The 123,479-nt window shown below is 49.0% G+C and overlaps 2 protein-coding genes, 1 long non-coding RNA gene and 1 other non-coding gene across 12 annotated transcripts; 2 read left to right on the top strand and 2 right to left on the bottom strand.

Moving 5' to 3' along the window:
• The first annotated feature begins 2,756 nt into the window (after positions 1–2,756).
• Positions 2,757–2,860, top strand: LOC113261964 (U6 spliceosomal RNA). The gene has a single exon (XR_003318569.3). It is a non-coding gene; the product is annotated as a U6 spliceosomal RNA (small nuclear RNA).
• Positions 2,861–20,877: 18,017 nt separating this feature from the next.
• Positions 20,878–73,380, bottom strand: MAPK9 (mitogen-activated protein kinase 9). 7 transcript variants are annotated; one of them, XM_044387307.3, is made up of 12 exons: positions 73,256–73,380; positions 57,575–57,745; positions 46,762–46,891; positions 44,300–44,358; positions 41,936–42,074; positions 33,889–34,054; positions 32,556–32,627; positions 29,285–29,467; positions 28,100–28,224; positions 26,840–26,903; positions 25,786–25,857; positions 20,878–24,182 (listed from the first exon to the last, which is right to left on the bottom strand). In XM_044387307.3, the coding sequence occupies exons 2-12, from the start codon at positions 57,694–57,696 to the stop codon at positions 24,040–24,042; spliced, it is 1,275 nt and encodes a 424-aa protein (XP_044243242.1). In that variant the 5' UTR covers positions 57,697–57,745; positions 73,256–73,380; the 3' UTR covers positions 20,878–24,039. The 7 variants fall into 7 exon arrangements, with proteins under 7 accessions (XP_044243242.1, XP_026363494.1, XP_026363491.1 ...); XM_026507709.4 differs by lacking the exons at positions 32,556–32,627; positions 73,256–73,380 and adding exons at positions 32,965–33,036; positions 72,244–72,454; XM_026507706.4 differs by lacking the exon at positions 73,256–73,380 and adding an exon at positions 72,244–72,453 and having other exon boundaries at positions 20,878–24,187.
• LOC130542786 (uncharacterized) lies at positions 72,638–87,305 on the top strand. Of its 3 annotated transcripts, none has more exons than XR_008957598.1 (3): positions 72,638–72,832; positions 80,759–80,923; positions 81,567–87,305. It is a non-coding gene; the product is annotated as an uncharacterized LOC130542786 (long non-coding RNA). The 3 variants fall into 3 exon arrangements; XR_008957599.1 differs by having other exon boundaries at positions 80,037–80,923; XR_008957597.1 differs by lacking the exon at positions 72,638–72,832 and having other exon boundaries at positions 78,555–80,923.
• Positions 80,917–122,255, bottom strand: GFPT2 (glutamine-fructose-6-phosphate transaminase 2). The gene is made up of 19 exons (XM_026507704.4): positions 121,911–122,255; positions 109,525–109,632; positions 108,578–108,676; positions 107,909–108,034; positions 104,330–104,388; positions 103,535–103,669; positions 102,451–102,512; positions 99,740–99,819; positions 99,152–99,269; positions 93,935–94,098; positions 92,331–92,426; positions 92,151–92,248; positions 91,750–91,870; positions 89,400–89,557; positions 89,132–89,246; positions 86,151–86,278; positions 84,422–84,589; positions 83,325–83,486; positions 80,917–81,799 (listed from the first exon to the last, which is right to left on the bottom strand). The coding sequence occupies exons 1-19, from the start codon at positions 122,101–122,103 to the stop codon at positions 81,755–81,757; spliced, it is 2,235 nt and encodes a 744-aa protein (XP_026363489.2). The 5' UTR covers positions 122,104–122,255; the 3' UTR covers positions 80,917–81,754.
• Positions 122,256–123,479: the final 1,224 nt, after the last annotated feature.

The following is a 123,479-nucleotide window of genomic DNA, read 5'->3' as shown; positions in this document are numbered from 1 at the left end:
CGAGGTTTGAGGAAAGAGTTCGACGAATCCAGATTATGGGAGAAAACTGACGTGAAGCCTTCAGACCCACGTCAGGAAAGATGAACAATATGGAGGGACGGTGGTGGCTGGAAAGATTCTAGTAAACACGACAAAGACATGCGACGCGTGACCATCAACTGGATCCTGGGTGCAAAGATAAGGCCCCGAAGGACACTTCTGGTGAGAGCTGGTTGTGGACTGTATAGGAGAAAGGTTTCTGTGTTGACCTTCTTGAGGGTGATACCTGCACTGAGATTCTGGAGAACGTCCTTGCTCTAAGGACATGCTGCTGTGTTTGCTCTCACACGGTTCAGCGGAAGTCATGAGCCCTGAGATACACACGTGCTGCTGGGGGTGAATGAGGAATGGATCCAGGTGGGGGAGTATACCATTCTGTATGAAGCCTTCGGAGCAAAAAGCCTGGGGACACCTCCAGGTCCCTGGAGATAAGGGCAGCCACCTAAATGTGGATGGACCAGGGGAGCAAAGGAAACCGGCCACACTCAGGTCTGGAGCTCAAAAGGGACAGAAGTTGTGTGGGACCAGAGTGGGCTGTCTCAGAAACGCCCTGCTTCTAGAGGATGTGGCTCAGAGGTGGAGGCCCCTAGAGGGTTGGGGGTAAAGGGACAGGAGGAGGTGGCATGGGGAATTCAACGGCCTACAGAAGCAAAAGCGAAGGGTAAATTCAGCAGACAGCTAACCATCCAGCATCCCGGGCAACTCCAAATAAGGGTCATGCAGTTCCTGAAACCAACACAAGAGGGCACTCCTAAACTAAGAAACCTGAGGTTCCCCAAATCCCTGGATGCCTACATTTGTCTATTACTAGCAGTCCCCACAAACAAGAAGACATTTCTAAGTTAACAGAAGGTAACAGACGATAACCACACAAAAGCGATATAAGGAGCTGACAATCGTTCTCCCCACAAACCCACTTTCCAGGGGAACAATGTGACACAGCATCCTGACTTGAGCGAACTTAAGAAAGCATTCTGAGACATGACAAAACACCTTAAGAATAAATTTGAAAACTCCAAACAGAGATGAACACACACAGAGAAAAAAAGGTAACCATGAAACCAGAATTGCCCAAACTCAGGTGAGAAAATGAAAAACACAACATCATCTCAGAAGTGAAGACTCAACCAGATGCTCTCTTAGGGAGAATAGATTTGACTGAGATTTTTTTTTTTTTTAAAGATTTTATTTATTTATTTGACAGAGACAGCCAGTGAGAGAGGGAACACAGCAGGGGGAGTAGGAGAGGAAGAAGCAGGCTCTTAGCGGAGGAGCCTGATGTGGGACTCGATCCCAGAACGCTGGGATCACGCCCTGAGCCGAAGGCAGACGCTTAACGACTGAGCCACCCAGGCGCCCTGACTGAGATTTTAATAAAGCTCACTGAGGAGAGGAAGGAAAACAACCACAAAACCAAAATGAAATAAAAATAGGAGTAAAGAGGATGATGCAGAAAATGATAGATACAGAAGATGGGCAAAAAAGATCTAGTATACAGACATAGCGTTGGAAGAAAAACAGCACAATTCACATTATAATCATTTTCCAAGAAAACTTTCTGGAAATAAAAAGACGACTTGAGTCTGCATATTCAACTTCTCCCCTGAAGTCACCTGACCAAGTCGGTACTGAGTGGGCAACTCCAAGGTATTTCTTAGTGAAAATATTAGACTTTAAAGGTAAAGAAGAAAAAAACCCTTTGGAGCTCCAGGAAAAATGATGAAGTCACTCCAAAAGGAAGAAGAGTGTGTTTATATCAGACTTCTTGACAACAGCATGCAAGCAATACAACCCAGAGAAACACTGTAACGAGTTCAAGGAAAGCAAGTGTGAGCCAGGATTTTATAACCAGCCAAACTATCCTTCAGCCACCAAGGGTACAGAAAACCATTTCAACAGGAAGGAAATCAGGGGATGTTGTACTGACAAGTCCTTCTGGGAGAAGCCATCAGAAGTGACGCCGTATCAGACCCAGGAATGACTGGGGAGACCGTAGCGAAAATAAATATTAGCAAGTCAAATCCAACACCATTGTGCAGGACAGACTCTCAAGGGCTCACTATGCCTGTTTCCTGGCATTCATGCTCTTGAGTGTGGATGGAACCTTTCCTCTAACCAACAGAATACGGCAAGCCAATGGGATGTCAATTCTGTGATTCTGTTATATAAGACCCTGTCTTGCTAGATTTTCTCTGGAGACTCTCTTTCCTGGCCTGATGGAGCAAGAGGCCGTGTCGAGGAAGCCCATGGGGCAAGGAACTACAGGTGGTCCCTGGTAACTGCGGGTGACTTCCAGAAGCTAAGGATAGATTCCAGCCAACCACAGTCAGGCAACTGGAAAGAAGTGAACACTCCTGGCAACTATATGAATAGAAAAGCAGATCTATTCCCAGTTGAGCTTCTAAATGAGGACCCAGTCCTGGCCAACACCAGCAAGAACCCAGCAAAGCCGTGCCAGGACTTTGGATCCACAGAAACTAGGAGATAATGGGTGTGTGCTGTTGTAAGCTACTGCGTTTATGATAACTTATTACACAGCAAATAGATGGCTCACATAACCATATTAAAACATCATATATCATGCCCAAGTGCTTCCATTTCAGGAAGGCAAGGATGGCTTAATACTCATATTTAGTAAACTTTGTGTCTTATTGTTTGCCTTATCCTCTCATCCTGGACCCGAAATTAGGAAATCCATTAATATGATCCATCTCCTTGTGCTTGCTTCGGCAGCACACGTGCTGGAGTTGGAACGATAAAGAGATCACCACTGGCCCTGCACGAGGATGGCACGGAAATTTGTGAAGCATTCCATATTTTAAAAATATATATGATTCATCGTATTCATAGTGCTAGGGGAAATATCATATAATAACCTCCACGTAGGTCTTCAATGAAAATCAATATTCATTCCCTGATTTTAAGAAGCCACCCAATAAAATAGAAATTAAGGTATACTCCCACATACATATACATTGATCTCCCTATCCCCTATCCTAAAGTCAGCATCTCTCCTAACCGGGGAAGACTAGAGGCTTTTTACTAAGCTCAGGAACAAGGGAAGGAGGCTCCTTTATATTCAATATTTAATTCTGAATTGGAGGTATTTAGCCAATTTCATTAGGGAAAGCAAGTAGATGCACAAAACTCAGTGAAGAAGAAGTAACATTTTCAGATGACAGCATACCTAAACTCCCTAAAAGAACTGATGAAACTGACAACAAATGGTAGATAGACGCAAAACAACACACGCACGCACACAATGACCCATTCAAGATACGACAGAAGGAAAAAATTTATAAGAGCAACAAACAAAGCCAAGTACCCATGAATAAACTTAACAACAACAATAAAAAAAAGCGAGGAAAATTCCAAAATGCTCCCAGAGGCGGTTTTGAACAAGTCAAAGACTAAGTCGTCTTAGACACACATTCCGTGGTTTGGGGTAAGATGGCTCAACTTGATGATGGTGTCAATTACCTTGAAGAGCATCTGTCAATGTGATATGATCCCAACAGATAAGAGCGTCCGCAGGCAGGAATAGCTAGGATACCCCGAACAAAACAGAGAGGGAGGACCGCTAGCCCTACCAGATATTCAAACACAGTAATGGGAGTTGAGTTCAAGCTCTCCCTCCTATTGCAATAATTGTGGAAAAGTTCCCCCTTGCCGTGCACACATACATGCACACATGTGCACACACGTGGACACACACGCAATGGCACCTTTGCAATTTCCACCATGGGGGACCAGCACATGAAGGGATAGAGCTACTGAGACAGAGTTGAAAGCCCAAGCATAGGTCCAGTGCATCTGGGGGTTTATTATAGGATACAGGTGCATTTCAGAACACTGGGGAAAGACGGCCTCTTCAATACACAGTGTCGGGATAGATAGACATTTGGAAAAAGATTCAATGGGCCCCATAAACCGAGTACAAAACAAACTAGCGTTGGAAAACATGGGTAGATTCCATACAGATTCCATACAGAACAGCCTTTCTAACTAGGATTCAAAATCTAGATGCCATTAAAGAAAGATTAAATCAAATATATTAAAATGAGAAAGTTTTTAATGGCAAAACCCATCATAAACAAAATTTAAAAAACCTGGGAGAAACGTTTGCAATGGTAATAAAGATAAAACACCAATCTCCCTAATATGTATTTAAACAAACTTTTAAATCCAAGCGCGAAATAAAAAGACCCCAAATCCAATAGGAAGCGGGGAATATAGATGGACAGGCAGTTCACAGAAAATTCAGTCACTTTTGAACACATACACATAGATGGCCACTGGCACTCCTAATAGGCATGTAAATTAAAATGCACTGAAATGCTATTTCCCGGGGCTCAGGAGAGTGGCCAGGGTGCGGGGGGAGGGGTCGGGGGGGGGGACCCACGCTGCCATAGGTTGCTGCGGGGAGAGGGGAATTTGGGAGTAGCTCACCAATAATACATATTACCTCCTACTTCTAGGAATTAAAGATACACTGCCACAAATGCTAACAACATATGTGCAAGGCAATCCTTTCCTATTGTTTGGAATAACAAAAGCCTGGAAAAAGGCCAAATGTCCATCCGTAGAGGGCAAGCAGAGTTAAGCACGAAGCACCCCCTCCGGGAGTTGCAGGTAGCTGCATGAAAGAATGAGAGTCTCTGTGGACTGCTAAGGAGGTCTTTTTAATTGCAAAAAGCCAAAAAGTATGTAAATGTTTTACATACTCAAAAAAATAAAATTATATCATAAAGGTTAAATAAAAGGGAAGAAAACCAAATTGCAGGCAAACAGAAAGAGATGAAGCTATGGGTATAATCAAATCAATAGCGCACTGGCACAGTGCTGACGACACACCCAAAGACATCCTGAACTTGACCTGGTCGGTCTGGGGAGGCAGTGGTTTGGATGTAGTGACTCTAAAACTCCATGGGGTGTATTCTAAGACTGTGCAGAGGATTATATATATTGATGTTTGGGGACAACCAGGTTCTGAGTGTGGGAGGAAGATGAAAATACTAATTTTTAGTTAAAAAAAAAAAAGATTTCTTGCCTCGGTGCAATGAGCAGGCCTAGAGACAAAATCAAAGAGAGCGCATCTAACATCCGAATACTCTTTTCTGAAACCCACCCCCACTAAAAGGCACCGAGGCTTCTTGGAGAAGTGGCTGACTCTAGGTCTGGGTCAAAATACTCGTGAGAGCTGGAACATCGCTCAAAGACTTATGGGGACATGACTAAAGGGCACCGAGAGCACCCAGCCCAAACATCCAGCAGCATCCCATCTCAGCTCTGCAAACTCTGGGCGGGTGCCGCTCCCCCGCTGGGCACAGGGAGATCTGAGAGCAGCAGGGACCCACCCAGGACTTGCAGGGAGTGGGGCAGTGAGTGCTGGAGCCCAAACCAGGCTCCCTTGTCCACCAGAGCAGACAACCCCACCCCTGGCAGAACACACCACCCTTCTCAAGCCTTCTGGTGCTGTGGTGGCTGCAGCCCCATGAGGATGGGGGTGACTCCACATCCGGTGGGTTGGCTCTTCCTTGAAGATCCTGAGTGGGCTCCAGCAGCCTCCACCCTGCTCCCTGTCCTGCCCCGTGAGTCCTCTCTACCCACTTTGGGGGAATCCTTTACGTACACAGACTCTAAGCACACGGCACCCAGAGGAAAATTCAAACTCCATGGCACTCCTCATTGGCTCTGTTCCAGTTCCTCCCACTCACCACCTGTGTCTGCCTCAGGGGCCTCGCAACTGCTGTTCCCTCAAACCTTTCCAGTGGACTCTGCCCTTGCAAGTGCATCCCAGCCAGTGGTCACTGGGTGGAGACTCTCCCTGACCCTCCCTGACCAGGCTAAGGCTAGGCCCCCACCCCAGTCTCTCTCTGCCCCCCAAAACCCTGTTTTATTTTCTTACTAGCAGGTATCCTCTGCCAGGACCTCAGTTTTTTCTTTGATTACTTGCTCAGCTTCCCTAAGCACTTCCTGGGGCTGGGAGCAGACAGCACACAGCTGGGGCTCAGTGAATGTTCTGGGTGAGTGAGTGGACAACCTCAAGCCTCTCCTGGGCACCTGGCACAATGGCTGGAGTATGGCTTGTAGAGCCAATCCTACTGTGGCTGGAAACCCAGCTTTGTCACCTCCTAGTCCTGTGACCTTGAATAAGTCCTGTCACCTCCCTAAGCCTCAGTTACTTCCACTGAGAGATGGAGACCCAGCTCCTGCCCACAGGTAAATCTTGCCAGGGCACTTCTGTGGGGACTGAAGCTCAGCAGAACATCTGCCTCCAGGGCCCAGGAGGCAGGAGGGAAGGGGCTGGGGTGAGACCCTCCACCTCCTCAAGCTGCCTTGTCTGCCCCTTCCACACTGCCCCCTCCAACCCTGCACACACAGCATGGGGCAGGGCTGGGAGCACCCTCGCCACCTCCCCCGCAGGCCTGCCTTTCCCTCCCTGAACGCGGGCAGGAGTGGACTAGGGGTCCCCGACCCTGTCTGCTGTGAGGCGTACACTCAGAACCCGAAACTGACCCCACTGTCCCTGCAGGCTCTCTGATGGTGGCATTGATTGTATCCTCAATCCCATCCCAGCTTCGGAGACATCCTCTTCTCCCCTTCTTTACAAACACCCGGCAAGCCAGCTGTTCCCATTTCATAGCCCGGGAAACTGAGGTCGGGCGCGGGGTGGAGGCCTTGGGTCCAGGCTGGCTTTTCCTGCCACTCGAGTGGCTGCAGAAGCTTGCTGCTCACCCAGAGTGGAGTGGCGGGGGGCGCGCAACAGAGCCTGTCTCTCGCTCCGGTGGCCAGGGGGGTGTGCCCTCCGCCGGTGGCTTCCCCGCCACCACCCCGGCGCACGCACCCGCAGCCCCCTGCCGCTGTCCCCCACCTCCGCCGCGCCGGCCGCACACTCCCGCGCCGCGTTTCCCGGGCCCCCCCGGCTTGCCGGCCACGCGCACTGTCACCCGCGCGCGCACCTGTGCCCCGGGTCAGGCCCGCGCGTCCCCGCGCAGCGGTCCGGACGCCCGCCGTCCCCGCCCGTTCTCCGTCCCGCACCTCCCGCCCCGGCACCCGCGCCCCTCCGCCGCCCGCAGCCCCTCCCCGGCGCCCGCAGCCCCGCGCCCTTGCCCGCAGCGCCCGTGTTCCGCCCGGCCGCGCCCCCACTCACCGGCTCCCGGCGCGCCCGGACCCTGGTCCCGGCCCATGGGCAGCGCCCGCCGCGCCCGCTGCGAGCCGCGGCGCCTTGGACCCGGGGCGCTGCCCGCCGCACGCTGTCAGCGCGGTCCCGGGCGCAGCCCGCCGTGCGCTGGCGGCCGGCCCCAGAGCGGCGCGGCGCGGCGCCCCCTCGCGGCCGCACGGAGGAGCGCGGGGCGCGCGGGCCGCGGGGTGGGGCTGCGGGCGCCCTGGCCGCGCGGCGCCCTTCCCGCTCCTCTCCTGGGGCCTCCTGTTCCGCTGGCGGCCCTGCCCACGCGCCTCTCCTCTGCTCCAGACCTCAGGGTCAACGCCAAGCAGGGCCGTCCGCTTCGGCTCACCTCCCACCCCTGTGGCCAGGACCCACTATGAGCATCATTGACTGCTCCCTTGAGCGTGGCTCTTGCTGGGCCATGAACCCGAACTACCCCCACCAGCTCTCTCACCTGGCAGACCCCTAGCACCCTGAGACCCTGGTTCACTCCTTTCCTCAGTGTGGGGCCCTGGTCGCGCCTCTGGCCTCTCCTTCTGAGATGGCCACTCAGCTACGTTTTGTCTGTGTCCCCGAGTCCTGTGGGCACAGAGTGGGCATCAAGGGGACGGGGAAGCTGCACATACCTCCCCCCCTCGACTGCCCTCCGTGGGGGTAGGGATGGCAGGCCCAGGAACTGGCCCACAACTCTGAGCATGCTGGGTGCTAGAAGGATAACGGTGTGCTATTTCACTTTTAGAACGGAGGAGGGAGACTGAACAGGATTGGTGCCCTTTCTCAGCTGGCTCCACCTGGACATTTAAAACGAAGCCAAAATAATTCATTGGCTCATGAAGCATTAAAAAAAAAAAAAAAAAAAAAGCCAAGGCATGCTGCTTTCAGGAATAGTTAGATCCAGGTGCTGCAACAAAAAAATGGGAATCCACCTCCCCCATCTCCCAGACCCACTGTGGCAGAACGGCCCCCAGCAGCCTTGAGCTGACACCCTTGGAAAGAGCACGCCTGCGTGATAGTTCTGGCAAGAGCCCAGGGCTGCCGCACCCAGGCTCAGAGGAGCCTGGCTCAGGCCATTTCCACAGACCTGGACAGTGAGGGTTACAGGCCTGGGTGTCGCCTCCCTGGAGTGGGGTGAGGTGAGCTCTGTGTCAACCTTGAGGATGGATGGAGTAGGGCTCTGCTCCAAGCATGCCCTGAGGGCTGTTTCCGGAATACTGGGTGAGTGAAAACAACAGAGTCCAGCCTGGGGCTTGCATAGTTGGGGAAACTGAGGCCTGGAGTGAGCAGGTGTCTGCCTGGGGCACACAGGGCCAGTGTGGGTTGGTTGGACTGGGCAGGGAGGCAATAGGACCTTGGGACAGGACCCGGCCAGAGGCTGGCCCCAGTGAGGGTGATGCCAGAAGACCAATGTCAAGAGTCAGGCAGGGGTGAAGAGGCAAGGAGAAACAGAGGCAGGCAGGGGAGGAGGGCAGGTGCTGGGGCCATCCTCAGGCTTCTGTGCTTTCTCCAATTCCCACCCCACACCCTTGGCCCTCAGGTTAGGCCCAGTGCATTACCCAGAGGTGTGCTGGTTCTAGGGAGAGAAGGTGGCAGGATGGAACCTATAAGAGCTGGCCTGCTCACCTGTGACCTGAGGGGTCAGAGCAGCCATGCGGGAGCTCCCCACCGAATGTAGCTCAGAGAAGCAGGGCAGTGTCTCCCCACCCTGCCCCCCCTCTTAGGGCAAAAGCCTGGGGGCCACTAAGTCATGATTGTCATGCTGAGTGAAGGGTAGGGAGCTGGGCCTGGGGCAGTGCTTAGGGGAGCAGCTGAAACCCGAGGGCAAACTTGCCTGTGGCCACAGTTTATGTTCCAAGCGGGTGAGTAGGCAGGGCGGTGCCCTGTGACAGGAGGAGATGGCCGTGTCCCCTGAGGTCTGCTGGGTCCTCGCCCACTGCACGGGAGGTCAGGTCGGTGCTGAGGCTGCAGCATGGCCCAGCAGCCCCAGGAGCTGAGTCCTGAGGCCAGCCCGGGGGTCGGTCTGCTCTGGACAGTCCGGGGGCGGGGGGAGGCAGGCTGCTGTGCTATATCGTGGCCCTGGGGGAGGTCCAGCCCAGCGTCCGTACCAGTTTCCCCAGCCCCCTCCCCAGCCCACCCTAGAGCACACTGTCCGGCAAGGGCCCTCAGCCTGTCCTGCCCCACCTCCCTCCCCACCCCCATCCCTGGGCCTCCTCCCCAGCGTGTGGGGCCCAGGATGGGGGGTGAGCATCCTGGGAGCTGAAAGCTCTGCCTAGCCTGGCCCCCTCCTCCGCCCACCCCGAGATATGTAGTGGGTACTTCCTGAGGGCCTGTGTGTGCCACGAACCACGCCGGGTGCTGACGCACGTGCCGTCAGGACACGGGGCTCCTGCCCCTCAGGGCCCATGATTTAGGAGGAGACACTGAAAACTAACCATACAAACCAAGGAATAATAAAAGCAATCTTTTCAGAGAGCGCTTAAGTGCCATAAATGAACCAACATGGGTGAGGTGCTGGTGCGTGACTGGGGCTACTGTGGATGGGAGCCCCGGGAAAGCACCCCCTCCCCAGCACACGTGGGGTTTGGGTTGGGACCTGAATGAAGAGCCAGCCCTGAGAGATCAGTGGGAAGAGCGTCCTGGGCAGAGGGGACAGCAGAAGCAAAGGCCCTGTGGACAGCATGGGCTTCACACCTTTGTGAGGAAGGGAGGCGGCCGGGTGCCTGGAGAGGAGGAGAGGGTGGTGGACAGAGCAGGAGCCCAGGTGGAAGGCGGCAAGGCCAGGTCGGGGCCTCCTCGGGCATGAAGAGCTGGGACTCTGTCCTCCGGTTGCGGCCCAGGGAGGTGGATGTGCTCTTGGCACCCATGAGCCCTTTCCCAGCACCCCTGGCCCCTGTCCTGGTTGCCTGTGGCCCAGACGGTACCTCCCCCACACAAGCGACTCCGAGGCCGCCTGAGTTTGCTCCAGCAGCCCAGCACTGGGACAGCAGGACTGGGGTCCTTGTCCCCTGAGGAGGCGCCCCTGGGACTGCTGCACTCAGGGTGGATGGGAGGGAGGGGGTGGTGGGCAGGGGATGGGGAGCAGGGCAGCCCCCAGGGTCACTGCTGGGGGCGAAGCCACTGGGTGATGGAAAGATGAGATGGATGTGTGAGAGGGCCTGGCCAGAGCAGACAGGGGACCTGCTGAGACTGTGGGGCCAGGGGGATATTTGGAGGACGCCTGGACTTAGGGCTGCAGAGCCTGGTGTGGGCCGTCAGGGGTGAAGGAAGGAGACACTGGGGTTCCAGTCGCTGCAGACGCTTGGCACCTGGAGCCTGCGAGACCTGGCGGCACGTCTGTCCCAACTCTTGGCCCAGCCAGAGCCGGGACTCAGGAAGGAAGCTGACACCATGCGGGACTGCCGCACAGTGTCACCAGTAACATCAGAGAATGGTGAGGACAGAACTTTGGGCTCTGGCCAGGGCATTTTATTAGTGCAGCTCAGAACTCATCTGTTCTCGGGTCTGGTGAAAACTCTCTGAGCTTAACTCTAAGGGCAAAGCTCCAGGAGAAAGTCGTCAGAGAGCCAGCCACTGGGGGGGGGGGGTCATGGTTATGGACTGAACGTGTCCCCCCTCCATTCACAGGTGGAAATCCTCAGCCCCAGGTGATGGTATTAAGACGCAGGACTTAGCGGGGGCGACTGACTAGGTCAAACAGGCGAACCCTCATGAATGGGATCAGTGCCCTTATAAAAGAGACCCCAGAGAGCTCCCTTGCCCCTTTTGCTATGTGAGGACACAGGGCGAGAAGGTGTCCGTCTTTGAACCAGGACATGGGCCCCCAGCAGAACTGTGATGCCGGCACCCTGATCTTGGACCCCCAGCCTCCAAGACTGTGAAAGAGACGTTTCTGTGGTCTACGAGCCACCCGGTCTGTGGGGCTTTGCTATGGTGGCCTGATTGGATGGCCATTCGAGTCTTGTTTATAGATCAGGGCGCTGACTACCCACCGATTCCCGCTGGGTGAGGATTGGAGTGTGCACGGATGCGTGTATGCTCCGTGTAGGGGCATGGTGTATGTGTGTGGCACGTGTGTGTGTGTGTGTGTGTGTGGTATGTGAGTGTGTTTGTCATGTATGCACGTGGGGGGTGGCGAGTGTGGATTTGATCCCCGTCTGGGTCCCCCAGCACAAGGTTCCAAGCAGGACTGGTCTGAGGACAGAGACAGGCATCGCAGGCGGAGGCCCCCGGAAGCAGAGCCTGAGTTGCTGGCTCAGGTGGTGTGTGTGGGTGGGGATCCCAGGGAGCCAGGGAGGCCAGAGAGACTGAAAGACAGAAGGGGGGACAGTCCACAGAGCGTGCGTTATGAGGATGGGTACCATCATGGCCAACATGGGCTCAGACTTTGGGGAGCTGTGCGGGAAGTGTCTCAGCTTCTACCACTGGGCAGAGAGCTTATTTCTGTCCCCTGTACTTCCAGCTGGCTCCTGCATGAAGGCTGAGCGGGCTCGGCAACACAAGCAAAATTCCCGAGGCGGAAAAGCAGAGCGTGCGGTGGGCCACTCCCGACACGTGCATGGAGCCATCCACCCAGCTCTGAGGCGGGTGAGACTCGGCACAGGGTGCAAAGCTCGCCTGCCACACTGCCCCCCCTTGGAACGCTCAGATTCCCTCGGGTCCCACATTAAGGTCACAGGGTTGCCCCCCCTCCTCTGCCAGCCCCCCGAGTCTCCTCCCCTGCAGGCAGCCCTACCACCCGCCTAGGTGGCCACTGGGGGCACCTGCTGTCCTGGAGGCATAGACTGAGGTTCAGAGCCCTTACTGGGTCCTGGGACCAGCGCCCAGCACAGCCTAAATCTGCAGCCTGGGAAACATCTCCCAAGGGCCCTCAGTCTCCAAGCTTGGGGCAACGGTGCACTGTGATGGGCTTGCTGGGTTCTTGCAGGGACTGATGGCATGAACCTCCTGTCCCTTCTGAGCGCTCCTAGCACCTGCCACACCAGAGACCTCACTTTTCCAGGCTGTCCAATGTCGCCAGGCATTAGGCGCCACCCGGAACCTGAGGACAGGTGGCACCCCAAGACCCCCATCGAGACTCCGGTTTGGGTGTCTGAGTGGCCCCCGCCAGGCCCCAGGTGATGCAGATGCAAGCAGGAGATGGGGCACGCTCCGAGAAATGCTGACTGAAAGGGGTATAACATAACGTGATCACCCCCGTCTGTGGGAGGCAGAATAACGCCCCCCCACCCCCAGAGATGTCCACGTCCTGATCCCTGGAACCTGGGAATATGCGACCTTTCGCAGCAGAAGGGACTGTGCAGGTGTGATTCAGTTAGGACTTTGAGATGGGGACACTACCCTGGGTGATCTGGGTGAGCCCAGTGTCATCACATGGGTGCTTAAAAAAGGAGATGGGCAGAAGAAGAGCAAAGAGATGTGAGGATGGAAGTAGGGTCAGAGAGATGCCCGCTGCTGGCTTTGAAGATAGAGGAAAGGGGCCATGAGCCAAGGAGTGTGGCCAGCTTCTGGAAGCTGGAAAGGGCAAGGAACAAATCTCCACCCCCCCCCCCCCCAAGGCTCCAGCTGGAAATGACCCTGTGGACAGCTTGCTTTAAGCCTCCTGAGACCCGGGTGGGACTTCTGACCTTCTGAATTTTAAGATAATACACTTGTGTTGTTGTGAGCTATGCAGTTTGTGGTACTTTGAGACAGCAGCAATAGGACACTAAGACACCAGTCTACAAAAGAGGCTCAGAGAGGGCAGGCGGCATGTGCGGGTGGCACAGCAGAGCCAGCGCCCAGGCCCTCCCTGCTTTCCCCTGGCTGCTCTGTGTGGGGTGGGGGAGGCAGCGTGGCGGAGACAGGGAACTGCCCTCCCCAGGGCCCGTGCATGGCTGGGCAGACTGGACGTGTGCTCGGCTTGCCCTGGGAGCTCGTTTAGGACACAGGTACCCCAGACCCTGCCAAGACCAGACACTCGGCCAGGATGGGCCCAGGAATCTGCGTCTTGCAGCAACGGTACCATCATCACAGCGCCAAGATGGTTTATACGGGCTTCAGGGGTTCACGGTGGACCAGCGGAAAAAGCACACAATGTGGTTTTAGCACATCCGTCTGTCCCAAACGTGATGCCGGCAACCGTGACAATGCACAAAGTGTAGGGAGCAGCGCGGTGGCGGGAGCGCGAGTATGAAGAAGGCCGCGTGGTCAGCTGGGACCCGCGGAGGCTGCCATGGAGGCAGTGACACGGCGGTCACAGCTGCACCCCGGGAGGCTCACTCCAGGGTCGGGTGTAGGACGGGGGTAGCTGGACAAGAGCGGCAGCCGGGAGATTCTTTGGCCACTCCAGCCGCTGTCCCCGTGCTTAAGGACAGGTTTGCCGTCGGGCGGTGGTGGAGATGGGGACCAGGGGGCAGAGCTGTCTTTTGGCGATGAAGGCGAGGGGTTAGGGTCTCCTTCAGCCCGGCAGCTTCTCCTGGACTGTAGTCGTCAGCTCACCTGCATTAGCTGTTTGCAGCCACCGAGTGAAGTCTCCGGGCTGGGTGTCTGATTTACGGTGCGGTTACTTACGAGCTGCTCGGAGAGCGTTTGTGGGAACGAAGGAAGGAATGGCCTGTGGCTGGGTGAGGAGTGGAGGGGACAGGAGGGGACATGGAAGGGGAGCCCGAGAAGCAGGACGGCCGCGGTGAGGAGTCTGCGCGCGGTCCATTTGGATTTGCACCCAGGCGGCAGGATTTCCCTGGGGATCGGGCTGGCTCTTTCTAGACCGGGGCGGGGGACTGGCAGGCTAACGGGACACAGGCACCGAGCTTGGGCCGGGCTAGGCCTGGTCTATGTCCTCTCGGTGGGTGCAGCCACTGCCCCTTTCTCCCGGTCGGGTGCCAGGCGCCCCTCTGGTGCACCGTACATTTCTGATAGCCTGCGTGCACGCGTGCGCATGCGTACGCGCACACGTGCTCCAGTCTCCATCAGGAGGTGGCTTCAGGCCGTGGCTTCCGTGACATTTTCTGCTTTCTCCTGCTCTTCCCTGAATAAGCCCTGCCACTCCCCAAAGGAAGCTCTTTTCTATTCAGAGTTTTCTGAGCATTTCTTTTTAAAAACAAAAATAGGTTATTTATTGAAACAGTTGTGTGGAGTCACCCTTGCATTCTGGAAACCATACAATGTTGGATTCAGTTAGCATCTATGAAAAGGGCAACTGATCTTGATTTTTTTCCAATTTTGGAATTAAGATTATACCAACCTTCCAAACGGAGTTGGTTGGTTTGAAAATCTTAGATAAGAGAGGGTTTTTCTGTTGTGTGGAAGTTTAGTAAAAACTGACCCGTAAGACTGATTTGTCCTGAAGAGATTTTGGGGGGTAGGGGTGGCCTTTGGTTGGCACTTCCCTTTCTCTGATGGCCATGGTCCAGTGGAGTTTTCCAGAAGCCGTCCAGAACACACAGTAGCAACACGCATGGGGCCGTGACCAGCCTGTCCAGCCCCAGACCCTGTCTGCGCACACACTGGCTGGGGGAGCTCATGTTGTCTTCCCTGCCTCTGTACCCCCAACTTCACGATGGAGAAAATCATGCTGAGCTCACGGGAACTGTTGAGATTAGATAAATTCACATGTACGATGTACTTAGTATCATCACTCCAGACATTTCGGTCCTTTTTATTTCTATTAAAAATGATCTGCTTCTTGCAGATTATCATGGGCGTTCGAACATCGTAAATAGCACATCTATGATTACTTCCTTTTTCTCTTTGCTGTTACTTGTATATTCTTTTTTTCCGTGACCAGTATTGCCAGAGGTTTGTCTGCCTTATTCATTTTTTGGTTTTGCTGATTTTTTCCTCTCATTTTGATTTTCTAGTTTCTTGTCCTTAACTTTTATTCTTCTTCCTTTTTTGTTTTTGTTTCTTGTTGCTCTTTTGTCAGTCCCCCACGTTGAATACTCAACTCAATTTTAACAATTTGTCATGTTTTTCATAAATGTATTTAGGCCTTAGCTGGGGGCTACCAAATTTGGTATGCCGTGTTTTTTAGAGGCCATGCAATTTTCGGCATGTCTCAATTTTTCCTTATAATTTCCTCTTTCATGTGATTGCTTATAGTGTACTGTTTCGTCCCCAGATGTGAGAGATCTTTTCAAATTCATTTTGAGTTTTATTGCATTATCATAGAAAAACCGTTGTGCATTACGAACTTTGGGATTTACTGAGGTGCCCTCTGTGGCCTGGTACATAGTCAGTTTTCCTTTAAGTTCTATGCGTGATGAAAGGGAATTTGCCTGTTGGGTATAATATTCCGTATGAGCCCGAGTTAAATAACTGTGGCATTCCAATCTTCTAGATCTTTGCTCATTTTTCAACTGCTTGTCCTGTCAGTTTCTGAGAGGAGTGCATTCCAACAATACTTTTTATTTCTCTCTGGGGTACTGCCAGTCATTTTACACACACACACACACACACACACACACACACGATTCTTTATGTTTTCTTCAAGTCATGTGGACACATTTACCCCATGAGTGCTTATTATCATAAACACTGTGAACACGTCCACTTCTGATATTAGGTGTGTATGTGCATACGTGTCTGTGCGTCCCTGTGCCTTGGTCCACAAGGCACTCTGCATGAGTTTGTAGACATTAAAAAGTCTGTTTGCTCGTATGTAAAAATCAGGGGGAGAGATTTGTGACTACATATATCAGCATAAATGTACGTACGTACGTACACGGGTATGTACTCTGGACGAATACAGAGAAAGCTAATGTGAATGTGGTAAAATGTTCATATCCGGGGAACGTGGGTGAGGAAAGGTATACAGTAATCCTTTGAGCTATGTTTGTGACTTTTCTGTCACTCTGAAACTATTTCATTATTACTATTTTTTTATTTTCAGTAGGCTCCAGGCCCAACATGGGGCTTGAACTCGCGACCCTGAGGTCAAGAGCCACACGCTGTACTGGCTGAGCCAGCCAGGCGCCCCCCACTCTGAAACTACGTCAAAATAAAAAGTTAAAAGCTTCATGAGGTCAGAGGACTGGTGGGAATCAGGAATTGAGGGGTTCCCTGGCCACAATTTAAGTCTCAAAAAGAATGGTTGGAATACTCAACGAGAAAAGAAAACAAACCCTCCTGTGATTCCACTCGAGGCAGTGATTAAAGCCACATCCCACTCTGAAAACTGGTGGCTGAAGAGAAGGAAGAAGCGTGGAGTCCGCCCTTCAGCCAGACCTCACCTGGGGGCCACCCCACAGCCCCGGCTGATGCCACGAGTCTCCTCTGACAGTAGAGTCCCAGAAATAGAGTCAGGGGGGTGGCAGAATCAATGACCCTCTTCCCTAAGCTCTCATGAGATCCCTGCTCATGGCAACGATTATCACCTGGGGTAGCAGCACATGGTATGTGGTGGATGGGGCACCCCGAAAGTAAGCCCACACGCCCGACTTTGTGACTGGATGTGGTTGTAATGATGCAGGACTGGGCCGGACACCCCCCGAACCCAGAGGACAATTTTAGCATCACTAACAGTGGGTTAAAAAGAATAAAAATCTTCTGGTGGGAGTTCAGACAAAGGACACAGTATCACTCAATGTATTATAACTGAAAGACGTACGTGTATCTATTAAACCTTTAGAGAAAGCCTGCAGATCCAGAAAATGCCGGAGATGGGGAGCACGGTCAGTGAACCCCCGTGGAAGCAGCCACACGGCTCTAGAGGGGGCCCATATCCGCGGGACAGCATGCCGGGTACCATGGGCCAGTGTCATGGGGGATTAGAAGTTTCTTAAGGACATGACAAGCAGAAACTGGGCACCAGGAATGCAAGGGCGGGATACACCCGAAAAAGGCTTTGGGGACACTGGGGAATTCCCAAGGTCTAGGTCTTAGGCCGGATGAGAACTTGCAGACATGGACAGCTGGAGATTGGCAAATGAAGCAGGCAGGTTATAAAAAGCACGTATGGTATGACTTCATTTGGTCAAAAACAAACAAAAAAAAAACCCAAACCAAAAACAAAAACACAAAAACAACCCCATCTCGATGTGCATATGTCCACAGAAAACCATCTGAAAGAGACACAATTAGGTTATTAACAGTGGTCATCTCTGAATGGGGGATACGGTACGTTTAGTTTCTCATCCTTGATTATACTTTCTCACATACATATATATATAGGGAGAGAGAGAATATATAGATTTTGCATTTTTTAAAATAGGGAGCAGATGGGAGGCGAGGAGGTGGAGAAAGTGAATATAGACTGCTCTTGGTTTCTGTTGCATAGGGGAGCGATCCGAGGGTGATGTCGGGTCATGAGCTCACTCTCTTGACATGGGTGAGCTAGAGGTGGGGAACGGAGCGGAGGGACGGAGAGAGCACAGGGCAGCGAGCTCCCGCGGGAGCCAGGCTCCAGCAGAGGCTGGGCGCGGGCACAGGTGCGGGCAGGGAGGGAGGCCGCGCGGGCCCTCAGCACGTCGGTGAGGAGCCACCGATGAGGGGACGTGAGAATAAGCACGGACAGTTGAGTGTTGCTGCTCCGGTGTTTATTTCTTACGGCCTCTTGATGGCAGCATGATGGTTATTCCTTGAAAAGAAAACGAAGGAAGCCTCGGAAAAGGCAGGCCTACTCAGGGCGACAAGCCTCTGACGTCGTGTGCAGCTCGAGCCAGGCTCTGTCGTGGACGGGCCAAGGGACAGCAGCTCGGGGTCGGGGCCGGACACGGAAACAGACTAAGGCCACCGTGTTTCCACCCCGCACCCCTACCCGCTCCCTGAGCCGAGGGGCACCGTTTCCCTGAGCTGCTGGCCATGTCTTCTAAGTGGCCACAGGCTATCAAGAACGTAGATCCGGAAGGGGAGGATCTGGAAGGGGAGGCCGGCGCTCCCCACCTGCTCCTCCCAAGAGAGCGGAGCATCCCTGTGTGGTGACAGACTCCTTTCTCTTGCTGAGATGTGGCAAGAAGTAGCTGAGAGAATGGTGCCAAAGTGCTTTCACGGTCTCTGTGTGGCGTCCCAACAAGATGCTTCTTCCTGACCTCGTTGGCAAGATATCAGGCCGCGCGGGCTGAACGACGGTGCCGCTGAGCGGAGGGGCCCCTGCTGAGGAGGGGACGACGGGCCAGCCACATGGGTCCCTCTCTGTGACTGCTGGGGTCTGCCTTGAGGCTCTGTCCTGCCACTCAAGGCTGTTAATCACCCCTTGGATGAATTTTCAGAAGGCACACCCATGCTCCCAAAACTGACAGATGTCACAAGCTGGCAGACAGAACGCTCGTGAAGGCTGACACGGTCAGGATTAACCACAACAGCCCCGAATCCAGGGGCTCTGACAGACCGCGGGCTGCAGGGGTGACGGGGCTGGGAACGCGCAGGCCCCCTGCGATTGTGTTAATTGGCTGGGGAGGCCTTGCTTGCAGAGCACGCTGCTTGGACTGTATCTGGAGTATTCCACTCACTTTGGGGCCCGTGTTTGTACGCTGCACCAAGGTGGTGAGGCTCTGGGGGCTTTCTCATGTGGGAGAGGCTTGGAGGAACTTTGAGTTGAAGCTAGAGAGAGGAAGACTTGGAGCTTACCTGTTCGACCAATGGAGGAAAGCCTGTCTCACAAGATGGATCAGACACCCCCTATTTCGCCAGAAGGAAAGGCCTGGGGTCCAGGCGAGGAAGCTGTGGGAGACTGCAGTTCTGTTTAAGGAAGAACTTCCTGACGGTCGGAACTACACAGAACTCCGCGGGGAGGGCCTTGCCTTCACTGAAGCCATCTGAGCGGAGGCTGGGTGGCCGGATTCTTGCCCTGAACGAGGTGCTGACCGGAGGGTCTCTCCATCCACTGTTGGGCTTTATGAAAGCGAAGTGAGTAAATGAAATTACGTGGAAAGCATGCTTACAGAAATTCTAAGAAAGTCAGGGAAGTTTTGGGAGAAGGGCAGAAACTATTACTGGAGAATCAACAGTTTAAAATAGGGATTTCGGGGCAAGTTCCGATTTCATTTCAAAGTGCGGCATGAACTGCTTCTTTAAAATGAAGAGATGGATTTAATTTTGTCCGTGTCTCCATGAAGTCTGTGTTAGCAGCCCAGAGCTCCTTTCAGTCTTGCACTTAAATTCCACATGGAAGGAATAATATAATGGTCCATTTCGCCGGACCAGAACCCCTATGTTTTCTTTTTGAGACTATCGACTAGTGCTGGGGCTCGCGGCGAAGACACCCCCAACATCTGTGTGCAAGTGTCCCAGCTGGTGAGAGCGGAAGAGGCTTCTTCTGCAGGGTCTGCTTCCCTCCACGCACGCAAAGCATCTAGAAACTGCTTCTAGAATGGGGCTCTTCACACCGTATCCACCAGGGGCCAGGACTCCTTAGAAAGTGGGGCAATATTTTGTGTTCATGGCATTTTTTCTTGGGAGAGGGGCACCATTTGCCTCAGGACACCCCCCCCCCCAACGGGGCTTATGACTAAAACAAGAGTGAGTCGTGCGTCTGCAGGAACACGAGGCAGTGCGTGAAAGACGCAAGCCCGCGCTCCCTCCTCCCTGAACGCTGGTGTTCTGCAGGCCTGGGGCTGTGTTAGAGAACTCACTCCGAACTTCCCTTCCAACTTCCAAGCACCAGCAGAGACAGGGTGCTCACAAGGACCCTGGGCCCCCCAAAGCCTTGCTCTTTCAAACCACGAAGGAGCGTGTGGCCAAGGGCCTTGAGAAAGCAGTGAACAAGTTCCCCATGGCCGTGACAGGCACATCCTTCCTAAATCCTGGTCAGAGATGGTCTCCACGAGACATGACTGGCCACCCTCAGTTTGTTACCCATTTTCCTGATCAAAAACAAAATACTGAATAACTGCTTTATTGCTGAGGGAATCTTATGCTTGCATTCATATGAACAGGAGCGTCAGGACAACACTAGGTTATTTTGAAAGATTACCCTTCCCCCTACCCCAAAGCCCCCACCCCACTACATTTACCATTTCAGTCAATAAATAAAAAGCATTTTAGGGCTGTCTGCATTGAAAGTCTGAAGAGGGTAAGATAGAGAAATGGGACCCAGACCCGTATCAAGAGAAAGGTTTTCCTTCTCTAGAGGACTTTACAAATCAGACTGATACTCACCTATCTGGAATGATTCTAGCCCTTTTAAGCAGAGAAGAGAAAGTGAGCCCTTGAGGGCCCTTCTAGTCCTGTGGTTTTAAGTAGAACATCTTTTTTTAAGCAGGCTCCACACCCAGCATGGAGCCTAACTTGGGGCTGGAGCTCACGACCCTGAGATCAAGCCCTGAGCTGAGATCAAGAGTCGGACGGACGCCGGACCGACTGAACCACCCAGGCGCCCCGGAGCGGCAAATATCTTAAAGGGCCTCAAAACCAGAAGCGAAGTCCAAGTGGCTCATCCCGTCCACAAAACCACAAGCACACAAGCACTGTTAATGATTCTAAGATGAGGAAAGACCCATCGGCCGCGCCTTGTGAGAAAAACGCTCGGAATATTCCGTTTTGTGTCCTTGCATATTTTTGAAAACGGAGACTCAGAAATTTGCAGAACGTTTTCAGTCAGAGACGTAAAAGAAATGTTTAAAAACATTTGCTAATATTGATGGAAAGGACGACACTCCGACAACGCCCCGTGTTCACATTAAATCTGTGGAGACGGTGATGTGCAAATACAGCCAAGCGCCACTGAAAAACACACAAGAACTGGACGTGCTATACACTTCTCTTTTAAAATGTATCTGTATTATTTTCACCAATCAAACACAGAATATATTTTATTATAAAACATTAGGCAATGTTACTTTCGAGATCTGCAGTCTGAAGGTCACGCCTGTTATTTGCTACCAGCATGGAACACCACAGAAGGACGTCAGAAACCAACCGGACGAACTCTTACATCGTCACCATGACTCACACGGCATCAGATCTGGATTAAACCGACAGCCCATCCAGCAGGTCAACCAGAGGCTCTGCGTGTCGGCAGGGGGCCCTGCCAAGGGTTTTCTCCTTCTAACACGGAGCCTCTGGGTTTTGTGTCCCAGAGAGAACTGAGCCCCGCCGCCGTTTCCACGACCACGACTGATCAATACTGAGCGGTCTGCGTTTCCACAACATTCTCCTGCTCTGAGAGAACCTATCTGCTCTCCGAAACCAGCACTTGAGGTCAAGACCCGACCTGGGGGAGGCAGTCATTTCCTTTCTGACTGAAAACAAAGCCAACAAGTAAAATAAACCTAGTCCAAATTCCAGGCTAATGATAAATTACCTGGTTTATAAAAATATGTGTCCAAAATAGTTACTTCCAGGGTTGTGTACAATATAAATTACAAAAATAAAATAGAAAAGATGAAAAAGTTGAGCACGTTTTAGTTCTTTTTCCAACGTCAGCATTCATCTATGGACAGCAGTTTGACACCACCTGCACTGCACTAGGACCCCGGCACATCTCGGCTCAGGAGGGAGGACCCTGCCACGGGTGAGCTATTCCTAGGGAGCTCTGCTGTCTGCAGCCCTGAGGCCTGTCCTAGGTGTGCTCCCTGCTCCCTGATGGAAGGTGGGCATGGCAGGAAGCCCGTCCACACCGACACAGGCTCCCCCTGGGAATGCACGGAGGAACAAGTGAGTAGAAGGCAAGTCTGCGGGGGGCACCCGGCTCCACTCACAAAAGGCATCTCAGAAGCAGGAGCTTAACCTGCCCTCAGCATCCCCGTGCTGTGTTCACATAAGCTTAGGGCAGATGATGCATTTTTAAAATTCTTCTCTTTGTTTTTCTTTTTAAGGATAGATTTAGTGAAGTCTTTTTAAAGAATGTATATTAGGGAGAAGACCGTTTTAAGATGTTTATATGTGTATAATGGTAACTTCCTCCACTCTACCAGCAGGCGTCCAAAACCAAAACCATCCTAAGCCGTATCATAGGTGTTTCTGCTTCAGTGCAAGTTAGCATTCCCATCTTGCACTGGAATGTGTCTAAACCTCACAATATAAAGCGATTACTTCAATCCTAATTTTGTTCATCAAGGGTTCCAGTTTCCAGTGATAAGACCAACTAATAAGAGACAACTGGTGGGGCGCCTGGGTGGCTCAGTCAGTGAAGCATCTGCCTTTGCCTCAGGTCATGATCTCAGGGTCCCGGGATCGAGTCCCGCATCGGGCTCCCTGCTCAGCGGGGAGTCTGCTTCTCCCTCTGCCTGCCTCTCCCCCTGCTTGTGCTCTCTCTGTTTCTCTCTCTGTCTCTCTCTCTCTGACAAATAAATAAATAAAATCTTAAAAAAAAAAAAGATACAAGTGGTGCAGAGAGAATCATATATTTTAGATAATATTTATAATAAACTTTCTTATCAAAGTTCCTCATCAGAACACATTCTATAGAATGTTGACCCAATAGCTTCCAGAACAGTTACACACAAGATATGAATTTGTAACAGAATAAGCTCGAGGGATGAACGTTATGAGCACAGGGAGCCAAAATGTTACCACTGGAACTCGATTTCTGCAGTGACACTTCAATACTCGGTAGCTTAGTGAACTCCGAATAATTTCCACACCAGAAAGTCTGCAAGCATCAATTTCAGGTGAGCAGTTTTAAATCAGAAAATACTCAATAGTTAATCACTACTCTTGCGGGTGCTTCCTCCATAACCCTGTGAGGAGGTTTCCCAGAAAATTCATGGGTTTCCCTTAGGAAAAGGAAATGCTCCACGAACTGGAAACCGGTACCATCAGAGAGGCGTTCTGAATCACCCTGCTTCCTAAAGCAGATCCAAGTGGGGGGGGGGGGGCGGGTTATGTGGTTTCTTTCAGCAAAGAAAGAAAATCGAGTAAGAATGTTAGGTGGGAAACCGGAAACGCTGCCCTGGGAGATGGCGCCTCTCCCCGGGAATGACCCCGACCGGTCTCAGGGGAAGCAAGCACCCAGGAAGTCACTGCAGTCATCTTCAGTGACCGTTTTGTCAAATTCTACTCTCGCCGCTAATGGATTCGACAATCTGCCATCATGTTATTGATGTGGAGTGTTAGGTGCCTAATAAAGAACGTGAAGTTTTAGGTGGCATTTTAAATTAACAAGACCAGGGGAAAGGAGCGAGGGTAGGTTAGGATTGTAAAGGCATCTATGTCGTAAGCAGCACAAAATTTAAAATATCATGCAATAAAGCTGAATGTACAGTCATCCCAGACTAAGACAATTTAGAGGAAACAAAGTGTCCACATAGGTGTCTTGGTTTTAGCAGTGATAATTCTCAGCCCAAAACATGACAAATTTAAGAAAAGTTGATTTTTTTATTTATTAAATAGATTTAATTATATTCCTTCTGAAATACAAAAGATAGAATAAATCATACCATAAAAGAAGGTAAGATATGATAATATGATGGTGGCCACTTAATACACATAAATCTATTTTTCCTGGACAGACACCAAATCACGTAAGAGGATTAAGAGATAATTCTAGAAGCAGCACTACCTGGAGGATTATTTGGCATTTAAATACTGATTTCCAAAGTGCTAGGTGGCAAGCCTGAGCAAGCACATGTGGTCACATGCATATAAGTCCCAACAGTTACTGAGGATGAGAAATTGTCACTACTATTACCGTACAACTTTAAAAAAAAGAATAAACTCATCTATTCTAATTGCTCACCTGAAATGACCTTGCACAAAATCTCTACGAGTGTGGCTTGCACTTGTGTTCTTCAGACATAGTCTGCTTCACTGTATAATCTAGGCAGGCAATCCTATTGGAACTGAGCAGGGGCAAGGCATCGTGTTCCTTACATGCAGAACATGGAGTTTTTCTATTTGGTTCCATCAACCCCCAAGCATTTCAGGCCCATGGAAGCGAGAGTTCCTTCACGGAGGACGAGCTTGCTGCTCGTGACGTATCATCGGCAACCTTCGAGGGGTCCCGTCGAGGCGTCGAGGCTGCTGTCTGTGTCTGAGGCCAGCGTCTGCTCAGTGGACATGGACGAGATGTCGTTGATGGACGACGACCGGGAAGGAGTGGCGTTGCTACTTACTGCTGCATCTGTGCTAAGAAAACCAAACAGAATAAACTCTGAGGCACGACATTGCTGCGGGTTCGGGCACGGAGAGCGCGGTCTCTCAGCTCCGAGCTTCTGCGGCTCCCTGGCCTCACGACCAGTGTGAAAGCAGTGAGTCGGCTGCCCGTGCCCAGCTTTTCCTGGACTCTGTCTCCAGGCCCAGGATCCCGAACATTCCTGGTCTTTCCCTACAACATTCTCCTTTTCTTCCCAGCCGCTAAACATCGTACCCGTGCATGTGTATCATCAGGTTGAAAAACACCCGCCTCTTTAAAAAGGATATTCATAGAAAATTGCTGAATTTATCCTACAACTATCGGTGTCACAAAAGGCTGAAGCCCAAACAGGGTTCAAGGGTCATCAGACATTTCAGCCATAATCATCAACACTTGTCCGAGGGAAAAGAGCAGCAACGTTCGAAGAATTCTTTTGTAATAAAAATGGAATGGAAAAAAACCAGAGAGGGAGACAAACCATGAGAGACTCTCAACGCTAGGAAACAAACAGGGTTGCTGGAGGGAAGGTGGGTGGGGGGCCGGGGTAACTGGGTGGTGGGCATGAAGGAGGGTACGTGATGTGACGAGCACTGGGTGTTACACACAACTGATGAATCACTGAACACTGCATCTGAAACTCATGATGTACTATATATTGGCTAACTGAATTTAAATTAAACAAAAAAAACCTGCTAAAATAAAGACTGTATACAAACAAACAGGAAAAAATTTAGTGGCCTCTTGTTCATTTTATTTTTGTTTCATACATCCCGAAAACTAACATTTGGTTTTTTCAGGTACATGTGACCATCCTATTTCCTACCATCCGTATTTTAGTCTGGTTTGAGCAAAAATAAAACATCTCAGCTCTCGGAGGCCAGTGCTTGCGATCTTAAATTTGTGCCTCGTTAACCACAGGCACCTACATCTCTGCTGAAGTTACGTAATCTCTAGATGCTTGACACGTACGTCACGCTGAATACAAATTCAGGAGAAAGTACGCAGTGCAGTCTGCACTTCCGCGTGCGTGTGTGCGGGTTCTGGGGGGATGCGAGGTGAGAAAACAGATATAACTCAGAAGGGTTTCACTCAGGCAGCAGGTGGGATCCCAGACCTCACTGAACCCACACGTGTGACGTCTCTAACAGTCACACGGTCAATCGACCCCCCCCCCCCCGCCCCAGGAGACCAAGTACGAATATGGGAGAATTATATGAATGGCTTTCTCAAAAGAAAACCAAATTCCATTTCCTTTGCACTGGTTTTCTTCTGTGACCGGGTGGGGCCAGTCCCGAGAGGGTCACGCACCTTGGCAACGTTTTAAATTCAGCTCCCTCATCTGTACGTGGAGCTGAGAGGAGCGGAGGCCCGCACGGAGCAAGGATGGCTATAACCCGGTTAGTTTAGTCCCTGGTGTAGCAGTAACCTGTTAGCTGCCGCCACCACAACTCCCCAAACAGGGAGACGATCTCACACCCGGGGCTTTCGGACCCAGTGCCGGTCGAGCTGGCATTCCACGCACCGCTGCCATTCAGGAAAGTTGGACGGGGACAAAGGAAACTATAATCAAGCTATTAAAGCAATCACTAACCTGAAGGCTGATCTTTGACCACACCGTTCTTGCTTCGTTCTTCCCAATCCAGCACTTCTTTGTAAATCAGCTCTTCAAACAGAAACAAGGTAAAGGCCCCATCAGTTTCTTTGCATCTCTGAACCCTGCTTCCTAATCAATCTGGACCACTCCAAGGGCACTGGGTTGCCTTCTTTTTAACCGTGATACATGGTTAATTCAATAATACCGTCTACCGAGACCAAAACACCCACGTTTTGACCCATTACGTCTTCTCAACCCAACTGTGAAGGCAGCCAAAAACACAGGCAGTTCTAAATCCACAAGGGGGTTTTACAGTGGGCGGGGGACTAGCAAAGAGGCTCTCGCGGAGCATTTTAAAGTACTAGATGAGTTCACACTGTTTGCACATGTTTCTCTCTGTCATTACTCGGGATTCTCCAAATGGAGCCGGTATCCACCTGTGGGTGAAAAGCCCCTCCGCCTGGCTAGAAATCCGAATGCTTCAGTCATTTCTTGGCTTCAACCTTAGTTTCCTTGATTCTGATTTGTAAGTAGAGCTAACGACCTACTGAGGAAGCATTAGGGGTTCCTACAATTTTGGCATTAGTGAACGAAGATGAGGACGCTTTGAGCCTCTCCTTGGCCACGGAATGTGGCTGCGTGCGTTGCCCTGCCGTGTGCGTGTTCACGCAGGTCCCGGCACTCTGGACGGACGCCCCAGGGAGAGCAGACATAATCTGCTTGGGGAGAGCACGCTGCCACCTTTGACCTACACTGACCGAGGTTCTCAATTACTACTGATTCTGCTTTATAATAGAGAATGGTTCTTCGGCCTCCTGATTATGGGCTTAGTTTGCTGTGGGCTGTCTGGTTAATCTTATGATCTTCAGAAGCAAACAGTATGCAGTTCACACCTGCTCCTCTCTAATTCTGTTATCTGCAAGTTCCTTCTCTACGAGGGAGTGGGAAGACATAGGCTAAGAGGGGCTGCAGGGTCTCTCGCCCGTCCCCTAGAAAGGCTCCTGCTAAGTGACATGCTGCGAATGAGGGGCAAAATCAGCTCCATCTTTACCTTTCCACTCTTCAATTGCATGCTCTCTTTCTTCCAGCTGGGCATCGTAAATCTGAGGTGGTGGCTGAAAGTTAAATTACATGTGAAGTCAACAGTTAAAAACGTAACGAGGCATGAAGACAGTAAAATCACTGGGGAGATTCTAATCTATTCATCACGTGGCTTTCATTCAATACATGGCTTCTTAAAGGTTTCTTCCTAAGTGTGATATTACATCACTTTCCAAATTAAAACAATTAGGGAGAAATTAACCAAAAAAAAAAAAAAGAGCTATTATGGTCCTCTTAATAATTACATGATCTCAAAACACTCTCAGGGCATCTGCCCAAATGTAACTATAAAACAGTAATCAGGAGCCTCTTCCTAGAGACCCGGCCTGGACAAGGACCGTGCTGGCTCCCGTTTGTAGTTCTTCACGTTAGAGCCCCCATCCCCCATCCCCCACTCATACCGGACCGTTCCCAAAATCTGCTTCAAAATCACATGTTTATAAATGGGGCTCCTTTTATATGAAATAATGTTTATTGTGGTGCTTAAATCCACAGGCCAGTCCTAAAATGAGCCTGCCCCCACGAGGTTATTTCTGATAGCCGGAGATCATCCATGCCAGTGTTGCTAAGGGAAAATGCACGTGAGCGCTGCACTCGGAAGTGGAACCACCCTGGGAACTCCCCAGGTACCTCTGGGGAAGGACAGATAAACTTGGGATTTTCAGCAAGTTTTCTTAGCCCCTCTGATGGGGTGGCCTAAACAAGGTGTTCTAAGCAAAGCACACGGCACACTGCCAGGTACGACCACACATCGGCACCTGCATAAAGGAAGACAGTGTGTCACCATAGCAGAGGCACGTCCACTGCCGAGGGACACTGAGCGACAGCCCCAGGAGCAGGGTCCCAAAAGGGACCCAGGCCTCACACAACCCTTGGCCTCTTTGTATTCAGGAGTCCTCCGAAATCTAGAACTTGCGGGCACCTGGGTGGCTCATTCGGTTAAGCATCTGACTTTGGCTCAGGTCATGATCTCAGGGTCCTGGGATCGAGCCCCGCATTGGGCTCCCTGCTCAGTGGGGAGTCTGCTTCTCCCTCTGCCCCTCCCCCTGCTTGTGCTCTTGCTCTGTCAGATGAATAAATAAAATCTCTTAAAAAAACCGAAATCTAGAACTTGCTATCTTTATGCAGCCATTCCGGACTGATGGACAGAAGATCCAAGGAAATGTACGCCCAGCCTTTACATACAAGTCTTTCCAGAAGAGATGCTTACCGCCTCGGCTTCAGCAGGGTCATACCAAACGGTAATATAAGGGTGACGTAAAGCTTCGTCTACAGAGATTCGCTTGTCGGGATCTATCACTAACATTTTCGATAACAAATCTCTGGCTTGACTTGCTAGGGTGGAAACAAATATTAGATGAATAAATTAATGTGGAGACATAGAGCATCACAGAGAAAATGTGACAGTGCAGACAGAACAGAGAGGTATTAACTTTGAGACATTGCTGATAGGTTCCAGATCAACCGAGGCTTTTTCTTTAAGAATAAGCCAGGGAGCTACTTTCACTTTCACTACCAATCAGGTTTCAACCTCGGTTTCTTGCCTCTGGATCTGGGAGGGGAGGAGGAGTGACAGGGCCTGGGGAGAGGGTACCAGGCGGACACAGGCCAACCGGAGGCTGACATGGTGCCCGGGGAGAGCTGCCACCAGCGAGGGCACAGGATCTGAGCTAAGGGCATCATTGTCCAAAGTGCAGGCATGGAGCACGGGCAGGCTTTTCTCTTGATGTCCCATCCAAACAAAATTAGAAGAGACTTCTTCAGCCATACAATAATCTCATGTTTGCACACTATCGTACACTTCACAGATGCCCCCGCTATGCCTACCTGTACATACTGTTGGGAATATACACTTAAAAAAAAAATCTAGACATTAGTCGTTAGAAAAAAACCCAACAAGCTCAGGAACTCACCTAGGTTTTGGCAGTTAAAGTTCACATGGGTAGGCAAAGAAGATATGGGGCCTTTCTGACAGAGGCACAGTTTACCCTGATGTGGAGAGAAATCTATTCTTTTCCGTAAGTCACAGGTTTAGTGACGGGCAGGAGAAGGGGAGGAGGAGCTTTTTTTTTAATCGAAATATGTGCTAGAATCTTAACTCAGGTGTTCCGTGTACCTGAAAACTGCGTGAATTCCAAGTGCTGTAATTAACATAGGAGTCATTCAGACTGACGCGAACCTTTTCATTTCGGCCAAAGGCTCCAGTGCGGCCGTTCTGCCGAGGACAGAACTTTTGGTCTCTGAGCCTTCAGGCTGGCCCGTACCTCACTTTATTTGAGGGTTTCCCCTATTTTATCTCCCCACGTCCAGAGGTGTCAGAAACGCGAACCTGAAGAGGCTGAGAGCGGCGCCCAGACTGCGGAAACAGGGATGAGGGAAACAAAGGGCGTCTTACTTTTAATTTTGTCTCGCTCGGATTCTGATGGGAATATCCAATCGGGGAAGAGCTCTTCAAATTTGATGCCGGGGTACTTCGGTCTGTTTTCTACATAATTCCTCACGGTCGGCTGAAGTTTCTTCATAAAATCCGCGGACGGTGTTCCCAGCTGCTCAATGACTTTATTCCACTGATCAATATCTAAGGAGTCTCTTGAGGAAAATACAACTGAAGGGCCTTACAGTCATGTTACACGGAGTAGCATCATTCAAAGGAGCACTAAGTCCTCTTTCTACCTACTGACAGGTAATGAGCGAGGCCATCCCACAGGGGGTTTTGAAATAATACGCAAAGACGGCCTGGGTTTCCAAAGTTGAGACTAGTTTTAAAACCTCTGCGCCTTTCTAAACTCTGATCATGGCTTATTAGACCAACACACTGAGGGATGTAGGCTTTCCCCTTCTAGATCAAAAGACTGTGATCCTGTAACTGAAGAACACCCATGACAGAGGTGATTAAAGATGAAATTAGATAAATATTACTTAGGCAAACAAATCAATTTTCACACCAAAGCTACTTAGATGTGAAAGCTCCCTGAAGTAGACAGACCTGAGCCCCAGGTTCACGGCTGGGGAAGCAGAGGCCCCGTGGGGTGTGGTGCGTGAGCTGGGGCTCGGGGCTCTCTGAGCCCAGGCCTTGTCCTCTCCCACAGGACCACGGGCCTTCCTGGAACTGGGCATAGACTGACAGCTTTGGGAGGCCATTCTCTTTCACTTGGCACTGACCTTGACCATCACTGCAGTACCCTGGAGCGCATCTTATTTCCTTTCAAAGTACATGACCTGGGTTTCAGACTCCACTGAGCTCTAGCTGCGCGGCAGGTGCCGGGCACTCAATGTCCCTTGGCTCTCAACTTACTTGTTTGTAAAATGCAGAAAATACCAGCTTTGCCTAGTTCACAAGGGGCTTGGAATAACTGGCACCATGAGCTGGAAAATGATTCTGAGACTGTAAACAATTATAACAGAGAATGTAGGCCAGAAAAAAAAATCACGTAAACAGCAATGTTTAAAAGCAGTTTTCAAAAGTTAAAAAAAAAACAACAACCCTAATGGAGGTTTGTCTTAGAAAAATGCAATCGCATCACTGTGGAAGAACCTAGGGAGCTGAATGGGCTCGGAAGACGGGTTCTGGCCCCTGGAGTCCCTAGCATATTCTCCTCCCTCACTCCTGTGTTCCTACGAGCTGCGGAAGCAGGAAGCAGGATCGGGAAGCCTTCAAGCCCTTCGCACCACCTTCACTTCCCACTGATGATCCGGAACAGCCCCTTGTCTCCCTGCTTCTGCTTTTGCCCATGACAGACAGTCTGTCTTTGGCTCAGCAGCTGGAACGACCTTTTCCAACGTAAGTCGGATAGGAGCCTACAAACGGGTGGGTACTCCGTAAATATCTAGTGTGTTCATGATAAAGGGTCATTTCTGCAGACTCATGGGGGATGGGAAGGGACCGTTAACCCCAACAAGTCTGGCTGGCCTTCTGGGTGTGCGGATGCACTCCTTTCCCTCGGCTCCCACAGGCCTCTCGTTATGCTGAAGGGGGATCAAGGCTCGCAGAGGCCCAGACTCCTCTGTGCCTGAGGAGGGCCGGCGGCAGCTGCCTGTCTCTGAGGGGCTCCTGTGGGCACAGGAGGTCCTCTTCCACCCCAGGTCATGGATCCAAAGCACAACTCAGAGAACTGCAGTCTGGTTGCCAGAGTCTTTTCCCATCCTAGCAATTTTTAATCTAATGTTTGAAAGAGTGTGCAAAAATTGCCTTTGGGAAATGTTAACTCTGTGCGTATATTTCGAGAATGACATCAGGTGGCCTTCTATATAAAACTATTAGTTACTGACATTGCAAGATGTTAATATGTAAGGTAGGAACTTTAACTTCATAATGCACCAGAAACTATCACAGTTTTTGTACTTTCTGAAGAAAACATTTCTTAATTAATTCAAAAAAGGAAAGGCACAAAATGAGTAAGAACTGAGACAAATGAAATGTTAAGTAGATCCTTCTAAATTATTTATCTTTAGAATCTGTCAACTTTTCCCTTTTAAGCTGAGTCTGTTTGCAAAATAAAGACCTCCTTATTTATAGTTTGGAACAAGTGAATCAAAGGAAAGGCTATGGAAAACTGCTAGAAAATTTATTAGAACAAAATAAAATGCTGTATTTAACTTCACATAAAATCTGTGATGTGAAAAATGTCAAGGCAGACAAATAAAATGATAGGAACAAAATCTTTTCATTCCGTGTTTGTGTTGTGAAGAATTTATATTACAAGAAAATCACCCTCATGAAATTATAAAAAACTAAAATGACTTTAATAAAATACATACAAAACACTGACTACACAGCTCGATCTCCTTTAAAAATAACCATCAATCTGCCAACGGACAGAGACCACTTTAAGCTTTCATAAGGAAAAAACAAAATCAAAGACTAATGAAAATCCTAAGTGGTTAGAACACAAATGAAAAAGGGAATATGTTAGAGTGAAAAATATTAAAAATGGAAGAATATGAGGACCACAATGAAAGAAAGCTATTCTAACTATTACATTGTCTCTTCTGGTTTGTGCTCTATGTCATTCATGTGATTTGCTGACCACAGCATAAGTTCATCTTTTGCATTTTATGTTTATATACACTTCTCCAGGTGTGTCACAAAAGAACCTTCTAGATGGATCTTTTAAAAATTTCCACAAAATGTCGGCAGAGTAACAGGCAAGAAAATTAACACATACTGTTCCTCACAAACTTTTCCTTTTTATCTTATTTTACTTCGGTCTTATGTAGCGTGCTTCAGTTTTTACTTTGTGGGAAAATATTTTGATCCATACCGGTAACTAGCCAAATGGTGTATGAGTTGGATGACACAACACTGGCCTATTAAATTTACAGCAACTTTCCTTGTTAAATTAACTGAACGAACTAAATAAACAGCATTTTCACTTAAAGATCAGAATACATTTGACAAAGAGTAAATAAATTTCTAAGCTATTTTTGATAAAATTAAGAACTAATATAATCGGTTTAACGTAACTCTAAGCCTCAATAAAGTCGTTACAGGTAGTCAAGTGAAAAAGAAAACATAAAACTGCACCATTTGCTTTGCGACACTAATTTAACAAACATAATAAAGACTCCCTTAGGACACAGTCTAGAATCACAACAGTTTCCTTTTGAGCTCCTGCTGCCTTTGGCATTTATGGAAAGCATGGCCGGGAAGGTCCCGGGAAGGATACGATCAGTGCCTTGGAAAATCACACAACCTTTCACCAGCTCTCCCATGATGCAACCCACTGACCAGATATCAACTGAAAATAAAATGAAATGATAAAATTATGAAGTGCCATGAACAAAACAAAGGTGAGGAAAAGGAATTCTAACAGTGTACTAAACACACAAATATGGAAAAATAAATTGCTAGCTAAGGGTGAGCTCTTTCCACAGTGCGAATGATTGCTGGCCCCCGCGGTGGCCTTCGGCGTCCAGCAATCTGGGCTTTAGTGCCAAAGGGTCCGGTACTTTACAGCTTGAGAAACAAACAAACCCCCTGAAAGAAGAGGTGCCTGTGCCCACAAAGCTGTGTGCAGGCCGCGTGCCCACCCCCGCCCCCGTGGCCAGTGCTGGGGCTCTCCCTGTGAAGGATACAGTCTCTTCCTGGGAACAGGACTTTATGGAGGACCATTTCTGCCATGATGCACCCGACAGACCAGATGTCCACTACCAAACACCAGGTGATTAAAACCAGCCGGAGACCCCCATGCAGCTTTCTCAAACCCCCTCCCAACAAAGACAAACCCAGCTTGCCAACGGGAGCCTTTGCGAAATGTGGACACAACGCTTGCTGAGCGATCCTGTGCTAAGCTGCTGTGCTGGCAGGACCTCACAGGGCAGGTGTGTTGCTCTGGGCTTCCATGGGGTCTGATGGCCAGACAGAGGGCTATTAAGTGCCCCTACTTAGCGCTGGTGGGAAGAACCAATGGGGCCAGCGGGAAGCCACAGAGCCGCGTCTCTCAGAAGGGGCCACTGCTTACGATAAACTTAGAGGACAGCTCCACCCAGATGATCTGTGCGAACTTTCAGACTCTTAGCAAGTAACTGTGCCTGAGTTTTTGACAAATCTGTCAATGGCTAAGTTACAAAGGGCTCTGGTATTGTTAGAGTCAGTTAAGCTTTGATGTTAAAAACCCAGTTTTACACAAAAGAGAATGTGTATTACTCCTTTATACCGAGTTCAAAAATAAGTAAAAACCAGGCTTTGGCACTGGAAACCAGGATAATGGCTCCCTCTGGGGGCTGAGACCTGGAGGCGGCCTGGGGAGGTCTTGGGCACTGCTGGTGTGGCGGGTCTGCACACTTCTCTATACTAAGTACGTTAAACTTGGAGGGATGGTCACAAATATTCATTTTGAAAGTGAATTTGTAGAAGCGGGCGACTTCTGCCAGTGGAGACGCGAGATTAATGATTTCACGTCTGTGGGCCCTGCGGACCCCCCACATGGTGTTTCCTGTGGCTCCAGGGACAAGGCTAGCAGTGAGCCACGGCCACGCGGGAGCGCCGCCTGCACTCACCGTTCTCCTTGTAGCCCATGCCGAGGATGACTTCGGGCGCCCGGTAATAGCGCGTCACCACGTACGGCGTCATCATGAAGTTGGTGCATGCTGTCCGGGCCAGGCCAAAGTCAAGGATCTTAAGCGTGCAGTCTGATTTTACCACGATGTTGCTCGGTTTCAAGTCCTAGGGCAGAAGCGGTTTAAATGAGCACGACGAACCAGAGCGTGCTACATGGACAACCTCGCACTGGTGGGGATCTGTGAGGCCAGGGGCTGCGGAAGTACCAAGTCCTGGGACGTCAAGGGAGGTTAGAACCAAACACTGGGATTTTGGAAAACCCAGCTCCCTCAAACTGAAACGAACGCAGATCAGCTTCAAGAAGTCGGAAACTTCACGACATCCCTTTGCCTAAAATCTCCTCGGAGCTCCCACAGAACCCACCTGTCCCTCCTCCACACCTGCTCATCCTTCAGTCCCCAGCTGTCCCACAGAAATACAACGCAGGCCACACAGGTAAGTTCCATCTTCTAGCAGCCATCTTAGGAAGGACGGATACAGACGGGTAAAGTGAATTTTAATAATATATCTTATTTAACCCAATATATCCATAACATTATTTTAAAATGTGAAGCAACATACAGAAATTATTAATGAGATAGTTCACATTCTTTTTCTGGTACTGTCTTTGAAATCCACTGCGTATTAACAATGACAGCCACCCTGAGCGCTCGGCAGCCCTATGTGGCTCGTGGCCGTCATCCTGCCCAGCACAGGGCTACGATTCTCTGACTCTGCAATCTTTGAATGGCGCCTTCTTCTCTCAGAAAAGGAATCCCATGATCAGCAAGCCCACCGCACCACACACACCACCCGGGAGGCACCCTCTTCTCCCCCTGCCAGCGCCACTTCTGTGACCGGAGAGCCCAGCCTGATACAGCAGACGCTCGGAAAACACGCGTGTCACTCTCCCCTCGACCCCACGCCCTGGACACACGAACACAAGTACACAAGTTGCACAGGTTCTTCCCCCACAACCCAGGGCCTTTCTTCACGGTGACCCTCTCGTCCCCGGACCCTTCCTCAGGCCCCAGGGATCTGACTTCCGCCTGGGATGGCAGCCTGCACACTCGCCCTAGAAACCGTGCCTTCTTGGCTACCCCCGTCTGTCGTCTTGCCAAGTCACGCCGAGCATGGGAGGACCTGGGCCGACTCGGTGTGAGCTGTCAGGCCCAGCACCTGACTAGCGCTCTCCAAGGGACGTGCACAGATGGGTGCACGCAGGTGTGCCTCGAGACAGTTACGATTACATCAGCTTAAATTATGTTTCATTACTGGTGAATGTTCTCAACCTCCTGGATTCGGTAGAAATATGTAATGTTTGAAAAATGCAATGAAAATTCCTACCGATTCCCATGTAGATGCCCTGGCCTTGCTGGCCACCACCCTCTCCTACGTGTGTCCTGATGTGGGGAAGTCCGGGGGAGCACCCCCACTCCTCAATGAACCAGCAACCCTGCCCTGTGAGGAGGCAGTCACGCAGCTAAGGCAAAGAACCAATTTGTTTCTAGCTTTTTTTTTTTTTTTTTTTTAAAACCAAGACTGTGGCAAGAATAGGCATGTTAGAATACAGATTGCTAACAGGTGAGATAATGCTCAACTTCGTGAAGAAAAAAATTTTTTAAATGTCCAAATGACAAGGAACTATTTTTGGGCTCCCATGTGGCAATGAGGATAAGAATGAAAACATCCAGGGCTGGCGGGAGACGCCAACACAGAGCCTTCCTGACGCTGTTGCCTGGGATGTCAACAGGTGCTTTCTTTTGAGGAAGCTCATTTCTTAAAAATTTGACATGTCTCTACTTTGCCCCCCAGCAGCCCCTGAAATCCACTGTGGCCTTGATCGAAAGCACAGCGGCAGGGATAAGGGTTAGTAGGCAGCTTGCCGCTGGCCTGCTCAGTGAACCGCAGAGGGAAGGTAGAAAACATGCCCAGTCTCCAGCCCCTTCCACCTGTCAGAAAGTTCTCCTGCACGGATTTGGTGGGTTTACTGCCATCTGCTGGAAAACTAGGATAACAAAATGCAAAGCCGGCTGTCCGCAGTGTGGACCGCGGGTCCCGGTGAGCTTGGGAGGGGTGCCAGCCTCGGGATGTCTGCCCACAGGAGGAGCTGGAAAAGGTCCCGGGGCTCCTAAGGGCCCCTCACTTCCATGGTGCGCTCTCCTCAGCCTCCACACACAACCAGTGGCAGGTTTCCAGGACAAACTGGACTTAGGGCTTCAAGGTGCCGAAGAAAGACAGTTCTGCCCCTTCAAAGCTTGAAAACCACCCCAAACAAGGAAAACAAACACACATGAAAATACAGAGGACACGCGAACTTGGGGCTTGACCCACAGAGTGTGGGGATGGCTACGAGAGTGCAGCGTCACTGGGATAGAGAACAAGAGTGCGTGAAACATCTGTCACCAAAGAAGGGCCAGAGCAGAGGATCAGGGGGGCGAGGCATCACCCCATAAGGCACCACCCCTCCCAGTCAGTTCTCAGATCAGAACCCACTGACTGAAGCAGCATCCTAGGAAGGAGGACCCTGCACATGGTGACAAGCGTCGCTGCCTTCATGTCCCCGGTTCTTCCCTACAGGTACCCGCAGCCACTCACCTGGGTGACTGAACCCTGGGACAGGAGGCTAAGCAGTCATGTGAAGGACTGTGGGACACAAGCTCTGAGTGGACCCTGAAACTTGACGACCCGAAGCACCATCATTCCAGTTACGGGATGACACAGGCCTGTGCACACTGTGGAAGGACACTGCTGTCCATCCCACCTGAGTGTGAACGGATTCTGACCCTCCTTCCCAATCAGTATGGAAGAATGCACTTGCTCAGTCAGTGGCTTCACGCCATACTGAGGCCTTACTCATCTGTTCTAGCAACTCTACCGTGGCCAGCACAGCAGCTGCGAACAGGACTACTAGCTGCTTATGCCTCAGTGGTCCACATTCTCTAAGACCACCTAGTTCCCTCCAGGGCTGGACTAGGGACTCAAACTGAGCTATGACATGGACCGCCGTCCTTGCATTCCTTGAGTTTCAATGGTGGTACTAATCTAATTATCCCTGCCACCCCCGCAGATCAGTAATGTTTTTGACTTATCTTGAGGAGATAGTTTCGTGTTTCCACTTGGCCTTCGCCGTCATGATACCTTTTACCTCGCAGGCCAAGGAACCAATGCAGGGGTCCCTCCACCTGCCAGGTGTAATCCGTTCCAATCATACACTTTCAGGATTGGGAGATGACTGCCGGGTGGGCTGTGGACCCAGTAGCCCACTCTGAGCCATGAGAGTCAGACCCTCAGATAGGAAGGTCTGGGTCACTTGCAGGCAGGCCATGGAGACTGGCCAAGGTGACGGCCGAGGGTACGGAGGATGGAGAAGGGAGAGAATGAGCATCTGTTGTGGCCCAGGGAGCAACAGCAGTGATGGGAACTACAGTGTGTCCCAGTGGCCTACCTCTTCTCCATTTCCCCTCAGGAAGAGAGGTCCACAGGGAGCACCGGGGAGCTTCTCCTGGCCTGTGTGGCTCTTGGGCAGTGACGGTATGGGGCCGCAGCTCACGGACTCCGCGGTGGGCAGAGCTCTCTGAGAGCCATACGGCAGCCTGTGGCTCTGTCCTCAGCCCCTCCAAGGGCTCAGACCCGTGCTGCCTTCTGCCGTCCTCTCCGCCCCTCCAGCTCACCCCCTGGATCTTCCTCACAGGCCTTCTCCCAGTACGAGACTCGCATATCTAATCCCATCCTGGCAGCCAATGTGGTCCATGGAAAACCCTACACACTCTCTGGGGACAAAGAACGGCAGAGAGGCAGGGAATGATGTGGCTGAGTGCAGAACATTCCAACTGAGCAAGGCAAGGGGGACCACAACGCCCAGGAAAGGCTCAGGGTGAAGCAGGGATGGGACACCGAGGAAGGTCTGGTCCACATAAAGGTAAAGGCAGACCTCCCAGACTCCCCAGCTCCACTCCGGAAGAGAGGCCTGGCTGGGCTCCTTCTTCACTCCTACGGGCCCATAATCTAGAAAAAACTGAAATAAAGATTCCAGACTCGGGCCTCAGGCACAATAGCAACAGATATGCTGGTATGAGGCACAGGGAGGGCATGGGTGAGGTACCCAGCCTAAAGACAGCGTTCTGTAGCAGAGGTCCACATCCCGCCCCACCCCGCCCCATACAGCCTCTGACACCAGGCATTCTGGGCATTCCGAAAGAAATATTACAAATTTCACAGAGCTCTATGGCATGGCCTTCGAGACTGAAGGGCCATCAAGTGTCCACCACAATTAATGAAAACATTTCCATATCAAGGCATATCATCATAACATTTCAGAATGCAAGAAATAAAGAAACATTTTTAGAAGATTCCAGAGAGAAAAACACAACAGGGCACTTGCAAAGAATCAGGACTAAGAAATGGTATTAGAAAGCTCAAAAGCCAAACCACACCACACTAAAACAGGGTACTGCATTTGCAACTCGGAGGGCAACTGATTCATAACTAAGAATTCTATATCCAACCAAACTATGAATCACATGACAGGTAGAGCAGAATAAAGAGTTTCAGGCATCAAAAAAGTTTTCCTCCCATGCACCACTTCTGGGGAAGCTGCTGGAGGATGCGTTCCACCAAAACAAGGGAGTAAACTGAGAAAGACGGAAAGAGGTGAGGAAGCAGGTTAGGGAAAGCCCCAGGGAAATGCCAGGGCCGGGGCCAGGATAACCACTCCGCATCAGGTACGGGGGCAGCCAGTCCAGCTGGGAGAAGCGCTGAGGCTCCAAGAGCAGGATCCCACTGACGACAAAACAGCGCATCACCTGGACACACTGAGAGGAAACCTCGACACCGGGCAGAAAGCTCCGCATTAACTTAGCAAGGAGAGCAGAGAAAACTACTCGCTCCTTGAAAAACAAAACAACAGAGACCGAAATACAAACAAATAAAAGACAAGTGTCATTAACTGCAGGGACAAAAAGTTGAAAGGAAACGACATTCTACCACAGGATAAACAGAAGGCTGAGCAGGGGAGAGCATTTAGGTGGTCACGATGACACACAACACACCGTCCATACTGGCCCAAACCCTATGACACTGCAAATACCCGGGAGGTCAGGGAACGGGAAAGGTGGCGGGGGGAGGGTCTGCATTGGGGAAACGGAGCTAAATCGGTACCTTATGCCCCAAACTGAAAAGAAGGCCAATGATAAAGATCTAATATTATTTCAAGGGATGGGGATAAACACCAAGATAACAGCTAAAAAAAAAAAAAAAACCTGAGTTTGCTTCTGGGGAGGGAGAAATCAGAAGGAGGATGTGGGGACTCTGTTTTTTTAATAAATATTTGTAGAACTCTTTGATCCTTGATTAAAATAAGGAACAAATCAACCAACTTGTTCAGCAAGTTGCAGAACAGTTACAAACAAGATGATCCCCTGTTTGAAAAGTGTACATTGGAAGGGAGATAGATACATACAGATATGTTGGTAGTAGCATGGTCGCTATAAAGTTTGGGAGGAAACACACCCAGCTGCTATCACCGGCCACCCCCAGGCAACAGCAGAGAGCTGGGTGGCTTTCCCTTCTTTTAAGTTTTTGAATCATATAAGGTAGAAAGTGGCGGGGCCATCGGTGTTTTATTTTTCAAATAATTAAATTTTACGTTTAGTATGAAAGCATGTTAATAAGCAAAACTGAAAGTGTGTATCTTGTGCACGGTGTTGTATATGGGAGAAAGGACTGGAAAGGCTCACGGACAACCGTCAACCCACTAACAGGCTCTTGCAGCTCATCACCTCTTAGGTCCTGGCCAGGAGGGTGGGGTGGGCCAATGGGGGCCTCTCACTATTCGCTCTATCTCCCTTTCCCACAATCAGCATGTGGTCCTTCCACGAGCAAGCACAAAGCCTGGCAAGCCCACGAATGTGTGAACGGGTAGAAGACAAAAAGGGGCAGTGGCAAGGCCCGGTGGGGTGGTGGACAGGATGGAGAAGGGGTCCACGGGATCATTTGCTCGGTGTTCTCGGGTTTCTAGACACTGTGCTGGGCAAAGCAGACACCCTTTTGGACTCTCTTTGACATTCTGGTCAGCAGGAGTAAGGACCAAGCAAGCTTCAGGGACTGAATATTTCCGAACATAGGCATGTGTGCTGCAGCCCTGGAAAGGTCTCCAGGAACGGGAGGGTATTGCTTCCCCACGTATCTCTGGGCCCAAGAAGCGAGAAACAAGTAAGGCAAACCGTTTTCCTTTACAAAATTGATAAGGCTTAACACAGTAAGGCCTCGTAATAATAAGGCTGGAAACTTCCTCTAAAGTGTGAATGTAACACAAAATGTGTTTGAGAGCTACTAGGAGCGTCTTCATGTATACAATGGGCTGTGAAAATTTTAGGAAGAGAAATAGAATGGTATGTTGGGAAATGTTTATTTTTAATTAAAAAAAATGGGTAATATCATGCTAAGTGAAAGAAGTCAGTCAGAGAAAGACAAATATCATATGATTTCACTCATATGTGAATTTAAGAAACAAATGGGCAAAACGGGAAAAAAAGAGAGTGAGACAAACCAAAAAACAGACTCCTCACTAGAAGAGAATAACCTGCTGGTCACCAGAGGGCAGGAAGGTAGGGGGATGCGGGAAACAGGGGACGGGGAGGAAGGAGGGCACTTGTGATGAGCACTGGGTGTTGTATGGAAGTGATGAATCACGATGTTGTATGCCTGAAACTAATATTACACTGTATGCTAACTAACTGGAATTTAAATAACTAAAGAAAAAAATGAACAGCACTATTTTAAAAGCTGATTTGTCAACAGAATTTATATTATTTTAAACGAACACCTGGTGGCAGCAAAGGCCGTATTTTAAGTAACTGCACAGGGTCAGGAGCCTGGTGCTTACCAGTGTGCGAGGCCCCAGACAGGCCCTGGGGGGACCAGGGCAGCTGGGTCCTCTCTGGATTGGCGGGCTGCGCCCTTGCGGCCAACATTTCCTGGCACCTAACCGATCTACGGCACCATTGAAAATCTCTCCATTCTTTTCTCTATGAATAGGCCTCATTGTTCCGGTCTCACTATCTTTCTCCCCACACAGATTGCGGTTCAGAGAAATGACAACTTCTTGATGTTGGAATATAATATCTAAAGACAGTCTGTCGACAAAATTAGTATGGTAATAATTTAGGGAATGCTAAGAATGTTTCCAACACAATTCTATTATCTCTGCCTGTAGTCTCACTCAACATTGTAGTTGTCAGAGAACATTCTATCGCGATGTTCTTGCACAGTGATACAAGTCAAAAAATAAACAAAAACTCATAAAACCAGCTTAGAGAATTACACTGTATCTCACTGGTTTTTAAATGTTACTTCCTAACAGAGTACAGGCAACCCTGTCATCCAAATCCCAGTTTAGCAGCTCAAGACGCCCACCCAGCGCCATTCCAAAAGTTCCCACCCGGGGGGGGGGGGGGCGGGGGGCTGGGAGGCTGGAGTGGCAAAGTTTTATGATTATAAGAAATGGATATTTGGGCCATAATTTATGTATGATTTCTCAAGCAATGGTATCATTTATTACTTAGCCTCTAACTTTCCCCCACCCCAAACCTAAATGTCTGCCTCATTAAAAATGGTATTTTAAATACGGCAAATATATTAACAACTAACGATAGATGATTCCGGGTAAATAATATTTGGGAGTTCTCTGTTCTATTCTTGTAACTTTTAAATTTGAAGTTACTTCAAAATTAAAGGTTAAACAAAAGTACGTTTTCTTCTGCAGCATCAAACCCAGCAGCTCAACCTGCATGAAGAGTGGCTCTTGTGGGCTCGGGCAAACGAGGCGCCCCACAAATGTCTTCTAATCTCAGTGGTATTTGGGATCTCAACACGGTCCCATAGTTTCTTTGGATTCTTGACACTGGCAACTTTTTAAAAAATATCAAGTTCTTCTGTACCGGGAGAATCACGATAATAAAATGACTGTGATTTTAAAAATAAAGCCGACATGGTGTCACTACTTACTCTATGAATGATACCAGCTGAATGCAGATGTTTAATACCACAGAGCATCTGGTAAAGAAGGTAGGACATTCTTTCATGGTCCAACTCCATGTGAATAACCTGACATAAGTTAGCATCCATTAATTCCATAACCAAATACCTGGGGGAGAAAAAGATCAGCCATGTACACATAAAAATCACCCAAAATTCCTTTATGGTTACTAAACTATATTTATATGAAACAGTAATAATTTATTACTTACTACTGAGTTACTTCACTGGCTAAAATTAAAAAAAAAAAAGATAACTTGTTTTTTCCTAAATATTTATAAGGTATCTTGTAAAAAAACCCCAAACATACAATGGAACTTGGTAGAAGTTTAAAAAAAAACAACCTGTCAACATCATGTATTTCAAGTTAAAAAAATTTTTATATCATAGTAAATAGAATCTCAAATATTCAAATTCTCCCAAATCTTTATTTATTTCTTGCTATTGGATCATACTTACCAGTAACAGAAACCTTGCTGTTACTTCTCTCATGTTAAGAAAACATTTGACCTTCTCCCCCACGGCTATGCCCCATATTCTTGTTCTTTTTGCAAGCAAAACTCCCCAAAGAGGTATCTATACTGGGCATCTCCAATTCCTCTCCCATTCTTTCTGAAGCCCACTTCCATGGGGCTCGTGCCCCACCACTCTGCTGAAACTGTCCTCGCCAAGGCCCCCGATGACTTACTCGCATGTTGCTAAATCCAACGGCCTGTCCTACAGTCCTGGCTGGCCACGCCTTGCTCCTCTCCCCATCTTCTTACTGTTGGGGGTGCCAATGCTCGGTTCTTGGCCTCCTTCTCTTCTCTGACTCTCACAGTCTTGCTGATCTCCTCTGGTCTCTGGTCTCAACACTTTAAACACCATCCACAGACCGTCAACTCTCACATTCATATCTTCCGCCCAGACCTCTCTCCTGAACGTCAGGCTCATGAATCTAACTGCCCACGTCCCAGGCCTACTTGGGTATCCAGGAGGCATCTCGAGGCCCACGTCCAAAATTGAGCCCCCGGTTCGATTCCACCTCCCCCTCCAGTCTGCTTGGTCTAGAGCCCTCATCATCTCAGCCGGGAGCCCCTGCAAGGGGCTCAGGCCAGCACCAGGTGTCGCCCTCAGCTCCTCCTTCCTCAGAGGGCAGTGCTCCTCACAGGTGGCTCCCCCTTCAGGACAGTTTCAGCCTCCAGTCTCTCCCCTTTACTTAGTACCCTCTGGTCTGAACGCAACCACCATAACCCTCCCCTACATTGCTGCGACAGCCTCCTCGCAGGGCTTGTGTCCCCACCCCTGACGGTGGGTTCCCAACACAGACACTAGAGTTATTCTGTGGAAATGTAAGTCAGGGAAGCTCACTCCTCTGCTGAGCCTTACTGCATTGCCCTGGAGTAAAAGGCCTCGAGGCCCAGGAGGGTCTGGCCTCATCACTTCTCCGAGCCCACTCTCTTCTCTCCTCTGCCCCCATTGCTCCAGCCGCACTGGCCACTTGCAGCTCTCAGAGCACAGCAGGCAGGGCCTCACTTCCACTTCTTTGTACTCCCTTTCCTTCTATCTTGATGCCATCTTCTCTCAAAGATCTGCAGGACTAACCCTGAGCCTCCCGGTCCAGTGAGGTCTTTCTCCAACCACCATGCTTAGGATGCAACCTGACCCCAGCTCACTTCTTCCAGAGCACTTGCGACACCCTTATGATGGCGGCACTTCCTGACCTCCGTTGACTGCGTATCTTCTCTGGCTTCCGCGAAGCTCTAAGAGTGAGTATGACCGCCTGCAATTTTTAATCATAAAAGGGAGTTTTGCCTGTTTGGGTCACTAAAGCATGCCAAGTCCAAGAGAGTGCCTAGCACACGAGCAGCAATCAAATATTTGTTGAATGAAGGCACCAATTTAGGATGAGTTGGGCATTATATTTCAGTATGATAAATTAACATTTTATCGTTTGTAAGATAATTCTATTTTAGATTTTGGAATCGCACAACATTTAGTGACATAATGATTTCAAATAATAATTCCAAACACTTGAACCTTATCATCCTGGCTTTCGGGGGGACTGGAGAAAAACATTTTATAGTTCCGCAAAGCAAATCAGGAGCGTGCAATGGTCACTGTCTGCTCCGAAGAATTATTCCCAGTCATCCTTTATCGGTTATGGAGATGATAATATCTGGGCACAAACAGTTGAATATTATTATCTATCTTCCTTAATATTTCTCCTCCACAGAAAAAAAGTGGCCAAATACATTGCTACCTACATTTCCTAAGTAAAAAGAGCAATTACTTTCTTTTCTAAATTTTTAGTCCTCGATACATAGTGCATTACTGAGTAAAAATGATACTTACACATCTTGAAATTCTTCTAGAGTCTTTTGTGGTGTAAACACATTTAATAAACTAATTATCTGAAAAGAGAAGATTTGTTATTCTTCAGCATGTCGGGTAACTCTACTTAATTATAAAAACTAAGTTTGACATTAAAATGCATTAAAACTGAAAAACAAATCATAGCAGAGCTCAGTATTTATTATTGTTATTAGTTTTACCAAAGCATCCTATTACGTGGTATTTGAGAAAAGTTAAATGATTAGGATCCTCACCTTGGAAATAAGATATACTTTTAATCAAATCACATTTGATGTGTCTCTAGTAACTTATTATGACAGAATTTTAACACATAATGTCCTTCAGGCTCTGAACATAAAAAGGTAGACATTATGGGTAGAAAAACACCAAAGCAATATGTAACTCTGCAAACTGAAATATGATCTACACATTTCTGTAGTTTTGAAATATGAAGGCGAAATCTGTATTTCTAGTATGATGAAGAGGAACCCCTCATGATGTTACTTATGGACTTGAAGGGGGTTCTAGAAAGGCCTCTACCGCAAGGCCTTGGTCCCGGCACCCCAACAGTTAAACACTGAGTCCCACCACTTGAGAATCAAACACACATCCTCAATCATTTCAAATGACCCAGGGAAAGATGAATGACTGAGAATACAGGATCGGTGTGGCTGGCTAACCGACTGCAAAATAAAACCGGATCCAAACTTAATCTGCACATCAACTCCAAGTGGAACAAAGATTTAAATGTAAACCATGAAACCACAAAACATTAAAATGTGGATAAACATTTATGTAATCCTGGTGCATAAAAGCCTTTTCTAAGCATGACAGGAAACCTAGAACATGTGTTATGTTAAAGCCAAACCAAGACCAACAAACCAAAAGAGAAAGAAAGAAAGAAAACAAAAACTAGTATGGTAAAAGCAACGTAAATGAGGTCAAATGGAAAAGAAGTGAGGGTTGACAGCTTTAATATACAAAGATACTCTATAAATGCATAAAAGAGACCGGCAGCCCGAGAGAAAAACGGTCAAAGGCCATGGGAAACACATCTTTTAAAAATAAATGGCTAATAAAGTATGGAAAGAAATGAATCTCACAAGTAAGAATGAGATACCATTTGTCATCTCTCAGATTGGCAAAGTACCACAAGAACAAAAATCAACCATATGTCCCTAGTGCTGGGGGGAATTCTGAAATAAAACACATTCTTAGATACTCTTTTTTTTCCCCTCAGATAATCTTAATGAAAATGTAAAATTGACAGTCCTCCTTGAGGTCAGTTTGTCAGCACATATTAAAATCAGAAGTGTGCAGTACACGCTAAGGACGCTCGTTGCAGCATGGGTTATAACAGCAAAACCTGTAAGCAATCTAAATATCCAGTTAACAGGGGCCTGGGTAAATAAATTATTGTGCATGTATACTGCGTAATGTGTTTGAGGCCCAGAAACATTCCACGAGGGAAAAGGCAGGATGCACCATAACATAGCTGATCGTGTTCACGTACGTACGTACGTACGTACACGTGTGAGAATGCTCACCAAAATGTTAACGATAATGATCTGAGGGAGTCAATGATCTTTGTCTTCTTGTTTATATCGTTTGAATTAAAAAAAAAATAAAAGCCATACTTTTGTGCAACCTGAAAAAAAATGTTAAACATATAAGTAAAACAAAGCATGCGTTGGAGAAATTAAAAAACAAACTCAAACCACGGACTCAAAAGAAGAAATCTTAGTTTTGTATGTAATGTCCCCACACCGGAAGATCCAGCAAAATGCTAAAACAAAGGGAGGCACGTAGAGTTGAGCGTAGCCTTAAATACTCCTCCCCTGCAACAAAAAAGAGGTCACAAGGGGTCATCTCCAAAGCCCCTTGCAGACAAAACATTTTATGATTTTTTATACCATGACAAGGTTATCAAAATCATGCTCATGATAATGCTCAGAGACCAGCAGCGGACATACGATGGGCCGAGTACCTCATTTTCTGGAGAAATACAATTTCTCTTTGAAATTGACAGTGCTTCGATTTCTGTGGAGGTGCCAAGCACAGCCGTCTTGAATATCACAACACCCACTCACATTTACTTAGAACTGAGATGTCCGTTGTACAAGGTAAGAAGCTACTTTATAGAACAACGTTTTTCTAAAAAATTATCTAGTTGTTCCTCAGTTTCTTAGGTCAATATGGTTGCCATTTTACAGAAACAGTGAAAATCAAATGATTACAGGGTTAACGGATATTGCTGTCAGACCTAGACTGGACCATGATGCTTCTTGCAGACTTCAATTTCCCCGATGCTGATAAAGAATTTTGTCAAGAAAATAGAACCACTTAAATAGTTCCTGTTATGACTAGTTTACCTGAGGTCTGAACTCAATGTATTTCCAAAGACCCACAAGAGGACCACATCATGGACCACGTTATACAAAGGAAACAGGAACATAACTTACATTTTTATGATTGACACATTTTAAGAGGACGAGTTCACGGTAAGCTCTCTTTGCATGAGTTTGATTCTGAAAAGGACGGCTTAGTTTCTTGACTGCAACATTTATCCCAAGAACTGTATCAAAAGCAGCACTATAATCAGGAAATACAACAAGGCACCCGTTAGGATGAATCCTGGAAAAGACTGCAATGCACAATATCCATTCAGTGTATTCCCTTTTTAAATAAGTAACAAATAAGGAAATGTCTTTCTGCTTGTTTCAGCAAGGTAAGCTGGCTGCAAGTGTGGGACGGACGAATGGACTCCTTTGCAGAGGCACAAACATGGCAGGTGCAGTTAGGAGGCACACTGACTTCTCCTTATATGAGCTGAGATTATTATATTCAGAACCAAGTAATTTAATACAAAGCATGTAAGACCAGCCAAGAAGTGAAGTCTTCAGTTTAAATATGCCAACAGGTTGAAAAAGAGTCACTGGTTATCACAGATTACGATGTACGTATAATCTGGCGTATCACAGTGGAGGAAATGGTTGAGCTCATGAGAGGGATATAACAAACACAAGCTTTGATTGTGTTTTTCCCAGACAAAAGAATCTAGAAAGAAAACAGAAGCCAAGCTCTCAGCTCATGGTAAATCCCCATGATACAAAACCCCTAACGCAAGCAATGGCTATATATAAAATTCGACTAGAAATAACTCCTTGTACTAGTATAGTAAGAATAAAATCTTGCAGAGCCTGCATTTCTGGCATCTCAAGTTCCCAGCTGAAATTCATGGTTCCTTTTTTTCCTCCAGAAAATAGACAGGAAAAACTGAGTAGCCTGATTGTGCATTTTGTACAAACTGGTACAAATGGCACTACTGTCAGAGGTTAAAAGCTGCTAAGGACCACGTGAGAACCGGAGCGCCGTCTAAAATATTGCTTCCATGTATTTATTCAGTTTGTAACATTGTCTCCACTGATTCACTGCTATTAATTTTTCTTTTTTTTCTTGCCAACAACTCTCACCTAATTGGATCTGTTTTAAATTGAAGGCTAGAAACTCCATGTTACTTTGTAATTATTTCTAATTCAGGTCACATTACGTGTACACATATACACATATGTAAATCCACATGCCCACATGCAAACACACCATTCACAGCAATCATAAAATGTTTAAGATAAATCTGTTTGTGCAAAAAATATACACACGTCTATTTGTACCCACATTTATTTCTCAGTCTTAAGAATTTGAAAGCAGACACACCGTTTTTGATCTCAAAAGTTTTTGTCCAAAATGAGCCAAAAGGACTTAATCTGGAGCCTCTGAGCGGACACATACTTCCACTCCTAGTTCCAACCCTTGGAGCGACCGCCTTTAATTATGTCTGGTTTTAATTCTTGTGGTCCCTTCTCAACGCCAAAGAATATATTTTTATCAGCATTTCCTCATTTATCGATTTCAGAAATTGTCTATCTAACTGCCCCAAAACTGAAGATTTAGTCACTTTACTTAAAAGCCCCAACTCCTCCCAGTTTTTTGCTCTTGTGTTATTTTAAACTTTTCCCTCGGTTACCTTAGTAACTTTAAATAACGTGCCTAAACTGCTTGGTCCATCAACGTTCAAGGGAACCTCAGGACCCACAGTGCGTAAGACGAGACCATCACATTCCATCTCTTTGGCCTCCAGCGCTCTACTCTCCCTTCCTCCAAACTCTGTCTCAAATGGTCACGCCAGAGGACATATCTGTTTGGTTTCTACAACGAAGTCTTCCGCGTTTCTTCTTCTAGACGTGTCTAAACGTTGAAAACCAAGTCACAGAGAGTGCGTATGCTGCACAGGTCAACGTTCCTAATTGCGGAGCTGGGATGTTATTTCATTTTCTAAGGGATCACATGACCCTTGTTGCCGCTCACAAGAGAATGAGATTATTTCCCGGATTGAAGTCAAATGGATTTTCTTTTCTTACATTCCATCAATTGCTCAAACATCACGTCCTTTTAAAGTTGTTTGACGCTTAGACCATGACGTTTTCTAGCTTTTCCACCACAAATTTTTTTTTTTTTAAAGATTTATTTATTTATTTATTCGACAGAGACAGCCAGTGAGAGAGGGAACACAAGCAAGGGGAGTGGGAGAGGAAGAAGCAGGCTCATAGCAGAGGAGCCTGATGTGGGGCTCGATCCCATAACGCCAGGATCACGCCCTGAGCCGAAGGCAGACGCTTAACCGGTGTGCCACCCAGGCGCCCCTCCACCACGAATTTCTAATAAGCATTTCTCTTAAGAGAAGAAAAATGCCCCTTTCTTCAGCCTCTCCCCAGGACTCCTACCTTCTCACTCACATTATTGTTTGGAGTCTACTCCATTCTTTTTGATGATATTTTTTCTTGGAGTTCAAGGCCTGGTACACAGCTACACCCTGGGATTTCTTTTCACTGGCCTCCATGTGTCTGGTCATAGACGTTCTTGTATTCACTCTCTTGGTGGAATACATTCTCAAGGAATTTCCTCAGAAAAAGTGCATGGAAGATAAATGATCTTTTTCTGCCCTCGGCCTTGATTGATAGTTTGTCTTCTGACTTCAAATTCAATTTACTCTCAGAACTCCACGGATTTCCAACATTGAGTATTGGTGAGAAGGCGACACCTGATATTCGTTCCTTGACTTCCCTTCCTGTTTCTCAGCTCAATGATTTATCACAAAGAGCCACGTTTTGTTAGCATCCCCCGCACCCCCCCAACATCTCCTACTAAGCACTATCCCGCCTGTCCCCCAAAGACGATAACTACTTCTGACTCTTAGGATAACCACTTCCTTGTTTTTATCAGCACAACATGAATTGTCAAGCTCCCTCCCCATAGGCCCCATGGCTTATTTTTGCCTGGTTTTTGAAATTAGCTGTGTCTGACTTCTCTCGCTCAACATTACCTTTGTGGGACTCATCTGTTGTTGTGTGTACCTATAATTCATTCTGTGTCATCGCTTTAATATTCATTTGCATGACTATATGACAATGCTGAGGGATACTTTGGTTGTTTTCAGTTTGCAAGCGATTACAAAAAAAGTAAATGTTCTGACTCGGGGCTCTGAGTCCCCTATGCCTGCATTTCTGATAAGTAGATAGCTCAGAGTGGGACTGCACATGTTTGATCTTAGCAGATAACACCAAACCATGGTCAAAGTGGTTTGTTCTACCAGTTTCTAGGCATCTGATTTTTATGTATATTGGCCCCGTGTCCCAGAACAGGGCGAAGCGTACTCATTAACAGGAGCTGGGGGGCTAATCCAATCACAAGAACCCTTCAGAAGCAGCGTCTGTTCTACCTGGTGGGAAGCGGGGAAAGTCCGAGAGATTTTTATCCTGAGAAGGATTCGACACGCTGCTGCGGCCTTTAGGATGGAGGGGGGCATGTGAGAAGGGATGTGGGAGCCTCCAGGAGCACAGTGGCCCTTGGCGGACAGAGAGCAAGGGATGGGGACCTCAGACCTCCAGCCACAAGGAACTGGGCCCTGCGACTGCTTGGAAGCACATTCTTTCCCACAGCCTCCAGAGCAGAGCGCAGTCCAGCCACCATCTTGATTTCAGCTTTGTGAGATGCTGAGCAAGAGCCGGGCAAGCCTGTGCAGATTTCTTTCTTTTTTTTTTTTTTTTTAAAGATTTTTATTTATTTATGTGACAGAGAGACAGCCAGCGAGAGAGGGAACACAGCAGGGGGAGTGGGAGAGGAAGAAGCAGGCTCATAGCGGAGGAGCCCGATGTGGGACTCGATCCCGGTACGCCGGGATCACGCCCTGAGCCGAAGGCAGACGCTTTAACGACTGCGCTACCCAGGCGCCCCCTGTGCAGATTTCTGACCTACAGAACTATGAAATTATAAAGGGGGGTCTTTTTTTTTTTAACACTAAGTCTGTGGTAATTTGTTACGCAGCAATAGAAAACTAATACATCCTCTCTCCTGTATTTTTCTATACTTTCGTCTCTTCAGGCTTCATCCTGATTTTTTTTCCTGACTCATCTTTCAGATGGCTAAATTTCTCTTCAGTTACTAATATGTCGTCAAACCCATCCATTAACTTCATAATTTGATTTCTATATCTTACTGTTCTAGAGTTTCTACTTAGCTTTTTTTTTTTTTAAGTTCTCATTTTTCATCTTCCCTTTTACCATCCTGAACATAGCATCGTAGCTATTTATAAGTCTGGATCCAAGAACACTGATGTCCCCTGTGGACCTGTTTCTTTTCTCTGTTTGAGCTGGATTGTGTGCGCGTTGTCTGATCTCCTGTGTGACTAGTGATTTGTGAGTATGCGTGGGACCTGGCACTTGCAAGACTCCTTGCTACCTGGAAGTACTCTGATATCCAGTACGATGCTATCTTCCTCTAGGAGAATTTAAATGCACTTCTGCTGGGTACCTGGTGGAGGGCACTAGAAATCTGGGTTCACTTCAAGTTCAAGTTCAGCAAATTGAGGTGATTGAGAGCTGAGTGGCAGTGCCTGCAAGGGTCTGTTTCTGGTTCATTCTCACCTCTTGGATGTGGTCCTTTATCGGACCCAGCTCAAAGTGAGGGAAGTTCACCAGGCCCCCTACAGGGCCCTGGGCTCCAATCCCTGTCTGTTAGTCCCCTGAGGCAATCCAAAGTATTACTCAATCTCTCAGCTGCCCACTCTAGAACTGTCAAACGTCCTCAGGGGAAAGAGCCCCAAGCCCTGGGCTCTCTTCACTAGGCTTCTGCCCTTCCCTGGATACTGGCCTAGCAATTCTTCACTCACCTACTTGCACTCTAGCTGTGAATGCTGAGCACGGAGGTGAGGGCGGGAATGCTGGGAGCCAACTGGCACAATTGTTTCATAATTAACACCCCTATTTCTAGCCACTTGTGTCATCTTCATTTTCTGTATTTGTTATCTCTATACCCACAGCCTCTTTGGGGTTTCACTATAGATATGTTCTCTTCCTTGTTGGAAATGTCTCCTCTACTTATTCTCACTTCCTCTGCTCCGTTTATCTGCATCTAGTTTCCAATTACTTTTTACATTTGAGAAACTTGTTAAAAGCTCTCCTGTACTGAATACTGCCCTCCTATTCTCTTTGTTAGGTATCTGATCCATCACTTTAATCCGGAAGTTCTAACCCACTCATTTTAGAGGTGAAATTATTAAGACCCCCAAAGACACAAGGATTTGCCCAGGATCACCGAGAATTCCTGAGATGTGGGTCACAGCAGACCTTGGAACTCAGTCCTCCCAAATCACAGCCTTCCTGCGCTTACGCTACAGATCTTGATTTCAGAAATGCTGTTACACACATCATGTGTTTACTTTGTGAGACCACTAGAGAGGAGATAAAATGGTGTAAGAGCAGGCTGATATTCGCGGAGGCACAGAACTAGAGAGAGAAAAAGAAGTAAGAGCTAGACTAACCACTTCATGTTCGGGTCGTCAACGGTCACTTCTAGGGACTGCCAGGTCCAATATTAAACATTTTTTTAAGTTAGACACTCTATACAACAATCCATAAAGCAAATAATCTTCAATACCTGGTAGAGCAACTTGAGATTTTAGAAGGAGAAAGAAAAAAATGAATAGATATGAAAGAAGTATACACAACATTTCCCCACTACAGTTTTGAAACCTTGCAATGACTTAATTTTATGAAATATTTTAGTTGATACTTATGAATAATCCAAAGTGATAAACATTTTAAAACTTCCGGATTTATTTTACTAACATCTGTAATGAACAAAAAAACACAGAAACAAATCGGAGACAATGGCAAAAACAATTAAAAATTATGAAGAGCCAGAATATTCCTCTGATCCCAGCTCTTTCATTTAATCCCGTTACCAGTACTGGCACCTTAGCGCGCCTCACCCCAGACTGTAGGTCCCTTCATAAAGCTCTAGTTTAAACAGACAACGAACAAGTTTTGAAAACCATGCACTATTGCTACTAGGACATTTTATTTCTCAAAATGTAAAAACATGCACGCCCCCTGTGTTAGTTTCCTACTGCTATTATAAGAAATTACCACAAACTTACTAGTTTAAAACACAGATTTACTATCTTACAGTTCTGGAGTGAGAGAGAGAGAGAGAGAGAGAGTGTGTATGTGTGCGCATCAATCAAGCATTTGGTTCAATCAGAGAGGAGGCTCTATTCTATGTTTTTTAAAAGATTGTTATTAACTTGAGAATGAGGGAGTGAGAGAGAGTGAGAGAGCACAAGCAGGGGGAGGGGCAGAAGGAAAGGGAGAAGCAGACTCCCCACTGAGCAAGGAGCCCGATGTGGGGCTCGATCCCAGGACTCTGGGATCATGACCTGAGCAGAAGGCAGATGCTTAACCAACTGAGCCACCCAGGAGACTCTATTCTAAACGTGAGCTGTGATTACCTGGGGATGTTTCATAGACGAGATCAGTCTTGAAAGATACAGTGTCTTGAAAGACTGGTGGGTTTTTGAGGATAATCCAACCTGGACATGCAGTGGGGACAAAAGTGATGGCCATGGGAAGGAACCTGCTCTGTTTGCAGGGAAAGGAGCACTGGAGAGAACTGGTTACCTAGAAGTTAGGGCTTGATGGTGGGGATTCTCAGGCCCTTCTGTCACTGACAGGAAGAAAGTGGTCTGACTGGCACCATTAGTAGTTTCTTGCTCTAGTCAAACAATGGAATGGGGTAGAAGACCCACTTTTCCTCTGAGGACTTTAAAGGAAAATGCCAATATCCAAGACACTATACAAAAGAGCGCCAGGAAAAAGTCCTCAGAAGACATGGGGGAAGCCTCATGGGAGAAGTGCTAGCACTCTCCTCTCAATCTCAGGATCACCAATGGGATCTTCAAAGGAATCAAAGGGACCACAAAGTCTCAAGCCCGCAGAAAGGTGAGGAGCCCCTGGCTGACAGTGAGTCGCACCAGCTCTGGGAGAGAGGAGCAATGGAGTAATCACAGAAACCAGGTCTCCAGCCATGTAGGCCCAACTCTCGGGGCCACTTCATCTAAATAAATAAATAATAAATAAATAAATAAATAAATAAATAAATACCCACTTCATCTAAAGGTCAAAAAATGAAACATCCCAAAAGTCTAAGAATGATTTTCATAATTATACAAACATTTCTAAAAGAAAACATCAATAATCTGAGTTAACTAACCCCCTTTCCACGCATCCGGTAAAGTTAATCCAGCTAATAGGCTTTGATTTGGTTAACGACTGGCTGGGTCACAAAGTTAAGTGAATAGTGACATCCAAGACGGTGAGATAAACTGTTGGCTGTGCGTGGGCTCATTAAGTTTTAATTAATTAGTTAAGCTTAATCAGTTCTAAGTAATGACTTCTTTCTTGAGCAGAAAAGAACAGAAACCCAGTCTTTGATCTTTCCTTAGAATCAAAGAGATGAGATTTAGAATGGTGTTAAAATTTCAGCCATGACAGGGACGCCTGGGTGGTTCAGTTGGTTAAGTGACTGCCTTCGGCTCAGGTCATGATCTCAGGATCTCAGGGTCCTGGGATCGAGTCCTGCATCGGGCTCCCTGCTCAGCGGGAAGTCTGCTTCTCCCTCTCCCGCTCCCCCTGCTTGTGTTCTTTCTCAAAAATATAAAATCTTTTAAAATAAATTTTTAGCCATGACATACTTCTTTCTTCCTACCTTTCTGCATATGAGATAAAAGCTGTTCCTACAAATATCAAAATTGTCATAAAATCATGTAAAGGAAAATATTAAGTGATATTACTGTTAAGATTCTGTGAACATATAGATTAAGCTACCATGGGAAAATGACATTATATTTTATACATAATATGGCATGAAAACGTCATTATATATGATACTATAGTATCAGGAATTAAATATCCATTACGAATGACAAAGATCCTTGGTTTAAGGCACCTTCCAGTTTGCTTTTTTAAAACAAGTTTTTGAGGTGAGATTCCCATACACATAAAATTAACCATTTGAAGGTGGCGTTTGGTACATTCACAATGTTGTGCAGTCACCACCACTGTATCTAGATCGTTCCAAAAGATTTTCCTTATCACAAAGGGAAGCCCCATACGCACCAAGCAGCTGCTCCCCCCTCCCCTTGCCTCCGTCTCTGTGGGTTTACCCATTTTGGATATTTCACGCAAACGTCTGACTTCTCTCCTGTAGCATGTTCCTGAGGATCGCCCACACTGCGCCACGTGCCGGTGCTCCATACCCTTTTGAAACATCCCGCGTATGCACACAACACAACTTGCGCATCTATTCACCCGCGGGTGGACATCTGGGCAGTTTCTATCTTTTGGCTATTGCGAATAGAGCTGCTACGAACATCTGTGTACAAGTCTCTGTTTGAACATCTGTCTTTAATTCTAGGAGTATTTCCTGGGTCACGTGGTAATTCTATGTGGAGGAACCGTCAAACTGTTTCCCACAAGGAGCTGCAAACCTCTTACATTTTCATCAGCAGTGTGTGCGGTTTTAATTTCTTCACGTCCTCTCCAACATTAGTTATGTCCCGTGGTGCTGATTATGGCCATCCCGGCGGGTACGAAGCGGTAGCTCATTGTGGTTTTGACTTTCATTTCTCTAATGACGAGTGATAAGCACCTTTCCGTGTGCCTGTCACCTATTTACATATCTTCTCTGGGGAAACGTCTGTTCAAATCCTTTGCCTGTTTTTTTTTTTTTTTTTAATTGGGTTGTCTTTTTACAGTTCTAAGAGTTCTTTATACATTCTGGACACTAGACTCTTACCAGATATATGATTTGTGAACATTTCCCCATTTGTTGGTTGTTTTTTCACTCTCTTGACAGTGTCCTTTGACGCACCAAAGTTATTTTGATGGAATCCAATTTTTAATTTTGTTGCTCGTGCTTTTGGTGTCATTTCTAAGAATCCGAAGTCATGAAGCGTCCCCGTTTTCCTCTAAGAGTTTCATGCTTTTAGCTCTTATATTTAGGTCGGTGACCCACTCTGAGTTAATTTTTTACATTATGGGAAGTAAGGGTCTAACTTCATCCATCTGCATGGGGGTATCCAGTTGTGCCAGGACTATTTGTCGAAGAGATTGTTCTTTCCCCATTGAATAACCTTGGCTTGCTTTTCCAAAATCAATGGGCCACAACTGTATGGGTTTATTTCTGGACTCTGAGTTTTTAAATTTTTTAATTCAGAATTTTCCATCCTAAAAGTCTGCCACTGCTTTTGCCAGAGGAAGTCTAGCTTATAATGGCATATTAGGAACTTTCGTTTCAAAACTAAAGAATTTTTAATGGAAAATACACATCCATAATGAGCAATTTCATTATTACACACATCTTTAAAAAATAAAGATGAAAAGGAGCATATGCGACCTAGAAGTCAAAACCAATCTCTGCAAAATAGTATTTTATTAAGTAGTATGTGATTTTACTGTTATTTACCATGCTGTAATGAAGTCATTAATTTTACTGCCTACTGTTTATAAAACCTTCCATTTTATGATGACTTACGAACTTCCAGTCAGCCTCTCACTGTGGTTATTACACTAAACGTCCTTGGTAACAGTCTTGCCAAATCACCTGTGTCCAATGACTACCCAATTCCAAATCAAAAGAATGTTTTATTGTCTAGAACTTGCTATACGTATCGAAGTGTCCTCATTCGGACCATCCAAACTTCTCTTGGTTTGCTGGATTTAAGTACTGATACAGCGTGCTATCATTTGGAAATTGAGATCATTGTTATTTTGGACCCACGCCTGCATTCCTTCCACAAAGACCTTTGTCCTGCGTTAGTTTTTCTATGAAGCTCTGAACTGCAATCTTCTCTTAGCTCCTGGGGCCTCCAAGCACCGAGGCCGAAGGGAACACCTGACCTCCCTGATTGCAGGTCTCTAAAACCAAGAATCACTTCAAACCACTGGTGCAGCGCCTCTAAACTCAAAATCTCTAATGAAAACATAAGCTCTCCTACCAGAACAGCCAGAAGAGTTCTCTTATTTTGAATCCCCTCTGCCTACAAGTGGTAAACATGGGGTAGTTTGCTTTATCACAGTTTCTTTTGGAGGCAGAGATCATCTTGTTTTTATTGACCCAAAAGAGAAAAAAGAAAAAAAAAAGTCTCGCCCCGGGAAACTACGGGAGAAAAAGTTCCGGAAGTGCTGAAAACTGTAGTCTAGAAAACACGTGAAAGACTTTACCTTTAGCTGGCCAGTGAAGTCGCGGCAGCTGACTGTCTTACCATGCAAGAGACTAAGGCTCAGGGTCAGACCAACGGTTCTGACGGGCTGCACACATGGCTGAAGTGAGACACCAAGGAAGAGACGGCCAGCCCAACCCCTCACACAGCATCCCTTCCTGGTTAATCCATGGGGTGATAATGACACTGACTGGCCTCGTCCTGCCAATGAAGGGCAAGGCACTGCAGTGACGGCGCCTAGAAATGAATAGGAGTGATTGGGGGTAAAAGGGGGAGGGGGAAAGGTGGCCAGGATGAAGAAATGAATAAAACTCCAAATTTCTGTTACAACTCACTGTCATACCTATTACTCTAACATCTAATGACAGGGGGGAATGGAAAAGAAAAAAAAAAAAGATAAGAAAAGAAAAACAAAGGAAAAAAAAAAAGAAAAACTGCAACCTATTTACATTTATGCAGCATTCTAAGAATTTAAGTTTGTATCATACAATAGAACTACATATAACTAGAGCAAGAGGTTGACTCAATTTAGTTCAAAAACCTATTGCAAAGAAAAGAGTAGTTTTTTTTTTTTAATCATCCGTGTTTCTAAGTTCTGACAATTTAGTTTTTATTATGACAAAAACTCGATCCACGCTATTGAAACAGACCCTACTTACCAAACTATTCCTTGGGCTCCGGAGCCGATTGGCTTCAACTGCTGGTAACGTTTGAGGACCGTGAAGGTTGAGTCTGCCACTTGTACACTGTAAAACTGACTGTCACATTTACTGTCACTCATGATGTAGTATCATAGAATATTCCAAAGAGTTGGTACGGTCGTCAGGGGCCTTAAAAGAAAAACAGAATGAACATGCGTTCTGAGATTACACGTGTGTGGCTCACTCAAGTGTTGCAAATTTACTGGCGTATGAGACAAGGGGACTGTAGGTCGAAGAGCTTGGCGGCACCAAGTTCTGAACTTCGGCAATATGCCAAAAAAAAAAAAAAAAAAAAAAGGCAACGACATTTCAGAGGTACCGAGCCCACCATGAAAGGAAGGAACGCTGAGGCCCGGCATGACCACGTTTTAAGGGAGTGGATGAAAAATACCAGCCTTTCTTGTATTCATACAGTTTGCCAGCCAGGACAAGATTACGTCACCGTGTGACTCTCTTCGGCTCGCTTCCTGTGGGACCAGTGTATGCCGGGCTGTCTCAGGGATGAAGGCACTCAGGAGAGGTTTCAAAGGGATCCTGTCTAGATTCCTGCAAAAAAACTGCAAAAGGGCCAGTGTTCTTCTAAGTCCACAAGTGCAGGTGAAGTGATGAAGCAGAAAGCCAGTCCAGGGCCAAAGTGACTGCAAATGGGGGAAGTTACAGAACAACGGGGTGCTGGGCCTGGTGACATGGGTGTGTGTGCCCGTGCGTGTCCTGAAGCCGGCCCGAGTTCCCCAAACCCCACATCCCTCGCGGGCTCAATACACACAGCTCTAGACGGAGAACCATGGTAACCTACAGTCAATGACATGGATGCTCTGACATTTATTCATGATAAATTAGTCCAAACTGGCAGCCCCAAAGTGGCCCTTTGGTGGTTTAGGCTCTAGGCTGAGATTCCCCACTGGTGTGATTTTATACAGAAAACAAGCAAACCGAAACCAGCAGGCAGCGACATTGATTGGGTTCCCTGGCTCTTGTCTAAAGACATTTATTTAAAAGGCAGCAAGCTATTTACTTTGCTCTTTAAAAAAAAAATAAAAAACCAACAATCAAATCCTAGAGGTAAACATTCTATACGGTTTAAAAACAGGGAATTTACACTTTTATGGCCCAGCTCCAGCAAATTCCAGTTTGTTCCACCATTTCATATTTGATGGTGACCTGCTGAGTTTTCTGAAGTGATAATTTGTATTTCCATACGATAATGCCTAGAATTTCCCTTAAACATGGAAACAAGTTGATTAATACCAAGCCTAAACAAAGAATTTAAATCAAAGTGAATAGTTTCTCCAGCTGACCACTCCTTCGCTCCTTCCTCCCAGCCTTTTTTTTTTTTTTTAACACCAATTCTCAGGGCAGTGGTGGAGGGACAGCCACTGTGACTGAGACCCATGGCACGCTGGCCGTGGAGTACCTCCAGGAAGCCAGCACTGCACTAGACGAATCGACCCACTGCTCACGACAACCCACAGCGGGATTACCAGCCCCTGGTACCCTGTGAGCTAACGGACCTGGCCATGCCATGCTGTGCTGAGGAAGGGACCCTAAGCTCCAGGAGGGTGGGCCGGGTCTGTCTTACTTCCTGAGGCATCTCACACTGCAGGGAAAGGGTGACAGTAGAAGCATCCAATAAACTTTCGCTGCTCTGACCCGTAATTCAGTCTCTAATGATTTCCCCACAACGCTGCTTCATTTTACTGACATCTGAAGGAATATCCATTTCTAAAAATTAATTTTTTATAGTTTTTAGGAGGCTGAGACAATTCAACTCAACACTTGTGGGGTGCCTTTGTACTAGGGAGTGTTAAGGAACATAGGTGATAGAGCAAGATCCGCTAGTCTTTTTGTTTTTTAAAAGTAAATTTTATTTATTTCGAGAGGGGAAGAGAGAGTGTGAGTGAGTGGGGAGGGACAGAGGGAGAGAGAGAATCTCAAGCAGACTCCCCACTGAGCACAGAGCCCAAAAGGGCTCTGGACAACAGAGTCGGACGCTTAACCCACCAAGCCACCCAAGCACCCCAAAATCAGCTAGTCTCAAAGCCACATATAATTCACTAGTTGAGGGAAGAAGTCTGTTATCCATATTATAACACAATAACATAAAGGCATAAGCAAGAAGGAAACCAAGTCAAAAGGCAAAAGAGGTCCTGCGCACTGGCGGGGGTGCAGAGGACCAGGAGAACTTCGTGGAGGAGGTGGCATCTGCCCTGGACTCCTGCCAGAGACAGACAGCAGAGGTACAGAGCTCGAGCTGACTGTGTGCAGACCTGGTGAATTGCTCCAACTGGCTATTGGGGTGCAAGTGTGAAGGCTCAGAGACAGACTGGGTGAAAAGGCAGGGAGCCAGCCCACTGCAGCACACCGGCACTCTGGTCATTCCAAACACCTCCTGACACCACCGTGGACAAAGTCCTGGCCTGGAGCAGCCAGTGTGCCTGCCCTCGGTGAGCTGACACTGCGGGCACGCTCAGGAAGAGCCTCATGTCCACAACATGAGGACAAAGAAGGCTCTGGGAGGGGGGAAGAGAGGAAGCACGTGCAGAGAGGTGGAGCATGACTGGTCACCGGATGTAGTTCTGCTGGGCAGTGGGGGAAAGAAGCTGGATTGAGAAAAGCAGGCCAGGTCACCACGGGCCCTGAAGCCGCTGGGAGCCATCTGGGCCTGGGCCTGGGCCTGGGGGCTGCGGAGCCATCGAGGCAGAGAGGCATACACTCTGACTTGCTTTTCAGAGCGGTCATTCAGGAGCCTGAGAGAGGGATGGCTCGGGGCGGGCAGGACTGAAGACAGGGAGACCTGGCAAAACAGGACAGCGTCGTGGCGGATGTGGACAAGAAGGGAATGCCTGGTTTGGAGGAAGCATGTACGAAACATGGAGAAGATGAGGGGAAACCAGGTGAAGCAGCTGGAGGGAGGCCGGTCGCACGTGCAGTCTGAGAGTCTGGCTTTGGACAGGGGAATCTGCCTGCCTGGGGGACGAGCAGCATGATGGCCACAGGCCGCTGACGAGCTCCACGACCCACTCCTCTGTCCTTCACTTTAGAACCGAAGCCTCCCCGCTCCACCTGGACAGATGGCTGCCCAACTAGAGATGCCATCTGACTGCATTCCCGACAGCCAGGTGTGGCCGGACGACCAGCTTGGGGCAGCTGAGGTGTGAGCAGAGCCATGCACATGACTTCAACAGCAGTTCTCTTCTCTTTCTTTTTGTAAAAGAAAGCAGCTTGCTGTCCAACGTATCTTCCTCCCTCGCTGCTAGCTGGGGGAACAGCTGTCACAGACCCAGAGATGGAAGTCACGTGCCGAAGAGGGCAGTGCCGCCCACCTGCCGGAGTCCTGAACGACCTTGCGGCACCGCGCCACCCCCACCATGGCCCACCCGCACGCACGGAGGCTGATGCAAACCGAGGGCACCCTCGGGGGGCAACCCTGAGCTCTCCGCTACAGCTGCAGGGACCTGCGCTCTGCCTGCCACACTGTGAGGTTAGCTTTTGTGGATCTGGGCAGAACATTACATCATCAGGTTCGAGAATTGATAGGTTTTCATCTCAAGATTTAAAATAATTTTTAAATTAAAGGACGTTGCATTTAGTAGGGAAAAAAAAATTCACCTAAGAGAGAAGCTGTCAAAGCCACCGTCTCCGTCAACCTTGGGCTTCGTGAGCATGAGAAAGCGCCTCAGGGCCACCCAAGGAAGCCGGTAATTGAGCTATTAATGAAACCAACTCTGCAGAGATTATATTTCAACAAAATGGACGTCAGCTGGGTTTTAGAAGGCAGTTCAGAAATTGGGAAGTGTACGAATTCCTCACACAACCACGTTATCAACACGCTGAAGGTGCAGTCACTGCCTTCACTTCCCTCACCAGTGGGTGCTGGTTCCTCCCCGGGGCTCCCCGCTGGGGGACCCAGTGCCCGCCCGCCTGCTTCTGTGCCATCACTCAGTTTCTGCAGGTCTGCCTGTGTCTCCCTCCTCCGCAGGCCGGGAGCACCTCAAAAGCAGGGAGGGTCTGCCTTCCCTCACACATTGAGAAATTTAAGGCAATGTCCAATGTCTCCTTGGGGGACACAAGGGGACACACCCTGCTCCCTGGGTTCTTCAGATCTGTGAGTGCTGGGCGGACACCTCAGGGGAAGGAGTCGGCCCAGCCTTTGCTACAGGCGTCTGGCTCACGTCCATGCCCCTCCCACTTCACCATGCTGCTTCAATGAATCCTTGTTGAATGAAATACTCTGATCTAAAAATCCCTATTTGTCTAAGACTGAAGATTCTTGTAGAATCCCCTCCAGGAATTCTGGAGTAAAATCTACCCACTCTACAGATAAACGCTGGGTAGGAGGAACATTCCTACTTGTTTAGAGCCTGGAATAAGTAATGCTTTTTTAAAAAAATTCCCTAACTCTAGTATTCTTCTAGATATAAACAATTCAACTACTGTAAATATAATATTACTGTCCAAATCCTGTGAGGACATCAGCTACCATCCGCTGAGACCTCCCGCCATTGCATGAGGGCCTCCTGGGCACCAAGCACAAGGTAAAGGCTGTCAAGAGGGCACTAACCAGATAGTCCCTTGCCTCCAAGGGCCAAGAGCATAATCACCACACCACCTAGGAAGTGTCCTAGGTGTAGATGCGGGCCCAGGGGCAGGAGCCCGGCAGAGGGGTGTGTCGGGGGGGAGCCAGTGAACAAACGGAGGGTGTGTGCGAGTGAGACATGGGTATAGAGGAAGGTTTCCAGGAGGAGTCGAGACCTGAGTGTACGTTTGTTCACAGTCTCAACCCAGGTGTGCGGGAACAGGCCTTCTCATTCGTGCTGGCAAGCACCATAAATTGGCAAAACATTTTTTGGGAGGAGAATACGTAATATCTAATGAAAAATTTAAGGGCACGTGACTCCTAACCCGGCAACTACCAGTCTGTAAACGTATCGGACAAATACATATATGTACAAATATTCAAAGATATTTGTGCAAGAATGTTTGTGGTACTTCTTGTAACTGCCGAAAAACTGAGAAATAACCTAAAATGTACACTTGGAATGAGTGACTAAATTACGGCATAAAAGCATAATAAAGCCATTAAAAATAATGCAGGGACTTTGGGTACTGAAAAGGAATGATGTCTGAGCTATATAAAGGCAGTAAAGCAAGTTGAGAGTGCATGTGGTAAATGTCGGTCTATGGGAAGGGCCCTGTCCACACGCACACAACACGCTAGCAAGTGCAAAGACACGGGGAAATGAGACTTTCACTCTTCCCATTGTAACTTTCTGTTGGTTTTTTTTTTAGTCATGCACATATTTCACATTTTAAAAAAACCACAACAAATTAAACCCTTTTAAATGAAAAGCTGAGACCTAAATGTAGGGTAGGTTTGGGACAGCCAAGACTGGAGGCAGGAGGGTGGGCCAGGCTCTGAGCTGCAGGGTTATAAAGGCCCCCCTCACAGCCCGTCAGGGGAGCAGCACTGCCCCCACTCCGCAGATGAGGACAAGAGCTAGAAGACAGTGAGGGAGCTGCCCAGATCCCCAGATGGAGAGTGGCAAGGCCCGCATCTCAATTTAGGTGTGTCTGACGACACTATTCATGGCCTTCCCAATACACCATTCTAATTAATATCTCTCACTGTATTTAGAAAGTGAAGGAATGTGGCCAAGGGCTGATCAGGACCAGGCCAGGAAAAAACACAGGTCTTTACATCTCATCCTGCTGGCTTCACTCCACCAAGATACTTTCTTCTGACGACGGTGAGTCAGTCATCCATAGACTCAGGCCAACCTTCGACCACACGAATGGTTCAGAATACCCAGGACACGCAATGTCTAAATTAACTGACTGCTGTGATTAAAAGTGGATTTTCATAATCACCCTCTTAGTTTCAATACTTGCTACTGAAGTTTTTAATCAAATTTTCTTTTTTCCTCCTTAATTCTTATCAAAAATGGCACAGCACAACAACTTCATCTTTCTTTGATGATCAAGAGCCTTACAGCATGTCAGAGTCATCCTTCTGGACATCAGTTCATTAATCACACTACAAACTACAATAAAGGACGACCACTCATGTTTGGTGATCACAGCACCCATGGTTGGATCCGAAGGAAGGGTCCACTGAGGACTCCTCCCCACAGGCCCCCTGAAGATACCCAAGGCCTGTCCGTTCCCCCTCCTCACCCCCAACTCCCCGTGCTCTGGGTAGGGCATTCTCAGTGCTCCCTCGACATGGCAACCGCCCAAGTACCTTCCCGGCCTCCATTCCTGCCACCTCCAAACCACTGCACACAGGCTATTTAGAAAGGGAGATCTGCCTGCATAAAAAACTACACGGGGGAGCACCAGGGTGGCTTAGTTGGTGAAGAGTCTGTCTTCAGCTCAGGTCATGATCCCGGGGTCCTGGGACTGAGCTCCACACTGGGCTCCCCGCTCAGTAGGGAGTCTGCTTCTCCTTCTGCCCCCTGCCTCATGCTCTCCCTAACAAATAAATAAAATCTTAAAAACAAAACAAAACTGTACACGGGTGCTCATAGCACCTACATTTTTTTTTCTAAAGATTTTATTTCTTTGACAGAGAGAGAGACAGCCAGCAAGAGAGGGAACACAAGCAGGGGGAGTGGGATAGGAAGAGGCAGGCTCCCAGCGGAGCAGAGAGCCCGACGTGGGACTCGATCCCAGGACCCTGGGATCATGACCTGAGCCGAAGGCAGACGCTCAACGACTGAGCCACCCAGGCGCCCCAGAACCTACATTTTTAACAGCTCAACACTGGAAACAATCCAGGTGTCCTTCAGTGGGTGAACGGTTAAGCAAAGTGCTGTCCATCCGTACTATGGAACACCAGTCAGCAAGAGAAATGAACTAACCACTGATCCCCTCAACAACCTGGGTGGATCTCAAGGGCATTATCCTTAAGAGAAAAAGCCAATCTCCAAAGGTCCGTACAGTATAATTCCATTTACACAACATTCTTGAAATGACAGAATTACAGAGCTGTGGACCAGATCAGTGGTTGCCAGGCTTACGAATGGTGGGGAGTGGGGGGGGGGGTGTGTGGCTGTAAAGGGTAGCACAAGGGAGATCTCTGGGATGACGAAACGGTTCTGTATCCTGACGGTGTGGTGGTGTTTATACCGCTCTGCATGTGATAAAATGCCACAGCACTGTGCACCAACGTCACGTTCCTAGCTTTGATGTTGTACTGCGGTTATGTAAATACACAACCAATGGGGGAAGCTGGGTGAAGGATGCATGGGAACGCTCTGTATTATTTTTACAATTTCTTATGAACCTAGATTTCAAAATAAGGAATTAAGGGGGGGGCGAGGGAGAGAGAGAGAGATTTGTTGCACATGCGCAGTGGTCATACTGCTCTCTGGCTTAAATTGCTTTGATAGTGACCAACCGCCTGCAGAATAAAGCTCGAACCCTTAGCACAGCAGAGGAGGTCACAGGACCCGCGGCCCACTCTCACCTGAGACCCCAGCTGACGCGCCGGCTTCCCACACACCTTCGGGCCTCTTCCTGAGCTGTTTCATCTGCCTGAAGAGACTCCCCTCCCCATTCTGTTCTCCTGGCCAACCTTCATGCTCCTTCCAAATCTAGTGCACACACGTGCTGGGCACGCCCCCACGTTTGGCACCACAACCTCTCCCTTTGATACTGCGTCGCACGTCTCTCTCCACTTGTACTCCGTGAGCCCCTTAAGGGCAGAAAATGTGTCTGATTCGCTTCCTAATCCTCTACTAATTACACAGGGGGTGCCCAGTAAATGTCTGTTAAAGGCAAAACTAAGCGGGAGAAGAAACATGCTGGGGCAGTGGGGTGCCGTGGTTAGTTAGCGTCAGGGCTCTGGAGTCGGAGGGCAGGCTCCTGGGCAGACTCCACCAAAAAACTGTTAGAATAAAACACATTCTGTAAAGATGCACGATACACGTTCGACGCACAAACATCTTTGGTGTCTCTATACGCTGGTGAACCCTCAGAAAGAGAAATTAAATGACGCTTTCACAACTGCACCAAAAAGAACAGAATAACTTTAAACAAGGAGGTGACAGACCTCTACACTGAAAACCAGGAAACATTAATGGAAAAAATTAAAGACACAAATAAATGGAGAGATATTCTGTGTTCGTGGATTGGAAAAATCAATCTTGTTAAGATGTCCATACTACCCAAGGCAATTGAAAGATTCAATACAATTCCTATCAAAATTCCAGTTTCCATAGAAATAGAAGCAATAATCCTAAAATTTTTTTTTAAGATTTTATTTATTTATTTGACAGAGATAGAGACAGCCAGCGAGAGAGGGAACACAAGCAGGGGGAGTGGGAGAGGAAGAAGCAGGCTCATAGCAGAAGAGCCTGATGTGGGGCTCGATCCCATAACGCCGGGATCACGCCCTGAGCCGAAGGCAGACGCCTAACCGCTATGCCACCCAGGCACCCCAATAATCCTAAAATTTGTATGGAACTACAGAAGATTCTGAATAGCCAGAGTGATTTTAAGAAAGAAGAACAAAGCTGGAGGCATCAAGCTCCCTGATTTCAAAGCTATAGTAATTAAGTATTATAAAGTTCTAGTATTTAAGACAGTATGGTATGGGCATGAAAACAGACAACACAGATCAATGGAAGAATAGAAAGCCCAGAAATAAACCCATAGATAGGGTTGATTAATTTATGACAAAGGAGCCGATGATATACAACGGGGAAAGGACAGTCTCTTCCGTACATGGTGCTGGGAAAAGCGGACAGCCACATGCCAAAGAATAAAACTCAACCACTCTTACAGTATACACAAAAATTAACTTAAGATGGATTAAAGACTTGAGCATAAATCTTGAAACCATAAAATGCCTAGAAGGAAACAGGCGGTAAGCTCCTGGACATTGGTCTTGACAATGGATTTTTTTAACCTGGCAACAAACAACAAAACCAAATATAAACAAGCAGGACTACATCAAACTAGAAAGCCCCTGCACAGCAAAGGAAACCATCAACAAAATAAAAGGCAACCTACAGAATGGGAAAAATATTTGCAAATCATCTATCTGATAAGGGGCTAATATCCAAAATATATAAGCATTTACTCAATGGCAAAAAAACACAAACAATCCAGGGCACCTGGGTGACTCAGTGGGTTGAGCATCCAACTCTTGGTTTTGACTCAGGTCCTGATCTCAGGGTCATGGGATCGAGCCCTGCATGTGGCTCCGCGATCAGCAGGGAGTCTGCTTGAGATTCTTTCCCTCTCTCCCTCTCTCTCTCTCTCTCCACTCCTCCCTCCCACCCTTGCTCATGGGCTCTCTCTCAAATAAATAAATAAAATCTTAAAAAAAAACTACAATCTGACTTAAAAAAATGTGCAGAAGATCTGAATAGACAGTTTTCCAAAGAAGACATCCAGATGGCCAGCAGGTACATAAAAAGATGCTCAACATCATTAATCATCAGGGAAATGCAAATCAAAACCACAGTGACATTTCACCTCAGGCCCACGGAATGGATAATATCAAAAAGACAAGAAATGACAAGTGTCGGCGAGGATGTAGAGAAAAGGGAACCCTTGTCTCTCTTGGTGGGAATGTAAACGGGGGCAGCTTATAGGCAAAACAGTATGGAGGTTCCTCGAAATATTAAAAATAGAGCTACCATTTGATCCAGCAATTCCACTTCGAGATATTTATCCAAAGAAACAAAACACTAACTTGAAGAGATATCTGCACCCCCATGTTCACTCTAGCATTACTTACAACAGCCAAGATGTGGAAACAACCTAGTGTCCATCAATGGGTGAGTGGATCAAGAAGATGTGGTTTACCTACCTACACAATCGAATATTACATAAAAGAAGGAAATTTGCCATTTATGACAATATAGACAGACCTCAAGGGTATTATGCGAAGTGAAAGAAGTCAGACAGAGAAAGGCAAATACTGGGGCACCTGGGTGGCTCAGTTGGTTAAGCGTCTGCCTTCAGCTCTGATCATGATCCCAGGGTCCTGGGATCGCGCCCCGTGTTGCATCAGGCTCCCTGCTCAGCGGGGAGTCTGCTTCTCCCTCCCCCTGCTCCTGCGCACATGCTTGCTTGCTCTCTCAAATAAATAAGTAAAATCTTGAAAAAAAAGATAAATACTGCATGACCTCTCTTATATGAGGGATATAAAAAAATAAAACAAAACGAAAACCACCAACCTTATAAATAAAGAGAACGGATTGGTGGTTGCCAGAGATGGGGTTTGGGGTAGGAGAAATGGGTGAAGGGGGCCAAAAAGTAAAAAGAAAAAACATGTATTACTTCTAAATCATAGTATTTAGAGTGAATATTTCTTATAAGAATTGTCAAAATCACTGTCTGGATTAGGATTTCTAGATTTTCTCTTTAGATACATAATTGTGACACATAATAGCACAATACAGATACCTATTTAAAAAAAACAGATGGGGACTCTGGGGTCAGAGGGCAACGGGCCTGCCACTTAGCTGGACAATCTTGGACTACACTCATCTGTAAAACAGGGAGGAGCCTAAAATCAGACTCAGGGGACAGAGAGCACAGTGCCCAGCACAGGGCAAGGTCTCTAAGTCAGCTGACCACACCCATGCTATTTACTGCTTCCCCAAACAAACGTTTGCATTCTGAAAGTGTGAACTAAAATCTGGTAAGGGGGAGAACTGATGACACGGCCATTACTGGGTGAGCATCTCGGTCCGAGACAACAGACAGGAGGCAGGGCACAGAATTTTCATCCGAGGTTGTGGCCGGCAGGTGACGTTTCAGGACATTTGTTGAAGACATCTGCTTCGTAAGAGGTGCTATGTTTCTGAGAGTCTAGTTAAGAGTTGGTGAAATGGATTTTGATTTTAGAATCAGAGCTGGTGGATTTATTACCTGGATTTATTAATGCCTCATTTTTAAGAAAAAGGTAACTATCTCATTTGTCATCCATGTATCCTTGTAATCCAGTATTACTATTTCTGAAAAGTTTTAGAGTGTGCAGTCTTTGCTTAAGAAAGATACTAAAGTAAAATTAGCTGGGGGCAGAGAGGGAGAATGGAGTATTGTATGGGACCAAAAACACACAAAAAACAAAACAAAAAAAAACCCCAATACATTAAATAAAATCAAATTTGTTGAATTTCACCTTCAAATGTTTAGTAAGCTTCTTTAGCTGTAAGGAAGTCCTATGTTAAAACGGTGACTACACTTGCTCATTATTTTTCTATCTATTAATTTATACCCCAGCGTTGTCCAAAGAGGATTTGAGATATCGATTAAAAATATTTTAACTGGCAATGCAAAGACCAATATAAAATCTAAAACAATGAACTTTCGTTGTGCAAGAGATATATAAACTTGTCTCCCAATTAATACAACCCCTAGTGAATCAATGGGTCTGGGCACTGAGCATAACATAACGCTGTGACGTTAGCAGCATGGGCCTACCTGGGTCGAGATGGAAGCGAGCACCCTGGCTAGGGCATCCTGAATCTGACCAAGCCACATCTACAGTTAATTACGAATTTTCAGGAAATACAGAGAAACATGTTAAATTACACTGCAGAGATGCAGTCAGTAAAACCCCAACCACGGAAATGCTACAGAATAACCAATTGCTTCAACAAATAAACTACGAGGAAAACAAAGAAAAAGAAAGAGAGGGGGAATCTACAGATTAAAAGAAATTTAAGAGATGTATCAACCAATCGCAATGTATGGACCTTATCTGGATCCTGATTCCAGTAAACAAACTGTTAAAGAGCCGTAAAATGTATGGGGCAACTGGAAATTTCAATAGTGACTGGTTATTTGAGTATATGAAGGAATTATTGCATTTCCAAGTTTAAATGAGTCCCTATCTTTTAGCGATAGATACTGAAATATTCATGGATGAAATGACATGATATTTAGGTTTTGCTTGAAAATAATTTGGGGGTGAAACAAGATGGGCCAGGAGCTGATAACCGTGGAAGCTGGATACTATCGTTTAATTTTGTCTCTGTTTAAAAGTTCTCGTAATAAACAGTTAAAATAAGGACTGACCTTGAAACTAGTTCAGGCAATCACAAAAGGCCAAATGCAAATTTAATTATTCTTCAAGAAAATGATGTAAAAAAAAAAAATCACCTTCTTCATCCGTGGAGAAGTATAGCTACATATTTAAACCACAGATAGCTGCCTTAGTGCCAAATCAAGTGCTAAGAAAATGTGGTTTCTGTTTTACCTTATGCATCACGAAAACAACTGCTTTACTCACTGTTAATTGATTCATTTGGCACTTTTCTTTATCCAGAAAATTAAGAACATTTTATTTTAAACAGACAAATTGAATATGCCCTCCAACACTTATTTTAAACACATTTTAGTCTGTCTTGGCATCCCAAAAATTTAATCCTCAGGAATATCAAAGCTCCCCAGAGAAGACTATGCCAAAATAGGACTACTTTTAACCCTGCAGGATCCTTTTGGGAAAAAAAAAGGTGGGGCGTTAAATGAAGGAAAACATCTAGACTGGATGTTATTCTTTCAGAACAAATTAAAAGCCAGAAGAGAACAGTCAGAGCTGAGGCACCCAGGAAAGGATGCTTATCTGGGGGGAGACCTGGGTTCAAATTTCACTTTCCAAGCTGCCTGCTATGAAGCCGACTGCTGAAACTCTGGGAGCCTCCACGTCCTTCTCTGTGGAAATGGGTTTCACAGCTGTTACTCATGGGGCTCCAGTGACAATGAAGTGAGAGTACCTGGACAAACAGGACCCAGCTCCCCTGGCCTTGGGCTAGCTTTTCAGCTCATCACTGCTCTTCCCTCCTACATACCCTGCCCTGGAGATCCGACAGTCCTTCAACCAAGCTAAATGAATTTTGCATGGCTCAGAGCATTAAAATTGTTCAAAAATTAGCTACTGCCAACACTTGAGAATCAGGAGCACAGAAATACAATGTAGAGTTCTGACTTCTTTTTTAAGATTGTGGGGTGAGGTTTGGTTTTCCAGGGTCCCCACCACCCTGCAGGCTCATTTCTGACCCCACACTGGCCGAATGTCCTTCCTTCGCCCTGCCCTTTCCCCCCCTTCTGTGCCTCTCCCCTGCCTGGCCAATTTCTCATCACCCTTCAAGGTCCAACTCTAGCACCACCTGTCACCTCCTCCACATTTCCAAAGTGCAGCCCCTCCAGTACAGCAAGCATCACACTGTCCTGGCACTAACCTGTCCACATGTCTGCCGCCTCTACTGGGCTCTCTGGCTCTCTGGAGGAAGGGACCCTGTTGCTACTGCCTTTGTGTCCCCAGGGCCCAGCAGAAAGCCTGACCTAGATAACGCAGAATTCAGTAACTGCCTCCTGAATGTGTGGAAGGAAATTAGAGCTAAAATATTACAAAAATGTAAAATTTTATATCACAGCTTGTTCTGACAGTTACCAAATAAAGGGGTCAAGGACATTAAAATGTTTTGCAAAATGAGAACAAGCTTCCATCTGCTTACATATTTCACAAGTTAGTCAGAAGTCACTAAATAAACTGACAGAGCAGAAGCAACAGCAGGCAGGGTCATTCATTCATTCACTGAACTGATACCACTGAATACTTACTGTGTGCCTTTTAAGCACTGGGGATAACGCTGCGGACAAATCAGACAACTACCTGTTTTCAAAAAGCTACATCCTAGTAGGGGAAACAAAATCAACAGACAAACCAACAGAGTCGTTTCAAACCAGAGTGAATGCTAGAAAGAAAATTAAACAAAATAATGAGAGAGGATGACTAAGGGGAGAAAGACAGTGGTCAAGGAAGGCCTCGTGGAAAATGAGACATCTGACCAGAAGGAGCCAGCTGTGCAGATACCGGAGACAGCTCCAAGCATTGGAAACAGAAGTGCAAAGGTCCCGAGGTAAACGGGGCTGCACCTTTGAGACAGAAGAGACGATGGGTGGGACTGGAGAGCAGAGCTCTGGGTGGTGGGAGTGGTAGGGGAGGTGGGCAGGGCCCGCTCTGACACTGCTAGGCACTGAATGTGCAATGACTAGGCACTGGAGGAGCGCGGGGATGGGGGTCTCTGGGCGGATGGGGAGGGGGTTTCTGTCCTACTCACACCAGCATGGGGCAGGATCCCGCCCAATTTCCCACATATGAGCCCGGGCTCCTGCCCAGGCGCTTTCACACACATTCACACAGACTGACAACAATCCTGTCCAAAAGGGTAGACATTTCCCCACTTTCCCTAGGGGAAAACAGAGGAACAGCGAGGGTCAGTGCCTTGGCCAAGGTCGCGGGAACCAGACTCCGGATCCCGAGCATCCCGGCGCGGGTGTGCAACTGCGTGCCCCTCGATCTGGAGGAATGGCGTCCACAGACCCCACGGCACGTCTGCCTGAGCCAGGCCAGGGAGCGGGCCCGCAGCCCCTGGCTGCTGACAGCCGGGCGGGAGGGGGCGACTGCGGCAGCCCGGAGGGCAGGGGAGGCAGCCGGGGCCGCCTGAGCCCCCACAGAGCCCGGCCCGCTCCGCAGCCCCTGGCCCCGCGGCCCCGCGCCCCCCAGCCCTGCAGACCGCGGCCGCGCGGCCCTCCCGCCGCCCCTCCCCGGCGGGGCCCGCTCGAGCAGCCCCCGCCAGGCCTCGCCCGCCCGCCCTGCTCACCTCGCCTCCCAGCCGCCGCGCCAGGGGGAGAGGGCGGGCGGGCGGACTGGCGGCGCTGCGCACTGGTCGCTAGCGGCTCCGCTGTCCGGGGCTCGGCCGGCCTCCCCGCCCGGCTCCGCTCCGCCCCGCCGCCGCCGCCGCAGTGGGTGTGAGGGGCGCCGGGGCGCTTCGACCCTTCCGGTCCGGCTCCCTTCTCCTCCTCCGCCGCCGCCGCCGCCGCCGCCGCCCCCGCGGCGCCCGGCCTGACCGACCCGCGCACCCACCAATCAGCGCGCGGAGAGCCGGGCAGGCGAGGCCAATCGCGCCGGGGGGCGGGTCGTGACGGGAGGCGCGGGCGGGGCGCGGGCGGGGCGTCGGGCGGAGCCGGAGTCTCCGTGCGGGGTTCGGCGCGGCTCGGCGCCCAGCGGCAGCGCAGCTGCTCCGGCCTGTGCGGGGCGCCCTGCGGCCTGGGGACGCAGGCCCGGCTCCGTACGCGCGCTGACTCCGCCATCCCCAGCACCCGGCCCGCGGGGCAGCGGCCGGAAGCGGAGCCGGGAGGCGGCGGAGAGGGCCGACCGGCGGACCGAGAGCCGGACCCTCTGGACTGCAGGTGCAGGGTGGCCCCGGAGAGGCGGCCAGTAGGGGAACGGAGCCGGCCCGTTCGGGGGAGAGCTCCGGGCGGGGACGAGGGGGAGACCGGGCCTTGGCGTCCGGCGTCCAGGAACCCGGCGTGGGGTGGCCCCCGGAAGGACGTGGAGACTCAGGCGGCGAGGGAGTGGGGAGGGAGGAGAGGCAGGAGGAGAGGCAGGGGTCTTGGACCCTGCGGCTTGCTATGAGCGGCCAGAAGTCGGGAAGCGGAGTGCGAGGAGATGGCCGCGTGCAGACGGGTGTCCCCGCGGGTCCCTGACAGAATGGAGGAGGGGACCGGTGGTCAAACCTCTGACTCAGAAAAAGGCAAGGTTTTAAATGGGGGGGGGGGGTACGGAATGCAGTGCTGAGGTCCCCCTAGGGCTTGGGGTCCGTTGACCCTTACCTTCTTTTGAGCCAACTCCTGCAACCCTCTGGGCCCTCGGTCGACCCAGGCCTGGGTCGTGTGAAACGATGGGAGAGGCAAGGGTATTGCCTGTTGCCAGACTTGCGTTTGAATAAGCAAAGCTGAAAGTGAGGCAAGAAAGCTGGACACACTGAAAAAGGATCAGAGGTCGTGGATAGGGTGGGGGGCGGTGCACATTTTGGCGACCGGGAGAATGTGGGGCTGTGGAGGAGAAGTAGACTTCACAGGGTGCCAGAGCCCGGTGGGTGATCAGGGCAGGCGACAAATGGGGAGGAGGAAGCAGGACCCTGCAGAGCGGGAGGTCAAGGGGCTGGGAGGCATGGAGGGTGGTGGCAGAGTTTGGGGAGGAAGCCTGTGATGCAGGGCCAGGCTGAGGGCACCAGGGCCTAAGGAGGAGTGGGGTAGAGGACCCAGCCACAGCCACGGGCGTCCTCCCTTAGGCCAGCCCCTCCCTCGGCCACCAGAGGGAGTTTTCTAAAACAGAGTATGGCCCATCCTTGCTTGAAATGGTAGCTCCTGCGTGTGATCTCAGTGAAGGAGGGCCCACCTGGTGGGTTCCTGCCCACACGGGTCCTCACATCAGCCTCACCCGCCCCCTGCCCCAGGTGCACAAGAGGAAACAGGGAGCCATAAATTGCTATCATCAAGGATTATGGGAGAATAGTAGAGCCCCACTGTCAGAGCTGTCCTTTCACTAAGGAGCACGCATGGGCGCTTCCCCCTAGATTAGGAAGGGGCACCCATTCCTACACACTTCAGCCAAGTTTACAACACTCACCCCATGAAAAGTGAGTCCCTAAAGTCATTGTGCACATACACACACACCTATAGTTTTCTAAAAGGATTCTGCGTTTTCTGGTTTATGAAATACAGTGAGTATTTACAGGCACAGAGCTGAGGTGATGAGGTGGGGAAGGGTCTAGTCCATGCTGGGAAGAATGCACAGAATTTTGGTAGAGTCCACGTGAAGTGAGGGGTGGGGAGGCGGGGAGGGTGTTGCACAGGTGAGCATGGCTGGCAGCTGACCTAGCCTGCAGGGCGGGGAGAAATAGTTGAGGAAGGGCTCCGGGGTAGGAGGAATCCCCAGCTGAGGCTGGAAAGCTAGCAGGAAGGTGCTAGGGCAGTGGTTTAGACAGAAAGGGCACCGGGACCCAAAGATTCAGAAGTAAGCACCTGCATGCTGTGTTCAGGAAATCCAGGGTCACCTGGTCTTGCTGGAGGTGGGGAGAGGTGGACTGGAGGGTCAGTAGGGCCTTGAGGCGGACAGGCGCTGCAGACTGGAGACCCATGGGCTCACTTCAGTTCACCGATACACTTTGTTTAGCCCAGTTTGTTTGTTTTTAAATTGACTTAGTTGCCAACATTTGAAAACTGGGCTTTCACTTGAAAAATCTCAATTGCTGGTTTCTCTTGAATAGTTAAAAGCTCTGGCATCATGGGGCCCGCATTCCCAGAAGGCAGTGGCCACCTGGAACTGAGTGGCTGCTGCCCCTTGAGGGGAGGCCCCTAGCTCACCATAGTCCCTACCACTCCTATGACCCATGTCTGGCCATGACTTTATCAGCCCTTACCTGCTGGCCCTTGGGGCATTGTGGGGTAGGGGCCCCGTCTGTGGAGGGAAAGGGCAGCTGTTGAGGGGTGTTAAGGAAGGAGGTGAATGACGTGCTGAGGTATTTATTTTAGAAAGATCACTAGAGCCCATGAAGTTTCGGGGATGAGGAGCTTACGTTCACAAGAGCAGTTAGGGAGCTATTGCAAAGGCCCTTGTAAGAGAAGATGAGGCCTGGCCTGGGGCAGGTGTCAAGAGGAAGGACCTATTTTAAAACTGCTTCAATACTTGAGGGACATGAAACGTCACAGTGAGCCGCCACTACCCAGCTGCCAGGATGGCTGTAATAAAAAAGACAGACAACACTGGTGGTGACGACGGGAGCAATTCGAACTCTCATCCCCTGCTGGTGGGAAAGCAGAATGGCGCACCCGCTTTGGAAAACAGTTTGGCGATTTCTGGTGACATCAGACATACCCCTTTCATACCACCCAGCAGTCCTGTTCCCGGCCGTGTATCCGAGAGATATAAAAACATGTCCACGCAAAGAGCTGGACATAAACGTAGCGGCTTTATTCCCAACAGTCAAAAACCAGAAACAACACATGCCCGTATGTAGCCCAATGGGTGGAAGCAGCCACACGGTGGGATACCACCTGGCAATTAAAGACGCTGACCTGACGGCTGCACGACATGGAAGAGCGCCCAGCACATCATGCTAAGGGAAGGAAGCCAAACAAGGCTACGTCCCCTATGATTCTGTTTATGGGACATTCTGGAAAAAGCAAGAGTAGGTCAGTGGTTGCCAAAGGTCGAGGTTGGGGGCAGGGGGAGTGGGCAGGGAGGATCACCAGGGGCCAGGAGGGAATTTGCGGGGATGATGGGTATACTCTATATTTTAATTCGGATGGTGGTCATATCACTGTATGTTTATCCGACTTCAGAACTGGGCACCTAAAAAAGGGCGACTTTTAACGTATGTAAATTAAACTAAAAAATTTGATGTAAAGAAAAGAAGTCTGTTTAAGAGGTAGAATGGTCAATCTTAGAGGTGGGATGTGGGGTGGACGGGGGTGGAGGAGGAGAGTGAAGAAGGAGTCAAGGAGGTTGCCATGGTTCCTGGCGTGAGTTTTGGAGGGGTGACCTCTGGCCTTGGCCTGCTCACCCGCCTGCTGAGAGGAAGGCTGTATTGAACCTGCATCTGGGCTGCCCACCTGCCTTCTATCACCTCCCCCTTTCCTGTCCCCTTCAGCTCTGCAGCCCTGACTGTGTACCCTCTGACATGAAGGCCGTTGGCTGTTCTTCCTGAGACCTCACTGCTCCTCCCTTCCCTGCCTTTGACTTGGCTCCTTGATGGCACAGCTGGCAGATACTGCCCACCTGGCAGACATTGCCCACTTCCCTGCCCCACATGGGAGAAGAGCACATAGGAGGGAAGGAAGAAGAGCTCAGGCTCCACTCCTTGGCCTGGGGGTGCCCGGGGACACTGGAGGCTGGTCCAGGGGTTACGGTGCTGACAGGTTTCCATGGCTCCAATCTCATCGTCCATTCTTGACTTGTCTTGACTGGGTTCCAGTTGGGCTTTCCACTGAGCTATGCTCTTTTGGGCAAGAGGTTTGTTTCCCTGAGCCTCAGTTCCATGGGGAATGGGCATGGGTGGTGACCCCTGCCTGCTGGGGATGCTGTGAGAATTCAAGGAGAGAAGTACCGAGTTCAGGGCATAGGCTGTGCACACAGGAACAATGAGTGTCCTCGTGCTGGCCTCCTCTGCTCCCTCACCTTGCCTGCTCCGCCTCCACTCCCCCATGCCCTCCCCATCTTCTCCCCAACCCTGACCAGGATCCAATGTACCAGGGGATGCGAGTCAAGTCTGCTTCTGTTGTGTGCTAGAGAAAGCCAAACTGCACTTAACCCAAGGGGGACACCTGTTGGGAGCTTCTTGCATTGTAACACCTGGGAGAGAATGGGTGGAGCTGGCCCTGGGACTGCAGCCTGGCCAGAGCCTTGGAAGCTATGGGCAAACTCTTCATCACACCCTGTTCTCCTCTGGGTCAGCTTCCTTCTCCCCATGTCACCTTCTGCTCTTGCACCACCCAAGGGGGGCAGACCCTCTGTCCCAAATCAAGTTTGAAAATCCCCGGAGGAGGAGGACTCTGATGGGCTCCTTGGGCAGGGGTTCCCACCCCTGGGCTGGGCAGTCAGACTCGTGAAGACATGGCAGGAGAAAGGGCAGAAACAGTTGGGAAAGGCAGAAGGCTGGGGGCTTATTCTCTGATCATAAGAAAGAGGGCATGGGTGCTGAATGCAGTGGCCCTCAGCCCCCCTTTTGCAGGCATCCCCCTGAGCACCAGCAACTGGACCCTTGCTGTCAGGCAAGGGACTGGAAACTCTTCACTGGAAGTCAGACCAGCCTGAAAACCTAAAGCAAAGACCTGACCTCTGCGCCCCCACCCCTGCCACCGCAGACTCCCCTAGATTACCCAGCAGTGAATGTCAGCATCAACGGGCCCCACCATATGCTCAGGACTTTCCCCCACCTGGAATCTGACCAGACAACTAAGGTCATGTGGCAAAAACCAAACAAAACAAAATAAAACACCCCAAAACAAAAAACCCCACAAAACTAAAACAACCAAAAAAGCTATCTTGAAAGAAACAGAGACTATAGTGAAAAAGAAAGGAAATTCTAAAAGAAAAAATATATTGCCAGCTTCAGAGAGAATGAAAGTCTCGCATCCTTGAAGCCCTTAAAAAGATATTTAGCCCACCTCTATGTCCTCGCTCTCTCAGCTGAGATGGCCTCGAAGTGGCGACACCCCAGCAGGAAAAGCACACCCAGAGCCCAGGAGTTGTTTTCTACTGACCATTCTTCAACGAAGGAAACCAGGGGTCCCAAATCAGCAATGGCTGAGTCTAGGGCTGGGACAGAAGATACACAAGAGGAGGCTAGAGTGCAAGAAAATAAGGAAGTGCTTATAACACACACGCACACACAGGTGGGTGTGTCAAAGGGACACAAGAGTTAACTGAAAGGGCTCTCAATGGTCATAGCCGGGACCATCCGAGCAATAAAATAAATAACAATATTGGGTTATAACTCAGCATAAAATAAATATCCATGAGTCCATACTAATAGAACTAAACGATTTAATAAATGAAAACGTATATGGGGAAAGAACAGGCGAGTCTGTACTGAATTCCAAATAATTTATGTAGACAATCCCCTCTCAGGAAGGTGAAGCATAACTCTCCACTCACTCCGTGGGGGTGGGCATAGTGACTTCCTTCCAAAGAGGTCAGTATGGAAAGAGAAAAATCAGACTACCTGACAAGCACTACCTCACACAGGTGACCAAGCTAACATAATAGTGACAAGACATGTTGACAGCATATACCCCCCTGCATATGAAGCAATGATAATGGCACTTTGCTTCTGGGGTCTTCCTCCCCAAAACACATAACCCCAGTCTAACCATGCGAAAGCATCAGACGATCCCAGTTGGGGAACATTCTAGAAAATACCCACCAGTGGTCCTCAAAAATGTCAAGAGCATTCAAAAAAAGGAAATCTGAGAAATGGTCACAGCTAAGAGGAGCCTAAGGAGATATGTAATGTGATGTCAGGGAAAAGATGGCAGAAAAGGACATTAGGTAAAAACTAAGGAAATGTGAATAAACTATGGGCTGTAGTTCATTTTAAAAATACTATATATATATATATATATATATATATATATATATATATATTCGGAGAAAAAAAAGAACCCTTGGAAATTAAATCGTATTGGCAGAAATGAAAACTCTCAGTAGTAAACAGATTGGGAGAATACGTCAAATCTCCCATTAGAAGAGCAAAAAGGTAAGATACTCAATTAAAAAAAGATAGGAAATGAGAAATCAGTCCAGAAGCTTCAGCCTCTAAAATAAGAGGGGCGTAAAACAGAAAGAAATCCACAGAAAAGTAATTCAAGAAAATCCCCCAGAACTGAGGGGGCAGGAGATACCAGCCTGAAATCAACACTAAACGAGAAGAGACCCAAGACACCTCCCTGTGGCATTTGAGAACACAGGGGGAGAAAAAGAAGGGAACACAAAGGTCTACCTACATCAAAGTGATTTTGAAGCCCTCAACTGCAAAGCTGTGAACAAGATCAGGGAGCATTACCTTTACAGTTCTGAAGAAAACATGTTTTCGTGACCTAGAATTCTATATGTAGCTAACCCTCAGCCCTGTGTGAGGCATAAAGTCATTTATTTCTCAAGGTCTCAAGAGTTTAAGTCCCAGCCTCCTTTACTCAAGAAGGATGTACTCCACCAAAATGACAAAGGAAACTCAGAAGGAAGACGTGAGATACGGGAAGCAGGATGACAAGGGAATGCCTTGGAGGATGACGGATCGCTCCCAGGACGGCAGCTGTGCACCAGATGTGGACGGAGCTGAGCCATCCTGCAGCTGTGTGACCCCAGAAACAGCTGGCCATCATAAGGACTCCCCACTTCCATCGGCCCATCTTCTTAAACCAAGGACAAAACGCCCAGGACGGTCTTCACCATGTGCTCCCAAGGGTCTCTCCCCTGACGCTCTGCTGAGGGCATGCGCGTCCCTCACAGAAGTTCTCAGCTTTTCCCTGAGAGCAGGAGGCAGCCCCTTCCCTCTGACCGTCCTTCTGCCGCACGTCCAGTGCCTGGTCCACACCTCAATCTTGCTAAGTGCCCAAGTGTGAAGAGCCCCCTGTTGCCCAAGCCTCACTTGTGAAATGAGATGCATTCCTCTGGTTCTCATCCAGCTAAAAATGTTCTGGCTAGTTTGTAAGGTCTCCTAACCTCAGAAGTCGTAATGACCACCACGGTCTGGTTAAAAAGACAGAAAGGAGTGCCGGTGTTTCCGGCAAGACTTGCGCCCTGGTGGATCTGTGGGAAGGGCTGGAGGACGTGGCTCAGAGAATACCACCGGGGTTCCTGGGCTCCTGCCAGCTCTTCAGAAGTGGGATTCTAGAGGAGCTGCAGGAAACTCTGCTGGCGGCTGCCCCTGCCCGGAGTACGGGGCGGTGGGAGAGTTCTAGGGAGCCTTGCTGCAGCGGGGGCTTTGGGGCTAAGGGCCATAGCAGGATCGCCTCTCTGCCGAAGCCATGCTTCTGTCTGCTTCTGCCCGAGGAGAAAGAAGTAACGTGATTCCTCAATAAATAGTATGATTTCTTAACTACCTTCCAGATCTTCCGTGCTGCTTCTCACTGGTGGAATTTTAACTTGGAAATGTAATTCCCAGGTTGCTGAGCCCCATGACAGAGGGGAGGGCATAGAAAAGGATGGACAAGTTACTGAGTAGCCCACAGGTAATCCCGAACAAAGGTCTGATGGTATATTAGAGTCACTCACACCGGGTAGTGGTCATGAAGACACTATTCAAGCCATCTGGGATAGCTACTTTCATTGGGAGCCTAAATTCTGACCCCACAAGCCTTCACAACTCTGTCCCTGGCTTCTTACCTTCCTGCCTGACTGTATGAATAAAACTGGTGACAGTGATGGACTCATGGAAATCAAAAGTGTGGATTTGAGGGGCGCCTGGGTGGCTCAGTCGGTGAAGTGTCTGCCTTGGGCTCAGGTCATGATCCCAGTGTCCTGAGATTGAATCCTGCATCGAGCTCCCTGCTCAGCGGGGAGACCACTTCTGCCTCTCTCCCCTGCTGGTCCTCTATCTCTCACTCTCTCTCTCTCTCTCTCTCTCAAATAAATAAAATCTTTTTTTGAAAAAAAGTACGGATTTGAGAGTTTCACCCCTGCATGCTGCCTTTGGGTCCTGGGCACCATCTTACACGGCATCACGTGGTCCAACCCTCTCCGACAGCTGTTCAGTGGACTCAACCAAGAGTCCCAAATATCCTACAGTTTGTTCCATCCTGTAAAATAACTAGTCCTCATTCTCCCACCAGAAGCATGCGGGTCACAGGTGTGGGCACAGTGCCGTTGGCTACCAAGAACCAGGGCTCACTCCCACCGGACACTGCTGATTTCCTGTTCTGAGGAGCCCTCAACAAGCAAGGACACTTAAAGAATGAGATTACCAAAAATCCACACACACAAGCCAAAAAAGAATTGTACGTGTCTTTATTGTCTTAAAATTGCATAGTATTTTGATTGTGTATGCTTTTAAAGAGAGGGCAAAGGGGCCCACTTGAAACTACTCTCTTGCATGGGATATTTCAAGCTGTTTGACTATAGGTAGGAGCAGGGACCAGAATGCTGCCTGGGCTTCAAAAGAACCATGATCAGATTTAATAGAAGTTGGAGAGTCAGACGGATTTATAGAAGAAACCGTGGAAGGACATTGAGATCTTGAAGGGATTTACAGGAGGCACAGGAAGATGGTGGGGAGGCTTCCCTGATGTCACGGGATGGGATTCAGGGGCAGCCCAGAGAGGACAGGAAAGGAGAAAGGAGTCCAGAGGGGCAATGCCTTGTGCTCAAATCTGAGATGAATGCCCCCCCTGCCAGGAGGCTGGGGGAGTACATGGTCTGGGAGTTATCTTGGCTATCGAAAGCCACATACTAGAAAAATAACTTAAAAGCTATACAATCATCATTATAAATATTTTGTCTTTTAAAACTAACTAGCGTTGGTTAAAAAAAAAGGTTCACAGTTACTCTGAAGAGAGCTGTGTCTCTATTGCACAGTAGTGGAAAAGTCCGCTCTGATCCCCATGTGTAAACAATGATTCCCTTCTCCTCTGGCAACTTCAGGACACAGAGAAACAGTATCTGCTCTAAGCAAAGCACTTGGGTACAAGGCACGTGGAAGCTGTCAAGGTCTACTGGGATCTACTCGGAACACACAGAATGCCCGCTGTTCCTCCCACTTGGGCGTCCCTGGGACGGGCCTCGAAGCACACGGCAGGTGGCGACGGCCTCCTCAGGCTCTTTCTTGATCTCTATTCCACGGTCACAGACTTGGCCAGATTTCTGGGGAAGTCAACCTAAAACGAGAGAAAGTAGCCGCTCAGGACCCCATAGAGCTCAGCAACGTGCCGTGTCACAAAGCCCATTATCACGGTACTTGAAGACAAGGAGATGGGTGTTCCAGTTCCCTTCGACCATGACCTGGTTCCTGGAGACCTGCATCTTGGAAGTGGTTCCTTATTCCAGAAACGTCACTCAACAGCATGATGTTTAGTTCATTCAATAAACACTTAGTGTGCACCTGACTCCTGCCATGCTGTGGTAATGTGTTAACACTATTAAAAGGATCTGATTCATGCTATTAAAACCAGTGAGCTTGGTGTGTCCTGTTAAATATTCACTTTTCTTGGAAGGATACACACTCAATTCATAAGACTTGTTAGTCCAGGGTGGGGGTTAGGAAGAAAAAGGGACTGGGGATGGTTGATAGAGCAGGCTTCAATTTCACCTACAATGTCTTCTCTTGCTTACAATAATGTTTTTAAGAAAGAAACAAATACGACAAAATGTTAGCCAATGGCAATTCTGGATATGTGCACTGTTAGGTATTTGTTACATTGTGTTTTTTTTGTATGGTTATCTATATTTAAAACTCAAAATAAAATTGTAATAAAACTCCTATTTCTTTACACAGCGAGTTGTATGCTCTTACACACTTTTTGCCGGTGGGATCGTAAATTGGTTCTTTTCTGGAACATAAATTGACACTGTAAGGAGTCTCAAAGTGTTGAATCATTTGCTAGACTGAAGACAAGTCTTAAATGTGGGAGGAAGATACAATGTGCAAAGATGGTCACTGCAGTTGTGATTTATGCAGCCATTTCCCCCCAAATTAGCAACAGTTTAAATAACAGAAGACTGGCTAAGTCATTGTTACAATCCATGCCACAAGACTGTGTTGGAATATTGTACATGTTGCTTGTCCAAGTTATTATATTTGGAATATCGTCAATGTTGCATACGGTAAGTTCAAGATGTAAGAAAATACTTGTAGGGGCGCCTGGGTGGCACAGCGGTTAAGTGTCTGCCTTCGGCTCAGGGCGTGATCCCGGAGTTGTGGGATCGAGCCCCACATCAGGCTCCTCAGCTATGAGCCTGCTTCTTCCTCTCCCACTCCCCCTGCTTGTGTTCCCTCCTCACTGGCTGTCTCTATCTCTGTCAAATAAATAAATAAATAAAATCTTTAAAAAAAAAAAAAGAAAATACTTGTAAATATATTTAAAGGGAAGATGTAAAATATCATCCTCGATAAAATCTCAAAAAAATGTTCAAAAATTCATATGCACAAGGAAAAGACTGGAATAAATGATTAATTTTGCTCATTCACATTGCCCCTCTGGGTGATGAGTTTATGGTCTAGCGATATGGTCTTCATAATCTTGCAACTTGTTTTCAAGGGGTAGAAGTTACTTTAAAAAGAGAGTTATTTTAAGTGAAAAAAATTCTCCTATGAAGCTTTACCAAATAAGCACTTAAGAACAAAATCAAACTCCGGGGTTATGTTTCTCCCCTTTGGGGGGTTCGGCGCGGTATGGGACATACGTCATAGCCTCGGAGAACAGCCAGGTGAAAGGACAGGAGCTGCAGCGGGATCACACTCAGGATCCCCTGGAGGCAGTCCACCGTGTGGGGCAGCTCGATTGTCTTATACGCGAACTTGGAACTCTCAGTGTCATCCCTCGAGCACAGTATAATCGGGCGACCCTACAGTGGAGAAAGAGGATTACAACATGCAGGTTATCTCTGAAAGAACAACCCCTCACCTACAACAGGGTTTCTGAGATCAACCTGATTGCAATGATCACAGTGATCTCTTGCTTTGGTTGCAATCATGGGGGAGGTGATGTGCGCGGCTGGTGCGACGGACAAAGTGTTGGCTGCTGTTTGGTGAGTTTCTCTCCTTCCCTGGTAGGATGATCGCCAGCCATTCAGCACCCATCTGTTGAGTGGCTGCAATGTGCCTTGCCAAGTGCAGGACACACCTATTCCTCACTCTAAGGGGACTCACAACTGAGGGGTAGAAAACGAAAATATAAACCAGCCAACCAATAACTAATGATGAGTTCCAGATAAGTGCCACGGAGGCAACAAAACACGGGGATATGATTGGAAGACGCTGGTGAGGAACAGCCAGCGCCAGGGCGTAGAGGCAGAAATCAGCTTGGCATGAGCGGGAAACGGAAGGGCCCAGATAATGCAGGCTTGTGGTCACTCTAGTTTTATGGGAAGCCACCGGAAGGCTTTAAGCAAGGAAGTAAAGCGATTTGTGTCTTATAACTTCTGCCTGGCCACTGTGCTGAGCCTCCCTGGAAAGGGCAGGGCATTGTTTGGTCTCACCCCCCTGTAAGTTCATGAGCCCTCCCAGGACGGATCTGTGGAGGGCTCTGTGCTCCCACCTCCGGGCAGCTCCACGCTGGGGATCGGGGACAGCTCGGGCCAATCTGGGTCACAAGGTCTCACTGAGGAGCCGTTGTACCCAAGGCCACAGGCTGGCCAGTCATTTCTGAATGTGTGTACCACTCATGAGGGGGTCTAGGAGAGACTGTGGGGTCAAGCCTACTCGGGGATGGGACCACTCATAACCGGAGTGTGGAAGAGGACAGGAGAGAGGGAGCCCCAGCCCAACTGAGAGCCCTCACCTGGCGGGCTGTGACCTGCTGCAGGGCGTTCTGGCATTTGGCAAAGCAAGGGTCCTTCATGATGACCATGATGACGGGCATCTGCTTGTCGATCAGCGCTAAGGGTCCGTGCTTCAGCTCCCCGGCCAGGATGCCTTCTGAATGCATGTAGGTTATCTCTTTAATTTTCTGGGGAGACACAAGGTGGGGTCTTGTGACACCAGGCAGACAGGGGGGTGGAGCAGATCAGCCAGAGGGGAGGAAGGGGAGCTGGAGGAGGGACGGATCCAGAAGGCAGGGAGCTGAGAGGGCTGCAGGGCAGATGAATGCATGAAGTGGTCAACAGCACTGAGGGCAGCTCGCAAGGCCAGGGCCAGGGCCAATGGCCAGGACTGGCTGCTGTCCAGAGCAGGCACAAGACCCAGCATGCAGCCTGTGTCCCCAGACCAGTCCCCAGCACAGCCGCCACCCCTGATGGACGGACAAGTCAACGCCGATCCAGCTCTCCCCTTCCAGTCTGTGGTCTGTGGTCAGGCCCCACGTCCTCCCCCACAGTTATAATTTGTAATGATTGGCATTGGATTCTGTCTAGTTACACCCTCCTTTAACATTCTGATTGGTCATTTCCCCCCAATTCTAGACCATTAATAACTTCCAAAGGGTTCCTCCAACTTACTCATGAGGCAAAAATCACACACATTGGGCTGTTACTGGAATTCTTCCCTATGTTTAGGGAGATTCATTTCTATTCAGTTACCATTAAACCTGCCTCACTGAACTGGCAAGTGTCAAATGAAACACTTCTCAGCTCCCCTAGAACTCTTTATTTTGGTGGGGGGACACTGTCAGGAGTATGGCTGCCCCGTGGGGAAGGGATGTGGCAGACAGCTGGAGGGCAGGCCCCCAGGAGACCACAGAGGGGCCATTGATGTATGCCAGCAGCGGCCTAAAAGCTTCTTTCTTCCCCCAAAGACTGACTTGGAGACACAGCTGAATATGCATCTTTCACCAGCACACTGGGGCGCTGCAGCTGAGCCCCCCCACCCCCTGCATCAGGCAGCACAGGCATGGGGGAGCTACAAGTGGACTCCATCCAGGCCTTGCTTCTAGTGTGCCCCCCCCCCCCCCCAGCAGTGTGTCCAGCCCTTCATTTCCTTTGGCAGGACTCAGAGCTTGCAGAGGAAACTTGTGGAATTGGGAGCTCATTGCCAGTCAGGCAACTCTGGCTCGTGCACCCCTCCCCCACTCACCCCTACCGCTTGTAAAATTCTCTGAATGTTTCTCTCAAATGGGGGTGACAGGGAAGGAGCAGGGACTTGCTCCCGAGGAAGAGGAGGAGCCCCAAGCTGGGTCAGGGGTGATGCCCTTGCTTGGGTCCCGAGTGCTGCCCCACCTGCGACACTGTCTCCCGTTTATCACTTTGGTTGGGCATTCCCATCCAGAAGCAGCAAGCAGACAGTGAGTTACAGGGCTAGCACTGGACTCAGCCCCTGGACAGCACTGCCCCACTCTCTTGTTGGCCCTGTGATCCTGGCACCTGCCCACGCTCCATCAGCTCTTGTACTCGGGTTTGGATCTTTATGGCCATAAAAGAGCCAGTTACCAATTTAAAAAAAGGCAGGCTGGCCTTCAAAGCTCATTCCGTCAGGATCTCCAGCTCCCCTTGGAAGTTTGAGGGCTAACAGGGAAACTCTGCAGAGAGCCCCCATGGAGGGGTTGATGCGGAGGGGGCTGGGCAGAGGAGGCTCACCAGGGCTCCTTCCAGGCACGTGGCGTAGTTATAGCCCCGTCCCATGACCAGGAGCGACCTCTGCGTGTAGAGCTCCAGGGCCAGGTCATGAATCTTCTCATCCAGCGACAGCACTTCCTTGATCAGCCCTAAATCACGATGAATACAGCAGAGGGATGTCGGTCATACTAGATTTTATAGCAAGACTCACAAAGAAAAATCATGGTGCATTAAGACAAAGTTTGGGCACTCACACCACTTAATACATTTGGCTTCCTCGCATTAGTGTCAAAGGATTTTAAATGCAGATTATGGGAAATAACTTGGGTGATTAGCCAGGATTTTGTTTACGTTCATACTTTCTTAAGCATGTAAGGTAAGCAGGGAAGTGTGATTTCTAGCTCCATTTCACAGGCAAGGCAACTGAGGCTCAGAGAGGCTAAATCACCAGCTGGCCAGCCACAGGGCTGACACCCCAAATCAACGCCTCATTGCCCCATCCAGCCCACGTGCTAAGTCTGGAGACAATGCCAGTGTAAGTTGGACCAATGCTTCCCAAACCATTTGGTCTCACGTCTTCTTTGCACTCTTAAAAATGATTGTGAATCCTTAAGACACTTTGTTTCTGTTGGTTTTATCAATACTTACCAGATTAGAAACTGAGAAAATTGAAGATATTTTTATTCATTCGTCGCAATAAACCCATTCTACATTTTTAAAAATTAGTGAGAATAATGGTGCTGTTTTATATTTTTGTAAATCTTTCTAAGTGCCTGACTTGTAATAAAGACACTGAGATCCTCACATCTGTTTCCTCATTCAACTGTTGTGATATGTTCTTTTGCTTGAAGAATAGGAAGAAAATCAGCCTCACAGAGATTTGTAGTTGGAGAAGGAAGGAACATTTAAATAACTTTTTCAAATAATTGTGAATGTTCTTCTCCGATATTACATCAAACTCAAGAAATGGTCATTTCTTTTTTTTTAAATTAATTTATTTAAGTAATCTCTGCACCCAACATGGGCTTGAACTCATGACCCCGAGATCAAGAGTCACATATTCTACTGACTGAGCCAGCCAGGTGCCCCAAGAAATAGTAATTTCTTAAAAGAGTAGTTGCAAATGTAGACTCTGAAATCATATCAATAAACTTTTCCTACCTTGTTACATTAAAATTTATCGGTCTATCTTGTATTTATTTAAATGGAGGTTTTACACGTGTAATTTTGTAACATCACGCACTGGCCTTTTGGAAAATACAGGTTCACTGAATTTTGCAAATCTAAAAATGGACACATTTCATCATAAAATGTTTTTTTTTAGAAATGACAGGTGTTCAAAGCACCGTGGCCTGATCAGAGATGTCTTTCAGTGGTGGGAAGTGGTCAAGCTCACGCTCACAGCTCCAAGTTTTCCCGAATCCTAAATCTTACATGAAAGCCTGAAGTTTGTCACTGGCAAGAGATACTGTCGGTTTTGCTTCTTGAAGTGTCAGGCTAACTTTGTACTTTTTTGAGAAAATGTCTATCGCGTACTCAAGTCAGCTTGCTACTCCAACAATCCCAGGGTGCTTTTCTTGGAAACAACCATCACACTCTTCCACGTGCTTTACCCACACTTCCCATTTTGCCAAACAGAACATAAAAGATCTTGCAATTCACGGAGATTAATGCACTTTCCTGCATCGTGAAGGGCGTCTTTGAGCGAAGCTAGGTGCGTGGTGGCATCAGCGGCGGCCTGACCACCACCTTTGCAAATGTCCACACAGCGAAAAAGGCAAAGACATTTATTACAAACAACGTGTTTACTGTGGGGACAGTAGTAGGACCTGCAGACCACATCTTGAGAACGGCTGACTTAGACATCAGGGTCGAGCAGTTTTTGCACCGTTAGTATCTGGCTTAAAGTGAAGAATAGTTTTCTCATCCATACATTTTCGGCATCTTGTGTTGGCCGGATTCAGCTTTCTAGGCTTTGTGTGGTTAGATGCTGACTTTCCCTCACTGCCCTGTCTGGGGTTTGCCCCTGGCTCCCAGGGAGGACCCAGTCCTTCCCTGTCTCTGGGAGGGGCTGCCCCCCAGCCTAGTGACCATCCTGCCCCAGCACGTTCTCCCTGTCTGTTTCATTTCATGCTCTCAGAGCTACGCAAAGAAAACAAGGTAGGTCTCTCTGCTTCCCTGGAGTGCAAGTGTCCGAAGGAAAGGCACTCTCAGGATGGCACATGGGGCAGGAAACACCACTGGGGCCTGATCCCTGTGTGGCAAATGACTGAAACCATGGTCCGCCCAAAGAGCTTGTGATTTCGTGTCATAGACACGGCATCTCACTGACGTCTCAACAGAAGGGACCCAGCGAAAGTGAGGAGTTTGGTGAGACTGAAGGAGCAGTCTGCGACAGGTAAAGGCTCAAGGCCATGTGTTCCTTCTCAGACATTTGCTGAGCACCTACTGTATGCCTGCCCTGCCTGGACACCAGGCATCCAGCCATGATTCTGATAGATAGGGTTGTATGCTCGTTGGGCTGACACGTTAGTTGGGAGACAAGCCAGTACACGGGAGAACAGGTAACTTCAGATCATGGCATGGGCTATAAAGAAAAGAGGTGGGCTAACATTTCGTAGCTGGGGCAGGGGATGAGTTAGGCTGGCCAAGAAGGGTCCCAGGAGGTGACATTTGAACTCAGACTCGAATGATGAGAAGCCATCAGCTGTGTGGAGAGCTGGAGGAAGAGGATTTATGTAGAGGAAAGGGCCAGTGCAAAGGCCCTGTGGCGGAAAGAGCTTGGCACAGGGAGGGAGTGGGATGAGGTCAGAGGTAGCAGGGGCCCAGTGTGCAGGGTTCTAAGGCCTGGTGAGGAGTGCGGAATTTAATCTTGGCCGGGGGGGGGGGGGCGGGCTTCGGGAGGCATTTAGTGGTGACCAAAAAATTTTGAGGAGGAGGAAGTGATTAAAAGCACTGTTTATGGGAGACAGCCATAAGGAAACGTTAGTTCTGGAACATACCAGGTAAAGACTGTAAACCGCAGATGATCTCTCGCCTTCTGTTTTGCAGTGAAATTCGGTCTTCGGACATCATCAAACCAAACATCACCAGGGAGATGAACTGACTGGTGTAAGCCTGTGGATAAAATGGTGACTCTGGCAGAGCAGGGGTGAGCGTGTCCTAGTGGACCACGCAGGAATAGGCACATCTCTGGGCCCCCCACCCCACGGGCCCCTGTCCTCCCGTCCAGCTGAGGCCCTCCCCGGGGCACAGGTGGGAGATGCCTACCTTGGTACTGGCCACGCCGATCTCCGGCCCCGCATTGATGTGGACACCGCAGTCGGTCTCTCGGGAGATGGAGCTGCCCACGGTGTTGGTGACACCCACAGTCAGGGCCCGGCGGTCCTTACAGTAGCGCAACGCCAGCAGGGTGTCTGCGGTCTCACCTGCCACATGGGTCCCCCCTTTCAGCCACGTGGTCACAGGAGCATGGCTCTGTCAGCATGAGCCTCCTCCCCCCCCCCGCCCCAACTCACGTACTCTCACTCTTACACAGCAATCAGGACCCAGACACAGCTGGCATGTTCTCAGAAAGGAAAATCCTTACTGGACAATTTTTCCAGTTGATTCTTGGATTCAAGATTTGACTACTCTTTACGCGGCAAGCACATTCTCATCAATCACTGTTTCACTGAACTCTCACGGCAGCCCCACAGGGGCCACCATCCCCTCTCCCCTTGCGGATGAGGTCCTCAGAGACAGAGGGAACCGGTGCCTTGCTTCCTCGGGGCCACGCGACTGTGGGGGACAGACTGGAGCCAACCCAGGTATGCCTTGCTCCCAGCGTCCTTGCTAGGACTTCAAGCTGCCTTATTCAGAACGTGCTGAGATTTAACGTTTAAAAAGCAAGAATGCCCCTGAATGGCCATTTTGCAAATAGATCTTGTTTCAAAGCAGAACACTTCTCGCAGCCTGCCAGTGCCAAGTCAAAATTATTTTTTATGATAAAGCTAGTTAAATAGGTTCATGAATAAGCCAGCCCAGGAGCCCTGTATTTTTTTTTTAAGACTTTTACCTATTTATTGACAGAGAGAGTGAGAGAGCACAAGCAGGGGGAGCAGCAGCAGGAGAGGAGAAGCAGGCACCCCAAGGAGCAGGGAGCTCGATGTGGGACTCAATCCCAGGACTCTGGGATCATGACCTGAGCTGAAGGCAGATGCTTCACTGAGGCATGTCTGAGCCACCCAGGTGCCCAAGAGCCCTGTCTTTGTAAGTCCTGAAACCTCCAACTAAATGAAATATGATCCGATCATAAAGTTAAACCCATCGATGTCCATGTGGCCATGGCTTTTCTGCAGTACGAGTATGTCCCCAGCTCCTTTTTCTCTTCAGATATGTGTCTAGGGCACAGCCCTTCCTCTGCGCCAACGGGGCTCAGGGCTCGGAGGCAGGGAGCTGGATGGCTCTATCTTCATCAACCCCACTCCCCAGTGTTTGACGCAGTTGCTTTTTTAAAAAACTGAATGAGAAGGGCTGGACAAAACGAAACTAGATCCTTTCTGTGTAGACGCCCAGAAGCTGCCACTCATTACTTTTACATAAAATCCGCCTCTTTCCTTTGGTTCATGGCTCCCACCCAATTCATGAAACATTCTGAGGCTCTGATGGGATCGCAATCCCAAAGGTGACACTGGCATCTTAAGTCACAGGGCAGCGCGTGGCTCCAGGTAGGCAGCCAGTCGGTGGGTGTGTCCATATTCGTTTTTCTGAGTTTGTCATTGAAATGGAAATGGTCTTAAAAATTTAACTGGGAAGCAGGATTCAAAGTCCCAATGCGTATTAGGGCACTGCTGTTAGCGTGTTCATTGTGATAATGACATCATGGTTATGTTTTTTTTTTTTCTTTTACCATTTAGAGATACACTGTGAGATATTTATGAAGCGACACAATGTCTGGGATTGACTTCAAAATAACCCCGTGGAGGGGACAGGTTAATGCGTCTCTGGATGACACAAGCTCTGTTGAGCTAATCGTTGCTGAGGATAGGCAACTCCTTACGTGAATCTCTAACTATTACAGAGATTTGGAATTTTCCATAATTAAAATGTTTTTGAAAATCCTTCTAAAGGTCATAGAGAGTCCAAGCATATGGCTATGAATCACCTCCCTGACTCTCTGCCCAGCCCGACTGGAACAAATGCCCAAGCTTAGTGTTTCCCGAAGGTGTGGTGAGCCCTACACCTGAGCGCTGGCTCTCTAGGTGTCCCCCTTCTGGGCAGCAGCGGTACTGCAAAGCCTGCGCATAGTCCTTGAAGTGACTCTCAGCCTGCAGAATTTTGAAGAACTTTCTCCTCTCTAAATACACCCAGCACCCACGAATACCCTTTGGTGAGTGGTCCCTTAAGTCCTGGACTTGGAATGACTGGAGGATGGAGAAGCCCTGGCTGCACGGCCCCCTCCCCATAACATGGGACAGGAACTGATGGCTCTGAGGTTAAGTGACCGTAGGCACAGGAGAGTTGGGCACAAGCTCCGTGTGCAGAGAGCTTCACGGCCTGAAGGAGGGCGGGAGACACAGGGCGCATTGCCAAGAGGACAGAGCTCTTAGATGAACTAACGCAAACCCGTCTTCCTTACCTGACTGGCTGATGAAAAAGCAAACGTCATCCCTGAACACCGGTGTGTTCCTGTCCAGAAAATCGCTCGCAAGTTCAACCATCACAGGGAGCTCCGTCAGCTCCTCCAAAACCTGCCGTGTCTGAAGCCAACAGGAATGGGGACCAAAGTCAGTCACAGATGCTACAGAGACACAGGTGGCTTCTGGGGACGGTTATGAAGTGGCAGCTCCAGGTCCAGGTGGTAAGGGAAGTTCAGGCATGCCTGGGCCCCACCGCGGGAGAAAGGCTTCAGGGCCAGCTCTCATGTTGGCTCACGGCCACCAGATTTGGGTCCGACACATCCTAGCGTTTAAGACGCATCTTGTCCTTGGCCCCCGCTCCCTCCCCAGCACCATCAAGGACCCAGAGCGTTGCACTCACGGCCACGGCGGCGTGGTAGCTGGTTCCACAGCCAATCACGATGAGCCGCCGGCACCGCCGGATCTCCTTCAAGTGGTCTTTCAGGCCGCCCAGGAGCACTGCGGGGCACACACAGGGCGTTAATGCTGACCCCACCCAGGGATGTGCGTCGGTCGGCCCAGGGCACAGACGAGGGCTTACCTGTGTTGGTCTCAAAATTCACCCGACCTCTCATGGTGTTGAAAACGGACTCTGGCTGTTCGAAGATCTCCTTCTGCATAAACGCACTGAAGTTACCTGGTCAAGTAAACACCAACAAAACAGGTCAATTTTAATCTAGTTGCGTTACCACTGCTTAACCTGCAATCAGGGTGCAAAGCCATTAAGCGGTTAGTCACAGAGACACATGTGGAGGCCACTGCAGATTCCCAGGGGGCCCCCGGGGACTGTCCCCCCTGATGCTCACGGTGACAAGTGAGAGGGAAGCAGGTCAGATAAGATTACTACCTCTAGCTGACATATCGGACCCTGCAGCTTGAAGGAGCGAGGGCTATAAGCAGCAAATGTGTGGCTTTCCTCTTAGCAAGGCCAGAGGAAAGGAAAACGCTTTACTTCCAAAAACCAACCTACTTAGGGAGGTACAAATGAAGTTAAGCCCAGAGAAAGAGGCAATTATCTTTTGAACAAATACCCTTGTAGCTTCTGTATTAAAGAAAAACCTTTTCAGGGGCGCCTGGGTGGCTCAGTCCGTTGAGCCTCTGCCTTGGGCTCAGCTCATGATCCCGGAGTCCCGGGATCGAGCCCTTTGTTGGGCTCCCTGCTCAGCAGGGAGTCTGCCTCTCCCTCTGCCTGCTGCTCCCCCCTGCTTGTGCTCTCACTCTCTCTCTCCTAAGGAAACGTTTTCTGCCACACATGCATTTCTAGGCCTCTGATCTGAATGAAACTGGATGACGTCAAAGGGATGATCTGGCCACAGCGGGTTAAGTAAGGCCCCTGACAGGTGTGTGCCTGAAGCTTTGGAGGTGTCCACAGACTGGGTGGGAATGTTCTCTGGGAGACACACACGTGTGATGCCAAACACGGCAGTGTGTCCTGTGTGCCCCCTTCAGCTGAGGGCTTGCACAAAGGGGACAGTGAAGCAAAGAAGACAAGTGAGGAGGGTCAGGGAAGAGCTCTCTGAGGGGCTGATGTTTGGGGGTCGGTGATCACAAGGAGCCAGTCAAGTGCAATGACCTCCAGGTGAGCAAGCACTTGGCCAGCCTCAGTCATCGAGAGGTGGCCGGAGAGGCGGGCGGGGCATAGCGGGGAAAAGTGTAGTGAGAGGTGGGGCCAGCCTGGGCGTGAGGCATTGTGGGCTGTGGCAGGAAGTATGGACTTTATTCTAAGAAGAGTGGGAAGCCATCAGAGAGGGCTTTAAGCAGCCGTGTAAGAGTGTCTGATTCACATTCCTAAATGTTTACCCAGGTTGCCCTGTGGAGAAGGGGGTGTAGGGAGACAAGCTCTCCTTGAAAGGAGAAAGTAGTCCACAGACCCCTGTTATTGTGGGCCTCTGACGCAGAGAAGAAATGATGTCTGGGTGTCAGAGTGTGTCCCAGAGAGTCAGTAAAGGGAGACAGTGGATACACTGGTCAAATCAAACAGGGAGACCTGGTGCTTGGCTTTGGTCAGGAGCTCCCAGATGGCCACGGCAGGCAGGAGGGCTGCCATTCAAGGTAGGACAGGGAGTCTCAGGACCGCCCCCATAGAGCACCTGCTGCCCCCCCCCACCCAAGGCCACTGCACACGGACCCTCAGAGGACACCTGCCTTTCATGATTTGCTGTAGTTCCATCTGCAAGGTCTGGATGGCTCGAGATGGGTCGTCACTAGCAGAACGCTTGACCCGATGAATGGAGAGTTTCCCATCAGCCACTGCAGCGATGTCGTCATCCTCAAGGAAGATGACGCGGTTGGTGTGTTCTATGATGGCACTGGAGCAAGGGAAACACCGGCGTCACGTTCGACAGTTACAAGGTGGCAGTCCCTGCCTCCCAAGTCTGGGTTCACATCAGTAGTGTCGGATGGCATTTCAGGAGGGACAGGGACATCACACTATAAATATCAATTCACACCTCCTTCCCTCCCCCCAGAATCATTGTGAAGCCAACCCCAGACAGCCTATCATTTCATCTGTAAACATTTTACTTTATATCTTTAAAAGGGAAGGATCATTTTTTAACCTCTGATACCATGATCACATCTAAAATTAATAAGTTATTCCTTCATCTCATCAAATATCCAGTCTGTTCAAATTTCCCCAGTAATCTCATAGATGTCCTCTTATGATTGCTGTTTTCAAATCAAGATCCAGACATTGTCACCTTTGGAGAACGCTCGGGAACCAATACATTATTCTGAATCAGAACAGGAAAGAATGAAACATCTATCTTGCCTTTCAAACTGATCTGGCTTTCAGAATAAGCACATAGTTCATGAAGGCAAGTTTCTCTTTATAAAAGGAATATAGCTAATAAGGAATGACGGCATTAGAATAGTCAATTTGTGAACTCCTAATTATTTTATTTTTATTTTTGTAAAGATTTTATTTATTATTTGAGAAAGAGAGAGAGAGCATGAGCAGGGGGAGCAGCAGAGGGAGAGGGAGAAGCAGACTCACCGCTGAGCAGGGAGCCCGACATGGGACTCAATCCCAGGACCCTGAGATAATGACCTGAGCCGAAGGCAGACGCTTCACCGACTGAGCCACCCAGGACCCCGAACTCTAATTATTAATAGTTCTAAGCAAGGACCGCCAATGGCAGCTGAAACCGAGGGGTGAAAAGCAGAGAGCAGCTTTATAATGGATGGGTGAGGCTGTCTGACATTGGAACCCCTCAATCAATCTTAACAGCACAAAAAGACAGACGATGATACACGTATGCCTCCAGATGGAAGGACACACCACCACCGATGAAGCAGTTTTACCAAAAAAATTCAAACCCAAAGGAGATCGAGTTTCTAGATACCTGTGAACGCCAGGGCACAGAAAGTACAATGGGCAGGGGAACGTGTGAAATGACACCATGGGGGCTTCACTCAGCAAAATCCCCATGGGGAAACTCATCAGGACAAATGACTCCATTTCATAACATAGGCACACATGTGTGCACACATGCACACACACACACACACACACACACACACACCCTTTAAGGAAAAAAGGGTGGTTTAGGAGCAAAGTATCAAATATGTCCACCAATGAAATGTGGTGCCACTGTGTTTTCTCTTATAAAAACTTTCTCTGCATGGCAAGTAATGATGATTTTTGTATGGCAAAAGGGCAACACAAAGTTTCTTTTAAAAACAAATTGAGTTAGGGGCGCCTCGGTGGCTCAGTCGGTGAAGGGTCTGCCTTAGGCTCAGGTCATGATCCCAGGGTCCTGGGATCGAACCCTGCATCGGGCTCCCTGCTCAGCAGAGGGCCTGCTTCTCCCTCTCCCTTTGCTGCTCCCCCTGTTCTCTCTCTGTCTCTCTGTCAAATAAATAAAATCTTTAAAGAAAATAAACCAAGTTAGAAAAGTTGGTAAGTGAAAAAGAAAAGTAATCAACAGTACAAGTGGTAAAAAGTCCACAAAGGTGGTGCTTATAGGACCATGAGAAGAAAAAACCCGCATCCTACCCAGTGCCACTTCACATCTCCTGATGCAAAATAAAAGAGAGAAACGATCACGTTCTATGGCCCCGAGAGAGGTGTCTCCAGACAGATGCTCGGGAAGGAAGACGAGGCAGGATGGAAAGCCACTGCCCTGGAGAAAAATACTTTACACGGTATATACTCATTGTGTAGAAAGTAGAAAACACAGAATAATGAGAGGGAGAAAATGGCCTGACCCCATCTCCAAGGGATAAACACCAGTTACATGGCACTGTCCTTCACACAGTGCTTAATAGAGGCGTGCTTGGATCTATGCGTGCACGGACATCCATATGTTGAAATATACTTGTTTTTATTTCTGAAATGCATGGTAGTATAATCCCTCCCTAAGACTATTGGCCCAGGACAAACTGGGAGACCAAAAAGATCTTTATATTTCTCTTTACCGATTTTCGTACTATTAAAGAATATATATTATAGAAAATACATTAAATAAAATGCAAAAATTAGAAAATAAATGGATATATTTGCCAAAGGGTAAAAATGTTGATTAACATAATTATCTGGTTTGTTAATGCATATTTTTATAGAGCTCGGATCACAGAGCATAGATGTCTTGGTATTCTGTATTTTCACCAACATTTTCCATGTAATTAACTTTAGTGTAATCATAATCCTTAATGGTCTCATTCCTAAGTGGGTATACGGTGATATATTTAACGTCTTTACCAATGTGGATATTTAGGACATTTTCACACATTTTTTAGTATTATAAATATTAGCGTCTGGGGAAATTATATGTTGTTTAAATGTGTATTATTTAATATATAAAGAGTTCTTGTATTTTAAAAAGTCTAATATTTCTGTTTTCCTTTATGTTTTGGGTGTTCTTCCACAATATGTTATTTATGATATTTTATATTAATACGCTGGCCTCCACTTCATCTGTATTTTTGTTGTTGTTATTACATGCGATGGGATGAAATTCTAAATCATCATCCTAAGTTACTACTGACCTTAATTAGAATAATGACATTTTTTTATCACGTAACAATAATGTTAATACACCTTTGGTTTATTTTTCTAGTTTTTTTCCTGGAGAACAATCTCGCATATATGGTATATTGCATAGCCCAAATCTTCTGTAATTGGGATTAAATTCTATTTAAATATATAATTAAATTTAAGAAAAGAAAAGAAGACTATTGACCCAGGAGCTAGACAGACCTGACATGGAATCCTCATTTCTGTCTCTTCCCGGCATTATGCCCTCGGGCAACACAGATCTGACCCCTCTGAGCCCCGGTATCAAATTCCTCATCTGTAGAATGGGAGATGATCCCTGTGCCTTCGCCAGAGGCTTGCTGTGTTTATTAAATGAGATCACCCTGACGAAGCCCCCCACACTGGCTACTGTTGTCCCGAAGGCTCCACAGGATGCCTTCCTATCTGGGAAGGTCACCCCTGTCATCCTCACTTTGCAACACATGTTGGCTTTCTGGTCTACACACCACGCACTGTAGAAACACCTCTTCGAGTTCCCCAAACCTAAACAAAGCAAAGGAATCCTGAGGATTTTAATTATACCATCCGATTTACAGATTAATTTAAGGAAAGTCAGTATCTTTACAAAATAATTTCTTGTTATTAAAATAATGTTAAGCCAATTAATTTTTAGAAATAATATTCAGGCTTCCTACCAAGGAGGGTGGACTCCCTCCCTTTATTCAAATCTGTTCTTGTTTCTCATAGTGAATGTTTGTAGTCTTCTCCAAACAGATTCTGTTTGTTAAAATTCATTTTACGGGGGGGGGGGGTTGCTGGGTGGCTCAGTCATTAAGCATCTGCCTTCGACTCAGGTCATGATTTCAGGGTCCTGGCATTGAGTCCCGCATCAGGCTCCCTGCTCAGCGGGGAGCCTACTTCTCCCTCTGCCTGCTGTTCCCCCTGCTTGTGCTCTCTTTCTTTCTCTCTGTCAAATAAATAAAAGCTTCCAAAAAAAATTCATCTTAAGGGATTAAAAAGGCTTTTCCAGGTCTGGTAAACAGATTCCTTTTTGTTGTTGTTCAGGAAAGGTCTGCTGAGAGTCGACTGTGCCAGTCACAGTAGCAGGCACAGGAGGAAACGGGGTGGATGTGGTCCCACCGCCTGGGCCAGCGGATGGCTTACCGCTGGGAGGTCAGATTTCCACACCTTCATTCTCTGACCAGCCTCTAGGATTTGTTCTAACAGGTTCCAGTTGGATTTTAAAAGCATAGGATCCTATTGCCTACAAGTAATTATTTCATCTCCGTGCAGATATTCATGTCTTTTTTCTTTCTTCCTTCTTTTTTTTTTAAAGAAACATTTACTATATTTCATGGAATATAAGGTAACACTGATCTTAGGGATCACAATTGTGTGATACACTTTTAAGACATAGAAACTGTAACAAATTATAATTGCAAGATGCCACGGACAGATGCTAAAATCTGAAGATAATTGTGTGCCTCAGGATCACCGAAATAGTATTAGCTTGTCATTGAAATGGTGCTCTGAGGAACACAGTTTGGGAAACAGCTGCACTTTCCTATCAGCATTGAGTGCAATGCTGGCTGTGGGCAGAACCAGACTTTACAGCCAAGGGCTCTAGGTTCCTATGACTCCATGTGTCCAGGAGATTTTATCTGGTGTCCTCCGTGCTTTTCTCCCCGGTGTGGGAAGACTCCTTCCTGGTGGGAGGGAGGCATGAGAAGGGTTTGGATGGAGGAAGGAGTGGTGGTACTTACGGTACTTTTCTACTTCAACGACCAGGAAAGTATCTCAGTCTTTTCTGAGGATATGTGCATGTGTGTGTATCAACTTTTTGTCCTAAGATGAGTACGAAGCTGACTTGCTCAAATTTCAGAACTATTTGCTTTGTCTGCTCATGAGAACACGGACTTTGAAATCAATTGCACCAAACCCTTAAGTCTCGGCTTTTTTATGAGCGGTCAGATGCAGGCAAAGGCAGGTGGGGCACGGGAAGGACCGAAGGGCTGGGGACACCTGCCCCACCTGAAGGGAGCAGCCTTTGAGTGGCCCCAGACAGGCTGGGCCAGAGGGAGCACAGCCCAGCGTGCTCAGACCTGCTGATTTCCCAGAGAAGCTAGAAATCCAGACATTTATGTGAAATCGCCCACTTTTAAAATGTTGGCAAATAATTCAGGTATTCTGTGCTGGCCTTTGGTCACGAGGTGCTCTGCAGAAGAATTCTCAGGGAAGGGTCGCAGAGATCTGAAATGTGCCATCACCCCTGCCCCCTTGCCATGACAAAACAGCTGAAACGAGGGATGTATTAGAAACGGTGGTGTTGAGCCAGTCATGTTTGGTTACATAATCCTAGGAAAGAAAGGAAACAAGGTTGTTACCTTGCATCTGAAGCAAAGAAGAATTCCACGGCTTTATCGCCAACAGCATGAAGGCAGGTCGAGCTGTCCAGCCTCTTCATCCTCGTTTTGCAAATATTCTTCACATTCTCAAAATTGCCTGGCGAGTGAAGGAAAAGAACGCAAGTCCCATTAAACTATTTTGTTTGAATGACATGAAGCGAGGCTCCAGCTTCCCCTTTGAATATGTGTGGGAGAAATTTGCAATTTTTAGCTTTGGCTGCGTCAGCCAAATCGTGCAAATGATCCCCAAATAGCACCGTACCACTGCAAGAGCATTTAAATAGCGGCAAACAAAACCGAACCAAATCAACACTCATCCCCGAGCACGGACGCCTTTACATAATGGGGCTGCGTGCCGTTCCCTGGACTTGTGTGTGTATTTGAAAATATCCATAATAAAAAGCTTTTGCAAAAAAATGGAGCCAAGTCTCAGCTGCAGGAAAACCTCTCTGACCTGGAGCTGTGGGCAGGCTGGCCCCAGCAGAGTGAAGACAGCCTGTCTCCGAGGGGGTCGGCCTACCCCAGAGAGCCCCATCGCCCTGTCCAAGTCCTTCTCAAAACACTTACGCGTCCTATACAAGATGGGGATCTGTTCTGTGGACAGTTTGTATTTGCTCCGCACTCCAATGAGCAGGGGGCTGCCTCTCCTGTAGAGACAAGAGGGAGGAGAGTTACTCATTGCCTCAGCAGCCCGGGGAAGGGCTGGATGGCCTCTGAGCACTGAGGAGGGGGCCGTGCATCCAGCCCTCCCCCCAAGGGAAAGTGTCATGTTGAGATGCCACTGGACAGAGTCCTTGGCCCCTGGAAGATGCTCCAGGGCTTGGAGCGGGGACCAACAGGCTAGCAGGAGAATGCCAGCTTGTTTCCATGGTGCCACCCATGTGCCCAGGGAATCCACACCGGGTTAGGTCACAGAGGCTGAGGCATTAGTAGGCCCTGACAGCGTGCAGGAATATTCGGCACCTCCAGCTGGCCTCTGTTTGCTGCCATCTCTAAAGCAGGATCCCTCGAGGCCCAGGATCTGCCCAAAGATTCTCTCCCCACCCCCACCCCCCATGCTTTTGCCTAGCTCAGTTGTTCTCCGGCTTTGGGGGGCATTATAATGACTGGCTTTGGATCTGCTTAACTTACTGGGCCACTTAATGTGCTTTCAAGGGTGGTTTGGTTGGCCCGAGTGACACCTCACGGGGTGAAGTTTCAAATCTCTGACCTGCACAAGCTGGACTCCATTGCAAAGGGGACAGTGCCTCGGGGAATTCCTGCAGCTGCCCCGAGTGAGCGCCTCGAACTCGAGTTTCCTTTCCCAGCCCCCCTTCCGGCTTCTCCTAGTGAGGGGGAAAGTCTGTGGCTTCGAAGAAGGTGCTGTGAGCACCTTGAATATTTTGGACCATCTTTGATTGTATATAAAGCAAAGAGGTGGGGCCCCAGGGTGGAGCAGTTGGTTAAGCCTCTGACTCTTGCTTTCGGCTCAGGTCATGATCTCAGGGTCATGAGATTGAGCCCCACGTCAGACTCGGCACTCAGCACAGAGTCTGTTTGAGATTCTCTCTCTCTCTCTGCCCCTTCCCCCACTTCCACATGTGTGCGCTCTCTCTCTTTAAAATAGGTAAATAAATCTAAAGCAAAGAGGAGACATGGGTCTGGGTCCAATAAGGATCCAGCTTAAACAGTCTTTATAGTATTGACAATGAGAAAATATTGTGGTTATCTAATTTTCTTGGCAAATGTCTCCCCCAAATTTCAGATTGAGCTCCGTGGTTGTTCTCAACCTTGTCACCAATAACGCTCTCAAGGCGTCCCCCTAGATGGCTCTGAAGGTTACAGAGCCACTAGTTATAGACAACTTAATAAAATAAGGCTTTATTGCTTCTTCGCACTGCCGCTTTCTCTGTTCATTTAAAATGTAATACCATGATAATACCGGATTTTAAAAGGGGTTTCTAAATTTGGTAGGGACCCAGTGGTCTTTTACAACTCTACGATTGAAGGAGTTAACTGTTGAAGAGCCCATTAGTGCCTAGCCTAGAAAAAATTGAATCATGATACGTTCACATCATTTCCTGCCTAGAGGATATGGCAGTCTGTGCGGGACGGCCTCGTCGTCTCTGTGCGTCTCCCAGGGCCACGGGTGCCTTCTCGGTGGCTTCTCAGAACCTTCCAGCGAAGACTGCAGCCCACAGTGCACCTGGGGCCGTGCAGAGCTGGGCCTCCGCCCACATCCTCACTCCCCACCAGCCTTGAAGTTCACAGGGCAGTGTGCTCACGACCTGGCTCAGGGCGGTCTCCCGCGCCTGGCACACAGCAGGTGTCAGTGAGTACCCACCGGAAGAGCAGGAAGTCCCACCAGCACCCCCCCTCCCGACTTCCTGGCCTGCCTGCCGATCCCTGCACGGCTGAGCTCACTCCGGGCCCCTTGCTTTTGCTCACACTGGTCCTTCTGCCTGACTCACCTAGGCTGACACCTGCCCCCAGGGCATTGTCCCCCCAATCCCCAACAGAGAGCATCAAGACCTTCTGCCCCACTCTGTCCTCCTGCACAAATGTCCAGTCCCTAAGGGCAGGACCAGGTGGGGTGTTACTAGGTCCCCAGGGCCCAGTATGGAGTAAGTGCTCAAAAATTTTGGTGGGATGAATGGAGGGAGGGATGGGCAGAGGGACAAATAGATGTGTGCATGGATGGTCAGACTGATGGTGGATGGACAGATGGATGGATGAAGAGAGGGACAGTCAAGTCATCTGAATATAAAAGAACAGGAGGGCACTCACAGCCCCGCTTGAATGAGTCCACACAGCACTGGGAGCCATGGGGCTCTAACAGAGGGACATGTGGGCTGACCCAGGCCCTCTCAGCTGATTCCTAGAACACCTGTTCTGTGAAGGTGATGAAGCTTGAGCTCGGGGCCTGCAAGGCCTCTTCTCTACTGGATTCAAATCAGTGTTCCCAGTTTCATGCTCATAATTTTGCATGCTTTTCCTAAAGAGAACCTCCGAAACTGACCTGCAACCTGTATCTGCCCCTCACTATACAATTCTATTTTTAATTTGAATTTGTTGCCAATGTCTGAAAATATGGAGATTTCAACTAAAAATCCAACTTTCTGGTTCCTCTTTTAAAAATCAGAAGCTGTGGTTACAGAGCTGGTGGGGTACCCCAGCCACCGCTGTCCCTTAGAGACTACCTTCCAGATTGTCGGACGCCCCACTTCTCCCCTGGGCTGCAAGCTAAGTGACTGCATTTTATTGATTTATTCTTGAAATGTCAATGTGTTGAGCCTCACCTGGTGGCAACGGCTTCTCCCGGGTAGTGGATGCTCTTGAAAACCAACGCAAACGCGCCTTCCTACAAACACAGCAAACACGCGTGAGGAACGCCGTGCTCTGGCCCGGCCAGCTTCGCCCACTGCCCCAGACAGGGGCCACTCCTCCCAGGGGATGGGTCCTGGGGTCACTCCCTCAGGGAGCCGAGTGCAGGACAGCTCGTGCAGGGTGATGGCAGGAGGAGAAAGTGAAAACAGCCAGTACCGCGCTGAAGAACCAAAGCCCGGAACTTGTGCATTTCATGGTGCTCAACAGACGCCCCCCCCTTCCCCCCCAGCCAGGCCCACAAGCAGAGAATCCCAGCTCCGTGACCATCTGGGCGGGCGGATGCAGTTAGAGCCTCAGGAAATGAGAACAGGAGCCAGGGCCTGCCCTGGGCCTCTGGGATGGCATCTATTTGGGGAGCAACTCTGAGAATGAAAATTCATGACTCGCACTAGCACCTGGGTTCAAACCCTGGCTCCGCCCCTTCATTGAGCAACTGCCCAATTTGTGCCCGGCTGTGAACGGAGATGGGAATCGTCCTACCTTGTTTGGCTGCTGTGAGTTCATGCACTTGAAGTGCTTAGAACCGTGGCTGCCATACAGAAAACTCGATAGAGGCGTGGGTTATTATTAATTTTATTATTTCTGTAGCGAGGACTGTCCTTTGCCGTCTGTGCTTTAGTTTCCTACGTCGTGCAAACCAGCACAGATCTAGTTCTCCTAACTCAAGACTCCCGATGCTCTATTTAAATCCTTGGTGCAAAATTGTCTCCTACATTCTGTCCCTCCTTGTACCCTGGTAGACTTGGGTTAGGTACGACCAGCTACACATCGGGATTTCCGTGTGAAATCCCCCATGTTTTGGAATCCTGGGCAGACCCAAGGCCCCGTGTGGCCAGTCTGCCAACTCAGTCACATAGCCAGAGGGACCCAGAGTCAGCGTCCCCAGGCCTCTAAGGGCCTCTCCAACTCCCCAAAATGAAGAGGCTTCAGGCAGAGCCCCGAGGAGTGAGGGAACGCAGGGTTGATGTATTTACACAGGTGGGACCGGTAACTCACCAGCTGCTGGATGACTCTTTCGACCAATGTTGAAAACGTAATGTCCTCAGTTTCTCTGTTGTCAAACACATACTTAATCAGCTTGGCAATGGTCTCGGTATCTGTTTCTGACTCAAACTCGTAGCCTTTGCTTTCCTGGAATATTTCGTGGGACAGAGTGTCAGATAACTGGCATTGCGCAACGCCGGTCGCCTGGCCAGCTCCTTCTCCTCCCTTATGACCCGCCCTCGCAGCGACTTAAGATAAGAACAAGGAAAACGGGGATCAGAAATGTCTCCCAGAAGCCCAGCGCCCAACATAGCTGAGTCATTCCAGTAGTCCCTGAGATCATCCCGCCTCAGAAGCCTGTCCTTGCCGTTAATCTGGACATTGCAACATAACAGCAGTCAACATGATCAAATATGTTGAGTCAAATCCACCCACATCCCAACCAACACCGCAACCGCTTCCTACGTTAGACCCTCGCCGTCTGCCTTCCCACCACACATTCCATTTGGTGTAGGAGTTGATGTGTTATGTAAACACTTTATTAAAGTGCAGACACCTTCATAAAAGGAAGGTCGTGTTCTCTTGATTATGTCAATCTACTGCAGTACATGCCAATGCCCCGGTGTCTTCTCCAGCAAGACGTGGGGAGCTCGGCCGAGCCAGGGCGACGTTTATCCAATGTGGAGTTGGGACTGAGAGCGGGTCTCACTCAGCTCCCGCCTCTGTCTCCCACGGGAAACCAGCTGGTTGGAAAGTTTCCGGGGAAAACCACTTGACTTACATGCCAACCCAGGGGAAGGATCTTACCAGAAACTTCCTCAGGTCTTTGTAATTTGTGATGATCCCGTTATGGATGACCACGAATTCTGGAACAGAAGTTTGGTGAAGACAGAGAAGCTATGAGAAGGTGAAGTTCAAGTCAGAAATGAAAGACAGTGATCTGACAGCTTGGAGCTCTGCACGCTGTACTCCCACAGAGTCTGCTGTTTAGCAAACATCACTTACGCTGATGAGAGCTGACGTCTACCGTCTACTATGGCTACAGCTTACACCCGAGGAAATACACAGTTCTCTTCGGGTAAAAAGCCAGTCTGACCGTGCACAGAGCTTTGACTTGGGGCCCACAGCATCGTCAAACACGCTTTGGTATTCATGTCAAATGGGGCAGGATGAACCCTTCATCATCCAGAAACTTGCCCAGGCATTCCGAACCAGCTTTAGGCTCAATGAGGCCACAAGCTAGCAGTCCACATGCGTGGACCCACACTGCACTGTGAAAAGATTTCAGTTTAAAAATTTTGAATTTTCACTTAAAAATCCTGATTTTTCTAGGGGCACCTGGGTGGCTCAGTAGGTTAAGCATCTGCCTTCAGCTCAGGTCATGATCTCAGGGTCCTGGGATCGAGCCCCACGTTGGGCTCCCTGCTCAGAGGGGAGTCTGCTTTTCCCTTTCCCTCTACTCCTCCCCTGCTCATGCTCAATCTCTCTCTCACTCACTCTTTCTCTCTCAGATAAATAAATAAAATCTTAAAATAAAAAAATAAATTAAAAATAAATTAAATAAATAAAATAAAATTAGTTAATTAAAAAATCCTGATTTTCTCAGGGGAGGAAAAATCCCCAGGAATTCTGGCATCCCCGGGCTCCCCCACATTCCTGTGTAGCCATGAGCACTTCTCTCTGCAGGGTCTGCGGGCTGCAGCTTCTCTGTCTCACTGCACTACTACTCCCTGCGCGGGGGAACCCCTGGCCAACCCTGGTCTGCTTAGTCACCCCTGCATTTTCTCAATCAATGGATGATGAATAACTTGAAGGTTTGAAACCAGCTTGAGGGTTTTTTTTTCTGAGCCCAGATGATAGAAAGACCCTTAATCGGCCTTGGGATTCAGTAATTCTACCAGGATGTGTCTAGATACTATTGTTCAGTGAAACTTTGGTTCTCCAATTCAAGTTTTTTTTCAGTACAGGATAGTTCTTTACTCTTTTTCATTATTTTTATCATCATTTCCTCTCTACCATTTTTTTTTACAGCCTATTGTTTACTTTGGGGAGGTAACCCAAAAACTGGGAGGGCTTGAATAGAAAAGCCTTTTTGGCAAATGTGCTAGGCACAACGGAACTCTATTACAGCTTTACGTGTTTGTTTTTGTTTTTGTTGTTTTGGGGTTTTTTGCTTGTTTGTTTTTTTACTGTTTTATTTGTTCTGTTCTCTTCTTGGGGATGTAATTCACCTGATGGATCTCCGTACCCATCCCCCTCTTATTTTTCATATCAACTCTGACATGGTGTCTTCAGATTATTTTCTTAACCTTGTCCCATTTTTTCATTTCAGTCAATTGTCTTAACTTTTCATCGGTAGTTTGTTTCCCAGAATCTGTGTTTTCTTTGTGAGAACTCTGTGTAATTTTCTTGTGTAATGCGGTTGCTGGGTGTAAGTCTTCCTTCAAAATATGCTCCTCGGTTATCCCTGATGAGTTGCTAAAGAAATTCTACGAATCTTTGCTGACTTCTCATGTTGTTTTCAATTATTTATCCTGAGTCAGGGCAGGCATTTGGGTGTGTGGGGGGGATCTACTCAGAGTCCTCGTCCACACTGAAGTGGGGGTTCACCTTATCACCTGGGATGGCAACCTCTCAGGGTACATAGTTTGGGGACAGTGTTTGCTCCAGGGATCAGCCTCTGTATCCGGCTTGGGATTTGGCAGGATGCACATTCTAGGTCCTTAGGACCAAGCAGGGGGCATGGGGCTCATCCTTCCAAATTGGGCAGGGTGAGCCGCTGTTCACAGGGGTAAAGGACACTGAGCAGGGAGGCGCCAGTCTCTCCTGCGGCCCAACTTCCATGACGATTAACGGCAGTGAGGCTTGCCAAGTGTATAGCTAAGTGCCTGCCAATAAGCGCTCCTCAGAGACTCTGATGTATCTGCTTTTCACGCTAATATGGGGCTTGGTAAGAACTTGCACTATGCCAGGGGACGTCTTGGGGTGGGGGTCCCAGCTGACGCCAGACATCATTCTCTCCGGCGGATACACTCCCCCATGATGCCCAGGTGTGGGTTACGACCAGGTCTAACCTAGAATGGAGACCCACTGAGATCTCCAGACCCGCCAGGCCTCCTCCATGAGAAGGGCCAGGGGGCGTTAAGAACTATAGCATGGAGAACTTTCCTGGGGGCCCAGGCGTAGGATGTGGACCCGTGAGCTGGGGCTGGCCCAAAGGGGTGACTGGGAGAACTGGGGAGCCTGCAGCTCACCAAAGAGGGCCTGGTATCCCTGTGACTGTCCTGAGCAGTTTCCACGTCCCCACTCTGTGACCCTGGACTGCTGCTTGTCAGTGCAACTCCAAGATACCGTGAGAGCAGTTACCATACCTTTCAGTTTTTCAAGGGACGCCAGAAGTCTAGACTTCTAGGTATGATCATTCTCAGGTTTAAAAAACTTGCAGCGAGCCAAGTGGAGGGCTCTGGTGCTTGGAGGGAGCCCCTGGGCTGCCCCTTGCAGCCTCTGCTTCTCCAGATCTCAAGGCTTTGGCAGCCGAGGCATCTCTGCAGGGCCCAGGATGGGAGCCGGCACCTCAGACATGAACCAAAATCAGCACTGCCACCCTCCCTGCTTCAAGACCACTCTCCTCGGTGGAAGGAAACCCATCCCTCCCTGAGGCGCCCAGCTCTCCAGAACACTGCAGTCCCTGAGAAAGACAACTATCATATGATTTCTCTCATCTATGGAACATAAGAACTAGGATGATCGGTAGGGGAAGAAAGGGATAAAGAAAGGGGGGGTAATCAGAAGGGGGAATGAAACATGAGAGACTATGGACTATGAGAAACAAACTGAGGGCCTCAGAGGGGAGGGGGGTGGGGGAATGGGATAGACCGGTGATGGGTAGTAAGGAGGGCATGTATTGCATGGTGCACTGGGTGTTATACGCAACTAATGAATCATCGAGCCTTACATCGGAAACCGGGGATGTACTGTATGGTGACTAACGTAATATAATAAAATCATTAAAAAAATAAATAAATAAATAAGATAGCCTCAAAAGTGAAAAAAAAAAAAAAAAGAACACTGCAGTCCCTTGTTGAAGAGCAGCGCCCAGACTCTTCCACCCCTCCCACTGCCAAGTCCCACTCAGGCTGGGTCTCAAGAGCCAGCGGCAGTCATGGGAAGCGCCACTGTTTTCCTGGGGAGGCCTGGAGGGTCGGCATCGACCAGGAGCCAGGCTGAGTGTGCCTCCCGTCTAGGGCCCGGTGCCACCCCGTGTGGATCCTCACGGAAGACAGGGCTGGGAGAGAAGCAAGCCAGCGGTGGTGGGTGTGGACCAATGCTGGCGCAGGTCAGGGCCAGGCAGAAGCTTCAGGATGGGGGCAAGGCCCTATGACATACCGTTGCCTTTGTCTGAGCGCTGAGGATGGCTGTTGACAGCATTGGGGACCCCATGGGTGGCCCAGCGCGTGTGGGCAATGCCAAAGTGGGTCTCAAACTCCACCTTTAAGTCCATGCTGTCTTGTTCTAGATCAAAGAGAAAGAAGCATTGACACAGTACCGTTATGGTGAGGTGACATCGTTACACGGACGCACCCCGGCTACGTCAAAAGCACGTCCCACCTTCCACCGCAAGGGCCCCATCCTGGGGATGTCCGCCAGATCCCTGCTGTGATTTACTCAGTACTTCCCAGTAACCTCACTCGCTAACCGAAATGAGCTTACTTAAAAAAAAAAATATATATATATATATATACATATATATACACATATATATGTATATATATATGGATCCCTACTATACATGAAGAAGCGGTATCATTTGCCAGAAAAATTAAAATAAATACTTAAGCACTAAATATTTTTTAAAAAATGCTCGTGCACCGCCTCCTAAAAAAACCCGTCCCACACCCTGAGAAACACAGTTTTACAATGTGGGCTGAACCCTCCTATTCATCCACCGTGTGACTCCATCCATTCGCAGTGTCAGTCTCAGGTGCTGCTGGAATAAAGATTTTAAACTGAGCCGCGCTGCCTTTACTGCCCTGACTGGGTGTGTGTTGCACTCACTGTAAAGTTCCTCGTCAAGAGCCTTGACATTCCCTCTCTTCTTGACCAGCTGGATATGCCGCTCTTTGACTTCATTATTATGTCCATCGATGGCCACACCTGTGGTAGACACATGATTTTTTTTTTCATACTGGCATTAGACGTTTTGTCTCCCAGACTCTGTTACAGAGCTCGGCCCCGGGGGAGGGCTGCACAGCACTGTGGGTTTACCCGTTCTTGTTTGCCAGGCTGGTGGCCTGGAAGAGAGCTAGACCGTGTTCAGGACACCGACTAGGAAAGAAGAGGTCTGACAGCCAGCAGGGAATGCATGCGCGCCTGGGACCTGGGCTGTGGCCGCAGGCCTGGCGTCTAACCAGGGTGCAGCCCTGGAAGGCTGCCTGCAGGGGGGGCACCTCCAGGCCCACTGCGGAGGGCAGCGGGCTCGCCGGAAGGCCTTCATCTCCCTGTGCTCTGCACTCTGCCGCTGTTGCTGGTATCCCCACTGCATCAGCGATCCTGCAATCCTTCATCCGACTTGCTCTCCGTTATGAATTAACAGGCCTCTAAAATTGTCCAGCTCCCCCTTCCTCCCCAGGCTGCTTAATTGAAAACGGGACGCGATCTAAGTATCCATCAGAGGAATGTGCAGCCACCGAGAAAGGTGGTCAGGAAGAGGTTGGGGTAACGGAAAATGCGAGAGAGAGAGATGAGAACAGGACATAAAATTGCAATCCTATAATGACGATGTTAAAAATAAAAAATACCTATGCACGACTCCCCCCGCCCCCCCCAGACCACCCCAACACAGGCACAGCAGTGACCAGAGCAGGGACACAAAGAGATGGATGGGAGTGCTTTGGGTGGAGATTTTTTTGTTGTTGCCCTTATTTCTTCTTTCTACTGTTCTCTAGTTTTTGAGTTAAATGGACAAGGGTTCCGTGCACGCTGTGGCCCCCCGCAGGACCCACCTGCTGAGTCATAGCCTCTGTACTCCAGCCTCTGAAGGCCCTTAATGAGGGTCTCGAAAATCTCCTTCCTCGTCCGGGGGACTCTGTAGTTCATGTACGCGAAGATTCCTGGGAAAAGAGGGGGGACCACATGTCCATCAATCACTTGGTCGGTGTTTGCAAGAAACCAGCTCTGGGGACGCCAGCACGGGTGGCATCGCTGGACGGCGTCTGGGCTGCATGTGTGGACTTCCCCTGGCATAACCGAGAGCCGTGCTCCCCTCCTGCTTCGGGACCCACGTCACCCACAGCCCAGCCCGTGACAAAAAGTCTCCGGTTGACCTGGCAATTACACTGTAGAGAATTTCTGTATGGCTTTCATTGGGGCGACTTATAATAGCAAAGATCAGGGGGCCCTGGGTGGCTCAGTTGGTCAAGCGTCTGCCTTTGGCTCAGGTCATGATCCCAGGGTCCTGGGATCAAGTTCCGCATCGGGCTCCCTGCTCAGCGGAGAGTCTGCTTCTCCCTCTGCCTGCCACTCCCCCTGCTTGTGTGCACTCTCTCCCTCTCTGACAAATAAATAAATAAATAAAATCTTAAAAATAATTTATAATAGCAAAGATCAGCAAAACCACCAGGCCACTAAGGGACATCGGGAAGTCCTCACCTACTTGGCCTCCTTGATCTGCATGCAACAGGCCTGGGAAGAGTCCTCCCAGGGACCAAGGCCTTGACTCCTTTCTGCCTGGCCCTATTGTCTGGAGCTTTATCATCAAACGCTGCTTTTACAACGGCAAAAATAAAACCATCTCTTGGCCCTCGGAGAATCCCTATCTTCAAGGGAGATCTGCACGCCCAGAAGATTTTATTTGGCTCTATTTTCTGCATTGGTATTTCAGAATAATATTTTCCCAAATAGGAAGTAACAGTCGTCCTGTTGGCTCTCCCTAAACTCCTTTGCCCCCTCCCTGCTCGAGACGATGGACCCCTGGTCTGTCTCTGTCCTGCCCTGTGAGTTCCCCATCCTGACGTCCCTCTGTCCTTTTGTCCTCCCTGCCCCATCTGGGGGACACCTGCCCTCCTCAAAGCTCAGCTCCCCCCACCTCCCAGGGCTGGCTTGCCCCTCCCAGGCCCCCTGCCAGATGTGCTCCCCTGCTCTGGGCCACCCCAGTGCTCGTGCATCTTGGAACACCTACATCCCCGATAAGGACACAGGCTGGCACTTCTATCTTTATATTTCTCACTATGTCTTGGCACACCGTCCTTATTCAGTAAATGTACGTGGAGTAGAGTGACTGTAAATCCACTTTATTCAGGGAAGCAAGAGTGTGGAGTGTGAACAATACTGGCCTTCAGGAATACTTGTAGTAACTCATCTTACTGAGAACCCACTATGTGCCAGGCACTGGGCCAAGCGTCCCCACGCAGGTGTCAATCGGAGCTCCCATCAGCCTTAGAGGCTTGATCTGTCGTGACCTCCCTTTACTCTCTGGGAGGCTGTGACCAGGAAGCAAGGAGACTTGACCTCAGGACTTAAAATGGTCCTAACCCCTGGGCAGTGCTGCCGCAGGGATGAATGGGATTGAAAGGTTTATTTCCCCGATTTTAATGATTTAATTTTAATTTTTAATTTTCCTAATTAAATTTTTGTTTTCCTGGGATAACAGAAAGGTCTGGCCGGGATTAAAAATTTGCCAGATACCCGCATCCCCTGCACTGCAGCAGTATTTACAATAGCCAAGACACAGAAACGAGCTAAGTGTTCCGTCCACAGACGAACGGATCAAAAGATTACTGCATATATTTACAATGGAGTATTACTCGGCCATAAAAAAGAAGGAAAGCCTGCCATTTGCAGCAACACGGATGGAACGTGAGGGCGTTATGCTAAGTCAAATAAGCCAGACAGAGGAAGACAAAGACTGTATGATCTCATATGTGGAATCCAAAAAACCCCAAACTCACAGATACAGAGATCAGATTGGTTGTTGGCAGAGGTGGGGGAGGAGGAGATGGGGGAACCAGGTAAAGACGGTCAAAAGGTACCAAACTTCCAGTTATAGGATAAGTAAGTCCTGGGGATGTAATGCAGAGTGTGATAACTACAGCTGATAATACTCTATTGTATATCTGAAAGTTACTAGGAGAGTAGCTTAGAACTTTAAAAAGTTCTCATCACAGGGAAAAATGTTAATTATCTGAAGGGTTAGATGGTCACTAATCTTTTTTTTTTTTAAAGATTTTATTTTATTTTATTCCACAGAGAGAGAGACAGCCAGCGAGAGAGGGAACACAAGCAGGGGGAGTGGGAGAGGAAGAAGCAGGCTCCCAGCAGAGGAGCCTGATGTGGGGCTCGATCCCATAACGCCGGGATCACGCCCTGAGCCGAAGGCAGACGCTTAACGACTGAGCCACCCAGGCGCCCCTAGATGGTCAGTAATCTTATTGTGGTGATTATTTCACGATATATACACAGACCAAATCATTTAGTACACCCAAAACGTATACGATGTTATACGTCCATTAGGGGAACATGCCGGAGATGATACTCAGAGAGGCCAACCTTCCGAAGGGAAACTGAGGGCTGAGCACAAAACCTCCTGTAATATCTCCAGTCATTAAAAAGATTAGATTCAAGTCAAAATAGTATCTCTGAATGAGTGATCTGACGTGCCTTAAAGGGATGGGAATATGATCACAGCAGACGAACACTGAACTTGCTAAAATTCATTCTAGTTGTAGTCGAAAGCGAGGCGATAAAATTAAACAGCGCTAAAAATGATATTTTGCATTCTTAGGTCCTGTATGTTACTGTACACAGGATATATTTGCACACAAGTATTAAAGTACAGAATTTCTATATAGAAACACACACCCCGTGCTTTCTGAGCTGGGACAGACACTTTCTTTTTAACGTGGCTGAGGGTAATTTTGGCGGTCAGCTATTTTTGCGTTCCTGGCTGACTCGAGGTCAGGTGAGAGACGCTGAGGCTAAGGCCCCGCGTGCAGTTTAGGCATCCCCTGGGCGAAGACGCTGAGTGTCTGGGTCACAGGAGCTCACACCGTCCCCTGCCCTTCAAACCTCAGCACGTCTGGGCAAAGGATGTATTTTTGTCCCCTTACTCATTAAAAAAACAAAACAAACAGAAAAAACCCAAAAACCAATAGTTACCTTCTAATGGAAACATTAAAAAACTGTGAGCAGCTCTATTGGGATATAAGTCCCATACCATAATATGCTCCCATTTAAAGTGTATAATTCAGTGGTTTTCAGAATAGTTGCCCCTTGAACAACACGGGATTGAACTGCCCAATTCCACTTTTTTTTCTTTCTTTTTTTTTTTTTATAACTATAGTACTGTACTGTAAATATATTTTCTCTTCCTTAGGATTTTTTTTAAGTTTTTTTTTTTTTTATTTGACAGACAGAGAGAGAGCACAAGCAGGGGGAGCAGCAGACAGAGGGAGAGGGAGAAGCAGGCTCCCCACTGAGCAGGGGGCCTGATGTGGGGCTCGATCCCAGGACACCTGAGCAGAAGGCAGACGTTTAACTGACTGAACCACCCAGGCGCCCCTCTTCCTTATGATTTTCTTAATACCATTAGCTTTTCTCTAGCTTACTTAATATGAGAATACAGTATGTGCTCCATATAACATACAGTATATGTGTTAATGCTTCTGGGTGAGGCTTCCGGCCAACGGTAGCTAAGTTTTGGGGGGAGTCAGACTTACACACAGATTTTCAACTGCGTGGGGTGCTGGCGCCCCTAACACCCCCATTGTTCAAGGGTCAACTCTATGTTCACAGAGTCGATCGGCCACCACTACAATCTAACGTTGGGGTGAAATTTTCCTAATGTTCATTATTCCGCAAAGTTCCCTGGGGGGACGTGGGCAAAGTCCAGGCACTGTGAAGACCACGTAGGCATGGCAGACAATTATGTGAAGGGGGGGAGCCACTCGCAGATCATTTCTGGAGTCTTCCCTGGCATCCGGGGAATCCTTCTAGAATTACAGCTGCACCTCACGAAGGGGAGCGGACACTCTGCAGATGACTCAAAGGCCCATACACCAACTCTGGAAAGGTTTGGAATCTGAAATGCCTTTCTGAGGGGGCTCTAGGGCTCTGCTCTCCGATTCTCCCGTGAGATTCCCCTTCCTCTGGGCCCAAGCGCACTTCTGAAGTCCTTCTGTCAGGCACGTCCGTTCTTGGAGGTGCCTCTGGCTCTCAGTTCCGGAATAGCCTCCTTGGTGGGGAGGTGGGGGTGCTGCTGTCAGAGCCCCAGGAGGGGCGGCAGAGCTGCTTAAAGCGTCCTTGTCCTCAGGACCACCAGCTGTGTCCACACCCAGCCAGGAGGCTCCCAGCCGCTCATGCACAGTTTGGGAGAACCCTGTGGTGAGGGGGCTGCCAAGGAGTGGTTTCCAAGGTCTTTGCGCAAGAAAGCATAAATCTAATTTCAACATGCAATCTCCCGCATGTGGACATCTACTCAGTAAACTCTTTCATTAACTAAGCGCCATCCCTCTCCTCTTGCAGCTCTCTTGGCAGCCTTCTCCCCGCACTCTCTCTCGAGATGAAGTGAAAAAAAAAAAAAAAAGCACCCAGCATTGACACCAGGCTCTTACTATTTTAGAAAAATAAAGAAAGGGAATAAAGCTGCTCTCCCAGGCATTTCTCTTGCCATTCACGGTCAGAACTCCCTTCTGGAATCCCCACCACATAACAAAAGCCACACGGAGACTCCATTTTTTACCTATGAGATCAGCGAAGATCAAGCAGTTTGACGATCAAGAGAGAGGGTAAATTTGCGCACCCTTTCTGGAAGGCAGTTTGGCAATCTTTCAAAATTAAAAATGTACACATCTGTTGACCAGAGCGGTTGCTAGGCACGGATCCAGCAGATATCTGCAGAGGGGCGTCCGTGCACGCACTAGGATGGTCGCTCGGCGCTGTCTGCAGACATCGGTTGTTGAAGGTGGGGGACAGCCTGATGCTTGGCAGGGACCAGGTAAGTGACAGCAGTGCAGCCACGTGGCGGGGCCACCGTGGGACCACGGGCAGGTGGCCTTCCACAGAGAACAAGGTGAGGCTCTGTGTCCTCTTGGAAAACAAGCTACATCTCCAAGATGTGTCAAGGGAAAAAGCAGCTCGCAGAACGTGATGAAATTATGCAGGGAGGGCTGGGGGAGACACATACGGTGTTTCTGGAAGGGCACCCACGACCCAGGAGTGGTGGGGATGCAGTGGTTGCCTCGGAGGAGGGTATTGGATATAGGGCAGAAACTCCCTTCCTACTGCACGTGTGCCCTTTGTACGGTCACACTATTTCGCCACGTGCCCATTTACCATCTTACCATGTGCTTCTGTAGGATTCCATATTGGTAGGCATGGGATTGTCAGCCAGCACAATCTGCCTTCACTGACTCTTCCATGGCTCCCCCGTCCCACTCACCCAGAAGAACAAGGGCCACAAGGAGAAAGCTCTGTCTGAGCACACCTTCCAGTGACTAAAAGGACGGGCCCAGTATCCCCCAAGGGTCTTCCCGCCCCTGGGGAGTGTGAGATGTCAAGCAGCAGATGTGTGGGGCACCCAGGAAGCCAATCCTTTCAGAAACTTATCTCGTCGGATTCTCCCCAGGTCCTGGGCCAAGGCAGTGAACAGAAGGGCACTTCTGGTTCCAAGGCCAAAGACCTGAGTAAGTCACAGCCAGGTCTATCTGAGTGATTGCAGGGTGTCTCCCTGTTGTCCCCCAAAATCAGCATAAGCCCTATCTTACAATCCTACCCCGAGGGGTGAGAAGTAGTTCACATAGAGAGGGATAGCTCACGTCTATGGACAGATGCCCACCTCACCCCTGGTGGGAAGATCTCCGAGCTCCCCTGGTGGGGTCCAGGGCCGTGTCGACATCAGGAGACTCCTCTTGGCCCCCACCAGACTATGCGGCTTCTGACTGCAGGCCGTGGCAATGACAGCCAACTCTGGGTCCCCCTTATCCCTCCCTGCCTTGCACAGGCAGGATGGTGAAACCCTCCCAAGGTGGCTTCGAGAAATGTCTGGCCCTGGGACAGAGTCGGCTGTGGCCTAACCACCCCAGCTCAGCACATGCCCCGTGCCCACACCCCACCCTGGCATCCAGAGCTTCCAAACAGCTTTTCAGGGCCCTACTCTTAAATCTGACAGGGAAAGTGAGCGAGAAAATGTTCTAGAGGGAGAAAAGCTGAGATAAACCCCAGAAAAGGCTCTAGACATGATGCAGGATGGAGACTAGCCCTTTGAAAGGGGACTGCGGCCCCTCTGCTTGGCTCATCTTGGGGGTCTGGGGGTTCTAGCACTCCCTCTGCAAATGGCTTGAGAGCTCATACGGGTGACTCAGGACCAAAGGCTACCAGGACAAGGTCCTTCCACACATGCAGGGGACACTCAACCTCCAAGCGACAGATAATGACAATGACCAGCTCGAGAGGCAGCATTCGCTGGACACACAGCCAGAACTAGGAGCACTGAGATCTTGGAATCTTTATAACCCTTGGGGTGCCTGGAGCAGTGGAGGGGAGCAGGGGCTGTCTGAGGCCTAGAGGACAAGGGAAGAGGTCAAATTCACTGTGGGCAGGCTGGGATCTGTATTCTGAATCTGTCTGTGGCTGGAGTTTTGGAAACTCTCTCCCTCTCTCCGAGCGTCAGCTTCACAACGAAAGCCCTGCCCTCCGTGTGAGTGGGGGTGGATAGTCCCGGGTAGAGATCCAGCCTGTGCCCCACCAGGGTAGGGGCTCGCTCTGTGGGTTCACATCACCACCCAGCCAGGCTGGGACCACCCCTCCCCCAGACGGAGGGCGCTCCTTCCACCACCATCCCCTGCTTCTCAGCATTGAAGGGGTTGACCTTCTTAGTCCACGAGCCTAGGACAGATTAGATACTAGTCCACTTCTCAAGTTGGGTCACTCCCCACCCAGACAGAAAACATGCATGCCAGTTGGACTTCCGCCTCAGAAAATTCCTGAGTATGTGTGTGTGCGAGAGTGTGTATGTGTGTGAGTGTCTGAACGTCAGGGGTGCGCGTGAATGTGTATGAGTGCGAATGTGTGTTTGAGCGTGGGATGTGTGTGAGTTTGTGTTTGAGTGTTGGGTATGTGTGAGTGTGTATGGGCGTGAGTGTGGGTTTGAGGGTTGGGTGTGTGTATGTGGTGTGCTAGGAAAGGTGGGGCAGGTCTACTCTCCTGGATGAGGCCCCCAGGTCGGGGAGGACACTGGGCCAACAGGGAGGACTACAGAGGAGGTTGTGGCCTCTCTGGGCAACACGGTACAGATAAAGTGGGGACAATTACTGTCACCTCCTCGCAGAAGTGAGAGCAAAGGCAGAGATCCCACGGCAAGACACAGGGACCGAGGGCCTGGCTCGGGGTCGGGACAGCCTCTCCCTGGCTCTGGCCTCACTGGGACTCCATGGGTTAAAGTTACCACACCACTGGAATCTCTGCGATAACAGAAGACTCTGCCTCCTGCAGTAAACGTGGGCAAGGCATTTCTATTTTTAATAAAAAAGTTCTTCGTGTCCCTGTCGTTTTAGGATTGCACGAAGAGCAAAGAGAGAAGCAAACATACTCTAAATTGCACTAAAACATACTTTTAAGAAAGTGTAAGTCTTATAGCTAAAATTTGGCTATAAAAAAAAGTCAAACTTTTTTCAGGGAAAGGTTCCCTTTGAAAGTGAAAGAGGCAGATGATCAGAGGAAATTGCTTATTTTTGCATCAAATTAATCTCCAGAACTTTCTCCTTAGGGTGTTGTTACCTCAAGTCCATCTTCCTTTATAAGCAGATTTCACTAAATATAAAAATAATCCTTCAACTTAAAAGCACTGTCTACTAATGCCACATCACAAAATTTCCGGAAGATTCCTGTGAACTTGGGAAAGCCCCGATGAATAAGACTGACTGAGGGAGGAATGGTGTGATGATGGGGAGGAGGAGGGGGAAGAGGGGAGATCACTTCCAGCGCTGAGCCCCTCTCCAGCTGGTCTCCGCGAAGCCCTCTGTCTGAGAGTGCCCATGGGAGTCCTGCAGGCAGGATGTGAGCAGCGTGTGGGAACTGCTAGGACTGGCTCCCAAGAGCCAACCACACGCCTCTCTTCTCAATTCCACACGCAGGGACCTCACAGGGACGACCTCATATTAGCCACGGTGAGCCACTTGTCAAACACTTATCTGCACATCCCCAAGCAGGGGCTCTGTTTTGCAAGGATCCTGTGGCTCGGAGAGGTGGCAAGGCAAGTGACCTGACCCCAGAGTCCGTGCCCCATCAACTCCAGCTTAGCCCCTTCTGAGGCATCCATTAATGAACTGAACAGGGAGGAAAGGGGTATCAGATAGGATGGGGTTCCCAGAGCTGGAAGAAGTCTGGGACAAAACGGTGAGTTCTCCTCCATGTCATATAATCTTCCTGGATGGCTGTTTACTCAGCTGAAATGACAGACAAGCCCCTAAGCACGTAACAAGCTCTCGTGAAGACCACCAAGCAAGCAAATATACTGTGTGTGTGTGGGTGGGGGTGGTCCCTTTTGATTCTGGGGGAATAAAACCTTGCCTGCTTCTTGCAGGGAAGAGATGAGCAGGAAGGGTATGTATACGCATGGAGAGCAAATGGAATGAGCGCCATATTTATATGACGCAAGACCTGACTTTTAGAAAAACTGTGAAAACTATTTGGTCCAACTGGGTATGTGACACCATGCCGGTGAAGGATGAAGTCTTTAACTGAGGCCTACATTCGCCTTCTTGACTATGGTGGGTCCAGTCTGCAAGTTCTGGGACCAGGGGACTTGGGTGTGTGTGTTGGGCATAGAGGGGATACTGGTAGCCTTCTGGTCAATATCCTTATGGCCATGTCTTGGACATCCGGGATTAGCAACACTGGGCTGTTCTTGGGGAAGGCGCCTAAAAGCAAGAACCTAACTGCAGCAGGATAGATAACAGCCCTCAAAGATATCAGGTCCTAATCCCTAGAATCTGTAAAAATCTTCATATGGAAAAAGGTCTTTATAGATGCAATTAAATGAAAAATCTGGAGATGGGAGATTCTCCTGGATTATCCAGGTGGGCCCTGGATGCCATCACAAGTGTAATAAAAGGGAGGCAGAGGGAGATTTGACATGGAAGAGGGGAAGGTGATGTGCCCACAGAGGCACAGACTGGAGTAAGGAGACACAAGCCACGGGAAGGAACAGATTCTCCCTAGAGCATCCAGAGAAAGTGGGGCCCTTCTGACACCTTGATTTTGGCCCAGTAGAACTGACTTTTGGACTTCTGGTCTCCAAAACTTCGAGAAAATAAATTCGTGTTGTATTACGGCAGCAAGTCTGTCGCAATTTGTTATAGGGGCCGACAGACACTAATACACCAACTAAGACAAAAGATAATGAATTCAAAGTGAGGGCTTTTGCTTCTAGCAAAAACTAAGAATTCGATAATTCTCCATAGCCAATCTCCCCCCCCCCAATAAATTACTAAATGCAGTAGTAAAGGATAGGGAAGCTTTTAAGAATTCACGGACCGGAAGTGCAATCCTTTTTGCCCAGTGCCCACGCATGCGTGGTCCCTGTTACCATGCTCTTGTACATCCTGTGTCTTCAGCTTGGCGCACCTGTCCCCTCCCTTCTCTCTGTGGGGTTCCTACTTGAGGCCAGGCTCCTGTGGCACTCTTCCTGGCAAAGTCAGGGCTCCCCACCTCCGCTACGCTGGGGTCTCAGATTCAGACTACATGTAGGCCATTGGGTAATATTAGTGAGTGAGGTCCCTGGACGGGATCATCCTAGGGGCCACGGTGCACTGTTCAGATAGATACACTCGGGGTTGCTCATCTTCCGATTTTTTTCAAGAGAAGTCGAAAATCCTTACTAATGGGAAATCTCCCAATTGTGTCATTTGGTGGGTGTAAGAAATAGTTTGAGCCCTGAACAGAAAGACAGGTGCCCACTGGCCTGGCACAGGTCCCAAGGTCCACCCCGTCTGGAGCGTTTACCTAATGAGTTATCTCACCCCTGCCTGGTGACCACTTCTGTGCCCCTCTCTAACTACTGGCCCCAGGGCATGGAAAACACAGGCCCTCTCCAGGAGCAGTCAATCACTAGTGAGTGAAGAAGGAAGGAGAGGAGGAAAGCGAAGACGAGGGGGAGCAAGAACCAATCTGAACCTGGTCATTATTAGCAACCGCTGACCCCTATAGGAACTCAGCCCTGGAGATATGACCTCTGAGGAGGCTTCCAAGTGGCAGATCGCAGTGGGGCCATAGTCGTTTTAGACAACTCCTAGACACAGGGGTGCACAGACCTCTTTGGGCCTCAGTGTCCCCACAGGGAATGCGATGAGGCTAAGTGGCTTATTCCAGGAACATCTCTGCAATTTTTGACGTATCGTTATACCAAGTATGCAATCATTTCCTTAACATTTTTCTATAAAGTTGACTAAGTTTTTGAAAGCCGAAATAAACCCACTACAAAAGGACACAACCATAAAAGGAAAACCAGTATCACTTGCCATACATATACAGGCCATCATCCAGAACCCCCCCCCCCCAGAACAACGTGTTTAATTCTAGCCAGCTGCTGCTGTGAGGTTTGGGCTTGGGACAGCTTCCTCTGTGCAAGGGGTGCCTGGCAAGTATAGGAGAGCTGTAAAAAACACATTAGCACCCAGCTGAGACTTTCTCCTGGCTACTTGAAAAGGAAATAACTTTCCCATGTGGGAATTCCACACGGCTCCCTGCCTTCACTGAGGCCTGCAGGGTGGGACCCACCAGTGGGGAGCCTTGATGTGAGGACATAGGTAGTTACAGCCCAAAGCTCATCCTTTCTTTAGGGGACAAAACACGTGGGGCCCCTTAAGACAGCAGAACAAAACCCCACATTGGGAGAGTCTGAGCTTAGTCTAGGCTCCAGGCACCAGAGAGAAAGCTGGATGCAGGTAGGAAGCAGTTAGGAAGGCTAGGGTGTCGGGGTGGGGGCACCTGAGAGGAGGAAGGAGGGAGGCTGCCAGTGCCAGAGGGGCAGATCCTTCCAGAGCAAGGGTCTTGGTCCGTCCACTAGTCTGGCTCTAAGGCCTCCCATCAAGGGCCTTGAATGTCACACTGAGGGGTTTAGAACCCAAAGAGCTTCTGGCAAAACTGCCACCTTGGCCTCATCTCTCTGCCCAGAAACACCCACAGGCAGCCCCATACATTGTTCATGATGCTTCGCAGCCCTGAGATTTTTGCTGAAGGTTCAGGAATTTAAATTGATGCCTGCTTGGGCTGGGGGAGGCTGCATCCCAAAGCAGGCTGCGGCTCTTTGGTCAGACGTTCTTTTTCACTTTCAGGAGCGGCTGGCCTCAGAAACAAGGCCTGTACAGATCTTGGCCCAGGGCTGGCCGCTGGCACATCCCACCCTACAGCCCTCGGCGAAGTCAGACAGAGGCCTTTCATGGCTTCAAAAGTTCCACCAGGTCCTCCAGCCACAGGAGGCTGGAATGGGTAACTGAATCCTACTCAAGGAAAAAAAAAGGCACAGTGACCTTTTGTCCCAGCAGAAGTTCCCGGCCCTCTCCCCAGCCAGCGGAGGCAGCCCAGCCAGGAGAGTAAGGAATTGCAGATGTGCGCGCAGGGCCGCGGCCGCCCTCCCCACGGCCCAGCAGCCTCCCCGGACAGCACCGAGTCGCCGCGGTATTCAGGACGCCCGAGCCCAGCCCTGCTCCCCATCCCGGATTCCTTTTCCCAGCTTCGGCTCGAGGCTCGGCGGTCGATGCTGCCTCTTCACCAAGCGTCGCCGAGAGCTCTTTCAGCAAAGAGGCGGCAACACAGAATCAACCCTTCCAGGGACAAGAGGTTCATTTTGGGACGCGAGGAGATCGCACAGGCCCTTCCCGAGCGCACGAGGGCTGTTCCCGACGCCACCGGGGCGAGCCCGGCGGGCTGCCGGGAGGGTGCATGTGGGGTCGCCTCTCCGCGGTGGGCGCGGTGGGCTGAGAGCTGGGCTGGGCACCCCGCACCCGAGATGCTTGAGCTTGCGCGTGGCCGCCTTTGTGGGCGACTTGGGGGCGCTTTCTGTACTGGACATGGGGGGGGGGTGCGGATACTTCTGCATTGTGAAGGTCCAGGCCCGGGACAGGACCAATTCTGTCTCCTCTGTTGGGGGGCCGGGTGGGTCGCCCTCACCAAGTCCGAGACCGGGGTTGGTCACCCTCCTCTCCCACACCTCCCTGGAACAGCCCCTCGGGCACGGGGGGCACGATGAGGCAGGCCCGGCGGGTGAAAGCCCCTAGTTCTAGGACGGGGGCAGATCGGTGCCCCATCCCGCGCCACCTCCGGGTCCCCGGCGCCCCGTTCTCGGGCCCAGGCGCCGAGAGGCTGGGGGCCCGGAACGCGCGCCCACCACACTCACCGCACATCGTGGCTGCTGCTTTCGCCCTTCGCGGCTCAGGGACTCTGCACGCTCTGGACACTCGGAATTCCGTGCGCGCCTGGCGCTCCGCGGGCCCCGGCTCCCGCCGCCCGGCCTCTGGCCCTTTTAGCTCGGAGCCCTCCGCCAGAGGCGGGGCTGGGGCGGGGCCTCCTCCCGCCTGCCCGCTCCCCATTGGTCCCCGGTTGTCGTGACAACGGCGGGGACTGGGCCCCCAGGAGCCAGGGATCTGGGTGAGGGGCGGCTCCCCGCTCCCCTGGCGCGCGGGCGTCAGGTCCAGGAGATGGCCTGGGGGCGGTAGACCTTCTGAGGTCAGATCCAGACTCAACGCTGTCTAGGCGTGGGCCCTTGGGCGGGGCACTGAGTGGCTCGGTGCTTCAGTTCCCCCGTCTGTGAAATGGGATTACAGTGGAAGCTCCCTACCCGGGCCGGGGGTGAGGATTAAGACAGCGTGAGGCCCAGGGCACAACGTCGGGCACGGTGCACGCGTTCCCCCCCGTGCCCCTCTGTGTGCCAGGCTCCTCCAAGGGCGCACGGGAGGCCTTCAAGCCTGCTCCCCTCCCTGTGAGGACGGAACTCTAGAGCCTCACGGATAGATGACAAAACTGGGGCCCCTCCGAGGTGGAAAGGGGCTTTGCCCAAACGCGGCGGCCAGAGCTGGCAAACTCTGGCAGTGGCAGAGTTCGAACCCAGGATTTATTGGAGAGCTGGGACTCGAAGGCGGGGATTCCCCAGGTCGTGAGCGGAGCTGGGGCGACCCGGGGAGCCGCCCCCCGCCCTGAGCCTCGCTGGCCGGCCTGTCCTCAGCGTCCTGGCCCGCTCCAGCCAGGGGCTTCTCCGCCCGCCCGCCCGCCGGCCCGGAGCCCGAATCCGGCCTCGCCGTGAGTCACTGGGACCCGCGTTCCTCCGCCCTGGTTCCTGGCTGTCTCCTCCCCTCCCACTGCGCTCCGGGCCTCGGTCTCCCGAGGAAGGTCACGAGAACTGGCCCAACATTTGCGTACTTTGAAGCCATCTGGTGTTTTTTATTTTACTTAGAAAAAAAATCTTCAAATTCTAAACAGATCCTTCCCAGTCGTGTTAGAGAACAAAACGCAGCTTTTTGCATCTTGTCTGGGGCATTTTCCCTGATGTAATCTCTAGCTTCACCGCGGCTCTGCAGGTCTTACGGGGAAGGGGTGTTTGCTTTACCCATTTGCCCGTTGAGGATACTGAGGCTCAGAGACAATAAGGAAGGGGTTTGGTTGAGTCATCCTGCTGGGAAAGAGTGCAGCCCGTTCTGGAGCCGCTGTATCTGCCTCTCACCCTTCACTGGGCAGGATTGCTTTCATGTCCTTCCTTCCTTCCTTCCTTCCTTCCTTCCTTCCTTCCTTCCTTCCTCCCTCCCTCCCTCCCTCCCTCCCTCCCTCCCTCCCTCATTCCTAAGCAGCTGCTTCACACCTGTCCTGGCGCTTAAGGGACTTCAGGATCAGTGAGAATAATCCCATAATCCCGCCGGGCCCTTAGGTGGCCCTTACGGAGTGGTGGGAGGCAGACAGTAATCCACTGTCACAC

Source organism: Ursus arctos, unplaced genomic scaffold (assembly GCF_023065955.2).
Source record: "Ursus arctos isolate Adak ecotype North America unplaced genomic scaffold, UrsArc2.0 scaffold_5, whole genome shotgun sequence".
Classification (NCBI taxonomy): Eukaryota; Metazoa; Chordata; class Mammalia; order Carnivora; family Ursidae; genus Ursus; species Ursus arctos.
This window is presented reverse-complemented; position numbering and strand designations above follow the sequence as displayed.

Coding starts and splice junctions, on each gene's coding strand:
- GFPT2 (XM_026507704.4), bottom strand. CDS start 122,103: ATGGGGAGCGGGCAGGCGGGAGGAGGCCCCGCCCCAGCCCCGCCTCTG. Junction 103,670..104,329: donor AAGACCTGAGGAAGTTTCTG/GTAAGATCCTTC, acceptor GAAATATTCCAG/GAAAGCAAAGGCTACGAGTT. Junction 89,558..91,749: donor CTTTTTCATCAGCCAGTCAG/GTAAGGAAGACG, acceptor CCCATGTGGCAG/GTGAGACCGCAGACACCCTG.
- MAPK9 (XM_044387307.3), bottom strand. CDS start 57,696: ATGAGTGACAGTAAATGTGACAGTCAGTTTTACAGTGTACAAGTGGCA. Junction 46,892..57,574: donor GGAGCCCAAGGAATAGTTTG/GTAAGTAGGGTC, acceptor TCCTGATTATAG/TGCTGCTTTTGATACAGTTC. Junction 29,468..32,555: donor GATTTTCCAAGGCACTGATC/GTATCCTTCCCG, acceptor GAGACTCCTTAG/ATATTGATCAGTGGAATAAA.